Source organism: Cynocephalus volans, chromosome 10 (genome assembly GCF_027409185.1).
Source record: "Cynocephalus volans isolate mCynVol1 chromosome 10, mCynVol1.pri, whole genome shotgun sequence".
Classification (NCBI taxonomy): Eukaryota; Metazoa; Chordata; class Mammalia; order Dermoptera; family Cynocephalidae; genus Cynocephalus; species Cynocephalus volans.
Genome location: NC_084469.1, coordinates 28,409,275 through 28,528,582, shown reverse-complemented (window position 1 = coordinate 28,528,582; position 119,308 = coordinate 28,409,275). Strand labels below are relative to the sequence as shown.

The 119,308-nt window shown below is 49.7% G+C and overlaps 1 protein-coding gene and 1 non-coding gene across 2 annotated transcripts; both read right to left on the bottom strand.

The window, feature by feature from the left end:
* Positions 1 to 18,150: 18,150 nt before the first annotated feature.
* On the bottom strand, positions 18,151 to 111,559 carry RPH3AL (rabphilin 3A like (without C2 domains)). The gene is given in 9 exon segments (XM_063111355.1): positions 18,151 to 18,596; positions 20,359 to 20,388; positions 20,390 to 20,505; positions 22,223 to 22,324; positions 45,259 to 45,433; positions 80,317 to 80,403; positions 104,008 to 104,137; positions 106,769 to 106,912; positions 111,483 to 111,559. Coding segments are annotated over 9 exon segments (1,053 nt in total). The 3' UTR covers positions 18,151 to 18,404.
* Positions 28,436 to 28,582, bottom strand: LOC134389736 (U4 spliceosomal RNA). Its single transcript, XR_010024714.1, has one exon. It is a non-coding gene; the product is annotated as a U4 spliceosomal RNA (small nuclear RNA).
* Positions 111,560 to 119,308: the final 7,749 nt, after the last annotated feature.

The window sequence follows — 119,308 nt, the reverse complement described above, 5'->3', positions numbered from 1 at the left end:
GCTGGAGGTCCTGCAGGGCTTCCACAGCACAGCATATCACTGTGAACGTGGAAATCGAGGCCCAGAGAGGTGACCTGACCTGTCCAAGGTCACACAGTAACTGAGGTAGGGCCAGGACTCCAGCTCTGTGTCTTTCCCTGTCTGGGGGTTGGGGGGCAGCAAGGAGGGTGGTCCTACCCTCTCCTGTCATCTGGGATTCTTTGGGCGTGGCCTCTGGCTCAGGGCTTGAAGTTTACCCTGGTGAGGTCAACAGGGCGGTTGTTCCTGGGCTGCTCCCTTGGCCCCACCTGGGTTCTGGTAACGCTGGTGGTAACTGTACCTCAACCCCCTCCCACAGGGCCTTGGCAGAGGGTACTTAGTACTCAGATAGAATCCATTTCAGTTCTTCTGTCCCAGTTTCCCCTCTCTCATGCCTGCCCAGTCGCACAGCCCTAAGCCCAGCCTGTCTCAGGACACTTGCACTAGCCAGCTCACCCTCCTGGAATATCCTCTTACCACATCGTCTCAGAGGTGGCTCATTCTCTTTCAGGTCATCTCCTAGAGAGGCCTGACAACCCCTCTAATGCAGCTGGGCTCAGGTCCTGTTTGTTTACTGTCTGGGAGCTCTTTGGGGACAGAGACCCAGTATGGTCTCTGGCCCATGGCTGGTGAGCACTTCATTCACCGAGGTTGAAGACAGGGATCCAAGTGCCCAGGCAGCCATGGGGGAGACCACGGGACTCCAGGCAGGGCAGCTGGGGGGAAGGAGGCGGGGAAGGCTAGCAGAACCACACCAGCAGGTCCAGCCCAGCTCCTCCCTGCCTGTGCACGTTCCCGCTCGCACGCCAGGATGGTGGCCTTGGAGACAGCAGCATTTGGAGAGGGGGGTGTGAGTGGAGGGTCATCCATCAGCCAGAAAACATGGAGAGCCTGGTAAATCAGGAGGCTGGCTGAGGCCCCTTCTCCAAGTGTCTAGCCAGCACTCCGGCCCTTCTGGGAACCTGGTGGGCAGGCTGCCCCCAGGGGGCCTGCAGGCAGCAAAGCAGCCCCCGGGACCACCCTGGGTGAGGAGGGAGGGCCGAGCAGGGTTCCATGCCCACTGCCTGCCTTCCTTTCCCCAGGCCCTTCACTGCATTATCCCAAGGGCGGCTGATTACCTACCAGCCCTCACCTCCACCTGCAAGGCAGGCCATTGTTTCCTTTTAATTATTTTGAATTTTAATACACAAGAGTATAGAACATAACACAAACACCAAAACGAACATTTTCATCTTTTTTTAGAGAGATTTTTTTAACTTAAAAATTGTGAACTATAACATATAATATTGCATAAAACACAGATGCACAGTCAAATGAATTATGAAGAGTCATAAAGCAAACACTAGCACAATCACCACCCAAGTCATGAAATAGGAAGTTGCCACCCCCCCACCCCTGCCACCCACCCCTGGGGGTTCCCTCTCATTCACACTCCTGTACTCTGAATTTTACATGCCCTCTCCACCTAGCTTTCCCAGTCCTTTAAAAATATACACAGAATAAAACATTATGAATAAAAATTTCCCTTCTTGCTTCCCAGCCCCACCCCAGGGGGCAAACACAATTATGAAACTTGTATACATCATTCCAGGCTGCGTTTGATATTTTCACTACAGAGAAGTATTGTTTTATGTAATTTAAAGCTTATCATAAATGGCAGCAATACTGTATATATTATTCTCCAAGTTGCTTTTTCATTCAACTCTAAATGCTTCTTTAAAAACAGCTTTATTGAGGTATAATTTATACACCATAAAATTCAACCATTTCAAGTGCATAATTTAATGATTTTTAGTAAATTTAAAGAGTTGTGCAGCAGTCAGCACAATCCAATTTTAGAACATTGCCATCCCTCCTAAAAAGTCTAGATGCTTTTTCGTTTTCTCTTTTTTTCTAAATGTTTTTTGATAAACATTTAAATAACTGCCTCTTATAAAGCTCCTACTAGGTGGCAAGCCCTGTTCTAAGGGCATTAAATATGTCACTTCATTTGATCCACACAGCAAGTCCTAAAGGTGAGTTCACCTTAGAGTCATGACTAGGAGGCACAGAGAGGGTGAGAAACTGCCCAACTGTTTCAACCTACTAGAAACTGATGGGGCAGGCTGCGAACCCCACTGTCTGACCCTAGAGTCAGCTGCTTACCAGCCCCACTACACAGCCACTCTGAATCCATGCCTTTTTACTGCCACAGGGTATGTCAGGCAAATGTTTTTATGCCACAGATGGATGAAAAAGTGTGGCTGGGGGGGGTGTCACGTGACTTGCTCAGTATCACTGGGATGAGAAGTGGCAGAGTTGGGATTGGGAGCCAGGTCTGTGTGACCCCCAAGCTCGGCTGGCCCTTTGCTAGTCTCCTCTCCTGCCTTTCCTTTTTATTGCAGAAGAGGAAAAAAGGGAGAGGAGGAGGAGGATGTGTGGAAAGGGAGAGAGCGCGATGGCAGAATAAACTCTTAACTTCTTTTATGCTCATGCGTGTATTCACAAATACACACACACATACCCCATGTGTATACAAGACCACGTGTGCACACACTGTGCACACACCACACAAGTGCGCACCCACAGGTGCACACTCATACAGATGCACGCCTGCACAGGTGCACACATCCACACAGGCACATACCTGCAAAGGCACAGGTGCACACGCAGATGCACACGTGCATATGTAATGCACACGAGCACACGTGCACACACATGCACAGTGTACACATGCCCAGCTGTACACACACTCACCTGACCAGAGTCGGTGTTCAGAGGTCCTTGGTTGCTCCAGGTGAAGAGAATTCCAGCATGCGCGTGTGTGTCTGTGTGCTTGTGCACATGCATGCATGGGTGTCTGGATGTGTGTGCATGAGTTGGTGTTGATATGTATGTGTGTGTGTGTGGTGGAAGATGGGAGATGCTCAGCCTTTCAGGGTCCCCTGGTGGTCCCTCTGTTGGGGTCCAGGCCTGGGAAATGCTCTGTCAGGGGCAGGGCCCTTCCCTGAAGGTATCTCTCAGTTGGGGGGCTGGGCCTCCACACCCCACAAACCCCTCTTTTGCCCAGGTGCCTGCTGAAAGTCTTTGATAAATAAAGTTTCAGCACCTGGGAAATGGAGCTGGGTGCCTGGCCCCCACTGCTCTGAGTCTAATCCATGCCTCTCTCCTGGCTAGCCTGGATGCTTCTATCCCCAAAGATCATTCCTGTCCCTGGACTCATCTGAACCTACGCCGACCTGCAAGGGGCTGTAGGAGCCCATCTAGAAAGCAACAGCAAACACCGAGTGAGCACACATTGTGCACCACACACGTGGCCTCACCACAAGTCCCGAAGGTGGCCACAGCGACCACTGACATTTGGCAGATGGGAAAATGAAGCACAGAGTTCTTCTGCAGATCCTATGGCTCACAAGAGGCAGGCCCCACATCCAAACCCAGCCTGTGTGTCTGCACAACATGGGCTCTGCACAGCCTGGCAGGGAGGATACCCAGCCCAGCCCATGAAACAATGCAGTGGCCACCCCGAACCTGGAACCCGTGAATTCTGGCATCTGGCCGCCAGGTCACGGTCCTGCCCTGGTGGCTTGCAAAAGCTGATGACAAAATAGGAAAAGCAGATGACAATTAAATTCCCTTAATTTAAAAAAGATAGCCCTCTTCTCGAATTTTTTCCTCTTCTTTTTTGAAATGCGGGTGATCTTATACAACAGTTATGATTTTATATTCTGATTTGGCAAGATAAAAATGTGAGCAGCCACGTGCCAGCTCCCACATCAGGAGGATTTTTCTGATTTATGGACCCCCTCAAGTTTGAGCTTCTTGGGGTGCCCACTACTCAGTCCCCCTCACCCTATAATGGGGGTTCCTCTGTCTTTTGTATCTGTCCTCCCAGCTTCGTATTTGTAGTTGCCAAAGTAATCTAGTTGGGGAAATCCTATCCTGGGTGTTTGAAATCTTGCTGCTACCAGCTCAAACTCCGTATTGAGTTAACGACAAAATAGATGAACACTCTTTCTCTTATCCAGCAGTCAAACTTCAAGGCAACTTCAACCCTGGGAACTCAGCCAGTTCCTGGGAAGTGAAGGAATCAAAGGCCTCTAAACAGTAAAAATGTCTTTAGAACAGAGCTCAGCTCTGAGCCAGCTTTGGCCTTCCTGCAAATTAAGAACAATGATTTGGTAAGCTTGTTTATCTTCCCTCCACCAGCAGAACATTGTCTCCCCCGGGGCAGAGGGCAGCAGATTCCAGAGGAGGCTGGGAGGGCTGTGGGGGCTGGTGTCTCAGCAGGAGCAGTCAGGGGAGGCAGCAGCTCTGGTGCCCTGGGGTCGTTAGCGTGGGGGCAGAGGTCTCCCTCCTTCCCAGCACCCTGGGTCTCATCAAACAAAGTTTACAAGACACTTACATGTCAATCTGGAAAAATGGGTTGCTCCTAACACATCTTAGATTCCCATAGAACTGGCTAAAATGCAACTAGAAAACCCAAACAAAACCCAAACAGACAAGGGAAAGGATAAACTTCAGTTGTCTGGAAGCTTCAGAGAGAGTGGAGAGGGCCATAGGGCGAGTGCCTTGGCTGGGTGGAAGGTGGGGATCAGACTGGGCCCCCCAGAGTTGGCAGTGTTGTGCATGGGTGAGAGCTCACCTCTGGGAGCTGTCCCTCTGAGATGGAGCTGGTACTCCAGATGGTGCCAGGGTCCTGCATGCAATTGCTGTTCCCATCACCCCCTGCTGCAGCTTGCACCCAGAGCCTGGTGGTTATTCTGTGCCACCTCTCATCATGGGGAGTGGGCACAGATCGAGAGGGTGGGTGAGTCAGGCACCCACAATTACTGCCGCTCTGTTCTGAGCACGCCACAATATTTCATGTAACTGTCACTGCTGTTATCGCCAGGAGACAGTCTCAGAGAGGTTAAGTTACTTGCCAAAGGTCACACAGCCAGTTGGTGCCAGAGCTGGGAAGAAAACAGATTTGTCTGACTCTGGGGCCTCGGCTTTCTGCCCTTGACTCCCCAGCCTCTTCAGCCAGCTGGTGGCAGGTCCTGCTGCCCGGGGCCACTAGGAAGGGCATGCTTGCTTGGAGCCTGCTGTGTGCCAGCTTGGGATTGACCTCACACTGGCTTTCATACCTGGGGCTGCACTGACAGTGGCGATCAGAATGCTTTTATTTTTCTTTCTCCAGCTACCAGCTCTGACACCTCCAATTTTCACCACAATCACAGTGTTTTCGGAGTCAAGCAGGGTATAAAGAAAATCACTCTTCCCCTGGAATAATTTATTATCTTGTTATTTCCATTAGCTGACCCTGTGTGAGCCTATTCCGTGCTGAGCTGTTTGAATTCCCAGCTTGGAAATCCCCGGGCTGGCAAGCTTCCCGCCCTAGGAGCGGATGCAGGGGATGCAGGAGGTGTTGCTAGCAGGCCTGGGGGGTGAGTGGGACATGCCGCACAGTGGGGGGGGGGGGGGCTGAGGATAAAAACCAGGGGGCATTTTTGATCCTTCTGAGTCTAGAGGCGGGTGTGTAGTAGAGTTCCACAGGGCTCTGCTGGGCTGATGGGCTAATGGTGGGATGGGGGCGAGGGGAGGTGGTTGAGGGCTGTTGGGACCACAGCCAAGGGTCCAAGGAAGACAAAGCCATTGGCAGGAATGGGGGGGGGAGCTCCAGAAAGCTAGGGGACACCTAGACCAGGCCCTTGATCAGGGCACAGGTAGGGCTGTTGGGTTGAGGATGCTGATTTCAGTTTTCCATGAGCTGAGCGTCCTCAGGAGACCACTGACAAGTGCACAGCTTAAGAGCATGGGCCTGGGGCTTAAATCCTCGCTCTGCTGTTGACGAGCTGTGGTCTAGTGCAAGTTGCTGAACCTCTCCCACCCTCAGTTTCCTCCTCTGTGAAGTGGGGGTAATAATGCCCACTTCCCAGTCTTATGAAAATTAACTGAAGTCAAGTCATAAAGGCTCAATCTGGCCTCCTGCTGGGGTGCGGGTGACCCAGATGTCAGCTGGTCAGGGTGATTAACTCTCTCCAGTTTGCCTGGGAACTTTCCTGGTTTTAGCATTAAAAATCCCACATCCCAGGACACCCTTTAGTCCTGGGAAATCTGAGCTGGTTAGTCACCCTGGCTGCAGTCTCTATGCTCCTCAGATGCAGGAAAGGTGCCTTCAAAGTCCACGCCTGTGTCCTGGGGCAGGCCAAAGCCCTTGCTAAGGTTTCTTCAAAATCCTGGAGCTCTTTGGCTCTGAGGTCTGCTTTAGCTCAGTTAATTCCTTGTTGGGGGGGGGATAGAAGTGTCCATATACACGTTTCTGAACCACAGATACTCGGATCTGACATTTAGCCCCCTTCTCCCCCAAATCCCTTTCCCTGAGTCATTTGGATGTGTGGGAGACATTGTGAACATTTAGGGTGGGATGAGGGGGCTTATATCACTTTAGTGAAAACAACATGAAAAGGAACATGCACACTTGTCTTTCAGCCACCCCTGTGGGGCTGCGTGGGGACCTGGGGACAGTGGAGGCTTCACGCGGCGAAGGGACCCCTGCCTCACCCCGTCTCTCTGACCACCGTTCTTTCCTCTAAATCCTGTTCATTTCTAAAGTCTCTTTTGTGCTTTTGTGGCCTTGGCCCCTGGTTGAAATGTACTCTCAGGATCACCCACACCAGCCTTCCAATTTTTTTTTTCCTAAATAAAGACAGTCCCCCCCACCCAAGAAGAATTGTGGGGGCAACTGTTTAGATAACAGCAGGCATGGTCCACATGAAACTATGCTGAATTATCTGTTCAGACTTGGAAGAACCCAAGAGTTGGGAAAGGCCACACTTGGGGTCTGTTCCAGGCTCTGCGGGTCACCCATCCTCAGCTCTTTCAAAGGGGGATGGTTCGGGGCTGGCTGGTTAGCTCAGTTGGTTAGAGCACGGCCTTATAACAAAGGGGGATGGTTCTGGGCCCCCAGTTCATAGCCAGGCTGATGTCTCTCATGGGTGTGGCTGGTTCAGCTCTCAGATTCTGCAGCTGGAGCTGCTGGGCTTGGGTGACGGCCTCTTCCCCAGTTTACAACTTTGAGGGGACTGGTGACCTCAAAGCCTGGGGGAGAGATGCTGCAAAGTCACAGACCTTCATGGCCAAGAGACTCTGGAGCACATCTGGTTCAAACTCTGGTTCAACCTGGTATTTAACAAGGAAACTGAGGCCCATGCTGGCCAGCCGGCCTGTTCTTACACTCTCTGGAGGCAGCAGAGTCAAGGACAGAGGTGTGATAGCATAGTTGAGTGATTTATTTTAAAATAGTTCTGTGCTAATGAGTTTGAGGGAATTCTGATCTGCATACATATTAAGGGCTGGCTAATTAACATGGGAAGTAAACCAGTTAATCCCCATCTGCAAAACCACTTCAGGGTTGCTTTATTAGCATAAGGAATGTTGCAGTGGCTTTGATGGTGGAATTTGTGGGGTTTAAGGTGGTGAGAAGGGGATATTGTGCAAACTCTGGTGGGGGGCTGAGGAGGCAGTCTCGGGGGCTTGTGGATCTAGGATCCTGACATAGCCCTCACGCCTTCCCAGCCCCACGGGAGCCCCTCAGCAGTGGCCCAGCCTGGAGGGTGAGCCAGGCTGGGTAGTAGGCTCTGACCTGGGCAGGGGTGGGCAGCCAGAGGACAGGCAGGCCAGATCTGTTACTTCCTCCCCCCCAAGGCAGCGGCTGCTTTGGGGCCTGGCAGCTTGGCCTGGTGCTCAGGCAAGACACTAACTGAAGCCCAAGAGACTGGGTCCTATGTACCTGACAGGGCCTGCTTCAAGATCAGCTCTTCCCTGGGATACGTTTAGCTGCTTTGAATTGAGTGAGCTCCAGGCTGGGGACCCCACAGCTTGTGGGAAGTATAGGGTCAGGCTCCTGATCTGTTGGTCTTTCCTTAAGAATGGAGAGCAAACAGGCCCTGCACCCGGGAGTGTTTCTATCTATCAGTCCACGCATCCATGCATCCATCCTCCCATTAAGACAGCAGTCTATCCTTCTGTTCATCCTCTCAGACGTCCTTTAGTATACCAGTCCACACAGAATATCTATCCACCTATCTCTTCATCCATCTGTCCAATGCTTCATCAGTTTGTCCATCCATCCATTCTTCCCTCCCCACAAACATCCTCCCATCCCCCCACTCATCCACCACCCATCCATCCATCCAACTATTGATCCAGTGTTATTTCCTGGTAGCGAACTAGGGACTCGGGGATGAATAGGACATGGCTTCTGCCTTCAAGGAGCGAGTGGGGGAGATGTGCTTTAGGCAATACACCTCATCTAGGAGCAGAGCCAGGAAGCATGTGTAGGGGACTGATCTGGGCAGGCATGTGCCTTGGGGCAGGGTTGACACCACCCAGATTTGGGTTCATTTTTCCACATTAAAGAGCCTGGGCGGAGGTGGGGAGATGGAGTCAGGAAGGAGGGGGGAGGGAGTGAGAGCCTTCACTTGTCAGTGGCTCAGCAGGTATAGTCAGACTTAAAATGTCCCCAAAGAGTGTCTGCTGAGAGGCAGGGGGTGAACACATTGAATTATTTCTCCAGTAATTGGCACTGAAGAAGCTGCAGATGTCCTGGGCCTGCATCAAAGGACTCAGAGATTTGGCTGTCTTGGCAAAAATGCGAGGGCAGTTTGTTGGGGGCTCCTGGGGCTCTCTCAGCCTCCCCACCATGCCTGCCTGCTCTCCTGGGTACAGAAGTGGTTGAACACCAAGCTCTCCCTAGCTTATGAACAAGATGGCCTGAGCGAAGCTCTGACTCTTTGCAGAGGCTTGTGCCAGCTGCTGAGGAAGGGAAAGGGATGAGAACACTGGGGCATCGAGGCCCTTCTCTGCAGGGGATGCCAGGATTTAGCCTTGGCAGGGGCTCTGCCAATGTTCTGTGCACAGGGCCTGGTGGCGTCCTCCCCGCCCACCCCAGTCTGGGCAAGGCCAGTGCCAAGTTTCCCTTTGATTTCATCCCTAGCCTTTGCAGAAGAGCCTTTGCTGGCACTCAGAGGATAAATTTGAACTGACTGGTCATACATATTTTGAATCTTTCCAGGTGTGTTTGTACTAGCACGTGCACAAGTGCGTGCATGTGTGTGGTGTCCACTTTCCCTGGCGAGATGCCTCTTTCACTGCAATTCTGGCTGACACCTGGGGCACCGCCCCAACAGCAGGGCCCTTCATCTGGTCACCGTAGGCTGGAGGCTTCTCCTCCCCGGCAGGCACAGTGCAGGGGCAGCTGCAGCCAGGGTGCAGGAACCAGCAGGCCGGGTTTCCAGTGCAGCCTCAGCCTCCTTCCTGATGGGGAGCCCAACTGAAGGGGAGGAAACTTATTTTTTCCTTCTATCTGTCTTAGGTTCCTTGGCTGGGCCCTTGTAACAAAAGACAGACTCACAAGAGAAAAACATATTTGTTTAATATCAGTTTTATGTGACATGGAGCCTGGGAGCCTTCATGAGCCAATGAGGACCTGAAGAAACAGTTAAACCCAAGTGTTTACACAGTAGGTTTGATGAGAATGGAAAATGGTAGAGAAATATGACAGGGCAAAGAGTGTAAGTGTGGTAAACTGAGGCAAATGTAGCAGAACCTGTGTCTTTGTGATAAGGGTGCTTTTTTCCTCTGAGTATAGGGAGGGCACCTCACATGCGGAGCTTTTGACTTGCTTCAGGAGAAGGTCAAAATGCCCTTCCTGCACATGCTGTTCCTCCAATTCTTTAAGTTTAAAATATTCAATATGCCAAGGTGCCATATTTTGGGGTAGCAGTCCTGAACCCCCCCATCACAATATAGAGGACAGGTCCAATGGCAGTGGAGGTGGGCTGGGTCCCATACAGCCCCCTGGAACTTCCCCCACACCTCCCCCACCCCAGGGAGTTGTGGGGACACAATTAGAAAACTCTCTACTTAGTCCAGTTCTGTCATCTCGCAGATGAGGAGTGACAAACACAGAGGGCTGGTGGCAGGGCCAAGATGAAGACCCGCATCCTGGACACCCAGGCAGGGGCTCTGGCCACCACTGCAGGCCGTCCCTCTGCAGAGAGATTAAGGACTCACCCCATCTTGCTTCGACTGTCGATAGGCCATAGTCACAGAGTCTGCACCCAGAAAGACACAGCCGGCCAGTCAGGACCAGCTACCTAAACTGCAGGCCCCAGAACAAAATGAACATGCAGGATCCTTTGTTCAAAATTATTTAGGATGTTGAGGCAGTGGTAGCAGAGTGTTCAGCTGAGCTCGGGGCCCGTGTGACGCACAGGTCGTGTGCCCACGCAGCCAGCACCATGGCCGGGAGGATTCCAGCCATTGTGGAGCTGCAGAGGCTCGCTGGGTGGCCACTCTTTCCCATGTCATGAGCCACAGCAGGGAGGAGGCTGCTGCTGAGGGCTCGTGAGGAGACTCAGGAGGACAGCATCATGCTTTAGAAGGAAAGGCAGACTCCTGTGCACTGTTGGCAGGAATGTAAAACGGGGCAACTGCTGTGGAAAACAGTATGGCAGTCCTCAAAAAATTAAACTGACAATTACCACATGATCCGGCCATGCCACTCCTGGGTATGTATCTAAAAGAACTGAAAGCACCTGCGTGCCCAGCCCGTTGGCCATGGACAGCAGACAGTGTCCAACATGGGGTGCCGTGTTCACGGCAGCATTTGTCATGACAGCCAAAAGGCAGAAGCAAGCCAAGTAGCCACTGACAGATGAACAAAACGTGACACAGCTATACAATGGCATATTATTCATCCTTGAAAAAGGAGTAGATTCTTTTTTTTTTTTTTGTCTTTTTCGTGACCGGCACTTAGCCAGTGAGTGCACCGGTCATTCCTATATAGGATCCGAACCCGCGGTGGGACCGTAGCTGCACTCCCAGAGCCATACTCTCCTGAGTGTGCCACGGGCTCGGCCCGAAATAGGGGTAAATTCTAATGCATGCTACGATATGGATGGACCTTGAGGACATTATGCTAAGCAAAGTAAGCCAGTCACAAAAAGATAAATATCGTATGATTCCACTTATATGAGGTACCTAGGCTAGTGAGAAAGAGACGGAAAGTAGAATGGTGGTTGCAGGGGCCGGGGGAGGAGAGAGGGGGAGTTACTGTTTGGTGGGTGCAGAGCTTCAGTCTGGGATGATGAACAGTTCTGGAAATGAACGGTGGTGACGGTCACGTAATGTTGTGAATGTACTTAATGCCACTGAACTGGACACTTAAACATGGTTAAGACGGTAGATTTTATGTTATGCATATCTTTCCACGATGTTAAAAAAAGGCAGGCAGGTGCCCTTTAGGAAGACGAGACAACTGTGGCGGCGTGTGAGAGGTGCTGGGGACCTGTGGCATTGCAGGGCCCCTCCTGGAGTTCAGGTGCCACGTTCTGCGGTCCGGCTCCCACAGCCCGCCCAGGGGTTGAGGGTCAGCCCAGAGACAGTCCCTGCGCTCCAAAGGCCCCGAGAGGCTACTTGGCTGATGGAAGCTCCCGGAAACCGTCTAAGCCATACCCACCCCTGCACCTGCCCATACGTGGCCTGAAAAGACAGCTGCTTCCCTGACCCCACCCGCGTCCCGGTGAAGGACGCACGTCAGCACCTGGGCGCTCAGCCCGGTGGCCACGGACAGCACACAATTTCCAACATGGGGACAAAATGTCTGTTCAGTGACCGAGCTCTTTACGCTCGTTTGTTACATTAGCAGTTGGAAAATACTCCAGTGGGCAAGGGGCTGACCTCCCCCGTTCACCGAGAAGTTTCCACGTGTGCTGCGGACACAGCCCGGCTGCCCTCGGCCCGCTTCCTCCGCCCTTGAATCCTGACCTGTTTCCACAAGCAAACTGCAGCCCCGCGCTGCAGCCTCAAGGGCAGCTGCCTACCCTGCCTCTCTGGGCCTCAGTTTCCTCCTTTGTAAAATGGGAGGTATAAGCACGTGACTCAGGTGGGCGACGATGTCCTACAGCTGGTAGCGGGTGACCGACTGGACACACGGTGCCATGGTGGTGGTGATCTTCCCCTCACAGCGCCGGGCCCCGTCTCTGCCTGCAGCCCAGGGCTGTGTTGTCTGCAAACAAAGCGCAGCGGGCGAGGCAGCGGGAGCGGCGCCGCCGCCTGAGCCTGTGCCGGGCCCCTCCCCGCGCCCGCCCGCCCGCCCGCCCGCAGCGTTCCTCCTCGCGCCCGCCCGCAGCGTTCCTCCCCGCGCCCGCCCGCAGCGTGGCGCCCCGCGCTCTGCAGAGCAGTTCGCGGGAGAGGCGGGAACGCGCAGGAACAGATAACGCAGGGAGCCTGCAGAGGCAACGCCGAGAGTGGCGTTTTCTCATTTGGCAAGGACGCCAGCCCCCACTTTTGGGGGCCTGCGGAGATGAATCTGCTGCGGATGCTCTTTGCTCCACGGCTGAGTGACGGCTCGGGGCAGCACATCCATCCTGAGGGTTCACCTGGATACTGAGGTTCACTCTCACAGCCTGGGGTGGGGTGGAGGGGATGCGTTTTCTCTGCCAGCCCGGCCCTCATCACCTGCCCCTCGCTCCCCTGCCAATGTCTGTGTCTTGTCCCCAGCTGGTGTGGGTTTGGGAATGGCAGCCTTAGAAAATGCGGGCCAACTGGTTCCACCACATCCGTGGTTCTCAAAGTGTGAGAACCCCACAGAGAGCCTCAGTATCTCCTGGGAACGTAAAATGCACGTTCCCAGCCCCGCCCCAGACCTCTGAACCAGAAACTCTGGGGTAGGGTCCAATGATCTGTGTTTTAACAAGTATTGATGCAGCAGGAGGAAAGGGCCATGACTGTGTTGTCCACTACTAATCCCCCCCACCTGTAACACTGCACCTGCGCCCAGCAGCTGCCCAGTAATGCTCGGTGGGTGGATGAATGCCCATGAGCATCATGATTCCAAAGCCGTAAGGGGAAGGGCATGGGCATTTACTGTGCCCCAGGCGCCGCACAGCCACTGATGACGTGCTCATGTCGTCTGAACAACTCCTGAGGCAGGTGCCGCATCTGAATGCTGCAGGAGAAATAACTGGTAGCTGGCATTGGCGTTGTGAGGGTCACAGCTCTACATGCGCGTTCTTGTTTTACAATTTTCACAATAATCCTATGAATGAAGTATTATGGCCTTTTTACAGACGAGAAAACTTAGGCTCAAGGAAGTAAGTTAGCCCTCCATATCCGCAGGTCTTGCATCCTCGGATCAACCAACCTCAGATGGAAAATATTAGGAAAAAACCCCAAAACAATAAAAACAATAATACAACAATAAAACTAATAGAAAAAATACAGTATAACAACTATTTACATAGCATTTACACTGTATTAAGTATTATAAGTACTAGGGATGATTTAAAATATAAGGAGAGACATGTGTAGGTTATATGCAAATCTATGCCATATTATATCAGGGCCTTGAGAACCCTCAAGCTTGGTATCAGCAGGGGGTCCTGAAGCCAATCCCCTGTGGATACTGAGGGACGACTGTACCCAAAATTTCAGGTACTAAGTAGTAGAGCTGGGATTTGAAACCAGTGTCCAAAGTTCATGAGCTTTCCACTTGCTGCCTCTTTCAGGGACTACTTGTGTTATCTGGTATTTGGGACAAATTGGGTCACATCTGATTTTTACACATCATAGGACATCTTCAACTCCCCCAACCCCCTGCCATGAAAGGCTCAGTTCCAAAAGTTAATTTTAAGTTCATTGCTTGGGACTGAGAAATCATTTTTGTAAAGAAAGGATTTCTTGGTTCCCAGACCAGCCCACAAAAACCCTTGACTCCCAAGGCAGTCCCCAGACCCCTTAAGAAGGGATCTGCAATCCATCTCTGCTGTAATGCTGAGACTTCCAGGATTACCTCGTGGTAAACAGTCTCTAAGAAATGCAATTAGAATTCACCCTGGGGGCTGCAGGGAGTGGGTCCCTCTCCTGGACTGCATCTGGCCCAGACATGGGGTTCTGGTGGGGACTGGATGTGGGGGCTCGTGCTATATCGGGTCTAAGAAGACACAGGCATGGGTAGAGCACCTGTAGCTTAGAACTGCTGGCAGAGGCAACAGCCATGTACAGGTCAGGTAAGTGGCTAGAGGGAGCTGTGGGGCAGCCCATGGGCTGTGTTTTCTCTGCTGGGCAGGTCATCAACTGCCTCCCCCCTCATTCACCTGCTACAGCCTCAGGCTCTCACTGATCCCACCCCATCCCTCATGGGTTTATCAGGAGTTTGATATGTATTCTTCCATTTAAAAATTTCATTGTTATGAACGCAATATAGTATATAGTTTAAAAAGGGCAACTGTCCTACAAAGTTTGTAGCATAAAACAGCAAGCCCTTGCCCACCTCAAGTCCATCTCTAGGCAATCCTTAGAACCCTTTTTGCTCTTTCATATGTGAATCACATGCTGATTCTATTTCTTAATTTTGCAATTTCATGTATCATTATATATCATAAAATCTAACTTAGCTCTCATATACAGTCTCCCCAACACACATGCTTCTTATATCTCCTTGCCCATCTCCTCTGTCTTCATGCTCCAGGCTGGGCTGGCTGTCCCTGACCTGTAACCCAACCACACAGCTTCACCATCAGTTTGGGGATTCTCTTTGCCTCTCTCGTGTGTTGGATCTCCAGTTTCCTGTGTCCCCTGTATTTTCTTTCTTGGTTTTCTCCCTTGTTTGGTTGGAGCACATCCTGCAGTAGCTGCCTAAGAAAGAGTGCATGGGAGATAAAATTTTTCAAGAACTGACATTTCTAGGGGCTGGCCAGTTAGCTCAGTTGGTTAGAGTGCAGTGTTATAACACCAAGGTCAAGGATTTGGATTCCCTTACCAGCCAGCCACCAAGAAAAAAGGAACACACTGAGTCCACTGAGATTTGGTCTGTGATGGAGTTTGGATGTGTTGTCCCCTCCCAAAACTCATGTGGAAATTTGATCCCCAGTGTGGCAGTGTTGGAAACTGATTGAGTCATGGAGGTGGATCCCTCATGACTGGATTAATGCTCTCCCTAGATGGGGGGAGTAATGAGTGAGTTCTTGCTCTATTAGTTCCCACGAGATCTGGTTCTTAGTAGACTCTGGTACCACCTCTCTCTCTCTTGTTTCCTCTCACCATGTGATCTGCTTGTACCTGCTGCTTTCCACCATGAGTAGAAGCAGCCTGAGGCCCGTGCCAGATGCAGCTGTCCCAGAATCGTAAGCGAAATAAGACTCTCTTCTTTATAAATCACCCAGTCTCAGGTATTTCTGTTATATAGCAATACAAAATGGACTGATACAGTCTGTATATGGAAGACTAGATTAGAAATCATTTCCCCTCAGAATTCAGAAGATACTGCTTCACTGTGCTCCGGCTTCAAATTTTGCTTTGAGAATTTCAATGCCATTTTAATTCCTGATCCTTTGTTTGTGACCTGCTTTTTTTTTCTCTCTTTGGACGGTTTTAGGATTTTTTTGTCTTTATCCTGATGTCTTATTTCATGATAAGAAAGTTTGGTATAGTTTCTCAAATGTCTTATTTGGAAAGATTTTAGACATATAAAATATAAATATAATACATAATAAATATATATTTAAATATGTAATATATATTATAAACTCATCTACTCATCACTAAGCTTAATAAAACATTACCAATTAGGTTGAAACCCCTCCTTAATTGCATCCCTCTTCTTCGCAATATGTATCCTGAATCTGTTGTTTATCCTTCCTATGCATTTCTTTATTCTTTCACTGCATAAAATATTTTTATATAAAATTTTTGCATGTTTGTAAAATCTCTATATAGAGGGTTGTCGTCGTATATTTATTTTGCTGCCATCTGTTTCCTTGCTCAGCAGTTTGTGAGATTCATCTATGCTACTAGGTGTTGCTAAAGTGCTCCTTGTGATGTCTGCAGTGGTCCCCACTGGCATGAGGTGTCATGTCCTGGCATGAGGTGTCATGTCCTGGCATGAGGTGTCATGTCACTGTGCTGGGCACTTGCCAGGCTCTTTCTCTATGGAAGCTCACTGCCTTCAGTCCTAGGAGATATTCGTGTACCATTTCATCAACAATTTTCTCTCCTCTGTTTTGTTTCTTGGTTTGAAATTCCTATCAGTTGGAAGTTGGACCTTCTGTATCAATCTTATCTTTTTATTGTCCAACGTTCTTGACCTTTTCCTCTTTTATATCTGTTTTCATGTTTTACTTTCTGGCAGATTTTCTCTCATCTTCCATCCCTTCTCATATATTTAATTTTTTCTGCTATCATATTTTTAATTTTCAAGAGCTTTAACGCTCTCTTTAAAAAAATAACGTTCTTTTCTTGTTTCATGGGTGCAGTATCTTCAGAGGATTTTCCTCTGACTCCTTTTTTCTGTGTATCAGAGTCTGTATTTTCAGGTATTGGATTTTGTCGAGTGTTGGGTGCCCTTGGTGGTCCCCACTGAGTGAAACAAAGCTGACAGGCAGCTCTGTCAGTCGGGCAGGGCTTGTGGACTGGGTCACCACACGGTGACCGGACGGAGACCTGCTGTGTGGGGAATCCCCAGTGTCAGGATCTGTTGATCGGTTCTCTGATCAGTTTCCCTTCCTTGGGGGTGGGTAGATGGGGGATAATAGGTCTGGCTGTTAGCAGGTGAAGGGGGCTGAGGGTTTTCCCATTAACCATCCCCAATTTCAGTAAGGCACCTCACCCCAGACTTTGGTTGGGCTTGGGGTCCCCGATCCAGAATCTTTCTAGTTCAACCTTGGCCAACAGTCAACCTGTCTTCTACCAGGGTCAGGGAAGGGAAGTCACCAGGCCACGTCGGCCAGGAGAGGGGACCTGGAAGACTAACCACTTCTTTCAAACAATACTATTTTCAGACCCATCCTGAACTTCCACCTTAGGGACACCCAGTCCCTCCAAGTTCTGAGCATTTGGGGGATTCTGCAGAGCAAATGGGCTTCTTCTTGGTTGGCTTCTTCCCTTGCAGACAGTTTGGGGAGTGGGGGACGCTGACACGACACAAATTGTACTGGTCCATCTTCAAAGGTTTGCAGACGTCTCTCATCACCTGCCACCTTCTCTCCTGTTCTTTTTGTCTTTGTGGTTTATGCCATTTTCATTCCTTTATGACATTTTAATGGGGTTCTGGGGGACAGAGGAAAATACGAATGTGTTCAGTCTAACATGTAACCTGAAGTCACTGTTCATTTGAAAAGCATTTTTATAAATGTACATATAAGTTTGTATAACTCATTTTGATTTGTGTGTATACTTACACATTTCTTTTCTTTTTCTTTTTCTTTTTTTTACATAGATGGCCTTGTTTTTTCCATTCAACATTAGGTTTGTGAGCTCTATTAACACACATAGATCTAGCTCATTCCTTTTACTGTGGCTTAGGAAATATTCCAGCAAATCAATGTACCACATTTTTTTCTATCCATTTTTCTATGGATGCAGCTCAGAAACACGGGCGATTGTGGTCTTTTGATCAACACAGTGGCTCAATGCAAATTCTAATCTTTATTGTTTTACTTCTGAAGCATAACGTGTCACAGGGAAACAGTGAGGTTTTTTTACCATCTGCCAGCGGCAAGGGCAACGGAGCTAACGGTGGGCCTGGGAACTCCTGACTTGGAGAGAAAAAGGCCCTTGGAGAACTGGGTAGGGGGTAGAGGTGGGGAGAGGCAAGACAGATGGGAGGGTGTGGATACCAACACACACAAACACATGTTCTCTCTCTTCAGGGAAGGATTTTCCAGAAGGATTTGCCCGCACTTTGAATTAAATATTTTTTATGCCAAACCAAACCTACTGAAGAAAAGTGAATTAATGGCTTAGGGGAGCCCTGGCTGGGGACTCAGACGAAGGCTGCTACCAGAACCATTCCCAGCTCCTCAAGCTGAATGGAGGCTGAGCAAAAACTGGGGAGGCCAATGGAGGGATTCAAAGAGACCTAACACAGAGCCAGGCTTCATGCGTGGCTCCTGGGCTAGTCCCGAGGGAGGGGGGACAATGCTCCTTCTGGCCCTGGGGCTGCAGGGAGAGGGAACCGGTGGGCAGACCTCTCATCCCACCTGCTCTTGGTTCCAACACTTGCCTCAAGGAGCCAAGCTCAGCTTTGAAGGGTAGAGCTCAGGGTTATGTTTCTTGTCATTAATACAAATATGGAGAAAGCCCTGCTTGGGGCCCCTCTGAAATCGCAGTGCATATGGGAAGGCCCCCACACGATGGGTCTGAAGGCCCTTCCAGCCCAATCCAAGACACAAGCAAACAAACACAGGGTAGACTGGCGGTGGCGGCAGGGGAGGACAATAAATAAAGGTCAGTGGCCGAGTGGAGTGGTTGGAGGGGCGAGTGGTGGGTGAGGAGGACTCTCAGGAGAGAAGGGGTGCAGGAAGGCACTGGGTGGGGGCAGCAGACTCAGATCCCCAAACACTGGTTGGTTGAGTCAGTGGTCACGGCCAACAGGGTGACCGAGACTGGTCAGGAAGGAGCCAGGAGGGGTCTGGCTCCAGCTTTCTCTTGCTCTCAGAATCTTCCACTGGAAAGTCTGCTCCATGCACCGAACAAGCCTCAGCCCAGGGTGGGCTGCGGGGACCCTCAGAGGCCATGTCAGCAGCGGGGACTTGCCCAGGTGTGTCTTTTGCCTATGGAGGAAACAGAAAAAAGGCCACCAAATGGTGAGCAGAGGTGGATTCCCTCCTCAGTACAGCCTGAACTTTGGGAATGAAATGGAGGTGATGGCAGGGAAGGGGGGCTCCTTGCTGGAAACTGCCTCCACACCCGAGGTTGCTGTCCCATCTGAAAGGAACTAGGGGTCTGCCCCAAAGGGCTGGGCCCAGTGCCCTGGGCAGGGGGAGCCTGCGCACTAGGCCCAGCTGTGTGATGACAGGCGAGTCACTACCCTGTGTGCTTCAGTCTGCCTCGTAACCTGGGTAATCAGCAGTGACCTTAAGATGCTGGGAGGAGCAAATAGACAAGGGAATAGAAGATTCTCCTGCTGGCCAGTCCTTTCCAAGTTGTTTCTTAAGCTCTAGAACCCTTTCTATTCACTGGGTCACAGGCCTCCCCCACTCATGACTGGACATTTCCTGAGGACCTACTCAGGGTAGGCAGCCCACATGGATGCTGGATCTCTCCTTCCCTGCAACCCGGGAGGGACACTTTAGCTGTAACGGAACTGGGCACAGAGAGATCAAATATTAGAGTAAACCAAATCAAATTGCTGATATCTCATATGGTTCAACCTGATGGTTTGCCCAAGATCACGTGACTGTGGGTGGGAGGGCTGGGACCAGAACTCGGGCCTTCCTGACTCCAAAATGCCCTCTGTGGATGACTTCAGGAGGAGAGAGGAAAGAGACAGGGTCCAATCCATGGCCATAGATGCCTCCCACTCTCTGGTGACCTGCCCACCTCTGCCTCCCTCCCGGATGCCTGTGGCTTCTGGGGAACCATCAAGTGGGGGAGAGGAGGGGGAGGGGTTCCTGGGGTGGCTGCTGGGTGTCCTCCCCACCCTGAGGTGGGAGGTCAGCTGCTGCTCTGATGCACACGGGTACCTGCGAGTCCTCTGGCCAGGGAGGAGCCTGGGCCAGCTGGGGCTTCTTTCTTGAGGGAGGCTGGGGGGTGATTCTTGCCTAAGTGTGAGACCACCCCATCACATATAATCCGGGGCTGGCCAGGGCTGGGGACAGCGTGCGTGGGGCAGGGTGGGAGCCCTGGATTCTTCCCCTTGCCCTCTCTGTGCCTAGTTTCCACACCTATTAAATGGGGACAATAAGCCTCCCAGCTACTCTGCCAACAGAGTGAAAGTTGACCTTGGAGGTGCTGGGGCAGGCTGGGCTTCTCGTCCCCTGACTCCACTGGTTCTGGAATCTCCCTCCTATGATTCGGGCCAGCTGCAGGCTGAGCTGCTTTGGGTGGGGTGGTTTGGCTTCCTCAGCTACGCAGCAGGTGTCTAGAGGGCAAGGATCAACCCCGCTGCTCCCAGCGGGAGTTCCTACGACCACTGCGGAGGGGGTGGCATGCTCCGACAGGTTCTCTGCTCTATAAAGCAGGGGATGGTAATAACCACTGCCGTAATTACTGGGCATGCGTGGGGACGGCTGCCATTTAAGGGTACTTTAAAAAGTTCATGGAAAGATTCATATTCTTTTAAAATTTTATTTTACCATGAACTTTTTGAAATACCCTCGTATTATTTTGGGACCTTCTCTCTGTTCGTTGCAAGCAGGGATGGGGTCTGGCTCACCTCTGTTCCCCAGCGCCTGGCATAGCACTCAGTAAATATGGAGAAATGAAACCAGGCTCCAGTTCTGGAGGCAGGAGGGGGGGGAGGGGGAGGGTCTTGGGGAGGGGAGCAGGAGATGGAGAGAAGGCAGGTGCGAGAAGCAGCAGCTTGGTACTCACCAGGGCTCTTGGGGTCAGGCCGGGGTGGGGTGCCCCCCTGAGGGTCTGCAGAGCCTGGTCCACTCTCGCTGGCCAGGCTGCTCTGGCTCCCTGAGAGGTGGCTAGGTGGGCGAGTGAGCCCCATCCTGGGGGACTCCATGCTGCCACCTACAAGACACCACGTGCGGGATGGAATAGCTCCAGCTGGACATCTGGATCTCAAACTGAGACAGGGATGACCTCAGCCCAACAAGGAGCTGATTAAAAATCTTCTCCTTTGGAATTGTAGTGAGCATCGGTAGGACTGTCTGCCCAGCAGCCCCCTATCCTGGGAACTGCCCCCCATCCAGGGCTGCCACAGTCCAGTGTGACCCCATCCTCTGGCCACTGCTGATTGGTCCGAGATAGGTCAAAGCAACAGAATGGGCCCTCAGGTCATTTCACTACGTAACAAGTCACCAACATGACAATCCGCAATTATTAGGAGTTTTTCCTGCCTTCATAGAATAAGGGTATGGGGGGGGGAAGGGTGTATATTTCAGTTAACCCAAAGAGAGAGAGAGAGAGAGAGAGATTAATTGCTGCCTTTACTTACTAAAAAATGCTCACTCAAATGTGATTTTTAGTCCTTGCTTGGCCGAGAGAGCAGATGTGGAGCCTATGATACTTCGCCCAGTCTCTTCCTCTCTCCTAGTCCTACTGGGTCACATCTGAGAGTGAGTATGAGGGAGGGGACAGGAGCTGTTGTGGTGGGGAGGAGGGAATGCAGAACCTGCCCTGGAAACCAAGGCTGGCAGGTGCATTTCCTTTAGATTTTTCTAACATAGAAACTTTGGCCTAAAGGAGCCTAAGAGGTCACCTAGTGCAGGGACAGTTTTCATCTGTGTCATCTCTGCCTACTGATACTGACCACTTGGAAAACCACACTGGAGAGGATTCTGAAGCCACATCAGGGCTCGGTGGGAAAGAGTATCATGATCAACTATTAATGTCTGCTGTGGGCACAGGAGAGGGGAGGGGTGGTACATGTGCCAGGATTTGCCATCTCTGATCTAGCCCAAACTTCCATTCCCAGCAGGAATTCCTTCCATATCGGCTCTGGCGGGAGATTATCCATTCTGGACCCTAGGAGCACCCCAAGGCATTTCATCCCAATTGGGGGCAGTTATTATAAAGCTCTTTCTTCTTATGCACTAAAATCAGCCTGGTGAGCCTTCTTTCAAAGATTCCAGTTCTAACCTCTGGAGTAACTCTGAATGAAGCTGGTTCTCTTTCTGGAACCCTCCATGTCTTTAAAGGAACGGCAAGTGCCTCTTCTTTCCATTCCCAGGACTTCTCTGCTCCAGCCTCAATGCCCCAGTTAACTGTCTTTCACACAACAGGGTCACAGAAGTGAGCTCAGAGATGTCAAAGTCAGAAGGAACTCTGAAGACTACTTGCTCCTCAGTTGTGCTAAAGAGACAGAAATGCAGGCCAGGGAGGTCATGGCATGTACTGGGGATCCCACAGCAGTTTCAGGGCTTAACTGAACTAGCTCATGGAACTTTGTACTTGATTTTCACAGCTCTCACCATCCATGAAACATCTCAGCTGGGAATGCTCACAGATGAGTTTGGGAGGAGTCCTGGATGTGCAGTGGGCAGTGCAGGGAGGCCTTGCTGGCCTCCTTCCCACTCCTGCACGTACAGATGAGCCTTGCTTCATGCCCTGCTCTTCAGTGGTGCTAAGACTTTAGCTCCCAGTCGTCCCACCCCCCAGGCACACATCCCCTCCCTGATCTAGAACAACTCCTTAGTCACTGCTGGGAAGCAGCAGCCCAAGGCAGCAGCAAAGGCACTCTGCACCTGGAGCTTCAGAAACCAGCAGTGTTACTTCCCACACTTACATGGTTTGTCATCTTTTGGGTCCCTGACCACAGTGGGTGGGAGTCTGTCTTCTAGGCTGGAGGAACTGAGATCCGAGTCACTGTCACTGTCGCTGGAAACCACTGGAAAAGACAGAAACCCACACAGGAGGTCAGTCCTACTGGCCACTGCCAGCAGGCATCTTGGACAGAGGGCACCAGGGCAGGCCTTCTTCCAGCAGCGACAAAGTGGTGCAGAACCTCAGTGGGCCCTTTTGTTTGGGGCATAAAAAACATGGCCCAAGGACAGGGAGGGGACTCCTTTCTGCCAGTCAAAGAGGTGAATCCTGGTGAGAGGGGGCTGGAACTTGGGCCCAGCATGACCAGCACCCAACCGTGGCCAGAACCGTCTTGCTCTGGTAGTTGCTGATTATCCCCTCTGTGCAGGCACAAGGGCTCTGAGTCCTCTGTCTGGCAAGCCCTGAGGGCAAAGATTCTGCAGTAATGAGAATGACAGCCAAGGCTGCCCCTTGCAGGGCACTCCAGGCACTTTACATATGCAAATTCACTGGAGCGTCAGAACCACCAGTGAGATAGGAAACCCTCATTGTTTCACAGGGGAGGAAACAAGGCGCTTGCCCAGGGTAGCGAGTAGAGAGGCCGGATCCTAACCCTGACAGGCTGGCTCTAGGCTTGTGCTCATGACCACTCTGACTCCACTGGAGGAACTGAACTGAGGGCCAGCAGGCCTGGGTTCTCATCCCAGTCCACCCAGTAACTCCCAGTGGGGTCTCGTGAGTGCCGAAGGGAGCCAGGCTGAGGGGATCCCAGGAAGGGAGACGGAGGGGCTCTAACATGGAACATCCATCGTAGGAGAAACTCTCTTTTCTGATCTAAGTGGGACTGTATTTGGCTGGTTCATCAACAGTGGGAATCATAATACAGGATATATTTGTCCTTTAAACATTCTATTTTAATTTTAAGCATAAAAATGTACATCCATTCGCCAATCTTTTGATGTAGGGCTCGGGTGCTTCCCGGAGGTGGGGCCCACATGGTCTTTCATGTATAAATCGTATCCATATTGCCTTGTCTTTAGTTTCAGTTTAACTTGGAGCAGGAGCTTAAAGACACCGGCAAAGCAAAAAGAGTGCAGAATCCGTCTGTACGTTTCCATTTCTTCCCTGTTTTTTTTTACAGCTGTCCTGTTCATATCTCACTCAATAGATTTTTTAAGCAAGTTGCTTCTATCAAGACTTCCCAAAATCTTGGTTTTAATGAAACAACTGTCTAATTTCTGACTCTTTTCATTTATTTACGTAACACTGAATTATGTGATATAATTATAATAACAAGAACAACTACACAGAATGGTTTGGGATCAGAGGTAACAGCTCTCGCAGGTGACTAACTCAGCGGATGGAGTCAGAGGCACCTGTTGGGGTGTTTGACTTGGGGACTGTAAAATGCTGGTTATGGTGGGAAGTTAGGATGGGTTGAGCTCTTATGCCAGAAGCTATGCTGGGCACTTACCTTTCTCAATCCACTGAGCAACGCTGAGCCATAGGTGCCCATTTGGTGGGAGATGAGATTGGGAACAAAATTGATCTATACCAAGGGTGGCTAATAGGTTTCATCTGATCCAACAGCCTTTCCTGGAGCAGCATGTAGAGAAGAATTCTGAGACCGCATTAAAGCTCAGCAGGAGGAAATATTTGGTCAGTTAGGGAAACCTGCTATGGGTACAGGAGGGGGAAATGGTAGCTTCTATCCAGATCCGGAGCCTTCTGCAAAGTCTTCATGCTCTCAGCTAAGCAACTCACAGGTCACAGAACCAAGAAACCAGAGGGGTGGCACTGGCCATTTCAGTTCTAAGAGATTCTCAGCGCTGTGCTTCCATGGCAGAGTGACTGGCACACAGTAGGTGCTTCATGAAGGTCTGATGACTAGGTGACTCTTGCTTCTTTTGTCCTCACGTCCTGCCAATTTCATCACCTAAATGGTTCTTGAATCAGTCACCACCTCCCCATCGACCGTGGCATCACTCAGCTCCGGTATGTTACCTCCTCCAGCCCGGACTCCAGTGACAATGTCCCAGATGGGCCCTGCCTGCAGTACTTCCCTGCCTGTTCTCCTGCACAGCCAGGGATGCACCAGTGAAAACAAACATCCCAGCTTCACCCTCTTTATTGTCTCCCCATAACCTCCCAGGACCAAGCCTAGGTTTCTGACCTTTGCCTGCTTCTCTAGCTCCAGCCCACACCACCTGCACTCCCACCCCTGGCTCCTCCAGCCCTGCACAGCTCCTGCCAAACTGCAGGCCATCACCTCTCACTGTGACTTGCTTCTCTCTGCCAGAGTGCCCTGCCCACCCCTCTTCTCCTGGCTCAGTTCAGGCACCACCTCCTCCAGGAAGCCTTCCCATCCTCCGTGCCCTGGCTGCTGGAACGCCCGTGCATAGCTACCACTGCACCGACCTCTTTCTGCTCAGTGTCTGTGTCTGTTTCCCTCACCAGACCACGAAGCTCCTTGAGGGCAGGGACCAAATTGCACCCACAAATGAGGCTCGTGTGGATCTCCTTTCTGTTGACCTGACCTCCAGAGGTGGGCAAGAGTGACGACTGCATGACTATCCCTGGCTTTTCCTTCCTTCACCTGCTCAAGATTCTTCCTTTTTGCACTCTGGTTCTTTCCCTCCCTGCCTGCCAGGAAGAGTTCTGCTTTGGCTTTGGGCTTTTGTGATGTAGGATCAAGAGGAGCCAGGGATGGAGAGCGGTGGTGGCCCATATGCCCCCTTCACAGTAATTGAGAAATGCAAGTCAAAACCTGACTTATTTTGCAATTGCTTTGCAGGTCCTGGACTGAACTGCTTCTATCATGAATCCACTGAGACCAGACTGAGCATTTACATAGTTTTGACTCATAACTGACTAAACACCAACCCCATGGGTCCCCAGACAAAGAGGGTGGGAGGAGGTGGGCAGGAGGCAGAGATTCTTGTTAGACACCTGGAGTGAGTAGCTCCCCAGACCTCTCTTGGGGCAGCTGCAAAGGAATCAGGGAGGATCCTGGCCAATCCTCCCCAAGAGGGGAGCAGGGGGCGAGTCCAGCAGCCAGGCCACTGTAATGCCAAGCAGTGGGACAGTCCCTGCGGGGAGCGTGGTGACTGACCTCCACGTTGGTTTCCCCAGCTCTCTGCAGAGATATTCACAGATGATCTATTCATTCCCCCCCATGGCTGATATGCAGGATCTGTGTAATTTGGGGTTGGGGGGCATGGGGCTTGGTGGTGCCAAGTAAGGCCTGGATCCTTTGGTGCTAATGGAAGACACCAAAGGGCGCGGAAGGAGACAATGGGATAAGATGTCCCAGGACTCAGGTCCTGGTGCAAGCTCATTTATCCCTCTCTTCCCTGTTCTGTCTCTATCATATATGGTCACAGAGTCGGGCTGGGAGCAGGCTAAGATTGCAAAAAGACTGTGCCATGCCATATTGGGAGAACAGTGTTTGTTGTGAGTGGTTCGTCGTGTCTTAAACGGCAACGCTGGAGGCGGGTCAGGGTGCCACACGGCCTTGTCCCCATGCAGTGCCTGTGTTGCACAAGGGTCAAGAAACAACAGAAAACCTCCCCAAGTTACAGTCAGTTGGCTTGTTCTTTGTCTCCTTTTATAGACTGCAAAGGGCCACAGCCATGGAAATGGAGGAACAGCCTCAGATGACAAGTGAGCTCACAAAGGTGTCACTGAGCAGAGAGCAGCCCATCGACAAGAAAGACTCATTTCTCTCAGATGCTCCCTCCCTGCTGCAGCGTCTCTGCTCATTGTATCTGGGCTTTCAAGCGGGGGCCAGGCCTCGGCTTAGAGGTCTTTGTGGTGCAGACCCAAATCCCACTCCTAATCCCTTCTAATAAACCTCACTCAAAAGAAGCAAACCAAAGGAAGTCGGCAGTGTCCGTGCCGGGCCTTGGCAATTACTGCCGGTGGGGAAGAGACACCGAGAAGACCCTGCTGAGAGGGCCCTGGCCCAGCGCAGATGCCATTTACCCAAATAATCACACTTCCTCCAGCTCCAAAGGGAGAGCCTTTTTTTCTCTCTCTCCCCTGAAATGTCACCATAAAACCCAAACCTTGCCTAATTTGCCATTCGATTGCTGCTGCCACCTTTCTCCCTGCACAGCAGCTGTGATCGTACATCTTTCAGGTCTATTAACAAAGCTTTTAGGCTCATAAATCTTTTGGCTCTTGCTCTTCCATCCTCAACAAAAACACTGTGTGTGTCTGAAGGCTGATGTTTTTTCGTTTCCTTCAATTCCCCAAGGCTGAGTCTGGGACAGCGTGGTGATGAGAACTTGTATGCTGCCCACGCCTGATTTTTCAGACTGAAGATGGGAAAACACTGGGGAGGAGACTGTCCCAATTGCCTCCTGGAGAAGGAAGGATCATCAAATGGAGTCACCTGGGCTCCACTGGGAGGCAGGTAGGAGGGGGGATCTCCTCTCCTGGCCTCCCTCCACAGAGGCCTGAGCTCCTGGACCACTTGCCAGGGGACCTGGTGTCCCTGAGATTTCCCCGACATGCCCCAGAAGGGCTGCCTGGCTCATCCTCGGCAGTGGACATCTCCAGCTTCTCTGGGGATAGGCCAGCCTTTTTTTTTTTTTCCCTTCCAGCTCAGTCTTGGATGGATTTGCAATTTGACTGTCACCATGGCAACTTAAGAGTTTTGGTACATGAAGTTGGAGTGGGGAGTCTTTCCTTTTGGGAAGTCTTTTTTGACTGCTTCAAAGGACATGTGCCAGATGCTGTCCTGTGGAGACACCTTTCTGGGGACAGTTGGGGGGACAGGTGAGATGCTGGCTATTTGGCATTGGGATTTGGGGGACCTGCTTCCAGGCTCTGCTTGGCCATCCCCTTTCTCTGTGACTGCAGGCATCTCTCAGGCTTTGTTGCAAAAACACAGAGGCTGACCTGGGCAGCCACTCCAGGTCTGAATCCTAGAATTTAACTCAGGTCAGCCCTTCAGTGGAGATCCCTAATGCCCCTCCCTGGTTGAGAGGTGGGGAAATGTCTCTTCTGGGCCACACAACACCCGCCTGCCTGGCACAAGGACAGCAGGCAGCCTTTGAGCTCGGGAGGCACTTGTGAGCTATGGCTGCTCTGCTTGGAGGCTCCCAAAGCCCCCAGAAATTATGGGAATTAGAAAGGAAGAGAGATATTTTCAGCAAACATTTTGCCAAGGCAAAGCAGATGGTGGAAAATTTTGCAAACTAAAAACAAAAAATTTCTTAATGTAAAGGAATGATGATAAAGCCCTGGGGAGTGCATACATATTCCTGATTACTTCTCCCCAACCCCCCAGGCTGTCCCTCCTGGGACACCTCCTGGGACAGGTGATGGCCGCCCCACCCACACACAGGGCAGGGTCTGTGGCCTGAAATCCACTGAGCTGCCTCCGAAGTCCGGGGCTCCGTCTTGGTGGCAGCTGGCAGGGAGTGCAGGGTAATGAAGAGGCACCAGCTCTGAGTCAGACAGACTCAGGTTTGTGTCCTGCCTCTGCCACTTCCCGGCTGTGTGACTTTGGGCTAGTTTCATAACCTGTGTTTATTGGGCTCACCTATGAAATGAGAGGATGATGGCTCCCTCCCCTGATTATCTGAGCATTAGAAGAGGTAACGTAGGCAGCGACTGGCACTTGGTAGGTGCTTGGTAAATGGGAGCTGTTTTATTTGAGGGGGGCATCCTGAGCTCCTGGGCCCACACCACCCATGCAGGGCTGGCCTCTGGGGTCACCACGTTCGGTGACCAGGTCAACCCCACAGGGGTGGACTCTCCTCCCCCGAGGGAGCTTGGATCCCCAAGCTGGGCTCCATGGGATGTTGAGAGCATTGGGGGTGCCTGCAGAAAATGTGCAGAAGCAGAGCTGGGACTGAAACTCAGGCCTGTCTCCTGCCAGAATCATTGCTCTTCCACTTCGCCCAGTGCACAGGGCACCCCAAGGTCCTGCCCCACCCCAATGGCTGCCTGTGCGCCCTCAGAAATCCTCCCCCCAAGGTGGCCAGTCACTCTCTGTCTTCCTAACCTGCCCTTTCTGAGCTTCTCTCTGGGCCCCTTTCCTGTCAGAGCCAGAGGCTGTAGCGAGGGAGAAAGACTTCTAGTTCCCTCTCCGCCGCTAGCTCAGAGTTCTGGCCCTGCCCTGGATCCTCCTGGGCAAATGCCTTTATCTCTCTGAACCTCAGTCTTCTCATCTGTAAAATGGAGACAGTAATAACTATCAATAAAATATGGCCAAGTAGCACAAAAGGATTTGCAAGTTTAAAAGCTACACAGCCTATAACTATTTTCCAATTAGCAATAATCATGCCTTGGATAAACCTCATTGGCTACGATACTGCCACTGCACAAAGCAGCCTATAATTATTTTTAAAAATTAGAATCTAATACATCCCCCAAGGACCCATCCAAATCATGCATCTACTGAGAAGTCCCCTCAGCCCCAGGGAAGGACGGATGGAAGAGGGAAGGCCGACCTCCCTCCTCCCCCTGCTCAGACACCTACATTTCTGCTTCTACAGACGCCTGCCTTGACTTCCTCAGCTGTACCAGGAGCCACCTGAGAGCAGGGCTGTGTCTTAATCCTTGCCTGGCTCCTTCCCTGAGCCCCCACCCCGGGGCCTTGGACAAGGCGGGCACAGTAAATACTTGTAGACTGTTTTCCTGAAGATCCTCCCCTGGAGAGGAGATAGCACTGTGCCAAGACAGCAGCACCAGATGGTGGTCAGCAAGGTGGTGGCCAGCCAGGGGGACAAGGACACCCCAGGGCCCCATCTGCCTCTCTGTCTCCACAGAAGAGCTGGGCTTTCTACCAAGCCGGTGCCTCCTCCTTGAAGGACACTCCTGGGGGATGAGCCAGGCCCTGTGGTGGCCTCAGCCTGGGTGAGGGACAGACTAATGGGGGGAGGGGCTGTCAGAGGTTGGTTGCCATGGACACAGGATGAGTGGGCCCTGGGGGAGAGTACACTGTTCACACAGCCTGCTCTTTTTCCAAACAGGAAACTGGCTCTTCCTTTGGTTTGGAAACTCTCTCCATTGTCCCGAAGAATTAGGGCCTGAACAGGGAGAAAGGTGGCTCCCAGGCCCGGGGAGGCTGTCCTCAGAGGGATGGGCCCCTTGGTGGCCAGAGAGGGTCAGAGCTTGCCTGCCTCCCTCCCAGACCCTGGAGTCCGGAGTTCTGGGTATGCTTGATCACCCCAGCCTCATTTTTTCACCTGCGAGATGGGGACAGCCCCAGGACCGCCTCCGAAGGCTGGGTGAGGGCGTGGCACCTGGGGAGCCCTCCTTCGTGGTCCCCCTTCCAGGCTGCCACGGGAGGGCCCTGAGGATGGTCCCAGGCAGGGGAGGCAGCAGCGGGGGCAGCACAGACCAGGCTGGGCACTCAGATCTGAGGAGTGGAGGGTTTCCTGTGCTTGTTTATCATTCACCATCGATTTTAACTTATTTCCTCCTTCAGGCTCACAGACAGACAGGAGGCACCCGGATAATGAAGACAAATCTTCACATCAATAGAGATGTGGTCGGTCGCCAGCACTGAAGTCCTGTGGCCCCTGCCCTTGCTTGAGGTGCTCCAGACAGAATGAGAGGTGGATGGACAGAAGACAGAACAGTTTCCTCCAGAGAGAACGTGCCACACTGATGCGGAGCAGCGGGGAGCCAGCGTTCAGCGAGAGGGGCAGTCAGAGAGGGCTTCCTGGAAGAGGTGGAATTTAAGGATGGGCATGATTTAGACAGACACAAAAGCTGGGGCTGGAGCGTGCCAGGCCTCTCAGACAGAGGACAGGAAAAGCAAATCCGGGCAGCGAGCTCCTTTGTGCCAGGACAGCCACTGGCTCAGGAGAAAGGCTTCAGGCACACAGAGGGCAAAGCTCAGGCACACAGAGGACAAAGCTCAGGCACACGGAGGACAAGGAGCTGGCCGGCTTGGGTGTGCTCTGCACTGCCAGGGGACAGATTGCTGCTTCTGGTTTGTGGCACAGAGAACACACAGCGGGCGCACGCCTCCTGCCTGCTCCTTCCCGGGGACGCAAAGTGCGCCTGCGCTTGTCCCTGACCCCAGCTCTTTCTCTCTCTGCCTTCGGGCCTGTGTCTTCCTTTTACTTCATCTCTCTGAGACTCTCTCAGTTTTTAAAAAAACTCTCCCTCTGCCTTTGCCTCGTGCTTATTTCCTTCTCATCTATGTCTATATCTCTCTGTGCTCTCGGTCTTCTTGGGTCTCTCTTGGTTCCTCTATCTCTGTTTTTGCTGGTTTCTCTCACTCTCCAGTCTGTCTGTCTGCATGTCTGTCTCTGGGGCCCCGACTGTCTCCCTCTCCCCAGGCCTCTCTGCCACATTTCCTCAGCGCTAGGCTTCCCTGGCCTCTGGGTCTGTGCCTTAGGTTCCCTCACCTGGGCTGGGATCTCAGCCCCTCTCAGGTCCACTAAGTCTGTGCTCAGAGCTTTGATATGGGGAGGGGCTGCCTGCTTTGCCTGGATCCCACATCTACCCTGGGGGCCACTGAGACAGGGGAGGCCCACTCCATCCTTCCTGTGTGGAGATGCAGGGGACAATCAGCCAGACCCACCTGCAAGGCCACCTTCCCCATGATGGACCCCTGTGGGAGGGAGCTGCTGAGGGAGCAGAGCCAGCACTGTTATCTCCGGGGCCTTTATTGGAGTCACACAGGGCAGGCAGGCCCCGATTTATTCACTTCGCCCAGGTCCCCAAAGGCTGCTAAATCTAGAGTGGGCGGAATTAAGTTGTAGGTTCACAGAGCGAGACAGGTGAGCGGCTGGAGAGGGATGTGCTTGGTCTGATGTGGCGGGAGCTCTGTGCACCTCGGCAGACTGAAGCCAGGGGCTGGCTTTCCCATTTCAGCTGAGACAGGGACAAGGAGCCCCAAGATCTCACCTTGCAGCTGGAATCGACCAGGTTGACAGCTGAGGCTGTCATCGGGTTGCAACAGCTGTGCTCCTCACCTCTGTGGTGTGGCTAATGTAGGCCTTCTCCTCTTGGGAAATCAACGTCTAAGCCAGCGAGGATGCCCGGGCCAGGCAGGAGGGCTGTTGGGGGTAGGGGTCGGGTGCAGCAGTGGGGGCCACAGTAGCACATTCACGCTCAGGACTTCTGTTCTGGGGGTGGCCCTCCATTCACACTCACTGACACTGGGCTAGTGTTTGGCTTAACCAAGGGCTCCAAAGGTCAAGACAAATTCCTACACATGGGCTTCCCTTTCAAAACAGCCACGCAAGATGTGGCCAGGCCTTTCTCCCCCTGAGATTTAAAGGAAGGGCAGTTTCCTGAGTGCTGCAGGTAGTTCTCTTCCTATCCCTGCTGGGATTACAGAGCAAGTTATTTGACCTCTCCATGCCTCAGTTTCCTCTTCTGTAAAATGGGACACCACAGGTTGTTGGGGGATTACATGAAATAACAGTAGCACAGCGCCTAGCACAGCCGGTAGCGAGCAGCCACGTAATCTGAGGCAGCTATTATTGCTGCTGTTTGTATCTGGCCACTCAGCACCGAGGCCTGACGCCTGTCCCTTTCAACTGCACACACCAATAGGCAGATGGCACCCAGGCCCTCGCTGAGCCTGGCAGAATGGTGACCACATGAGAAGACCGACGGCTGACCAACTGTCAGCATTTCTCCCAGGGGACCCCAGTGGGCTTGAGGTGTCACCCCCAGTGGGCTGAGTTCAGCACTCCCCCCACTACCCCTGCCCTGTCTCCAGTGAGATAGATGATGTTCAATTCCCTGTGGCTGGCCAGAGCCACAGACAGAACTGTCTGACTATGACTTTGAATGTTGGTTTATTTACTTGACCCAAACAGCAGACCTACACCAGGAAGACCTCAATTAATGGCTTTCAGGGTGCCATGTGGGACCCACAGCACACTTCTCAGACACTTCAGAGACAGCCTCCTCTTGTTTACGTAGTCCTCCTTTCCGTGTGTGTATGGGTGTGTGTGTGTGTGTGTGTGTGTGTGTGTGTGTGTGTGTGTGTGTGTGTGTGTGTGTGTGTGTGTTTGGCGGCTTCTATTATCTTCATGAGATATACATAAAAAAAATCCCTGTTACTTTCAGCTCTCCAGGACTGTAGAACCCATGCAGGGAGTAAAATGAACATAGACAGGGAAGGTGATAATTAAGCTTAAGAGGCGACCCTGGGGATAGGGCTTTGAAAGGAAGATTCAGTAGTTCATAAGCACTTAGCGAACACTTATCACAAGCACAGCGTGTGGTGGGTGCTAGGGCAGGTTTGATGGGAATTCATTGGCAGCACATGCCTGGATTGCGCGTGCATGTGTGTGCATATGTGCATCCATGTGCGTGTTTATGTGTGTGCATTTGTGCATGTGTGTGCGCGTTTGTGCACGTGTGTGCATGTGTGCGCATTTGTGCACGTGTGTGCATGAGTGGGCACATGTGCATCCATGTGCACCTGTGTCAGAGGGTGGGGCCAACACAGAAATGGGAATGGTCACTCTGGTAGAGGCAACCTGTATTTGACCTGAGAGCTGCTTATCGGCCACCGCCTGCCTGAAATTCCTGCATGTCCCAGCCCCTCATCCATCTTACTCCTGGGGAAACCAACACCCAGAGAGGAAAAAGGACTTCCAAAATACAAGGATTTCCTGTCCTGGAGTACCCCTTAAAACACATGAGCCCTGCCAGGGCTAGCCCTCTAAGCCCTTACTGGATGGCCCATGAGGCAGTGGTGGTGGGTCACCCCCATGCTTGTCACAGGCGTGGAGCCACTTTAGGAGAGATCCTGGGGACAGGATGAGGAGCAGCGACACAGATGTGACATGGCCAGGCCCCTGCCTTCCACTGGCCAGGTGGAAAGGTCAGTGAGTGAAGTGGGCCAGATGAGATTCCTTCACTTCCACAGAGAAGTGTACCCATTTTTCTTGCAACAGGTGTCCCTGTTGGTCTATCTCCTATTCCTTCTCTTTTCATAGGGATGTGGAAACAAAGAACAATTTCCCTTTCTTCTTAAAAACCCTGCAGGGATTATACTAAAAGAGGGCAAGAGACAATAGGGAGGGGTGGAGACTGCGGCAAACCAGAGAATTCAAGCCCTGTGTAAGAAGGGGAAGCTGCTTCTTAGCCTGACCATTTTTTTCAGAGAAGGGCAGTATTGGCAGAACTTCTGACTTTGAAAAAAGAAGCCAAAACTCCATTTAAGAAATGAGAATTCTCCACATTTTAAAAAGTTGACATATTTTAAGCAGTAAGTCAGACTGAGTCACTGTTCCACCAGTTTGTGATCCATAACACAGGCAAATGTCTGACCCTCCAAGGACAGATGGCATCCCACTCCCAACATGGAAGCCCTCCTGCTCTGCTCTGTCTTCTGCAAGCTTCAGTCCCCAGCCCCCCTGCACATAACACACACTACCAGCTGCTCTGAAGGCTGCGGGGAATTCATGTACCATGGCCATCCCTTACGACAAAAATGGCAAGTCCAGGGTCCACTGGAGAAATACTGTGGTAGGGGGTGTGGAGAGGGCAGCTGAGCACCCTGCGGAGCTTCCAAATTGTTAATATTTCAGGAACACAGAAAGAAGGAAGGTGGCATAGCAACAGCTGGCTCTGGGCAGTGAGCAATCCTATCTGAAAATAAAACATTTTACAATCCACAACCGCGGCTCATTAAGAATGAATGGATCCACTGGTATAAATAGCACGCTGTGTTAAGAAGTCAGGAAACAGCATATGCATTTGATGGGAAAACGGCTGCCACGGAACTGCTTATTAGCTTAGTCGGCTGTGGCTCTGCGCTAACGAAACTAGGGTCTCAGGTTCAAAGCTTGCGGGGGCCACATGGCTTTCTCAGTCTTGGGCCACAGAATGTATCCCCTGCCCCAGCCTTGGTCCCAACAAGGATATATCACTCTGAACACACAGAAATAGTGCATAGTGAGCTTCTCCCAGTTTCTGGCCCCCAGGATCCCCACTATAATATCCAGGCTCTGCTTGAATGCTCCCAGTGACAGGGAGCTCAATACCCTGTCAGATATAAAAAACTAAGTTCTGTGGCTGGATGGCTATTGAAACACAAATTTCCCCCTGCCCTGCCCCAACTCCACTTAGGGGAAAGCAGCCCTAACTAGGCATGCCATCCGTTATGTGTGACTACGGGCTAGATGCAAAAACGACACTCTGAACAGAAATGAGCTGGGCCAATCACTTCCTCTCCTGAGTGTGGATGTGGGGTTGTGGGGTCGGGACAACCGCTGAGACTGAAGGGCATGCAGACTTGGGGTTGAGATTAAGCTTCGGCGCAGGCAGAGGGAGGGGAATGGAGCTGATACAGGCAGAAGCAGCCGTGGCCACCCCCCTCCATCTCCATGCAGCCCCATAAGCCTTGTCTCCCGGCCTTGCTTCTGGGAAACCCTCCCTCAGCAGCCTGGCAGCCACCGCCTGACTTAAGACAGCTTCCGTGGTACCTGTTCCTGGCAACCAAAAATCCTCTGACCAAGTCAGACAGGAAAAAGCCAGCATGTGTGGGGATTTGGGCCTGAGCACCCCTCCATCATGAGGGGAAGAGCGTGGAGCTGGGGTTCAGGAGCCAGGGTCCCAGGCCCTCTTGGCCCAGCCTGGCAGCCTACGTGACCTTGGGCAGACCTTTCCCCTCCTAATCCATCATGAAGGGTCAATTTCACTGTCTGTAGCTGTCCCCTAGGCTGTTCTGAGCATCAAATGAGATAATGACCATGAGTCACAGGGTGCTCTGGCTGAGGCCAACAGAACACCAATGACTTGGCTTCTCCAGGAGGACGGGAGGTGGTGGCATGGGGGGTGGGCAGGTTAGCTGGAGGGTCACTCCAGAAGGGTGGCCCCAGGTAAATATTCACAGCCTGAGCCGAACCAGATGCAAAGAGAACCCCAGGCTTGCTTTTACTGCACTGCAAACAAGGCTACAGTTCAGGATTTTTAAAAATTGCTTAAAATCACACAAACCAGGGAAGTGATAATGAAACTCCTATTTTTCTTAAAACTGCCCACTGGAACAAATCCAAAACCTCGAAGTACTTTTCTGGAACTGACCTTGAAGGGAATCAGTGTGTCTCTCTGTTCAGAGCCATCCAAGAGGCCTGTGCTCTGCTCAGGTGGACAGAAGGTGGGAGGCGGGAGGATTGCTGGGGAGGACTCTGGAAAGGGACTGACCCAGGCCTCAGCAGAGAGGGAAAATGAATTTGCCCACCTGTGCCCCTACCAGCCAGGGTCTTTTTGGTTTCTCGGCCACCTCTAAGGGGATGGAGGTGAGGACGAAATGGGTATTTGTACCCTGTGAGTGGGGCTTTTTAGGGTCTGGGGTGGAGGGAAAAGTGGAAAGTCCTCCCCAAATCCAGGCAGGCCACAGGGAAGTGGCCAAGGCTTCTCGACAGGCCCAGGCTCCCAGGAAGAGAACACGGCAAAGCCCCACTAATCCAGGGGTCAGTCTCCTGGGAACTTGGCTCTCCGGCTCCCATCTGAGAAGAGGACATGCACAAAAGGAGCCCCTCTGAACACTGTATGGACTCTAGACTTGGGTTTCAGGTCCCAGGTTTCAGATGCCCAGCCACAGCTGAGAAGTACAGGCAGACGAACCACAGAGCTAACCCAGGGCAGTGGTGCCTCCCGCTCACAGCTCTGGAGGCAGAAGAAAATAATAAGCCACATCCTGTTAAGCATCCTTGGCCCTGGAGGTAGAGAAGCACAAAATGCTATCTGAGAATAATTTCTATACATGATGACTTCAGCCAGATAAGTTCAGCTCTCTGGTTCTCCCAGGAAGTCAGCTTTGCGATTGGTGTGGCGGGCACCGTGGGACGGCCTGTCCTGCACTCGTGCCAGCTCCATCTTTTTGCCTGCTTCTACTAGCGAGCCTGCAGAAGCCAGAGCCTACCCTTTTATCTTTCTTCCTTTCTTTGTAGCGATGGCTGGAATGGCAGCAACCATTTGTAACCATGAGGGAAAGAGCAAGAACTGTAAAGACAACTGTCCAACATTACTGAGCTGCAGAATCAAAGCTGCAGCTGCTTCTTCTAAGCTTCCTGTTCTATGAGAACAAGAATCCCTCATTAGTAACATACGCCAGATTCACATGGTGCCCCCTGACCCTACCTCCAGAAAATCTCTCTCTGTGCCCAGCCCGAGGGTGGGAATCCAGGTTTAAAGAAAGAAGTCTGAAGAAGAGATGGGCTCGGCTCTCAAGGGATTATGACCTAAGAGCCCTCAGTACTGGTTCCACAATTTACACCTCGTATTTCACAGGGGACCAAAGAGATCAGTCAGCGTGCAAGAGCTGAGCATATTTATCGCTTCTATAAACGTGAGGCAATGATCTGCCAGGGAAAAGAAGCCTAGAGCACTCACTCCACCTAGATCAATCAGGGTGGAGACTTCTCAGAGGCAGCCTGGTCAGACCTGGGGCCAATCACCAGGAGAGACTCAGGCCATACTGTTCCCCATCCCCTCCTGGGAAAAGAACAAAGGTCCTGCTGTGGGCAAGTCTTCCTGGGCTCACCAAGGAGTCTGCAAGCAAATCTTTGGCCAAAATCCAAACCCTGGGTCCAGAGGAGGGAGAGAGTAGCAAACTCAGGTAGTCTGCACACTTGTCCTGCAGGTGCCAGCATAGTCGCCAGCCTCAAGACAACACAGAGGAAAGGAAGGCTTCTCACCTTCCCCTAATACTTTCATTGGGTTATTTTTTTTTAACACTTAATGCTTTAATCTATTTGCAATGTGTTTCTGGATGCACACAGAAAGGAATGGAAATCTAATTACACTAGCTTCAGTTATTAAATAAATCTGTTATTTTCCCATTCAATTGCAAAGCCACTGCTACCTATGTTCAGCTTCCACGCATTTTTAGATCTATTTCTCTCTATTCTGTCCCACTTACCTATTTATTTATTCATTCTATAAATAAATAATTATATTATTAAATAAATAAACATTCTATTTATTCTGGTGCCGATACTATATTGTTTGTATTGATTACAGTAACTTTACAGTAAGCTTTAAAATTTGCTCAGGCAATTCTCCCCACCACCCTTGCTATTCTTTAAAAAATGTTTTTTGTGAAGCTATTCTTTTACTTCCTTATGAATTTTTAAATTGAGATATAACTTATATGCCATAAAATTCACCCTTTAAAAGTATATAATTCAGTGGTTTTTTGTATAGTCATAAAGTTGTGTAGTCATCACCACTATCTAATTTAAGAACATTTTCATCACCTCTAAAAGAAATCCTGTACCCATTAGCAGTCAGTCCCCATTTGGCTCCATCCCCCCCAGTTCCTGGCAACCACTAATCTACTTTTTGTCTATATGGATTTGCCTATTCTGGACATTTCATATAAATGGAATCATATAATATGTGGTCTCTGGGTTCTTTCACTTTGCATAATGTTTTCAAGGTTCATCCGTGTTTGTAGCAGGTGTCAGTACTTCATCCCTTTTTATGGCTGAATAATATTCCATTGATTATGCCACATTTTGTTTATCCATTCATCAGTTGATGGACATTTAGGTTGTTTCTACTTTCTGGCTATTGTCAATAATGCTGCTATGAACATTTGTGCCCTTTTGAATGTTTAAAAATCATCTTGTTTACTCCTCCCTAAAAACTCCACTGGAAGGACCCAGATATTTATCTGCCTCTCTGTTCAGGCCTTATTTTTTTTCCTTTGATAAATGTTATGGACTGAATGTATCCCACCCAAATTCATATGTGGAAACCTTCACCCCCAATGTGGCTATATTTGGAGATAGGGCCTCTAAGTAAGTAATTAAGGTTAAATGAGGTCGTAAGGGTGGGGCCCTGATTTGATCGGATTAGTGTCCTTGTAAGTGACATCAGAGATCTTGCTCTCTCTCTCTCTGCCGTCTGAGCAAGAAGGCAGCCACTGCAACCCAAGGTGGGAAAGCCCTCACCAGACACCAACTCTGCAGGCACCTTAATCCTGGACCTCCAGCCTCCAGAACTATGAGAAAATAAATTTCAGTTGTTTAAGCAACCTAGTCTGCGGCATTTTGTTATAGCAGCCCAAGGAGACTAACACAATACCGTTCTCAAATTTTCTTCATGCTGGTATTCCAATCTTCTTTAAAAAAATTGTTTCTAGTAATTTTATAATTTTTGTTGTAATTATAAATAAAATTTCCCATTCCCACTTCCGATTTTCCAGTATAAAATAAAATACTGATTTTTTGTAGAATTATCTTGTGTCTTGTCAATTTTCAAATTTTCTTATTAATCCTTGTGGGTTGTTTTAGTAGAATCTCTTTAGTTTTCTTGGTATATAATCATATTATCTGCAAATAAGAGAACTTCTTTTCTTCTTTTCCAATATGAATAGATGATTTTATTTTCTTGCCTTATTACATTAGTTTAAAACCAAAACTACAGATGACAATGGTGATGACAGTGTATTCTTGACTTACATTTTGATTAAACATGGCTTCAGTGCTTTATCAGTTAATATGATATTTGCTATTAGATTTTGTATATTTTGGTAATTTTTATCATATTTAAGTCATTTCCTTCTACTCCCATATTACTTACATTTTATTTAGCAGATTATTTTAAACCTTGGGGTGAGGAAGACATTTCAAAGCAAGATAGGAAACCTGAAACCATAAACCAAAAAAAGACATACTTGACATCACACAAATTAAAAGAAAATTGTTTCTGAATGGCAAAAGGTACCATAAGCAGAGACTAATGTAAAACAAAGTATAAAGTCAAGCAAGGAGAAAATATTTGCCACCTTGACATACAAGGTGCACCTACAAATCAATGGGAGAAAATAAGCAACTTAATAAAAAATGAGCAATGGATTTGAACAGGCAATATTTATTATTTATTTATTTAAAAAGATGACTGGTAAGGGGATCTTAACCCTTGACTTGGTGTTGTCAGCACCACGCTCAGCCAGCGAGCTAACCAGCCATCCCTATATAGGATCCGAACCCGCGGCCTTGGTGTTATCAGCACCACACTCTCCCGAGTGAGCCACGGGCTGGCCCTGACCAGGCAATTTTTAAAAGAGGAAATTTAAATAATCAATAATAAACATGAAGGGGTAAGCAGATGTGTAAGTTAAAACAATCAAATACTTTTCTATCCAGTATATTGATCAAAATTGTAAACATCAATGATATTCACAGCTGGCAAAGAGGCAGGTAAATGGGATGTCTTGCTGGGGTAAGAGTAAATGACTAGAATGTTTTTGGAATATAATTTTACAATTTTCACTGAAATTTAGAACACACAAACCCATTTTTGGAAAACTACCCCACAAAAATAAAAATACCAGTACGTAGAGTTACATATATAAAGATATTTCAGTATTGCTTGCAGTGGTGAAAAGCTAGAAACAACCTGAATATTACTAATAGGTGAATGATTAAATCAGAATACACTATACTATGGGATTTTATTCAGCCATTAAAACAATAAAGTGAAATCTATATTTGTTGGCCTGGACAGATGCCCATACTGTTCTTTTAAGTGAAAAAAGTAACACGTGAAATAGTGGGTAAGAGCCTACTTTTGTTAAAACAAATGCCAAAAAAAAAAAAAAAAAAATCCCCGTATCAAGTAGATGTTTGTAGGAACAGAGAAGGGTTTGGAGATGATGGCAAGTAGAAGATATTTTTCTTTTTCATAATCTTTGAATTAACTTGCTAAACAATATTCTATTAGTCCCTTTCTGTTGCTTTTAACAAAATACACGGATGGAACTGGGTACTTTGTAAGAAAATGAAATTTATTGCTTACAGTTTCTGAGGCTGGGATGTCCAAAGTCCAGGAAACACATCCGGTGAGGGTCTTGGTGGTGACTTCAGTGATGTGGGGTATCACATTGTGAAATGGCAGAGCAGAAAGAGCAGAGAGACTCTCCCCTCTCTTCTTTTAAAGCCCTCAGAACCACGACCCTGGTCGCCATTTTTAATCCATTCGCTATGGCATGGTCCTACAATCTAATCACCTCTTCAAGGCTCCACCTTTCAATTACCATAATAGGATTTCCCACCCTCTTAACAGTCACAGTGGGGGCTAAGTTTCTAATACATAAAACTTGAAGGACACAGTTCAAGCTTCAGTGAGTTTTTGGGGGACAATTCAATCCACTGCATTCTTTCCCTGGTCCCCCAAAACTCATGTCCTTTTCACATGCAAATACATTCATTTCATCCCTAGAGTCTTAACTTGTTTCAACTCAAAAGTCCAAAGTTCAAAGTCCCACATGTGAATCAATACAAGTTATCTACTTCCAAGATACAATGGTGAGACAAACAAAGGGTACATATTCCCATTCAAAAAGGGAAAAATAGGCCCCTCCAAAAGGGGTAACAGGTCCTAAGCAAGTCTGAAACCCAGCAGGGCAGGTGTTAAATCTCAAAACTGGCAAATCATGTACCTTGACTCCATGTTCAATGTCCTCTGCACGCTGGTGTGGGAGTTGGGTCCCCAAGTCCTCGGGCAGCTCCACTCTTATGGCTTTGCTGGGCTCAGGCCACATTTTGGCTCTACCAGGCTGGTGTTCCACTCTGGTAGCTCCACAAGTCTGGAGTCTCCATTGCAGCAGTCCTGCTCTTGCAGTTTTACTGGGCATGGCACTGATGGGGTTTCTCTGCTGCAACTCCAACGCCACATTTCCACTCGGCATTGCTCTAGTGAAGACTCTATGCAGTGAATCTACCCCCACAACAGGTCTCTTCCTGGGTCCCCAGGCTTTTCCATGTATCCTTTGAAATTGAGGTGGAGGCTTCCAAGCCTTCACAGCTCTGGCATTCTGTGAGCTTGCAAACTAAACATCGTGTGGATGCTTTCAAGGCTTCTGGCTTGTATCTTTCAAAGCTGTGGGTTCAGCCACACTTGGATCCAATTTAGCCATAGCTGGAGCAGTCACAGCAGCTGGGTGGGGTGCTGGTGCTGGGAGCAGCTTCCCAAGGTGGCCCTCAGCAGTAAGCCCATGGAGGGCACTTCAGGCCTGCTCCCTGAGACTATTCTGTCTCCCTAGGCCTTTGGGCCTGAAATGGAAGGACTGGTTCCAGAGGCTTCTGCAATGTCTTCAGGGCCTTTTCTCCTTCTCTTGATAATCCCTTTCTTTTGTAGTAATCTTCTTAGTACCACTCAATTTTTCTTCTGAAAATGCTCTCTGCTTCTCTACTACATGGCCAGACTGCAAATTTTCCAAATCATTACACTCTGCTTCTCTTTTAAATTCTGGCTTTATGTTATGACTTTGCTGCCATAACTCAGAGTAGGCTGTTATGAGCAGCCATGAAGCTTCCTTAATACTCTGCTGCTTAGAGATTTCTTCCCCCAAATACTCTGGTTCACAATTCTTAAGTTCCAACTTCCACAAAGTCCTAGGGCACGGACAGAATGCAGTCAAATTCCTTGCCAGTTCATAGCAAGGTTGATCTCTGCCTCAGTTTCCAATAAGTCCCTTCTCATTTACATCTGAGACCTCTTTAGAGTGGTATTTACAGTCCATATTTCCATAAACATTCTGGTCACCACTATTTAACCAGTCTCTAAAATTTTCCCTGGTTTTCTTGTCTTCTAAACTTTCACCAGCATCTAGGCTTTTTCTAGCCTGCTCCTCCAAATTCCTCCAGCCTCTCCTCAACACCCAGTTTGAAAGCCGCTTCCACATTTTCAAGTATTTGTTATAAGCAACATCCCACCTTCTCTGGTACCAATTTTCTGTATTAGTCCATTTCTGTTGCTTATAATAAAACACATGGAACTGGGTAATTTAGAAAGAAAATGAAATTTACTGCTTACAGTTTCTGAGGCTGGGATGTCCAAAGTCCAGGGAACACATCTGGTGAGGGTCTTGGTGGTGACTTCAGTGACAACAGGGTATCACATTGTGAAATGGTGGAGCAGAGAGAGAGACAGACCCTCCTCTCCTTTTAAAGCCCTCAGAACCATGCCCCTGACCATCATTTTTAATCCATTCACTACTGCACGGTCCTACAATCCAATCCCCTCTTCAAGGCTCCACCTTTCAATTATCATACTAGAATTTTCCACCCTCTTAATAGTCACGGTGGGGGCCCACTTTCTAATACATAAAACTTGGGGGACACAATTCAAGCTTCAGTGAGTTTTGGGTGGACATAATTCAATCCACTTCCTATATTATGTATCCTTATGTAATAGAAAATTAACAAAATTTAAAGGAGGAAGAAGAGGAACCCGTCTCAGAAACATCAATACATTTCACTTGATTGCTCTGTGAACTGAAAAGTTCATGGCTTGTGTCTAGTGACCCCTTCCTCTTCCTATAGGGCAGGGGAAAGAAAGTGGGGTGGGCTGGGATGGGGGAAGAGAAGTTGGGAGCCGCAGGTGCCAAGGGCTGAGAGAGAGCCTGAGAGAGTGAGTGAGCCAGTGCCAAGATCAGCTCTGTGGCAGCGAGAGGGACGGGGGGCAGGAAGAGGATGCTGGCTCTGGGGTCTTCAGAGGCAGGTCCCAGGAGGAGAGAGTAGTAGTTCTAACAGCCCCCAAGACCAGGGCTGTCCAGCAGACTCCTGACCCAGAGGAGCCTCCCAACCCTAACAAAAACCCCTCCACAGGCCTTTCCAACATCCTGGAGGGGGTGGGCGTTTTATTCATCTGTTTGTTCATCTAATAAGCATCTGTTCCATGCCTCTCCATGCTAAGGAATCGGCCTGTTCAGGACAGACATGGCCCTGCCTGCGAGGAGTCTCCAGTGTGGTGGGGAGACCACCCCTCAGTGCTGGTCATTTCTGTCTCCACCCGTACTCAATTTGGGCTGAAGACGGTGCTGGGAGGACTGTGCTTACTAGAGAGGCTCTCACGGGACCACAACTACAGCCCTGAGCCCAGCCAGCTGTCTGGCACCAGGGCACCACAATGGTGGGGCTGCGGTGGGGAGGGGAAGCTGGAAAAACACTTAACAGGATCTCCAGTCAGCAGTGGACTGGACAGACCTGGTGACACCCCTGAGCCTGACTCTCAGGGCTGCCCGCTAAGGGCCATCTTCTGTCAGGAGCCTGCCAGCTATGAAGAGGCCAGCCTGAGAAGGAATGGGGACCGAGGCAGCAGGCCTGGCAGCTGGGGGACTTCCCAGAGGCAGGCATGGCCAAGCCCTCTCAGAGGCTGTCATGGACTTCACCATGGGGCCATGTGGACCACCATGAAGCCAAAGAAAGGCTAGCATGGGTTGGCCCCCAGAGGGCCCCTCCCCCTGTCCCCAGGCTTAGGACCACAGCTGTAAGGACAGTTCCAGTTGGCCAGGGCTGCCATCTGGTCTCCCCTCATGTATCCAGTAGCCACCCCATGTACCCCTGTGAGTATATGGCCAGATTTGGGACCAAACTCTATCAGAATGCACACAACCTGGCTTCCACGCAGGCTAATCAGAGAGGACAACCACAGGAATGGACCCGGAGGCAGGGCAGGAACCTGTCTATGGTTCTGCAAGGCCCTCCCTGCAAACCCTGGCATATTGGCTTCCTTGGGATGGAAGCTCTCAGCTCTTCCTCCTGCCTGCCAGGCAGCACCTCCCTCACCTCCTCCACCCAGCTCCTCCTCCTTCCACCCCATGATTGTGGTGTCCCAAGTTCAGTCCTGCCCATCCCACTGCACCCCACACATCCTGGTGCCACCCTCTCTGTGTGGGTGCAGATGCCTCCTGAGCCATCACCACCACCCTGGCTGTCAGCCCTACCATCCTGCTGCCGTGTGCTGCACGTGTCAGGCCACCAGATAACTCCAGGACTGCGACATGCCTGGCTCAGAGCAGCTAGAGGGAGTTTGCAACTCTGTGCCTCAGAAGGACAGCAGCATACGAGGGAGCTCCGTGGTGCCTGGCCTGGCCTCAGTGCACACTCAGCTAGCAAATGGTGCTTATTCCAAGTGTGTGGGGCCACGGGCCTCCTCGCCCACCTAATTAAAAGGCCATCTGTGTCTACACGGCTGAGGAGGTGGCGGGACCCTGCCCTTCTCAGGGTGTACGTGTATGCACACTGTGCTGATTTGGAGCAGACAGGGTGGTGAGGTCCCTCAGGGTGAGGGCTTAGGCCACAGCGGCTCACACAGGCCTAGAAAGATAGTCAGATGTCAGGTCACAATCCAAAGATGTTTGAAAACCCCTTAGAAGCAGCTGCGAGGTCCACTCTCTTGGGTGCACCTCCCGCAGATGAGCCATCACCGGGATGACCTCCCTCACCCCTCTGGCTGCTGTCTCATTTAGGACCCTCCAACCCTGAGATGTGGGCTGAAATGTGGGCACTTTGGAACAGAAGGAACCAGACCCCAGAGGGCAAGAGCCTGCCTTTGGATCCCAGCTTGGCCACACACCCGCTAATTAAGTCCCTCCTATTCTCTGAGCCTCAGGCTACCTGTCTGTAAAATGGGGCTATGAAATCCCTGCTCTGTCCACCTCCTAAGCCTGTTGTGAGACCAGAAACTTTGAAGAGCAGTAAGTGTTAAAGCATCATGCGAACTGTGGAGCGCTGTCTTCAACACCAGGTACTGTCATAATTCCCACATGCGGGGAGCTCCCCTTCTGATGGTGGCCACCTGGGACACGCCCACCTCAGTGAGGCCACCACCAACACCAAGGGTGCTAGGCACAGAGTCACCTTGCTCATTAGGACCAGGGAAGCCCAGAGTCCTCCCTCCCTTACTAAGACACAAGACAAGTGCTTGGAAGGGATGGCACAGGCCTTCTGGGAAAGACACATTTTTATACTTTTATACTTATACCTCAATTAATATCACATTTCTGCAAAGATCCACAGGGCTGCTCACAGCATCCCTGCCCCCAAATGAGTGCTTGCTTGTGAAACTGCCCCCAGTGGGCTCTCCTGCTGTGTTTCTGCACAGAGTGAGCAATCTCCATGCTGGGGGTCTGAGCTGCCCACTCGGGTACAGGTGGAAGCTGAGGGCGTGGAGAGGGACGAGGCACACAAGGGTGTGGTGGTACAGCCTCGTGCCCATGTGCCGCCTGGCCGGCCGATGGCCTGAATGACAGAGGTTATCCTGTGAGAGGGCAAAGGGACTTACCTCTCCCTCGAGCCCATGTGTAGATGCGGCTGGTCTCAGTGCTTCTGGGCTCTCGTTCTGCAGGCTCCATGGGCAAAGGTCGGTAGTGGGGGTCATCAGCCCGGCCAGGGGTCTTCAGGGGCAAGATATACTTGGGGAGCCCCTTGTAGAACCAGGCCCCCGACCTCTTCCAGACCTGGGCAGAGGGAGACATGTGCTTAGATGCAGGATGCAGAACAGCTCCCCTGTATTGTGCACCCATGCAGGCCCACCTCTCCTCTCGTCCCTTGTCCCATCCTTCCTTCCTGTTCAATGATGGGGTACAGGAGAGCAGAGAGCTAAGAGCGGAGTGCAAATGGCAATTCTGGCTCTGCCCTCCTGGGCCAGTGGGCCAGGACGGTCACTTACCTTCCCAGGACTCAGCACAGCTGCGGGCTGAGTTCCATGAACTCTCCACACCCACTTTAAAGACAACCCCATGTTGTCCTGTTTCTCTCTTGCAGAGCGGGGATCTCAGTGGGGTAACACATGTGAAGCCCTTGGTACAGGCCTGGCACGTGGGAAGTGCTTATGAAAACTGGCCACTGTTACTGTCTCTATCCGCCACGACTCTCAGAATCCTAGAGATCACCTAGGCAAACCCCTGCCTGTTTCCAATCCTTTCCAGCCCCTGCTGGAAAATCTCTAGTGATGGGAGGAAGCCCATGAGCCGCATAGCACTGTTGACTTCTGGATCGAATATCTGCAGGTACCTCACCCACCACCCACCAGTCACCGAGCTCTCCTGAGTGCCATGCCCAGACACCCAGCTTCTCAAGGAGAACATCCGTGTTTCTCAAGCTCCCTCCCATCTAGCCACCCCCTCTCGCTCAGAAGGGCTCAGAAGTGGCTACAAAGCTCCAGGCTGGGTCTGGCTTCCCCAGGGCACAGTCACCAGCTTCCCTTTCCTCCTTCCTGCCTCGGTTCTCTCTTCCTTAGGTCCTGGGCCTCCCAGATCCCCTCTCGACCCCACACAGCCCCAGGAACTCACTCGGGACCCAAGCAGGTACAAAGCATCCCTTCATCACTTCCACTTGGGGAAGGTCCAGGTTGGGAAGCAGTGAGAGGAGATCACCCTAAAGCTAGTGAGATGGGCACTCCTGAAGGCTGGGCAGACCCCCAGGAAGCTGAGGATGCCCACCCTCACCCTGAACAGGGCTGACAGGGCAAAAGATGCTCTGAGTCTGGGACATGCAGCCCCTTAGGCTCTGAGGAGTCCCTCTGTGCTCCTATTATCCCCAGCATGGTCACTCAGGCTCCCCCCCTCCTGCTCTCCTCTGGAAACAAGGCAGAATCCATAGCAGCTTCCATACACTTGCTATGTGGCTTTCAGTGAGTTACTTAACCTCTCTGAGCCTGAGCTTCCTCACTGGAGAAACATAGTGACAATGCTTGTCCAACAGGGCTGCTGAGAAAGTTGGAAAGTGCTCAGCACAGAGCATGGCACCCAGCAGGTGCTCAATAGATGCCCCGTGCCTTCTCCTGCCCATCCCTTCCCCTTGAGACTCCCAGCAGAGCAACAAGAGGCTGGAGGGAGAGCCAGGTGGGGCCACAGCGTGGTGCTTGGAAGCTCTTCTTTGAGTGCTTCTTGGATGAGACAATCTCTGCAGCAGGCACAGAAAGGACCTGAATCTCAGAGAGCCACAGATTAAAATTCAGAGCAGCAACTGAAACAAGGTCCCTTAACTCCTACTGCCTACTTCAAAAAACACCAAGTGCTCCATGATCTCTTTTCTGATGAAGGAAATACATTCAGGGTATTTAGTAAGGAGGGGAGGAGTGTGTGAAGGAATGATGTCACCTTTTCAGAGCACAGCGAGCCTTGGAGGCTCTGAGCACACATTCTGAGTTCGAATCCTGGATCTGTTACCCAGCAGCTGTGTGATTTGGACACATCGACCTCTCTGATATTCAGTTTCCTCGCCAGTAGGTGCTTGTCTCACAGGGCAGCCATGAGCATCAGACCCGCAAATGATGGTAAAGCCCCAGGGCCCAGTGACAGGCACGGAGCAGCCACTCGCCACTGTCAGCCTCCTCCTCCCATCTGACAAACGTGAACAGCTTTATAACCCGTGGACCAAATCCTCTACTTGACAGGAAGAGAGTTTCCCTCTCTCCAAACTTCCTCTGTACCACATTAATACTGTAGGATATTAACAGGAGCCAGGCCAAAAAAAAGAGTTCCCTGATCACATACCTTGGAGAAGTACTCAGTTAGACCAAGCTCTGTTACTGAGGGACTTCTCAGAGCCTTTAATATACTTATGTGCACAAGGTTCTCCAACAGGGTGAAAGGACATATGGCACTTAGAATCTGCCTGGAAAGTTTTCCTAGAGAAACTCAATCCCACTAATGGGTTTCCTTAAACTCAGCACTTAACTGTACAGCACATACTGTCTGCTCGAGTGACATGCATCTATTTTTCCAAGTAGACAGTGGTCACCTGTTTATGCTCAGTGCCAGGCACGAATCTACCAAGTTCCAGACTATGTCCCTGGCACGAATCACTCATCCCTGCCTCCCAGAAACCCTGTGTGGAAGGGCCTGCTTTTATGTGGTTACTGAATAAGACAGAACCCATGTGGTGGGATGAATGCTTCGTGGAACCCCCTTTGGAAACCCTTTCTGCTCCTCTGGGAGCCCTCTTATAACATATATTTAATGATTTGAATTGGTGATGCGTGCATATTGTCTAAAATCCACAAAAGTACAAAAGTGAAAAGTCCCTTAGGCCATTCCCAGAGGCACCTGGTGACAATTGCTCTTTGAGGAACCTTTGTTGTCATCCGCACTTCCCAGGTGGGAAAACTGAGGACCCACCAAGTGCAGCACCCTGCTCAAAGCCAGCACCCTGTTCTGTTGGCCTTTACTCCACATGAGAGGCCCCAGAGTCTCACCCCAACAGTTTACAGATGCAAAGCAGCTGTGCACTAAATTGCTGAGTGGTGAATAAATCCTCTGCAGGTCAGACATCATCATGGACTCTAAGTGTCCTACAGACACCCAGAGGGGAAGAAAGTGCTGGACAGGGAGGGAAACATAAACAGCAGCCACCAAGGCCACCCTGTCCCTAGAGAGCTGCTGTGTGGCTCGTGAGAACAGATGCTCAAGTCCTAGAGGCCACAGCAAGGTGACTGGGGTAATGAAGTGCCAACAAGGGGCTCCCTGGGCCTCCTGTAGCTAAGCAAAGGCTGAATATCCGAATATCCATCAGTACCAGCTTTGCCTGCCCTACCCTATCCCCCAACAGGGGCTGGGCCTCGGGGGCCACATGAAGACCTTGAGAGTCCTCTGTGCACAGTGGGGCTTGTTGGGCTTAGGACCCTGCCACACTGCTGCCCTCACCCCTGCCATGGAAACTGCTTTGTCATCTTTTCCCGCCTGAGAAATACATGCATAGCATGCAAAATTAGGACAATAACAAAAAAGTAAAATGAAGAAACTAAAAGTCACTCATAATTGTACCACACAGAGACAGCCCTGCTTAACACAGTGGTGTGAGTTTTCTCACACACTTTCCTGGGCATATACACAACTTTGTGTGTGTGTGTTTTTTAAAGAATAGGATAATGTAGATGCAGGCTGTTTTTCCCCACCTAACTATATATCACAGCAATCGTTCCATGGTAATAAGTTAATAATGGTCTCCACCATCATTTTTTAATGGCTCCATAGTTTGGATTTATTAAACTAAATTAACGCAGCCCCTACTGATGGACATTTAAATTGTTTCCAATTTCTCACTCTTATGAGCAGTACGTAGCCATCATCTCTGTACACACATCATCAGACAGCTGTCAGTTATCACCTTAGGAAAGACTCCAAGGAGTGGAACTGCTGGGCCACGGGATGTATACACATTTAGTTGATGATGTACATTGTCAGATTGCCCCCCAGGAAGAAAAATCACATCCCCAGTGTGGCCCGTGAGGGTCTTCAGGGAGGGGACCTCATATTGCCTCCCCAAGGGAATCCAGGGTCTTGTGTGTGGATCCCGCTTGGGAGCAGTTCCCATGGGTTGGTGGGCTTTGGGGAGAGGCATTTGTCAGGTCCTGAGGTCACCACAGGTGCCACAGGAGGGACAACAGAGTACCTCCTGCCAAAGCTATGACACGTCTTCAGGGATGGGAGAACACATCCCACCTCATGCCTGCCAGCCAAGGCTCTGTGTGAAGGGGAGAGGACAGAGCAATGCTGAGGGTGACTCAGCTATGTGACTGACACTTCACTGTTGTGTGGTGACAAGAGACTAAGAAACACTACAGAGCTGCACTTGAGGCTTCTACAGGCTGGGAACATCGCTCGATGGGTCCTCATCCCACAGCCTCTGTACTTTTCCTTTGCAGCACTAGACCACAGTACCAGCTCACAAGTGCACATGGTCCTTTAAAAAAAAAATTAAAAAATTTTTCATTGTGTTAAAATATACACGACATAAAATGTACCATCATAACCATTTTTAAGTGTCCAGTTCAGTAGTGTTAAGTACACTCACACTGTCGTGCAGCCAGTCTCCAGAACGCTCTTCATCTTGCAAAACTGAAACTCTGTACCCATTAAACTACCCATTATCCCTTCTCCCAATGCCCCCCAAACCACATTCTACTTTCTGTCTCTATGAGTTTGACTACTCTAGATACCTCACATAAGTGAAACTATACAGCACTGTCCTTTTGTGACTGGCTTGTTTCACTTAGCATAATGTCTTCAAGGTTCACCCATGTTGTAGCATGTGTCAGAATTTTCTTTTTGAGGCTGAAAAATATTCTATTGTATACACATACCACATTCTGTCTATCCATTCATCCATTGATGGACACTTAGGTTGTTGCTTCCACCTTTTGGCTGGTCCTTTCATTTTTATCTGTCTCCCCCACCAGGTTCCCACGTAGAAGGAATTTTCCAAACTACTGACTGTGTTTTATGCACATCTACATGGGTGTACCTCCCATGCTGGGTGACGCACCCGCATGCTCTGGTCCATCCAGGAGGGAGGGTCATGGCCATTTTGCTCCTAGCACATGCCTGACACATAGTAGGTGCTAAATAAATGCTGGTTGAATGACTGAATTGGCAACCATAGGTAGTTTGCTGTAATTCCCAACCCACAGTCTGTCGCATTCCTGAGGAAGTGGACTGGGGATTTCACCCAAGTTCTTGGAATCAATCAAAGACAGCAAGCCCCAGCAAACTTCCCTGTGTGAGCCCTGGGTGCAAGGCAGCACGTGCTCCCAGCCCCTCCTCCCCAGCTGCCCCAACTCCCCTGGCATATCACGGACCCCAGGCCAGCCTCAGCCTTGCCTCCTATTGCAACAGTCCCTCTCTACCCCCACCTCCACTTAGAAAGGCTCTGATTAGTAAAGTCCTTTTGGAAGACAGGACAAAGAGCACAAGAGCTAAAGTATTGGGTTGCACTGCATGAAACTGTTGGTATTCAACCTTTTGGGAGGATATTCAGCCATTTTTGACCTATTAAAAAACCTTGTCAATCTCATACAATTCATCCCAGTATTTATGTTCAGCAGTGTCAATGACCACATGGGCCTGACAGGCTGTGTGTCTCCGGGGGGCTCAGTGGGAAGGCCCTTGGCTGATCCAATGGAGCACTTATTCCCTGTGAGTCCATTGTTATGGTGCCCCTGGTCTGATTCTTTCCTGTTGTCACTGTAGTCCAGGTGGAAGGTCTCCTGGCTCCCTGAGCGCCCAGAATGGTCGGTGACCCCAGACCAGTGCGAGGAGTAGCAGTTCTCGAGCACCTGCATCAGGGGACCAGAGCACCCAGGTGCATCACCCAGCACAGGGAGTGCACCATGTAGATGTGCATAAAAAGCACTCTCAGGAGTTTGGAAAATGCCTTCCACGTGGGAGAGCAGGCCTGGTGAGGTGAGGACTGCAGGATCGCAGGATCGCAGCTGGGCTGAGTTCTGAGTAGCAGCCGCACCAGGCCCCTCCCCACCCCACCCCCACCAATCCATGCACATCTGAGATCTCTGCCTCGATGCCCATCCCTACTCTACAAAACGCACAGCAGTAGCTTTTAATCATGTGACTTCTGCTCTGTGCATCCAGACTGTCACCCGCTGCTGGCATCAACACCTGGCCCCCTCCCCAAAAACAGTGGCAGGAAAAGCCTTCCGTGGGAATTAACCCTCATTCCACCCCAGGTCAGGCCTGCAGATTGGAAAACATTCATTTTCTGGAGAAGCCGAGCGATTCTGCAAAGCCTCACTTTGCTCCCCACGTGTGGTTGGCTGTGATAAGGCCAGCAAAGCAGCCAGCCTTGAAAATGCCATTTAATGAGAAAAGACCCACACGGCCGCCATGGCGCTTGCAGGGGGCGTCCGACAGCACTAAGTGCTGCCTGGTACTGCTGCTTTGTGCTCTACTTCAGGCTTTTCATTAAGATTTCAGCTCACAGCCAACCTGACTGCAGATACTGATGGATATTAGCCAAGCTGTTCCCAGGGAATTTTAATTACAACGATAACAATTGCTAATCACTGGTATTTCCTAAGTGGCTCTGGCTGGAGAAGTGGTAATTGCTGGGCCCTGTTGGAAAAAAGAAAGACCTAGTAGAACAGGCACTGGAGAGGATGGGAGAGGGGGAGGCTGAAGACCCCCACCTCTGTCCGTTGCTCCGCCCCACCCTGTGTTACCTCTACTCCCTGTCTCCCATGTAACTCAGAGACTGCATCTGGGCGTGAACTCAGGCAAGTGTCTTCACCAGCTTCACCAGTCCACCCTCTCCACCCCTTACCCCATGGGTCACAGCAGGGGGACAGTCTGTAGCCCTTGCACATGCTATTCCTTCCGCCTGCAGTGAGCCTCCATCAGCAGCCATGCTTCCCCTGGATGCCTTCCATGCTACCACGTGCAGAATCAGGACCCCTCTGCTGAACTCCCGGAGGCCGAGTGGTACTGCTGGCACAGAACGTCACCCCTGGGCTGGACTTCAGACTTGTCCATCTTCCTGACTATGAAGCAGTGAGCTTCTCCAGGGCAGGCTGTGCTGGAGCTATTCCTGTATCCCCAGGACTTGGCAAGGAGCCTGCAATGTTGCTGGCTGAGTGTATAAACCAACAAAGAAGGCAAAGCAAAGAAACCGTCTCCAGGGGACAGAATGTGGGACCCTGTTTTCGGGGAGACCCTGTCCTGTCTGCCTAACAAGCTCCAGGCTAACTCAGCTTTGAAAAGGCACGGGAAATGGCCTGTTACAATACTGGCCAGCCACCAAAAAAACCAAAACCAAACCCAAAACAGAGCTGTCCTCTCATTTACACTATGGTAACTTTAAGGATCTCTTAAAGGGTCAACCCACCCTGGCAGAGGACAGCCAGCACACCACTTCCTACCCCATTATGTGAAAACACACACACACACAATACCGGCCTTCCAGGAACTCTAACAGGCAAGCTAAACTCCACAGCATGACCAACAAGACTCCCATAACCCTGCCTCCCTACCCAGCCTCATCTCTCCCTTCCCCCCCAGCCCCCCCAATCAGCCAGACACACAGCTCCACTCATTCCCCTGAACACATTACGCTCTCTCTTGCCTCCAGCCCTTTGTAGATGCTGTTTCTTCTCCCTTCCCCAGACTAGCTCTTATCCAGCCTTTGGGAAATCACTTTTATCCAGAAGTGTCCACAGACAGAATCTTGCAAGTCTCCCACTGCAGCATGCACACCCTGGGTTATGACTGCTTGTTTACATGTCTGTTTCCTGTAATATCAAAAGCTCTATGACAGCAGACACCACACAGGGCAGCCAGCACATGTAGCACACAGCAGACACCCTGCAAATATGCCAGCTGACTACGGAACACATGTCCACACTTCAAGGCTTTAAGAAACTCGGGTTACTTAAGAAAAGAGCAGGCTCTCAGAGGGTGCTATGGACTGAATTGTGTCCCTCCAATCCATATGTTTAAGCTCTAACTTACAACGTGATAGTATATAGAGATGGGGTCTTTGGGAGGTAATTATGTCTAGATGAGGTCCTGAGGGTGGGGTCCTCATGAAGGGATGAGTCCTGAAACTGTCTAAAACTAGCTGAAACTGGTTTTATTTCCCCATCTCAAGTTGTTTTACATGTGACTTGCATGGTACAAACTGAGCATGTGTAGAGAGAAAAACCTCGCCCTCCAGGTGACCTTGGGTACAAATGGAACCTGAAAATCCTCCACCAAAGGACTGGATTCAGGACCAACCAATCAGCCCTTGTCTTTGTCATATGGCCTGACTCAGGCCCAACCAATGAGCCTTTGCCTAGTCATGTGGTATGAACAGGAGCCAAACAATCCCTAGTCCCTGATCCTTACTGATCCTTTAAAAAACCTGTCCAGACCCTGGTTGAAGGAGACAGATTTGAGAGCACTGCCTCCTATCTCCTTGTCAGTTCACCTTGCAATAAAGCCTTTTCTTTTCTCAAAAACTGGTGCCATGGTATTGGCTTCTGTGCACATCAGGCAGCAAGCCCGTGCTCGGTAACAATGCCCTTATACGAAGAGACATCGGGAGAGCTTGCTGCCTTCTCTCTCTTTCTCTGCTATGTGCGGACACAGCAAGAATGTGGCCATCTACAAGCCAGGAATAAGGCCCTCACTGGGAAACTGAATCAGCCAGTGCCTTGACCTTGGATTTCCCAGTCTCCAGAACTGTGAGAAATAAATTCTTGTTACTTAAGCCATTCAGTCTATGGTATTTTATTATGGTAGCTCAAGCTGACTAATACAGAGGGAGAAGCTGCCTAGGGGACTGTAGTAGATTAAACATGGCCCCAAATTATATTCCTCTCCTCCCATCAAGAGATAGAGTCTATTTCTCTACCCCTTTAATCTTGTTTAGCCTTTTGACTTACTTTGACCAATAGAATGTATTGGAAGTAACATGTGACTTCTGACCAGACCTCAAGAAGCCCTGTAGCTTCCTTTCTCACCTCTTAGGACACTGCCACCATCATGTGACAGAGCCTATTCCAGAGCACTGGAGGATGAGAGGCCCCATGAAGGAGAACTGAGACACTCCAGCCACCAGCCAGCACCAACTGCAGACAAGTGAGCGAGCCTTCTGGGACCTTCACCCCAGTCGAGCCATCTGATGACCATAGCCACATAATGACCTCAGAAGAGATCAGCAAAAGAATGGCCCTGCTAAGCCCAGGCCAAATTGCTGAATCGGGAGCAAGTAAGCGATTGTTGCTTTAAGCCAGTTAAGCCTCTGCACGTCTGGCAGAATATCCATCCTTTGTTTTGCCACTTCTAGGAAAAGAAACAATCTAACATGTTGTTAATTAATTGAGTAAAGTAGGAAAGTTAAATTCAGGGATTTGAAAAAGGTAGGCTCATTCATCAAATAAGAACATGCTATGAAAAAGAAACGACTGGAGAATAAGAAAAGGTTCCTAGAAATGAAAAATACAAAAATGCAAAAGAGAGGCTGGAAGATAAAAGTGAGGAAATTTGGAATGTAGAGTAAAGAAACAGAAAAATGTGAAAGAAACGATATGAGACAAAGATGCTTGATTTGAAGGGTTGAATTCCTAATAAGAGGCTCCCAGAGAGAGCAATAGAAAAAAATTCCTAGAGCTGAAGGAAGACATGAGTCTTTATACGAAAGGTTTTATTAAATATAAGGCAGGAAAAATGAAAAATAAAAGAGCAATAGACACATACTTATAAAATCACTTAGTTAACAATATAAAGAAAAGGTCCTAGAAGCTTCCAGAAAGAAAAAAATAGTTCTCCTACAAAGAATCTGGAATCAGAATGGCATCAGGCTTATCTCTGGCAACACAGATGCTAAAAGACTCTGCATCTAGAATTCTATCAGCCAAAGTATCAATCCAGTGTGAGGGCAGGATAGAGGCATTTTTAAATTTGCAAGGACACTAAGTTTCCTTTGCACATATCCCTTTTCACAAAGTTACTTAAGGACGGGTTCCAGCAAAACACAGGTGGAAAAGAAGAAAGAGGAAGACCAAGAATCCTGCTAACAGTGTCTCCAACTCAAGAGGTCAGCAAAGACAAGTCCCATGAAGATGGGGTTCAGTAACTGTTCCAGGCTCAGGCCAGAAAGGGGTCTGGAAGTGATTCTCACAGGAAGAGAGAAGTCTCCACACAACAGAAGGTAAAATCGAGAAACCGCATAAAAGAGGACATAAAGTTTCATTATTCTTTTGTCAGTAAGAAAAAAGGTCAACTAAAAACTCCAGGAAAAATGAAAAGTTACACGAGAAGGTCATAGTCTGAATGTTAAATTAAAATGTAACAGTTTCAAAGAAATTATTTAATAGAGTTAAAAAAGGAATCTGTTTGATCGTGATAGTAAGAACATTTTCCTTTGGGTGGGTGGTCCAGGGGTTAAGGTAGTTGCCATAACGTGATCCTCACATATCATTGGACCCCGAGGTGTTTAATGCTTGCAAAATAATTTTAAAAATTTAAATCCCTAATAATTATGGAGTACTTTCTATGTGCCAGGCACCATTCTCAGGATTTAACCTTTAATAACTTATTTAACTCTCACAAAAATCCTATGAGGTGGGTGCTATTATCGTCTCTACTCGACAGATAGGGAAACAGGCAGAGAGAACAGGTGACACAGACAGGGAGGGACTGAACAAAAACCAAGCCCAGGTGGTCCAGCGCCAGAGCCCGCCCTCTTAGCTTTCTTACAAACTCATTAGACAGTTTTACCTATTAAATGCTATTTGCTGATTTTTAACTTTTAGAACTCACCTAGAAACAAAGTGTTCTGTGTTTTCTTAGATTCTTTATTTGTCTATTTGGCATCCATTAATCACAGGACCAAACTAATGGCCAAAATTAGTTCACACCTCCCCTGCGACCCAGCTTCACAGGTGTGCCAAAATCACATTACACATCCTCCAACTAATCCTGAGTCCATACCCACAACCATCTCCTTCACGTAACTCTCACATACCAAGCCAACGTTTTCCCTGCCCTAAATCAATCTAGGGCCGGGTACCAGACAACTTGCGACACTTCCTATGCCCTAAAGCCTGCTGGGATTATTCAAACTAGCCAATCCCAAACTGTTTGCCCCACCCTGCCTCACCCATCCTGTAGAGACCTGGATAACAGCTGTGGCCCAGGCTTTCCCCTCGCTCCTGCTCCTGCCTCCTGACCAGCTCTGGAGCTTCTGCACGTGGCCCTGCCTGGCATGTGAGCTCCCTTCTCTCAGGAACTGAGAGAGGTAAACTCCTCTTTCAAAGGCATTAGCTTCTTTGTGTCATCACTCAGTCACCTTTACAGATTAAGACCCTGGCACAAATCAGAAAACATGAAAGAATTAATTATGGCTAAAGAGCAAAATCTAAATATACAATTCTAGCAATCTACTAGCAAAGGAGGGAGGTGAGCATGTGGGAAGGGGCAGGGGCATCCATACCCACGACTCATGCAGAGGGAGTTGAGGGATGAATGCCAAGCTGATGCAAGAAGACAGAGGAAAATATTATATGAAGCTGCAAATTTAATTGAAGAGCTAAAAATAATAATAAAACAGTCAAAAATTAGGAGAGGAAAGAGGAAGCAGAGTAGCCCCAACTAGCTAGATCTTCACCTTTCATAGCATGGAGTCAGCAGAGAGTATCTCAAGTAGAAACATCAAGAAAGGCCTGGCAGGAACCAGCAAACAAGCAGTTTGTGGGTGATGGGCTGGGTAAGGGGGGGAGCCGGGCAGGTGGCTGCCATTCTCTGCCATAAGCTCTTGGGAACATTTGATTTTTTAAAAGCCACATGCATGTATTACTTTGATTAAAATTAAAATAGAACAGATTGGTAATTGGATGTTGATATTATCAAATCCTTGGGCTGCATGGCAGGTCGCACGTAGGAAGTTGGAACAGTCTATGGCTGGTATATTGAATCTGGATGTGGCTTAAGGAAGGAACACTGGTAGCTCAGGAAAGGAAAGAAAAGCAGCAATTAAATTTTTCTGTACTGAAGCAAGATAGGAAAAGACTTAGTGAAGTCATGGTTTGTTTGAAAACATCAGCATGAATTTATAACACTGACATCTCTTTTTCTTTCTTTCTTTTTTTTTTTTTTTAGTGGCTGGCCAGTACTGGGATAGAACCCTGAGCTTTGGTGTCAACGGCACCACGCTCTAACTAACTGAGCTAACTGGCCAGCCCGACACTGACATTTCTGTCCCTGAAGAAAGCCAAGCTCCCCTTGGCATGTCACTGCACTCATGTAGCCAGCAGGAGTCAGAATTTTGGCAGTGGCCCCCTGGACAGTTTTTCAAAGGGAACCAGGGCTTTGCTGGTAAGGGCAGGCAAAGCAGCAACCCCATGGGAAACAGGAAGGGCCTGGGGCATCGTGCAGTTCGTCTCTGAGACTGGAGGGAGTGGCCTCTGACCAAGTTTCCAGGGTGACACACTGAGTAGGAAAAGCCACAATTACAGCCAAGTGCGACAAGCTGGATCTACAAGAGCCAGGGGCCCACATTGATATTAAAAAGGCATGTTGACATGAGATGTGCTAATGTAACACACATATTTGTTCTATCATTGTTCTCTGCCATAAATGCTATCTGTCACTCAAACCAGACTGGAACCATCCCACCCAAAGTTCTGGCTCACAGCTGGACTTTGTAGTGCCCTACAAGTCTTCAGACCTGTTCCAGTTGGATGGACGCTCTGAATTCACATGGCGCATGCGACTACAGCAGGGTGGGTTTTGACTGTGTGTGTCTGTACAGCGTGGGAAGTGAGGGGTACATGAAGCGGGCCTGTTGGGTATGTCTGTAACCGCAGAGCGCCGGTGCAGGGGAGGGGTTGGCACCTGCTCTTCTAAGTGCCTTGGATGGCACCTCCTCCGGCCTTGGTAATCCAGGGAATGGCTGTGATTCTTATACCTTTTAGTACTGTGGATGGAATCAGCAAAAGTAAAACACAGAGATATATCCATCCTTCCTAAAAAAAAAGCTAAAGGCATAGTTCAGTTGACCAATAGATTAATTAAAATAAAAAGTTCAAGAATGGGGTAGTCATGGTACCAGAAAATACACAGTGGTCAATGAAATAAAGACAGAATTCGGTCTCAATAACTAATGTAAATATATAAAAATGTGAAAGAAATTATGCCTAAAAAGTAGATAGAAAAGAGTCAGTTAACAAGAACAATCCGCTCCAAAATTCCAGCTTGTCTCAGTGAAAACCGAGAAGTGTCTGGAAATAAAAACACTGGGCTCTCACGGTGAGAGGGAGTTGGTAGATATCTTTTCTGTTGTAATCTAAGTGATTAGACAAATATTGCCTTGAATATTCAAAAAGTTATGTGCGTAAATACATATTTGTCTATTTATCTAAAACCACCAGCAGAATTAAAACTAAGAAAAATGACTGTTATCCTGAAACACTTGATTTTCTGGCAGTGTTTCCCTCCCTCCTCCTCTCCTTCCTTCCTTTTTTTTTTTAAAGATGACCAGTAAGGGGATCTTAACCCTTGACTTGGTGTTGTCAGCACCACACTCTCCCAAGTGAGTGAAACAGCCATCCCTATATAGGGATCCGAACCCACGGCCTTGGTGCTATCAGCACCGCACTCTCCCGAGTGAGCCACGGGCCGGTCCACTTTCTTCCTTTGAGTAGGAATTGCTTGCTTCCCCTACAGCTAGAAGATGACCCTTACAAACAACTTCCGAAGAGGGAATTAGTGGATATCCATTCATTCTAACAACATTAATTAAGCACCTCCTGTGTTAAGACTGAGCTAGGGAAACAAAAACCAGATGTTCTTGCAGACGGGCGGCCCATGGCATAAATCCACCCAGGGCTGTTTTTCTCCACCACGTGGGCGTGTGTTCTTGCTCTGCCTTGGACAGCCACTCTGTTCCGGGACGCTCTTGCTTATCTCCACCCCGCCAGGGTGAGCCTCTGCTTGCTGAGGACATTCACTTTGAGCATAAAGCACAGTCCACGAAAGGGTTCAGAGAAGCGCCCAGGCAGCTGCACAAAGCTGCTTCCCTCCTGGTCCAGGCATCCATCCTGTTCTAACCTCTCCTAACGCGCTAACTCCTAATCGAACTGTTCGCTGAAGGCTGAGTGAGCTCTTCCCAGGAGTATTTGCAATTTGCATTTTGAAGGCAACACTTTAAAACCTAGGGGTGTGTGTGTTAGCGAATCAGGGAGAAAACCTCAGCCATTGTTCTGTCCACCCTCCTCCTGGGTAGGAGTGCACAAATTTCATTCTGCCTGGAAAGGCTCCTGCCTTTGGGGGGTTGTTGGTGGATAGCTGGCTCCCTTCTGGGCTCCCCAACCTCCTGAGGAGATGATCTGGAAATTAAGCCCCAGCTCAGACAGAGCAGGCACTTGCCTGTTCTTCCAAAGCCCTGAGGGCAGGAAAGCTCCTGGCTCAGCCCAGTGGAGCATGAGCTTTCTCCAGGGCCTGAGCGAATTTCCTCTTCATTTCAAGTGGGTTTTTGAGCAACCAGGTCAGTCGGGGAGGCAGGCAATTGCCAGCACAGTGGAAAGGAAAAAAATGCAGTGAGAAAAAAATATTCTGAGGGTGCGATCTGTTTTTTTGACAGATAATTTAAGCACCTTGGCTAGATTATTTCAGAACCAGAGGAAATGCTGTGGCTTCCATTAACCCCTGGTGAGGGGCTCGCTCTTGCGAGGCTTCTGCATAATTACGTGTGAGGAGCGCTTGCCAGCTTCAGAGGGAGGTGGCACCCAATGCTGTCTCTCGATGGCTGCGGGGCTGCGCGCCCCTGGATCAAGGAAAGCTCCTGGGGCGGGCGGGCTGGCCAGCTTCAACTCTGGCCTCAGCCCCTCCTTATAGCCCACCCTTGGGGACTGTGCCCCATGGGTGTCCCCCCACCCCCTGGCCCTTGCATACAAGCCACTACAGAATAGTGACCCCCATCTTCTCTGGTCCCCTTGTCCAGAATAGTCCTGCAAGCCCAACAAATCCACAGCAGCTAACGATGCCTGCAGCTACTATTCTTGTGTTGTCCACATTTTATACATGCCCCCTCCCCCTTACTTTTCATTTGCATGCAGCACGAAATCCTTTTGAATCCCGATATTTATCTATCTTCCCTGTTCCAACACAGCTTTGAGAGAGGGCAAAGCTGTTTCGGTGGTATCTGATGGGAAGCCAAGCTCTGTTCCCAGATGGAGTGGGCTGCACACCGGAAATGAATAGGGGCTGGAAGCAGAAAATTGGACAGGCCAATTATCCCGAGCCAGGTCTTTTCAGAGGACCTTCATGATTTTGATTCAATTCCCAGAACAACAAATATGCCTCTGTTTAAACACAGTCTCTGAAATATGTCCCAAAGCCAAATGGGAAATCATTTCTGGGCTGACCCCTAACTGGCAGGGTTCACAGGTGGTGGTGCCGTATGGGGGTCTTTGATTTGGAGAAGCTTCCCCAATTATGTATCTGATTATTGCTTCATTTCTAAGCAGTCTTGTTCTTTCTTGGGAAAAACCTATAATTCTGAGATTCCATTGCCTTCTCTGTCTTCCAGATTCATCACTTTCTCCCTGACCTTATTCTGTTCTTTGATTTTTTTCCCCTGCACTTTGGGAGATCTTACAGGTTTTTCTCCATATCACTAATTCAAGCTTATTATTGTTATTTTGCCTGATTTTAGTGATCTCCTGTAATCTTTTGGGTGTATGCCTGTGAAGTCTAGCATACCTATGAAAGTGTATTTCATACAGTACATTTCAAATAATCATATTCAAAATAAACACCTGTGAACTCATCAAGGAATCGAATATTACTGGATCTGAGAAGCCCCCTGTAAGCCGACCCTCCCTTCCAGAGGTAACTACCATCTGGAATTCTGTGGTAAGCAACGTCTTGTTTTTCTTCCTATTTAAAAAAAACCACCTATGTATGCATTTCTAAACAAAAATAAATATTCATTATGACCTGTTTTTGAACATATTTTTGAATCATTGTATTCTTTGGTGAACTGCTATTTTTTGCTCACTGTATTTTTGATTCATCCTTCGGTGAGCTGAGCTGCCATTCTTTTTTCACTGATGTGTATTATTTCAGAGCCAAAATTTATCTATCTATTCTACCGTGAAAGGACATTTGGGTTGTTTCCAGTTTTTATGCTATTACAAAAAATGCTGCTGCGTGCACTCTTGGCACGTGTCCTGGGAGTGTGTGTGTATGCCTCATTTGCCGGGTCGAGTGTCACACACAGGAGATGATGCTTAGAAAGAGCTCAGGAGGTGCCAGGCACAAGGTTGAGATGAACCAGCTGGGACCCCTACAGAAGAGGCCCTTTGATTTATTTTGCAAACAGGGAGCATTGGGAGTTGGCCCATGACCATGATACTGACCCTCAAGTTGAGGCAGGATTGGAAGCAGCAAAGTTCAAGGGTCAAAGGGACAACCAGGTCCTGGGACCCAAAGCCAGGTTCAGAAATGCAAATAGTAAGATAACGGTTAGGACCAGGGTGGACTTTAGTTTGGACACACTGGCCCAGTCTGGGATGGAACAACTCAGCAATGTCAGGGCAGGAGAAGACAGGCAGGGACCTGGAGTTCCTCAAAGAGTCAGGATCGTCACTATGCTGGCAACTGAGAGGAAGACAAGGCTGAACGGCCACCTCCATTCATCCATCCTGTCCTCCTCCCACCTGCAGGCCAGTCCTGGAGCAGGAGGGTCTGAGAGCACATTACTGAAGGTAGTGGTCACTGGCTTGGTAGAAGTCAGGAGGAAGCTGGTCTAGTGGAAAGAGTCAGTCAGATGGCCCAGGTTCAAATCCTAGCCCTGGGTGTCCTGGCACGGCCACCTTGAACTTGACGCTTAAGCTTTTGGAGCTTCCGTTTAGCTGGAAAATGGGGACATTAAAGCCCTCCTCACCGAGCCTTGTGCCTGGCCCAGAGGAGGAACTCAACGAAGGCCATTTCTTTCCTGCTTCCCTTTTTTTGGCATTTCAGTAGGACATGTGTCTCAAGTGATTTCTTTAGGAGAAGGGATGGGTGTGTTTTTCCAGGGCTGGGCACCTCGTAGGAGCTTAATAAATACTTCCTGAAGGATAGAGCCACCTTCTATTCCCCAGTCTCCATCTGTGAGACAGCTGGCCAGGGGGAGAGGCACAACTGTGCCAGCCAATGTCACTTGGCATCTGAAAAACGGGCAGGAAAACCAGATCATCTAAATTTTTATTCAAATCAAGGCAAGCAAAAGACCCAAATCAGATGCTTTCTCCCTGGCGTTTCGCCCACCTCCCCAGGGACAGGCACAGGAGGGCATCACACCAGGGAAAACCAGGATGCGGTGGGCCCCACAGAGAGGGAGGGAGGGGCAAGGTGGGTTGCCGAGGCATGACAGGGTCACATCAGCTGACCCACAGGGGCAGAGAAGCATCCTGCACCTTGTTATGGTCAAGGTTGCTCACACAGACCACAGGTTCCCAACTCTGCTGACTGCGCACACCTGGTGAGGCTGAGGAAGCGGGGGACACCTAGTGACGTGACAGAGCCACACACCAGGAGCGGTGGGCCGTGATCCTGGGGGACTAAAGTGCTTCATAGAGGACCACATCTACCCACCTCCCTGCTCCCCACGGCCGAAGAGCCTTCTGCGACCACCCCCCAGCACCCGCCTCAGGGGGACCCAGGGCCTAGCACTCAGAAGGTGGGAGCCCCCCGGCCTCCTCGCTGCTCTAGGACCAGGCTGGGCATTAGGGTGTCTTCCCCTTCCTGGACCACTCTTCCCCAGATCACCGCTGGCCTCCCCACTGTACCTCCTTCAAGCCTTTGCTGAAATGGAACCTTTTCAAAGAGGCCCGCCCTGGCCAACCTCCTTTTTTTTTTTTTTTTCCCCCAACTGTGGTAAAATGCACATAACGAAATTTACTGTTCACACTGTCATGCAGCCATCACCACGGTCCATCTCCAGAACTTTTTCATCACCCCAAATTGAAACTCTGTGCCAATAAAACAATAACTCCCACCCCTCCCCCAGCCCCCGGCAACCACGAGTCCACTTTCTGTCTCTATGAATCTCACTTCTCTAAGCACCTCATGTAAGAGAAATCATGCAGCATCCTTTTGTGACTGGCTTATTTCACTCAGCATAGTGTCCTCAAGGTTCATCCATGTTGTAGCATGTGACAGAATTTCATTCCTTTCTGAGGCAAAATAATATGAATAATATTATGTATTTACCACATTTTGTTTATCCATTCATCTAATGATAGACACTGGATTGCTTCCACGTTTTGGCTATCGTGAATAATGCTGATATGAACACGGGTGTACAGATATTTTCGAGTCCCTACTTTCAATTCTTTTGGTATATACTCAGGAGTGGAATTGCTGGATCACATGGTAATTCTATGTTTATTTTATTTTATTTTAGCAGCTGACCAGTACCGGGATCCAAACCCACGACCTCGGTGTTATGAATGGCTACGCTCTAACCTACTGAGCTAACTGGCCAGCCTATGTTTAATGTTTTTTTTTTTTTATTTTTATTTTTTTATTTTTTTTTTTTATTTTTTTTTTTAATTTTTATTTTTTAATTTTATTTTTTATTATTTTTTTTTTAATTTTATTTTGTCGATATACATTGTAGCTGATTATTGCTCCCCATCACCAAAACCTCCCTCCCTTCTCCCTCCCCCCCTCCCCCCCAACAATGTCCTTTCTGTTTGCTTGTTGTATCAACTTCAAATAATTGTGGTTGTTATATCTTCTTCCCCCCCCCCCGGTTTGTGTGTGTGTGTGTGTGAATTTATATATTAATTTTTAGCTCCCTCCAATAAGTGAGAACATGTGGTATTTCTCTTTCTGTGCCTGACTTGTTTCACTTAATATAATTCTCTCAAGGTCCATCCATGTTGTTGCAAATGGCAGTATTTCATTCGTTTTTATAGCTGAGTAGTATTCCATTGTGTAGATGTACCACATTTTCCGTATCCACTCATCTGATGATGGGCATTTGGGCTGGTTCCAACTCTTGGCTATTGTAAAGAGTGCTGCGATGAACATTGGGGAACAGGTATACCTTCGACTTGATGATTTCCATTCCTCTGGGTATATTCCCAACAGTGGGATAGCTGGGTCGTATGGTAGATCTATTTGCAATTGTTTAAGGAACCTCCATACCATTTTCCATAGAGGCTGCACCATTTTGCAGTCCCACCAACAATGTATGAGAGTTCCTTTTTCTCCGCAGCCTCGCCAGCATTTATCGTTCATAGTCTTTTGGATTTTAGCCATCCTAACTGGGGTTAGATGGTATCTCAATGTGGTTTTGATTTGCATTTCCCGGATGCTGAGTGATGTTGAGCATTTTTTCATATGTCTGTTGGCCATTTGGATATCTTCCTTAGAGAAATGCCTACTTAGCTCTTTTGCCCATTTTTTAATTGGGTTGCTTGTTTTCTTCTTGTACAGTTGTTTGAGTTCCTTATATATTCTGGATATTAATCCTTTGTCAGATGTATATTTTGCAAATATTTTCTCCCACTCTGTTGGTTGTCTTTTAACTCTGTTAATTGTTTCTTTTGCTGTGCAGAAGCTTTTTAGTTTGATATAATCCCATTTGTTTATTTTTCCTTTGGTTGCCCGTGCTTTTGGGGTCGTATTCATGAAGTCTGTGCCCAGTCCTATTTCCTGAAGTGTTTCTCCTATGATTTCTTTAAGAAGTTTTATTGTCTCAGGGTGTATATTTAAATCCTTAATCCATTTTGAGTTGATTTTAGTATACGGTGAGAGGTATGGATCTAGTTTCATTCTTCTGCATATCGATATCCAGTTATCCCAGCACCACTTGCTGAAGAGGCAGTCCCTTCCCCAGTGAATAGGCTTGGTGCCTTTGTCAAAGATCAGATGGCAGTAAGTGTGTGGGTTGATTTCTGGATTCTCTATTCTATTCCATTGGTCAGTGTGTCTGTTTTTATGCCAGTACCATACTGTTTTGGTTATTATAGCTTTGTAGTATAGCTTAAAGTCAGGTAGTGTTATGCCTCCAGCTTTATTTTTTTTGCTGAGCATTGCTTTGGCTATTCGTGGTCTTTTATTGTTCCATATAAATGTCTGAATAGTTTTTTCCATTTCTGAGAAAAATGTCTTTGGAATTTTGATGGGGATTGCATTGAATTTGTATATCACTTTGGGTAGTATGGACATTTTCACTATGTTGATTCTTCCAATCCAAGAGCATGGAATATCTTTCCATCTTCTTGTATCCTCTCGAATTTCTCTCAGCAGTGGTTTGTAGTTCTCATTATAGAGATTTTTCACCTCCTTGGTTAACTCAATTCCTAAGTATTTTATTTTTTTGGTGGCTATTGTAAATGGGCAGGCTTTCTTTATTTCTCCTTCTGCATGTTCACTATTGGAGAAAAGAAATGCTACTGATTTTTGTGTGTTGATTTTGTATCCTGCTACTGTGCTGAAATCATTTATCAATTCCAACAGTTTTTTTGTAGAGGTTTTAGGCTGTTCGATATATAGGATCATGTCATCTGCAAACAGGGACAGTTTGACTTCATCTTTTCCAATCTGGATGCCCTTTATTTCCTTCTCTTCTCTGATTGCTCTGGCTAGTACTTCCAACACTATGTTGAATAGGAGTGGTGAGAGTGGGCATCCTTGTCTGGTTCCTGTTCTTAAAGGAAAAGCTTTCAGCTTTTCCCCATTCAGGATGATATTGGCAGTGGGTTTGGCATATATGGCTTTAATTATGTTGAGATACTTTCCCTCTATACCTAACTTATAGAGGGTCTTTGTCATGAATGAGTGCTGAACATTATCAAATGCTTTTTCAGCATCTATAGAGATGATCATATGGTCCTTGTGTTTGAGTTTATTAATATGGTGTATCACATTTATTGATTTGCGTATGTTGAACCAACCTTGCATCCCTGGGATGAATCCCACTTGATCGTGATGAATAATTTTTCGTATGTGTTGCTGTATTCTGTTTGCTAGTATTTTAGTGAGGATTTTTGCATCTATATTCATCAAGGATATTGGCCTGTAGTTTTCTTTTTTGGTTCTATCTTTACCTGGTTTTGGTATCAGGATGATGTTTGCTTCATAGAATGAGTTTGGGAGATTTGCGTCTGTTTCAATCTTTTGGAATAGTTTGTAAAGAATCGGTGTCAATTCCTCTTTGAATGTTTGGTAAAATTCTCCTGTGAATCCATCTGGTCCTGGGCTTTTCTTTGTTGGGAGCCTTCTGATAACAGCTTCAATCTCCTTTATTGTTATTGGTCTGTTCAAATTTTCTACGTCTTCACGGTTCAGTTTTGGGAGCTTGTGTGTGTCCAGAAATTTATCCATTTCCTCCAGATTTTCAAATTTGTTGGCGTATAGTTGTTTATAGTAGTCTCGAATGATTCCTTGTATTTCAGATGAATCAGTTGTAATATCGCCTTTTTCGTTTCTAATTTTTGTTATTTGAGTCTTCTCTCTTCTTTTTTTTGTTAGCCATGCTAATGGTTTGTCAATTTTATTTATCTTTTCAAAAAACCAACTTTTTGATTCGTTGATCTTTTGAATTGTTTTTTGGTTTTCAATTTCATTCAGTTCTGCTCTGATCTTAATGATTTCTTTCCGTCTGCTAACTTTAGGATTGGATTGTTCTTGTTTTTCTAGTTCTTTAAGGTGAAGTGTTAGGTTGTTCACTTGCCATCTTTCCATTCTTCTGAAGTGAGCATTTAATGCAATAAATTTTCCCCTCAATACTGCTTTTGCAGTATCCCACAGGTTTTGGTATGATGTATCATTGTTTTCATTAGTTTCAATAAACTTTTTGATTTCCTGCTTGATTTCTTCTTGGACCCATATGTCATTAAGTAGAATGCTGTTTAATTTCCATGTGTTTGTATAGTTTCCAGAGTTTTGTTTGTTATTAATTTCTAGTTTTAATCCATTGTGGTCTGAGAAGATACATGGGATAATTCCAATTTTTTTGAATTTATTGAGACTTGATTTGTGACCTAATATGTGATCTATCCTGGAGAATGATCCATGTGCTGATGAGAAGAATGAATATTCTGAGGTTGTTGGGTGGAATGTTCTGTAGATATCTGCCAATTCCAATTGGTCTAGAGTCTTGTTTAGATCTTGTGTTTCTCTACTGATTCTTTGCCTAGATGATCTGTCTAATATTGACAGTGGAGTGTTCAGGTCCCCTGCTATTATGGTATTAGTGTCTATTTCCTTCTTTAGGTCTAATAGAGTTTGTTTTATAAATCTGGCTGCTCCAACATTGGGTGCGTACATGTTTATGATTGTTATGTCTTCTTGATGGATCAGTCCTTTTATCATTAAGTAGTGTCCCTCATTGTCTCTTTTTATGGTTTTTAGTTTAAAGTCTATTTTGTCAGATATAAGAATAGCCACTCCAGCTCGTTTTTCTTTTCTGTTTGCATGGTAAATCTTTTTCCATCCTTTCACTCTTAGTCTGTGTGAATCTTTATGGGTGAGGTGGGTCTCTTGTAGGCAGCATATAGTTGGGTCCTGCTTTTTGATCCAGTCAGCCAGTCTGTGTCTTTTAATTGGGGAATTTAAGCCTTTAACATTAAGAGTTGTTATTGAAAGGTGTTGATTTATTCCTATCATTTTATTGGTTGTTTGGTTGTCTTAGGTGTCTTTTGTTCCTTGCTTTCTGATTTACTGTTTGGTTTCTGTGTTTGTTGGTTCCTTAGGTTGTAGATAGTGTTTTTGTTAGCTTGTTTTCTCTTCATGAATGCCATTTTTATTGTACTAGCGGGTTTAGATTTTTCTTAGGTTTTTATGGCAGTGGTAGTTATTTTTCAGGAACCAAACCCAGTACTCCCTTGAGGATTTCTTGTAAGGGTGGTCTTGTGGTAATGAACTCCCGCAGTTTTTGTTTGTCTGAGAAATATACTATTTGCCCCTCATTTCGGAAGGATAGCCTTGCAGGGTAGAGTATTCTTGGCTGGCAATCTTTGTCTTTTAGTATTTTGAAAATATCATCCCATTCCTTTCTAGCTTTTAGGGTTTGGGATGAAAAGTCTGATGTTAACCTGATTGGGGCTCCCTTATAGGTGATTTGACGCTTCTCTCTTGCAGCTTTTAAGATTCTCTCTTTGTCTCTGAGTTTTGCCAATTTGACTATGACATGTCTTGGAGAAGGCCTTTTTGGGTTGAATACGTTTGGAGATCGTTGAGCTTCCTGGATCTGAAGATCTGTGATTTTTCCTATACCTGGGAAGTTTTCTGCCACTATTTTGTTGAATATGTTTTCAATGGAATCTCCATTTTCCTCCCCTTCTGGAATACCCATGACTCAGATATTTGAGCGCTTGAGGTTGTCTGATATCTCTCTCAGATTTTCTTCCATGTCCTTGATTCTTTTTTCTTTCTTTTTGTCTGCTTGTGTTATTTCAAACAGCCCATCTTCAAGTTCAGAGGTTCTCTCTTCAACTTCGACAAGCCTGCTGGTTAAACTCTCCGTTGTGTTTTTTATTTCGCTGAATAACTTCTTCAGTTCAGCAAGTTCTGCTACATTTTTTTTCAGGACATTGATTTCCTTGTATATTTCCTCTCTCAGATCCTGTATACTTTTCCTCATTTCATCATGATGTCTAGCTGAGTTTTCTTGTATCTCATTCAGTTTCCTTAGAATTATCACTCGAAATTCTTTGTCAGTTATTTCAAGGGCTTCTTGTTCTATAGGATCTAGAGTTTGAGATTTATTAACTTTTGGTGGTGTACTTTCTTGATTTTTTGTATTTCTGGTGTCTTTTTTTTGATGTTTATTCATTGTGGCAGGGGGTTTCACAGTCCACCGGTTTGAGACTAATGACTAACTAGGATGTTGCTGTGGTTGCCAATTTGGTATGGCTCCCGCCGTGACTGCTCAGTTGGCCTCTAGTGTCTTGTGTGTGTGGTTGCCTCGGGTCTTGGGCTTCTCCGGGGATCCACCTTTCTGGTCAGCTTGTACTCTGCTGGGCTGGTGGATCCCGTACCACAGGGTGTGTGATCTCTGTTGAGCTTTCACTTTCTGTACAGGACTTCTCCCCTTTCCGTGTGCTCTGGCCCAGGCTGTTAGATCGTGCAGTGGCGACTCCACCGGGTGTGTGGTTTCTGTCGAGTCTCCGCCTCCCTGGCCGCACGTCTCCCCCCTCTGTGCACACTGTGTTGGGCTGGGGCGTGTCTTCTGCACCCCTCGTCTATCAGCTGGGCCTTCAAGACCCTGCTCAGCACCGCCTCGCCCAGGAAGTCTACCAGGTTTCTGCTAGGCACAGACGACCGGTCTCTCTGGGTGCCTTTGTAGCACTGTGTAGATCTTTCTCGGGTCTTGTTCACCTTTGTATCCCCCCGGTATAAACCGAGTCTAGTGCCCGCCTGCAGCCTGCTCTCCGGCAGGTTCAAGCGGACCTGGGAACTCTCCTACCACACTATTCCCAACCAGAAATTCGTTAGGCTTTTTTCCAAACTGGTGGTCGCAGAGATGGTAACTGCCTCCCAGTAACAGGAAGTTTACCGGGGCCGGAGTCCAGGGTGTGGTGGAGTGACAGTCGGCCCGCCCGTACTTCCTAGCCCTCCCAAAACTGGTCGGGACGCCCCACACCCCCAGCCCCGCCAGAGAACCACGGAGGGAGTGGGAGAGGAGGCCGGCCAGCAGGGTCCGGAAAACCCCGCGCCAGGCCAAGCAAATGGGCTCAGTGATGGCCGAGCAGGGCGGAGCTGCCCGCACCTGGGAAAATGGAGGCAGCACTGGGGTGGTGAGTGGCCTGGTGGTGCAGGCGGGAGCCGCGTGGGCATCCACCCCCCGAACAGAGCTGTGCCAGGGATCACTCACAGTGCTGTGCCAGGTCGGGCGCTCGCTCTGTCTCTGGTTTGTTGCCTTCCGTGTTCTCGGCGCTGCCGCCTCGGGCTGTTCAGTCGCGGCGCGGCTCGGGCGCTCCCAGGAATCTTCTTTAATGCCGGCCTGAAACCTCGAATCCTGAATAGGGCAGCTGGCCGCCTTCAGCGCGACCCCAGCCTCCGGGATCCTGGCTGCATCCACAGCAGCCCTGGCGCCGTGTTCCCTGTTTCACGACTCGCTTTTGCAGCTAAGAATCAGTTCTTTTCCTGCTCCACACTTCAAAGCTGTTGCCTGTAAATGAGGCAGCCTCTCCTGCCGGGGGCGAAGTGGCGTTGAGCCCCCACGACCGGCCAGCAGCAGCAGTCCTCCCTTAAGAGATGGCCAGAGGAAGGTCCACAAGTTTCCCGGCTGCCTGAGGCCCAGTGGCCACCTTTTCCACCTCAGCTACTCCGCACCAGCCGCCGCAGCCGCCGCCATCTTGAAACTCTATGTTTAATGTTTTGAGGAACTGCTGTACAGCTTCCCACAGCTGCCGCACCACTTACATTCCCACCAAAAGTGCACAAGGGCTCTGATGTCTCCACATATTTGCTAACACTTGCTATTTTCCGCTTTTGTATGACAGCCATTGTAGAGGTAGAGATAACCCCCAACCTTTTTGGGTAAACAATACCAGGTACTTAGGATTTTCTGCTACCAGGTGCTTGAGACTTTCTGTTACCAGAAGATTAGGACTTTCCGTTGCCAGGGGGAAGGGACTTTCCAAAGAGCCCAAAGTTCACCCAGTTCCAGGAAGGGCCTAACCGAAAAAGGGGTGGGCTATTGGTCAATTCCCCAGTTCCTTGTATGTGTACCACCCCACTGAAGGCCACCAACGAAATTAAAAGTCACTTCAGATGACCAATAAGCTGTGTACAACTCATCCTGTTGCCAAAGTCTGCCTACCAAACTGAATAAAAAGTGCTTGTGTTAAGAGCTCGGGGCCGTTTCTGTCCTGAAGACGGAGCGACCCCAGCATGCTGGAATAAAAAAAACCTCTTGCTTGATTGCAGTGATCTCTGTCTCCTGGTCTTTGCGAGATGAGCCTTCCCAACAAGTAAGATTTGCGCTTTCGGGCCAGTCTTACACCATCCTAATGGGTGAAGTGCTGGTGGTCTACTTTAGCACCACAACCTCCCTCCGCCCCCACATCCCTAGCACTCCCAATTCCTTTCCCCTGTTCTTTTTCTTTTTCCCATTCAGCATCTAACATACTTCATAATTTGATTATTTTATTAGCTTGTTTATTTTATTCTTTGTTCCCCAACCCCTACTTGCCGACCCCTGCTAGAATGTAAGCTCAAGGCAAAGACATATGGCTATTTTGCTCATTGCTGTTTCCCAAGGGCCTGCAACAGTGCCTGGCCCACAGTAAAACCCCAGTGAATACTAGGTGGCTGGGTGAATGAACGAACGAATGAACGACCAGAAAGTAGAGTCGTTAGAAAGTGTTTTGGAGGAAGAGACATCTGGCTTCCAACCCTGGCTCCATCAATGACTTATCTGGTGTCTTTGGGCAAGTGACCTCCTTTCTTGAAGCCTCAGTTTCTCCATCTGTCACAAGAGGACAACAGATCCTTTTGAGTACCTCACAGGACTCCTGTGAAAATGAAGTGAGATTTCTACTGCCTGGCCTGTAGCGGATGCTCAGCTGATGTCCACCATGAACGATGGGGATCCTCCGGTGTACAAGCGTATGGAGAACCATCTCAGTGGACTAGAGCACAGTGGTGCTAACGTCAGCTCCCTCTTGGATCTGCCAGCATCTCAGACAGCAACACTCTCTCCCCCAGTGCACAGACACAGGCTCAGGTAGGCACCCCAAACGGGGCAGAAAGGGGTGGGAGTGGTTCAGTCCATCTGTGAGAGGGTGCAGTTAGCGCTAGACAGACCACCCTGGGGGCTGGTGGGCTCCAGGAGCCTCTTCCTGCTGCCCCTTGCACATATGTAGGAGGACAGGAGGCTGCACCAATAGCGGGTCTGCTTGGCAGAGCCACAGCAGCGTGGGAGACAACCAACACACTGAGGAAGTGTGACCATCCGGGTCCCCTGGGGACTCCATGACAGCAGCCCCGAGTGAGCCAGGAGCAGATGGCGGGGCACTCAGACAGCTGCCCACCCCAGTGCCAGCCACCTACTCCTCAGCATACTCACGGGCCTCCGAGGGGGCCTCTGGCAAAGCTGTTTGCAACAAAAATCCAAACTGCAAGTAACAGCAGGATCAGGAGAGAACCAGTGTGGAGAAACAGATGGCCGCTTGTGGTGAGCACAGGCCGCCTGCCCTGGAGGCAGGTGCCACAAGATGCTGGGCTCTGCTGGCACAGCCAGTTCCCACGGCAGCTGGCTGGGGAGGGAGGGAGCCCCTGATTCTCCCAACCTTCTGCAGGCTCGTGAGGCCTGTACTGAGGAACTCTCCCAGTTGGAAAACCCAGCTGGGCTACTGATCACCTCCAAGCTGGGTGGACTGGAGATGATTTAAAGATCACCCGGTGAAGCCACTTTCCTGTTTCACAAATTCCTCTTTCAGTCCATCAACAAGCAGGAGAGGGGGCCAGGAAGAGGGAATACAGACCTGGCATCAGAGGGGGGCTGTGGGACCCCAGCCTGTGATAAGACTTCAGGGAAACCAAACGTGCCCTGCTGGGAAAAGATTCTGAAGTGATCAGAACAAGGAAATATCTTTGCAAATTTCTCTTCCAATCAACAAACATTTCCTGAGCACCTTTATATGCAAAACACTGCAGGAGCCTCTGTAAGTGCCGGCTGGGCAGGCCTCCGCTGAGTTATAATCAGGATGGGCTGTGAAACGGGGATGCAAAGCCAACCTGAACAGAGAAGAGTGCTCTAATTGTATTAATCAGCTCCCAGTTGCGTGCAAATCGGTCTGCACTCCCTTCTATGTCATCCTCCTCGGAGAGGAGAACGTCTGCAGCCTCAAAGAAGCCTTCTTTTGCCAAGAATACGTTTTACTGGCTGGAGGAATGGTTTCTAGAATCCTGGGGAATCTAGATTCCAATTAACTTTTCCACTCATTACAGTATAACTTTGAGTGAGTCACTGTTTTTATAAATGGATAGGGATGAAAGGTTAACAATAAATAAAATGAATTTCCAGTTTGCAATGTCGTGTATGTAGAAGCCCCCAATGCCAACTAACATACCCATGAAAGCACGTGAAAAGGGACATAGCAAAACCCCAGCACAGGAGGGGTCTGACAGCCTACAGCCAGGCTCCCCACGCCACAGGCGAATGGACGGATGAAGTGTGATGTGCCCACTTGGGCCTTGCCTGCCTGGCAGGGGTCAGGGGGCAGGGGCTAAAGCCACCTGGGCAGACTTCCTGGCATAGAAGAGGCTTCCTGGTGCAGCATGGGTCATCCTCCCTCCTCCAACCCTGTCACCATCCCTGAGAGATATGGCTCCCAGAACACCGCCAGCTGGCAATGTGAGCTGCATCTGGGAAAGTGCATTTTCTTAAGTAAGGCTCACTATGGGACAGCAGGGAGAGGCGGGTGGAGTCAAGGAGATGGCACAAACCGGGGCTGCAGTCCTCCCTGTCCTCCCCATTTCTGAAGGCCCTCGAGGACCAGGGCACAGGAGAGTCAAAAGTGCCTCCACCACGGAGCAGAATGTCACAGGTAAAATCCCAGACAAAGGAAAAGGGCCATGCGAGGTTGCCTCTGGGTCAATCCGGGATCTGCAGAGATCACTGCATCTGAAGATGGATGAACAGGGGGAAAATTGGGGACTGGGAAAATCTACCACAGAAGTGGGGAGGGCACGTGCCATTCCAAAGACTCTGGTAAAGGGGAAAACCTTGGAAATGTTTAGCAGAGGTGAAAGTGGTACATTAGGTTTCAGGAAAAAAAAATCAGACAATTGTTTGGTGTCCTGGACAGAAGACAGGCTTTCTATGGAACAGAGAGCCAAAGATGCAAACAGAAAACATGGGTGAAATGATGGAGGACCGTGAGGAAACCAGAAAGGAAAGCACAGAATCCAAACTCACACCAGAGGCGGGAAAGAGCAGAAATGCCCAGGTACAAAATGGAATTGGCTGGCACAGGAACTCTCATCAGCTGCTCACAGGAGCATCAATTGGTCCAATGATGTTGAACATGGGCACACCCCATGGCCCAACAGAAACCCTCTAGTTGTAAATTCTGGAGAAGCTCTTGTACACGTGCTTCAAGAGACATGCATATTTACAGCTGAATTATTCCTAATAGCAAAGGAGCTGAGAATAACCAAACTGATCACCAACTGTAGGATGGATAAGTAGAGAGGGGTGTAGTCATTACAGTGGAACACGGACAGCAGTGAAGCAATCACCACATGCTACATGCGTCAGTGTGGGTGAATGTCAAAATCATAATGTTGAACAAAAGAAGCGATGCACAGAAAAATACACACGGTTCCATCTCGTTTATGTGGCATTTCGAACACAGGCAAAACTAAGCCTGGGGGCTTCTGTGGCGTGATCATGATCGATCTATATCTAGGCTTGGGTGCTGGCTAGTGGGTGTCTGTTTTATTACTGTTCTTTAAACTGTACAGAAATGTTTTTGAAGACTCTTTTCTACTTAGGCTATTTATACACACACAGGTACAAAGACAAGACCTAAGACACCACCTAAGTCAGACCAAAAAAAAAAAAAAAAAAAGGAATCGGTGACATCAAAGTTTTAAGATTTTCCAGAAGGAGGGAATAATTAAAGGAATTAAAAATGACTTCAAAGAAGATGATGAATACAGAAAACAGAGAATGAAAATACAAGCTTCAGATTAATAAGTTCTCCCAAGAAGAAACCAGAATATTTGGTAATAAAGCAATATGCAAAAACATACTTGAAAAGTATTCCCAAATTAAAGAACCAAATGTTTGTTCTAGACAAAAATCAGTGAAAGTGACCTCAGCATATCCACACAAAATTTTTAATTTCTCAGAAAAACCCAACAGGCTATTTAAAGGGGAATAAAAGCATAAAATAGAATAAGTCTGTGTGCAGGCGTCTTCCCCAGGTCTCTGTTCACACGTCTAGAACTACTTTCTGCTGCGTGTTACATCTTCTCATCCTGCCTTCTCTCTCTCTCGGCTTAGACTTCCTGGGCTTTATCTTCTTGTCACTTGGTGCTGCATTCTTGAAATGACCTTCTAGTCCACAAGTTCCTTCCTGGGGCTCCTCAGCTGGGCCTGATATGCAATATAACCATCCACCAGGGGTTGTTTCATTCCCTTTTTTCTTTCTTTAAATCTTGAGCCCATGTTAGAGTTTACTAATCTGCCAGCAAGGAAGCCAGGCAAGTGACTAAAGAGTGTGCCAGTTCACAGGGGAACGGGATGGCAGGGAGTGTCAGGAGCTGAGAAGGGAACGCTGACATGGCAGCTGGGTAGAAGAGGCAGGCAGCTAATTAGGTAAACACCGCAGCAGCTCCGTGTGGTCACAAAACATCCTATTCATGATAGCTGAGGAAATCAGGGACAAGGTAGCTGGGAGCACCGAGCAGGAATCAAAAATAGAAAACAACCAATAAGAAGCAAATGATGTGGAAACGTCTGTGGCTGTTAATAGGGATGACAAGGTTCGTTGCTCTAAGAAGTGACGAAGCATAGTTCAATTGAGTTTTTAAACTCATTAGTAATATTTTTCACTTTCAGAAATAAAAATGGTTCCTGTGGTTCTTTTTCAAATTTGCTTTTCTTTTTCCAAAAGTCCTGTTTGTTCAATTTGGTCTGTATTCTGTCTTTTATATATTTTAATTAGTTAATTTTAAAACGCCTCTTTATAGTCTCTTTCACAGTTTCACTATTATCTCTAATTCCCTGGGTATGAATTCTTACAGGTGTTACATTTGCCAGCTCTCCCTCATGGTGGTTCTTTCCTTTATGTGGTTGGGAGACAATATAAGTAAAATCCATAGAATTCTGAGTGGAAAAGATTATGATCAACTGAATCATCAAGTTGTCTTTTTTGTATAAAGGCAACAATTATGAGATTGCAAAGGACTCGGAAAATACACCATCCATGTACCCTTTCGCTTTTCTTTCAAAATTTTTTTTCTTCTATTCTTTTTATCAAGCAATTCCTAAGAATATGTGCCCTTGTTTTTAAAAATTACATAAAATTACATATCAGCTAATTATAAATCTGGAATAAATCAAAAGCGATAAAAGCCTACAAGAAAAGAGGGAATAGAAACACTAATGTTTATTTTTCTTTTCTAGGGATCCATTCTGAGGATATAATCCACAATGTAGGCAAAGAGCTACGCAGACAGTTATCAGTAAGAAAAAAAATGGAAACAACTTAAATGTCCTAAATTAGGAAAATATCCATGTGATAGAAGATCACTGAGAATGTTCACAGAGTTCTTGATTACACTGGGAAATATTTACAACATGATGTTAATTTTAAAACATAGGTTCAAAGAAAAAAGTCACAGAAAAAAGATTGGAAGTAAATATGCCAAAATGCTAACAGTGATTGTCCCTTGATTGTAAGATTAAGGTGTGTATTTCTTTATACTTTTCTATACATTGTAAATGTTCCTCAGTGATCCACACTAATTTGATAATAGGAAAAGATTAAAATGTACATAATATTTTTGAAAAATAAAAATTTCTAAGGGTAACAGACAAAAACTTAGATATTGAGGCAATATTACATAAGAAAAATAAAATACGTGTACTGTGCTACTGACTCTGACATTATAGTGTACAATTTATTTTCAATGCAGCAGCTAGAGTATCCTTTAAAAGGGCAGGACAGGGGCAGTCAGATCATGTCTCTCCTCTACTCAACACTCTCCAAGGACTCCCCACTTCACTGAGAATAAAAGCCAAAGTTCTTACAATGGTTTACAAGGACCAACACAATCTGACCCTCCACCACATCTCTGACCACTTCTCCCCAGTCCTGACTTTGCTCCAGTCCCAATGGTCTCCTTGCTGTTCCTCTGAACCCACCAAGCATGCACCTGCCTCAGGGCCTTTGCACCTGCTGTACCCTCTACTCGGAATGCTTTCCCTCCACATAGCCACATACTGTGCTTCAGACCTCTGCCCAAATGTCATTTTATCAGTAACCCCTCCCTGACCCCCATATAAAATAGCAACTACCCCACTCTTCCCAGTGCCCCTTCTCACCTTTGCCCTGAGTACTTTACCATCTGTGACATTGCAGAATTTACTGTTTGTGGTCTCCTTCCACTAGAAGAGTGGTTTTGCCTGGCTCAATAAATGTGTCGAATGACTGAATGAATGAATGGATTAGACTGTAAACTGCTCAGGAGCAGAGGGGCCAAGGCTCACATTGCTGCACCACCAAAGTGCATAAAACAGCAGCAATGCCAACCCGACAGCCCCGGGAACATCTGACCAGCACTTGACTCACTGCAGAAAAAAATACTTAAAATTACAGCCGGAGACGGTGGAAGTGAAGCCCCACAAGGAAGGGAAGGGAAGGGGGCTGGGAAGCGTTGTGTAAGAGTTTCCATCAGAAAACCCAAGTTCTTCTGTTTGGATTTGGCTTGTGCTACAGGACAGAACTCCAAATTTTTGTCACAGACTCAGAACCAGCCATACGCGACACTTAAAATCTGACATTTTCAATGCCCTCTCTATTTAGCTTTCTCTTTATTATGATTAGATATTTTTCTAAAACAATAAGGCATTAGGAAATCAATTACCCCGACCCTCTCCAACCCCAAAAGCAGACAGGAAAATCCAGACATGGGTTTGATCTCCACAGGCACCCAGACTCATATCCCATGTGTGTGCTAATGACCCCACCCGATGAGATGTCCACTGTATGCCTGGGGCTGCAGAGAGGAAATGTTCCTGATCTTGCTAAGCTTTACTGGCCTCTAAAAATGAAAGGACGAATTGATAGCGTAATGCACAGCCTCATGGACTTTGCCTTAGGAAAGATAAGAAAATTCATCCTAAGCTATTTTGGACTTTTCTGGGCACTGGGGTGCTCTGGAGATGAGGATGGGCTGGTGGTAGGCCCTTTCTGCACGTGGTCGCTGAGGACTGTGAAAGAGTGTGACAGTGACTCGTGGTGAGGCTGGATGGGGCAGCAGCCTCAGAAGCCCTCCACTAAATTGTTGGGTTTGCTAAATTCATCTTTCCTTCCATCCACCTTCTTTTCCTTGACAGCTCCTTCATCTCTGCCCTCCCACGGCTCAGCTGTGACCATCATTTCATCCTGCTAAAGTGTCTCCCTACAAGATAATGATTTAAGGGATTTCCTACCTGCATCTTAAAAGGGGTCCCCTGAAGACCAGAAGGACCTTGAGTTCCAAGGGGGAATTTCTGGAGGGGGAGGAAGGGAAGTCTCTAATGTTTATGGAGTACTACTCTATGGCAGACGTTTTGCTGGATTCTTGCAGCAACTCCATGAAGCGGGCATTAGCATGTCCATTTCATGATGAGGAATCAGGGACTTCCAGGCAAGACGGAATGCTAGTTCACACTTTGAAGCCCTGCCTGTTCCAAAGACACAGCAGTGATAGACAAAAATATTTTTAAAACAATAATAAGTAAACGTATCTGTATTCAAAAATAAGATGTGCATCTCAATAGATCAGAAACTGAAAATATTTATTATTTTGAGGGGCTGAAGGCACAGTCCACTGAGATCTGGGCCCAGACACAGGTGGAGGCAGCTGTGAGTTCCATGTTTCGGGGACTAAATGTGTCCCATGGAGGTGGGGGATCAGAGCCAGAGTCACTAAAAATGGGGCTGGTGAGGGCATTTCCTACCTGGGAAAGGAGGCTGAAAAAAGCAGGGACCTGCCCCAAGACAAGTGGGCACAGAGGAAAGCTGGCAGCACACACCTGGGGCTGCCACAGCTGGGACAGTTGGCTCTGGGAAGAATCCCATTATCACTGTGGACAAGCAGCTCACCAAGAACCCAGGACACTTGGCTTTACCCTGCGGGACCCAAGACCCTGGTGGAGAAGCCGCAAAACCATTCAGCAAGGAGAGCTGGGTGGGAGGGAAAGAGAGAGAAACTGACACCCTCTCAAGATAAGCATACAAACCAAAATTCCAAAACACCTGAGGAAAACTAATGCTGAGAGAGACAACCAACAAAACTAGCAAGCAGGGGATAGTCTTGAAGAAAGACCAGTGAATTGGAAGGCAGTACTGAAGAATTTACCCAGAAAGTATCACAGAAAGATGAAGAAATAAACAAGAAAGAGCAGCTAGGAGCGATGGAGGATGGATGGACAGGCTCTCAAATGTATCCTGTGACATTTCCAGAGAGGAGAGATGGAATGGCAGAATAACGATGTTCAAGGAGATCACAGCTAAGAATTTTCCAGAACTGAAGATGTTTAATGGATCCCAAGATTAAAAGCACATACCAAGTACCAAGCAAGATAAAAAATAAATAGAATAAACTCATATGTGGAAAGCCGTGGGCAGGAGGGGCATGTCCCTTGTTCTAGCCCCACCCTGCCTGCCCATGGCCCTCCCCAGACGCGGCCGGCCACGTCCTGCTCTGACTGGCTCCATTTCTATCCTGTGCAGTGAGGAGAGCCCTGGGCTGGGGGTTAGGAGACCCAGTCTAGCCTCCTGTCTGTTACTGAGTCTTGATTTCCCCCCCTAAGACAGAGTCAGAACTAGAATTACATAACTTTAGCGCCAGAAGGGACCTTGGGGGTGGCATCGTGACAGCAGCCCATAGCTGTATTTGATTTCCACCTCCCCCACCTGCTCAGTGCCCTCTTGTGCCTCCATTTCCCCATCGGGAAAAGGGGATGAGAACAGCATCCACCATGTGGTTGCGTGAGGACAACATCAATGGACACGCGTAAGGAACCTGGCGCAGTGCCACGCACATAGTAAATATTCAGCCTGCAGGTGCCATGACTATTACTCAAATAGTAGCCCCCCACCAAATGCCACATGCTCAGACACTCGTAGTGTGAGGGTCTTCCCAACGAAACCACAGACCCCCAGGTATAGAACCAGGGCCTACCACCACCTCTGCACAGGGGGAATGGGCAAGCCAGCAGGTTGACCCTCCCACTCATCCCCTGGACAACTATGGGCAGTCCCTCTTTGCCTTCCAGGGAATCCCCTTCCAACAAACAACCATCCATTCCCCTGTGCGAGTGCGCCCCCAGCCCCTGCCCTGGCCCAGCCCCAGCCTCCCCCACTCCCTACCCCGTCGCCCTGGGGCCCTACCTCTCTTTGCTCACTGCAGATCTTACACAGCCACAGGGGCCGCTTCTGGCCAGAGGAGGCCTCGATCCCACATTTGGTGCAGACTTTCTACGAGAGAGAGGACACAGGTGCATAAGTGCTTTAGCTTCCTCCTGGGCTGAGGGCTGGGACAGGTGTAACCAAAGGACACTTTGGCATCTTCCAAGGGGATGGCTTTTGCTTCAGGCTAGAAGGCTAGATCACCCAAAAGGCAGAGATCATCTGAAATCCTTACTTGGCTTTGGGGGCACGGCGGATGTGCCCCATCCATGGATCATGATATAGATCTACTCCCCTGCCCCATAATAATGTTCTGTTAGGACCTCAGCAAAAAAAATGAGCTTGCTGACATTCACAGCTGCATCATTTTCAACAGCAAAGAACTTGAAACAACCCAAACGCCCAATACCAGGGGAAGATCCAGGCAGACACCACAGAATGTGATATGGCCTTAACACGGCAGATTGGGGGCAGGAAATAGTCACTTAACAAAGAAAGCTTGCGTTTGTATATAATCATGCGAAAGACTCATGTATGTGCCCAGCAGGTTAGAAGATGCCATGGTGAGAAATACTAGTGACACCCTCAGCACTTTCTTTATGCCAAGTTCCTTCATTTAACGACCCCAGCACTCCTATTACATAAGCGTTAGGTCCATCTTACAGGTCAGGAGTCCGGCTTGAGGAGTTTGAGAATTTGCCTGAGTTCACCCAGCAAGTAAGTGCTGGATTCGGGTCTGACTCTAGAGCCATTATATCATTTCCTCTGGACACATAAACAGCCACAACCTAGACTCTACAGTGTTTTTCCTTCTACAGAGTTGTTGAGGCTCATAACTTTAAATACACAGTTTGCTTCCCCTAAGTGCAAAGCAACAAGCAGCAGTGGAAAAGTCCAGAAGAAACACGCTGGGAGGGAGGCAGAGGTGGATTTGTTGGGGCTGAGAGTGGTTCCCAGCTAACCCAGGCAGAGTCTGATTCAGCGACAGCATCTCCTCCTCAGAGGATTGTCACACCAGCTAATCAATCTTCCTGCCACATGGAAGCTGCCTGGTCCCTGTGGGGGTGGGGGCTCTCTCCAACCCCCCTCCGAGGGAAGGCTGGATCTGTTGTTTGGCCTTTTCTGCAGGCTGCCAACTGAGCAATGAGCACACCTCTCCGCAGAGAGTGAAATGTCACCAGCTTGGCTTCCCAGAGCATGTCGTCACCCGCCCGATTGGGTGGCTGAGCCCAGTGCTGCAGGAGGGAGCTATGATACTTTCCTGGGGGTACAGATTTGCTACATCCAACACTCAGGGATGAGAAATATCACTTCTCTTATTTTTCCAAATAAAATGTAATCTGCTCCAAGCACTCGTCCCTCTGGGTTGGCAGGAAAATCTGTTCCGGGTCCAGGTCACGATTGGGGTCCCTCCCCAGCTCTCATGAAGGTCCCAGGCTCAGAGCCTTTGGTGGTCCAGTACATCTGGGGAGGGTCCACTGGGTGCCATCCATGCTGTCCACAGCTGTGCCGCTGGCTAAGCTCTCACGGTGCCTTAAAAGGGGTGGGAGAACAGGGCCACTTCTGTGCCAGTCTTGGGTTTGGAACTTTGCAGGGCTGGGTTGAGCCCCTCCAGGGACCAGCAGCCTGTCTCTCCGGAGCCCTAAGCCTCCAGTCCTGATGCAGTCTGGAGACCCTCCCCTCTCCCACCCCTTCCACCTCTCACCCCCAATCCTCCTACTTCTAAGACAGGGACCCCCATAAGGGGGTCTCAAGAAACAACATGGGCCCTTCCTCCCTGGGTGAAGGAGAGAGGAAGGAGGCGCTGAAGCCAGTTGGCTTTGTTTTCCTTGTTAATTCCCACTACCCGCAGTACGCGTGAGGCATGTGTGGAAACGAGTGTGCCCCCCTCAGACAGGTGAGGTTTTTCACACTTCCAGGGTTTGGTGACAGCTCACCTTACAAACACACAGAGTGCTCTGCCCTTCCCAGGGCTGTTGAATGAGAGGGTGGTGCTGGGAATCAGGAGGGAATAAAACACCAATGGCCACTTTTATTGAGCAATTATGTGTGCCAGGTACTGCAGCCAGCCTGGCAACAAAGTGTGAAGGCGGTTGGATGCTATGATCCCCATTATACAGATGAAGAAACAGAGGCTCAGAGATGCTACAAACTACCCGAGGTCACACAGCTGTTTAGTGATAAAGCATGATCTTTGTCCAGACCCTTATTGGGAGAGCCAATCAGGCCCTCCCCTGCCCAGGTGCTGGGCTGGTGCCCACAGCTCTCTAGGGAGCTGGTTCTGCTCAGCTGGGTCCCTAAGATGTGTCCGATGGTTCCCAAATGAATGGGCAGAGAAGGCAACACAGGATGACCTTGGGACCAGGCTTTTCTGGGGATGTGAGTGCAGCCAGCCCACTGCACCCCCCAACACTGGTTCTAGGAGCAATTCAGGCCAGGGAGTCTCACAGTTCTGGAGGCCTGAAGTCCAGGTGAAGGTGTCAGCATGTTGTGTTCTGGTGAGAGCTCTCTTCCTGGTTTACAGATGGCAGCCTCCTCACTGTGTGCTCACATGGTGGAGAGAGAGAGGACTCTGGTCTCTTCCTCTTCTTATAAGGGCACCAATCCCATCACGGGGGCTCCACCCTCGTGACCTCATCTGAGTCTAATTACCTCCTCAAGGCCCCACCTCCAAATACCATTGGGGGTGCAAGCCTCAACATATGGATTTGGGAGAGGATACAAACAGTCAGTGCATAGCAGCCTCCCACCAGGACTGGGCCCCTCGTTCTGCTTTGCACATTGGGAGCCCTAGAAATGGGTGCATCATCATTTGGAGTCACTTAGAACCCTCAGTCCTCCTGTGGGGACTCCACCTCACGCTGTTCCATACTCTGTCACCAATTTTATGTTCCTGGAACACCACTCTCAGCTCTTTCAGAGGCAGTGCGGCATGGTGCTAGTGCATAGGCTTTGGGTGAGGCAGGTCTGGGTGGGTCCTTGGGCAAGTTACTCAAAGGCTCTCTAAACCTCGAGTGTTCTCTTCTGTAAAATGGGACAATAATATTTATCTCCTAGGGTTGTTTAGAGGATTAACTGAGATACACATAAAAAGCAAGAGCACATTATAAACACTCAAAAACGCCAGTCACTTATTACCAGTGACACCCCCTAGAGTCCTATTCTGAAACCTGGCGTGATTCTCTAGGCCTGTGTCACCTGATCGGGTATACACCAGCCACAGGAAGCTATTTAATTTGAAATTAATTACAATTAAAAAATTAAAAACTCAGTTCCTCAGTCACACTAAGCACATTTCAGGTGCTCAACTGCCATACATGGCTGGTGGCTACCGTACGGTACAGCACAGAAAAAGAACATTTTCATCATTGCTGGAAGTTTACCCAGTGTCTCTGGCTGGCAGGGGGAATTGGGCGCTCCTGAGGGGCTAGGGCCACAAAAAGGTAACATGCGCCAGTTCAGATAATACATAATTGCTGCTCTATTAAATCTTGGATCAATAAGAGAATAATGAGCCTTTCCCCCTTATGGGTTTAGTCTTTGTTCCCAGGTTCCAACACAGAAAATTAAGCAGGTGGTATTTTAAAAAGCCAGTGAGAGAGAAGGCAAGCCAGCCACTCCAGCAACTCCGTGCAAACAGAGCACTTCACGATCTGCGCCAAGGACAGCCCCAGCGCCCAGGGGTGGCCATTTGCTTCCTTGCCTGAGACGGGCTTCCTTTGAGCAGAACTGCCCTGGGCAAGTGAGTAATGGCTTCCTGGGCTTGTGCCTCGTGCATCTTGCAGCCTGGAACTGTGTCTGAGTGTTAACCAAAGAGAACCTAGCTTCTGGGCTTGACTCGGAACAGAAGTGACAAAACTCTAGGCCTTCAGACCACACGTCCTCTCTCCTCACTTTTGTCTCAGGCCCTCTGCGCATTCCCTTCCAAATGCATATCCCACTCTGCAGAACACAGGAAACGGGATGCCTCACGGATGAGCCCATAGGAGACAGGCTTTGGGGCAGGAGAGAGCAGAGTGTGCCATTTACAGGCAATCTTGGACTTGGCACTTAACATTCTGAGCCTCATTTCCTCATCTATAAATTGGTGGTAACAGGCAGACTTGTGCCATAGTTGGGAGGATCAAGGGGGACAATTCACAAAAGTGCTTGGCACAATACAAGGTAAAGAGCAGGCCACAGCTGCAGTCCTTTGCCAGCACATCTGCCTCAGTGAAGGACGCAACATCTGTCAGTCGTACGCACCAAAACCCAGCTGTCATCCTCGATTCTCACTGTCCCTCACCCCCACCCAAATAATCCATCTCCATGAGCTCCAAATCTCTCTCGGACCTGTCAGCTCCCCTCCGGCACCCCTTCCTGATCCATGCTGCCACTGCCTGTGCCTGGCCTGTGCCATGGCCACCCAGCAGGTCTCCCCACCCCCACCCTGGCCAGACTCCAACTGGTTCCCGACACAGCAGCCAGACTTATCTTTTCAAGACACAAATCTAATCATGTCATTTCTCCCATCCCTGCCAGCTTAAAAGCCTTCAGAGGTTTCCTGTTGCTCTTAGATGAAGAGCGTGCCCTTCACGTGATGCCTGTTCAGGCTGGACCCTGCCTCCCTGCTGGCCTCAGCGAGCACCTGTTTCCTGAGCTCCGGCTGTGTTGGCCTTCCTTCAGTCCCTGGTCCCTGCTTTGCTTCTGCCACAGGACCTTTGCATGTGCTGCTCCCTCTGTCCAGGATGCACTGGGTTAAATTGCCTCCTCATTAACCTCTGCATCCTTCAGACTTCAGCAAAAGCACCGCTTCTTCAAGGAAGCCTTCCCTGACTTCTCACCCAGTTGGAGCTTCTTGCCTCTTCTTCTCCACCGTCAAGGTTGCTATTTTACCCTTAGTTATGTGGCTCTGGGACTACTGTCACTTTCCCCACTGGACTGTCAGTTCCCCAAGAGCAGAAACCATGTCTATTTCTGTTTGCCCTCCAGTTCCCAGTGCCTGGCACAACTATTTGCAGAATAAACAAATGGGAGCTACTTTTAGCATTATGATCGAGAAGGCAAGATATGGTCTCTCCTGGAATATGCCAGTCTGCTGGGAAGCAAGATGCACAGAGACATGAAACACTCACTCAGCAGCACAGGGCGAGGTGTGATCAGGGCCACACCGAGTGGTGCAGCCCAGAGGGGTGACAGGAGGTCAGAGGAAGAGCCTCCTGCACGTGGGGTGGAGTACCCAGGGGAGGGAGCCTCATTCACAGGGTCTGAGGCATGAATCTAGGCTGGCCTGGCGACGGAGGGTTCTCTGCTAAGTGTGGGTAGCAGGGAAGTCTACTCCCACCCTCCACATGACTGCTCCTGCCTGTTTCTCTGGGGATGCACCCTGCAGGCCACCTACGTGTGCAGATGTGTGCCGAGGTCTGACCAGGCACCTCCTTAATGTCCCCATCATCCAGGCCATTTAGTTATACCTCAGCTCCCTGCACCCCTTACCCCACACCTTCCCCTTCCCACCACAGCCAAGAACCAGAAAGTACGATGGCAAGGTCTGAGAGACCACACACACCCAAGCTCAGGCACGTGCAGCCCAGGTCGGCCTTCACAGACTTGCTGTAAGTCCCTGACCCACTTCACATAGATGCCACCAAGCTCTGTGGCATGGTTCCCAAGTGGCTGTCAATGAAAAGCTGGTAGGGGGCTTTGTGTTGATGTAGGTAGAGGGCACAGAACTGCTCCAAGAGCAGGCGCCACCATCTCACAGGAACAGTGGCCTGGGATCGGTCAGTAAGCGGGCAAACAGCCACACACCCGTCCGCGGGCCCTTGCGCTTCCCAGTCCTATCACTTATCACATAGAAAGCGACATTCAGGACGCTCAGCAGGCCAGAAGCAACGAAACTGCATTCCGTACAAAAAGGCCCCAGAAATGTACGCTGCACTCTAGAAGTGAATATTAAAGGTGGTTAATTTAAAAATATTTGGTGCTTCACTTCCACAAACATTTATTCAATGCTGTATGTAAGGCATTGTTCTGGAAAATCTGAGGATGGATAAGACATGATGACCCTTTGTCCTCAAAGATTGCCCCATTGAACAAAGGAGTTTATAAACTAGCAAAATTTGTCTGGAAAATTACTTTCCCGAATTCGTTACTTCAATGAACTGAAGTTGGTAGGTGAGACGGTTTCTCAGTAGGGGAACTACGCTGCAGATGACATTTATGGAGGGGTTATCCACCTACCCCAATAAAGTAGGGAAAGAAAGAGCCGCGTATGAGTGAGCTCAGCACAGCCACATGGCCACGTGAGGTGCAAGCCTGCAAGTGCGCGCTTCATGCCACGTGATGCGTTCCTTCTGCAAGAAATCTGATCTTCAAAAGGAAAAATCGGATTGTGGTTCGGGGAAAGCTATGCAGCAATAAAAACAATGACGATGTGAACAGAATACGGTATATATATATAGTGACGAAGCTGTATATGTAATGAAATGGAGTGATATTCATAAGTAAAGAAAAAAAAAGCATGTTATAAACAGTCCACACAGTATGATGCTCCCCCGTATAAATATGCATATGTGCCTTTATCTATTTAGAAGTCTATATATACACAGAAAACTATCTGGAAGGATATCAGCCAAAATGTAAATAGAATTGTGCTAAGTCAAAATCTATTTTAAATGGATAAGTAGAATTCCTATTTAAAGTAAGCCTTTGCTAAATGCTGTGGGACATCACTTGCCCCAACTTCATTTTTCGACCAGATCTGGATTTTTGCAGGTCGGCATGGATTAAAGAAGCAGGAAGCATATGCACAGACAGGCAGGGGACAGGACTCATAGGTCGACTGTGGCTCAAATGTAGATCATCATGTCTGTGCATCCCCAAGCCTCCCAGATGGCATCACCGGATCACTGACCCCTCTGGTCACAGGCTCAGCTTTGTTCCACACTGAGATGTCATCAGCCAGGCTTGGAGATGCATCACAGCCTGGGTGGGCCAGCAGCAGAGGGTCTGGGAACAGCCTTGTTGCCCTAGACTCGGATCTGGAACCCAGGTCCTGCTGCCAAACAACTTTAAATATATACAATTCACATACAGGATGTATATATTATAAATATTTATACACTTTATTGGGCACTTATGCTATGCCAGGCACCAAGCTAGCTGTTTTATGGAGAATCTCATTTAATTTTCCTAACAACCCTATGAGGCAGGTATTACTGTTCCTGTTCTATAAACAACGGACCTGAGGCTTGAGGTGAAGTGACTTCACGTGGGGGACTGGGATGTGAACTCTCTCTGGCTAAGTCTCAGATGTGGGCTCCTGCTGCCTTGGTTGGGCCTGGCTGCCTGGTTGGGACACTTCCATGCCTTCATCCTCCTGCCTGGACCCAAGACAGGGCTGGCTCCCTGGGCTCCATCCCCTCCTCCAGAATTATAAATGAGTCAAGCCTCCAGTGGGAGCGGGCACAGCCAGGCCCTTCTTCCTGTTCATTAGGACACAGCTTGGGTAGCCAGCAAGGCTGAGGACACACAGTGTTCTAGACCTTGCCCTGACCCCTTGCAAATACTGAGCCATTAGGTCCCAAAGAGGCACAGACTTAATAATGTCAGCCGCCTGCTGCTTGGGCTGAGATAGAAGCCAGGAGGCAACTGAAGAAGCATTTCAGAGGGAGACAGGTCTCCCTGCACTTCCCACCCCATGCCCAGCCAGGGCACATCCAGCTCTCTCCTCTGGCTGCAGTGGCTGCCCAGTGAGTCAGCATGCAGGGCCAGGTGTCCTCTCTTCACCCAGGCCTCTGAATGGCTAGACCACCACCCTGAGCAAGTTCTTCCCTCCATCAGAGGAGCCACTGACGCTGCTGGGGACCACCTGCAAACCCTAGGCCTGTGCCAGTCCCCAGCCCCCAGCGCTTCTCCCAATTGAAAGCAAGTGCCATCGTTTCCTGCTGATTTCAGGACTAGCTTCCAAAATACCTCCTCCCTCCACCTGCCACTCACAGCCAGTTACCACCGCGTCCCAAGTGGAGGGGAGTGTTAAAAAAGGCAACAGCATCAGCTCTCGATTATGAACATTCACAGAGCACATAATAAGAAATCATAACTCAGATGTGGCTTTAGATCATTTCTGTGCTCCTGCCTTGCTGCGCGAGTGTCTGACTAGGGAAATCAGGGTATTCAGACAAGATGAAGCCATGAGACTGGCTGGGGGCAGGGTGGGCGAGAGGACAGTACCCGCCTGCCCTATCACACCCTGCCTGTTAACCCTTTCCTGGTCCTCGTTAACCTCAGCATCTCCTCTCAGATGGGGAGACTGCATTCCAGTTTCTGCCTTTTTTGCAACAGAACATGGGAAACAAAGAGGTTTGAGCCTCCTTGGTTGGGCCGAGGAGGTACGCAGGTGGGTGACAGGACCACAGTGGTGGCAGTGATGGTTTCACAAGAGCTTAGGCAAGGGGTAGGGAGAGGTTATTCAATCAGAGGCTGAGAGGAGGTGTTTAAAAACCAGCAAATCTAATAATGTGCAGTCAAAAGCAAGCATTAATTCATTCGTGGCATTTGTGCAGAACATATGGGTTCCAGGTCTGTGCCCAGTGTGAGGTGTCAGGAAGTGCCCAGGGACAGTCCTCAGGTGAAGACACATAATACAAATGCTGGCCTGAAGGGACAGAGCATTAAGTCTGGCCAAGACTCAAGAGCACCTGCGCAGAAACATGCGACCAGAGGGGAATTATGGAAAAATATGGAAGGAACAAAGGATTCGTCCTCGCAGGGCTGGAGGAGACAGCCAGGGACAGCTTCCTGGAGCTCTGTCTTAGGTGCGTGCCAGATGTCAGCCCCTGAGGCTGGGTGATGCCTGAGCTGCTTGTCCCCACCAGCATCCCGTTGTGGCCACAAGTCTGCGACTCCATCTGGGGTTGGTCTCCTCTAGGGGGGTGGTCAGAACCCCCAGGGCCCGAGGACAGGACATGTGTAGTGGGAAAAACACATTCAACATTACCTTCCCTTTTTTCTAACACGCAATATTATTTTGAAATTTCAAATAGCATGAAAAGAACGTGGAAAGTTTCCACGTTTATCAAAAGGGAGGCTGGGTTTTGAAAAGTTAAACAACATGACTCTGAAGTCCCGAAGGAGCAGAAAAAGGAGCCCACCCCCTCTGTCCGGGTCAGGAAGCTGCGTGGGGGACTCCAGAATGATCCCCTTCAAACATCAACAGGGGTCTCGTGGGGCCTGGTGTGGGGACAAGCCATGACACCGATTCTCCCCAGGGGTGAGTGAAGACCAGGAATCCACATGCACAAGTCCTTGACTCTCCCCTGAGGACGGCTGTGTCGGGGGTTCTCTAACACAGCCCTCTCCAAATCTCCCCTCACTGAGCCAGCTGCGGAGGGCTGGGTGAAGTTCCATCACGAGGTGGCAAGGACTGCATGGACTGGGGCCAATCTTCCCATGAGCTCTGAACTTGGCCTGCTCCACCCTGCTGGACTCCAACAAATCCTTCTGGGACTAGAATCCTGGAGCCCTCAACAGCTCCTTCTGGCCCTAAAGGGAGAAACCCCTTAGTCCTGCACCCAGCGGCCAGCCTGCGCTCCTGGAACTGACGGGCCTGAGCCACAGCTGAGCCCTGCAGGCCCTCCTGACTCCTGGCCCCATGGCCATGTGGCTCCATCCAAACCACTAGGGAACTGACACTCTGGTCAGTCATCTCCCAGGACCACACTGTCATGCAGCATCTATCAACTCTCCAATCCTGGTCTCCCTCACCTTTCCAAATCACTTCCAGGCTGGCAGGGAGCCAGGGCCAGGGAAGGCCCCGGTGCTGGAAGAAACTGGCTCACATCAATCCTGCTCTCTGCCATGTGTTACTTAGTGTTACAACTCATAATAATGATAATAGCCACCATTTAATGAGCACTGATTCCCCGTCTGGCACCATGCTCAGCCCTGAACACATATTATCATTATCGCATTTAATCTCGTTGACTTTCACAATGGCTCTGCAAGGGAGGCTTTATGATCTGAATGTCATGGATGAGGAATTGAGGAATCTCTGGTCCTTGCCTGGAGATATTGGGTTACTTGGCCAACTTCGTGTGAGGAGGAGGAGGCAGAGCCAGGACTGGGACCCAGACCCAGTATAAGCAAGAGCTTAGAGGACACACACTGAGTGCTGGACATGGTGTGAGTGCTTTATGTGGATGACACATTTAACAAGAGTGGACCTGAGGCACAGATGGCTGAGGTCATTTGTCTGAGGTCACATAAGGTTAGTAAGTAGAGGGCTGGACTGCAATCCCATGCCCTCGATGACACCCCACTACTGCTGAGAAGGTGCTATGGGGCTCAGGTAATGGACATCACTGGTTATGAGCGAGCCGGGGAGGAACCGAGTGGACAGAGTTGTCCTGTAGGCACTGGGGGTACAGTCCTCTGAAGATAAAGGGCAGCTGGACATTGGCCATGCTGGGAATATGAACACAGGGAAGTGACAAACCCAGAAAAGCCAGCTCCAGCTCCCCCAGCCTGGCCCCGGTTGCATAACCAACCTCTGCTTTCCGGAAGCCCTGGGCCAGGGCCTCCCACAGACTGTTTCTCACCAACAAGCACCTGCTGCCTGGTAGTCACCTGGCCCAGGCTCTGTTAAAGAAGCCTGGTTTTCAGAGCCATTGCCGAAGAAAAGGCTGGATCATTTTGTTTTTAATCCCCAAGTTCTGCATCCTGAAAAAGCCCTCCCCCTCTCAGCAGCCCCTAAGCCCAGTCTGGAGGGAAGACATTCGCTTCAAACCCAAGAAGGGTGTCGTGGTAACCTTGATTTGTAGCCAGTCAGTCAGAAGCACAGGTCACAACCTGGGCTTGCAATTGGTGCTTTAAGTTGGGGGCACTGTTGTGGGACCGAGTCCTCAACCTGTGGGATCTGACACTATCTCTGGGTAGATAATGTCATAACTGAATTGAATTAGAGGACACCCAATAAATGTTGTTAAGCAACAGAACGAAAGAAGTAAGAGGCAGTCAAGAGCAGACCCTGGGAAGTACCACCCTCTTCTGGGGGCAGGTGGCAGTGGCAGGGAAGGCCTCGGGACAGGGAGCAGGTGGCAATGAATGGGCCGGAGAAGGCAGAGGTGACAGCTCAGCTCTGCTTCTGGAAGTCTGGTGGCGGAGGCAGGCAGAGAGCTAGGGCAGGAGGGGGCTGGGCAGGTGGGCTTGAGGGAGGGGTTTTAGGCTGAAGGAGACATGGGGTGGAGGGGTGGAGAGACAGTGTAAGGAGAAGAAGGGCCCCACCTGGGCCACGACCTGGGGGGAGGGGAGCGCAGGAGGACCTAGAGCAAAACCATGGGCCCAAAGCAGGAGGCCAGATAGCCAGCCACCCAGCAAACTCAAGTCACTGGGCCAAAGAGAGCAGAGCAAGGAGTCGGGGAGGCTCTGGTGACTGCAGAAGGCCAGTCCAGGGCCCACCAGAAACCAAGTTGGCACAGACGCACCTGGCCAAAGCCAGGAGACTGCCCCTTGGGAGCCCCACCTGTCCTGGGGTGGAACACCGGCACCTCTGATTTTCCAGGATTATTTTCACTCTCAAAAGGTCAGTCTATGTAAAAAATACCCTCTTCCTTCTCTGTGCCTGGGACACAGTAAATCTCCTCACAGCCAGGAATTACCTGTCATTGGAACCGACTTTCTATCTGAAAAATTCAGCAGACTACGCAAATACCTTAGGACTTCTTAACATCCTAAAAGCCACAGCACTAACGATCGGAGAGGGGCCCTGGTGATGTGCAGCAGCAGGGCTCTAAGGAGAGCAATGACAGGGGCCAGGTAGAGTCAGGCCCAGCCCTCGGGCCTTAGAACTCCTACCTGGGTATTTCATTTATGCTGTTAAAGTCAGCAGATTGCAGCCAGGGAATGGACGGAGGGCCCCGGACGCCATGTGGAAGTGTTTAGAGTTTACGCTGCAGGCAGTAGGGAGCCATTGAAGACTTTAGGGGGAGGGAGAGCATGACATGATCAGAGCCGTCCTTGAGCAACATGAACAAGCAGAAGAGCAGAGAATGAGCTAGAAAGTAAATGAGTCTCCACCAGTCGTCTGGAGCCTGGTGGGGGGCCCTGCAATGGCACCACAGCCCCTCCCCTGGGTAGCAACCCAGGCGCCCGGGCCTCACTCCCTGGAGACCCAAACTACACTACTGCCCATGCCTGGATGTGGTTCCTGAGCAGAAGAGTCTTGGGAAGGTCCAGCAGATTATCACCCCTCACAGCCTCAGTTTCTCCATCTGTAACTCTGGGAGACTCATCCCTCCCACAGAAAGGGGGATGACAAGGAAAGAGTTTGGAAGGGAGAGGGCTGAAGAAGCCTCAAACAGCCTCTGATGAGGCCTGAGTCCTGGTTTTGAGGCCCAGGCTGAAGGCAGCCTCGGGTGGAGAAACTGGCTCCCTCTTCTCCCCGTGGCTCCCCCTTCAGCAAGAGAGCTGCCCTAGTTCCCTCCCGTGGGGGAACAGACGACAGGCTCAATCCACCCCGAGTGAAGGTCAGTGAACAGCAAACAGCTGTAGGAAAATGTCGCAGCAGGAAACGAGGGGCGATGTGGGAGGGATGAGGAATCGCGGGCCTTCTGAAGTGTGGCAATTTGCAGGGCGCAGCCGGCGAGGTGTGTGGTGCGGGCCACGCCGCAGACTGGAAATGTCATTATCTGTTATTTACCACAACAGACGACAAGAGGCTGCACAAAATTACCGTTCCTGGTAACAGCTGCTAAACAGATTTGCCAACAACACTTCCTGCTGCCGGAGCTCTCTCAAAGCGACACTGACCAGACCCAGGGAAAAGAGCCACTGAGTTCAGGTGGCAAGGGGCCCGAGGGGGTGCTAGGCCGGTGGCCTCAGGGAAGAAGGCACTGCAGGACAGCCTGGACAAGCTGCACAGCCCTGAACCAGTGTCCCCAACATCCCAACCTAAGGCTCCAGAAGCTCTTATCCACTCAACGAGGGGGCCAACCTCACGGTGCTCTGGTCCATGACTCAACCACCAAAAATCCCCTGCAAACGTCCACATGTCTAGCCACAGTCCAGCCACCTTGGGGGTGTGACAAAACAGGATAAGGCCTCAAGCCCACTCTGTAGAGGGCACTGCCTCAGGAGGGCCCAGGGCTGGCCCCACCCCCTATGATGGGTGCTCTGCTCCAGGGGCTACGATCCCTTCCCCAGCCATCGGTCTTGGCACCCCATTTGCAAGCTCGCACCAGACATCATCTTCTGGGGAACTCATCCATTTCCTTAGCTTGCTGCTTCCCAAAAGTTATGTAGTCAAAGTTCTGAACTGAGCTGTAGGAGTCATTGTAAGGCCCTGGCTATGTCACTGGAAGTGAGTCATCTCTGAGCCTCAGTTTCTCCATGTAGAAAATGGGTATAAACACTACCTTTTGCCTACTGCTCTCTGGGGGGGCCATGATGGAGATGACACAGAAATGTCAGAGGCAGAAGGGGCTCTCAGAAGCACATGCCAGCCCCACGCTAGCTTCCTCCTGCACAATCCCAGTCTGAGCCAAAGCAAACCCAGCATGGCTCTAACATGACAAAATGAGCCACATTCCGGAGGTGCAGAAAGACGTGCTCCAGCTCTCAGCGCGTTGCTGCTGCTCCCCGATCTGTGGACACTAATGCTGCAAGGGCTGAGCCTGAGCGTCACAGGAGAAAACCGCTAAAAGGGTTCCTCCAACCCTTTGCTTTTACAGGAAGGACCTGAGAACAGCAGGGATTTTTATCGAGGTCACACGGGGAGTTGCAAGCACACCTGTGACCGTGCTGGATCTCCTGACCCCCGCAGGTGTGGGGGTAGCAGGGCAGGTACAGCTGAGATTTGGGTGTGTTTTACCTGCAGATTTAGGCGACACTGCCCCTGCCCCACCCCACCTGCTACATCCGTATGATTTACACCAAGGAGCTGTCTGGGAAACGAACTATGTCCTCCACTGGATTTCAGACACGGGTGGGTACATGTCTGTGTGTGGTGGGGGAGGGAGAGTGGTGAGCAGAGGAAAGCAGCAGAAAGCAAACTGGTACGGCTGTGGGAGACGTGAGGACCGAGGGAGGAGATTGGCTGTAGCAGCAACAGGATGACAAGTGTCTGCGGTCTGAGGGGCGGGTCCAGGAGCAGCCCTTTGGCTTTTATTTGCAGCACCCCAGTCCTGCCCCCAACAGGGTGTGTTGGCACCTGGAAAAGAAGGTGCTACGGGAAGTATGAAAAAATCCCTTATTTTATATAGCTCCTAAGAATGGAATTAGATTTATATGTATAGACTCAAGGGGATGTCTTTGATATGTTATTAAGTGAAAAAAAGGAAATTACAGAATAAGGAGCGTAAGAAGGTACTTCTTAAAGTTCATGGTAAAATAGAATTAAAAAATACTACAAATCTTTCCATGAACTTTTGGAAGTATGCTCGTATTGTGATCCCATTAAAAACAAACTGTACATGAATACACACCTGTATACATATGTATATAGTTTCTTTATACCCATTAGCCCAGGCCTCAGATGTGTACTTTTGGTGAGTGGGAGGGGTGTGAAGGCCAGACACCCAGACTGCTAAGGTCAGGGGCGGGGAGTTACTCTTTCATACACGTCTGTATAATCTGACTTTTTGTAGTTGCTGAGCAGGTTACTATGTGTCTGCTGCTGTTTCTAAGAGCTTATCACATCCTTCACTCAGTTCAGTGCTCACAGCCACCCTCTGAGGTAGGTACTTTTATTATTCCCAATTTCCAGGTGAGAAAACTGAGGCAGAGAGAGGTGAACTAGCCCAAGTCAGGAGAACACAGGCAGGTGGAAGGTACTGCTCTAAACTCTACGTGATAGTGTAAATTACTTTTAAAATTCTGGGAAGAGAAAACTAATCAAATGATAAAGGTCACTATGCCATTAAATTCTTTAGTCTGTTGGGGCCCAAACAACTGACCCTGGCACACCTGCCCGGCCCCCACCAACGACATGACACAGCAGGGAAGGATGTCACTCCCTTTCTCACTTCTGAGCAGCCTGGTGCTCTGGGTGGGGCTCATGGGACGCTCTGACATTTCAATGGTAGGACACCTATGTGGGGATATTAAGTCAATGTCTGGCAATGTCTCCAAACAGACCATTCGGGCAGGTTCAAAGGGAGAAGACAGTCACCCCCCACCCCACCGGTGGGTGTCTTCTCCTCCCCCTGGACTCCTGGTCTCTCCCATCTCGCTTCAGTCACCCCATGACTTCTACCGCGAGGCTGCTGACCTGGCTCCCCGGCCCCTTTCTGACCCATGGCCTGCGATCTAGCAAAAGACTCCACAGTACACACGGCTTCCCCCAGGACCCTCAGCCCCAACTGCACCAACACACCTGTGAGCTGCCTCCCCACACCTGCTCCAGCCCTAGCCCACCCACCATGGCAGGCCCTGTGGATAGTGCAGCCTGGTGGGCAAGGCTGTCAGACCCCGCCACCCACCCATATGTGACTGGGCAAGGGACTTAACCTCCACTTAGCCTCCATGTCCTCACCTGCAAAGTGCAGATCGTGACCTCCTGAAGTGGCTTTGATAATTAAGTGGGCAGGGGCCTGGCACCGAGTGAGCTCTCAGCCACTGGCGGTTTTTGTTATGTCTAACTCTTAACTGTATTTAGCCTCCCTTCCAGTTGTTCCTACCTTAATTCAGGCCCTTGTTACTGCTAATTGGATAATTCAGTAGCCATGTGCTGACTCCAACCCACTACATGTTCCTTCTTCCAAATCTGCATCTGGACTTAACCTCCCCAAAGACCCATATGCCTGTTATTGCCCTGAGCAGCAGCCTTGATGGCTCTCCTGGCACAGGATAGACCCAAACTCCTCAGCCTGGCACGCAGGGCCTTTCTGATCCTCATGTTACCCTCTCTCTCCCTCAGTCTGCTCTTACCCCTTGCCACACTCTGTCCTCCCTCTGCCTGCCTCTGTATCCTCCCTTACTCCCCCACATACCCAAAGCACCAGCCATGCCACACGTGCAGCAGTCCCCGCGCTTCCTCACCACCCTGCCTCTGCAGAGCTGTGCCTCCTCCTGAATGCCCTCTCCGCACCTTGTTATTCCTCCTCCCAGGCCCAGCTCAAACATCAGCTCTGCCCTGCAGAGTGGAGGCCTCCCCCACCTCTCCAGGTGCCAGCCCAGTTGCCCGCTGCACTTCTGCTCCAGGATCACTTCCTGCCTCCCACTCCTCCAGCACGTCTTATCCTGTGCCACATTATGTCACCAACTGTGAGCTCCCTCGGGGCTTGGTGTGCAGGTGAACTGAGTGGGCACAGTCTCCAGAGGGCTGAGGGACTGACCACAGGACAGGTAACTCAGGTCTCTGTGCAGGAAACTCTGGGCCTTGCCTCCAGGTGCCTATGTGGTCCGTAAGCCCACCCTGGGTCTCTGTAGCCCCTTAGCTGCCACAGTCCTGATGACCCCAAGCTAAAGGTCATTGGCATGATGGGTGAACAGAATGGGCTCAGAATTGCACAAAGTGGCAATTCTTTCTTTCTTTGGGAGAAAAAAAGAAAAACCATGCTGCAGGCACCAAAACAGCAAGACAAAAGTGTGCCTTAACAGAGACACTCTGCTCGTCAGACTCCCGAGCAAGCGGATGCTGCGTGGTGTCTGGTCCAATCCTCCCACCTAGAGCCAAGTCAATTCCTGCCAAACAGCCTCTGTGACACAAAGCAGCCAGAGAGGGCCCCTCAGGGTAGACGAATTAAGTGACTTTTTCGGGAATTTAGGAAACATCAGTAGCTGAATGAAAAAATCTGTCTTCATAATGAGACACAAACACATGTCTTCCACATCTGAATTAGGTTAAGGAGGAGAAAGGACACTGAGAGGCCAACTCGGAGGCAACTCTGATGAAACGGCTATTGCTCAAGGAGGCTGCTGCTTCTATGGCTCCCCCAGAGGGGCAGAGGCATCCAGGTTTAGGTTTGGAAAGGGAGTGAGGGACAGGAATGACTTTCAGCACACCCCCATTTGGGAGGGAGGCCCTGCAGAAAAGCACCAACCTGGTAACATGTTGGTGGGACTGTAAAATGGGGCAGTTGCTGTGAAAAACAGTCTGGCAGCTCCTCAAAACATTAAACATAGAATTACATGATCCGGCATTTCCACTGCTGGGTGTACATCCAAAAGACTGAAAGCAAGGACTCAAAGAGATATTTGCACACCCCTGTACATAGCAGCATCATTTACACCTGGAAGCAACCCAGGTGTCCACCACAGTTGAATGGATAAGCAAAATGCGGTGCACCTACACCATGCAATATTATTCAGCCTTCAAAAAAAAAAGAAATCCTGACACATGCCACAACATAGATGAACACTGAAGACATTATGCTACGGGAATGTGGTTAAAATGCAGATTCTAGTGCAGGAGGTGTGTGAGAGCCGGAGATTCTGCATTTCCAACAAGCATCCAGGCAATTTCCACGTTGCTGGTCCTCAGTCCACGTTCTGAGTAGCAAGGACCCCATCAGCACCCAGCTCCCTTCACCACCAGCCTAATGCCTCCACCTCCAGGAGCAGCTCCCCGGAAACTGGGTGGGGCCATGGCTCCCAAAGCTTCCCAGGACAGAAGCAACATACTTCTCAGAAGCAAGCAGCCTCTTTTTAGGAAGTGCTACTGTTGGCAGATCAGAAACCACCATCTCTAAGAGCGGAGGGGAGGGTGCTGGGAATAAAACAGGGATGGAGGGGGCAGGGCACTCTTTTCAGAGTGCCTGGCCCAGTGGGCAGACAGGAGAGTGACAAGGAAATTCCACCTGCTCCTGCCTTGGTTCAGCAGCCTCAAGTCCCAGATACTGAACAGGGCGGGAAACTGAGGCTTTAGGAAAATGACACAGCCTCCACCCAGCCCGGGATTACTGCCAGCTACCCTGCTGGGGTGTGGGCTGACCCTCAGCAGGACACCTCCTCCTTAGAGCAAAGTGGCCGTGAGCTGGTGGGCGGGAGGGATTAGCTTCTGTCCCAGCCCCTTCCCTCCAGCAGTCCCCCATGCTATGCTGGGATGGTGCCTGACCCCACCACCCACCAGAGCTGGACTTCCCCTAAGGGCTAGAACAAAATGCAGGCTGCTTCATTCTCTTTCACCAGGACTCAGCACCCATGACTGAGACCATCATTTCACAGGCAGGCTCCCCTGCACCCACACCGTGGGACACATTTGGCTGAGATCAGAAAAAAATCAATTGCTTCTCTCAAATGGTGACAAGGCCATCCTGGTCTCAGGCGGGTTCCCTTGCAGCCCCGCTCAGCCTCCCCATCATTGGTGAAGCCGGACTCTCAATTAGACTGAAAGCTGGCTGACTCAGATCCTAAGCAATTAGGAGTGCCAGGCCTCTCTAATTAATCAGCCAGCCCTCTCCCTTCCCACTATAGCCCTTGGATAATGAGGGCAGGCAGCCTGGATACGCAAACCCAATTACAGAGGGGACGCTATGCCAAAGACTGGTACCATGGTTCTACCCGCATTGCTCATTAGATTGTGGCTGCTGAATGCTGCCAGGGCTCTTGCTGGGAGCGCCTCTGTGTGTCCAGGAGCGTCTCTGTGTGTCCAAGAGTGTCTGGGGAACTGTCCTCCCCCACCAGGCCTGGTCTGGACACTTCTCCTGTCAACGATCTCCCCAGCATCCCTACCCAACAGCCTGCACAAGTCCACACACCTCCCAGGACCCAGGGCTGCAGCCCACCATGAAAGGTAAGGAGGTGGAAAGCAAAGATGGAGATAGACAGGGAGGGCCCCCAGAAGTTGGCAAGCCTAGAGTGGAGGGCTCCTGATGCCCCCTTGAGGCCCAGCACCCTGTCAGAGCTCTCCCAGCCCCTTAGGGTGCCTCCTTAACCCCTACTGTAAATTAATTATCCATAATCTTTTAACCCCACCCTTCCAGAGGGCAAGGATCCGTGTGTCTTTTTTACACTGTATCCCCAGTGCCTGGCACCAGGAGGCATACAGTAAATATTTTCGGATGAGTGAATGGATGACGTTGCCCCCCCTCCCCAGACATCAGAGAGCAAGGGCTAAAGCCTTGCAGGGGCCTACGTCTAAGCCTCTCCAGTTCTCTAGGGACTCAGCTGCTAAGTGACCACGGTGTAGCAGAGTGGTCCCCAGGGTGTCTGTGCCTCTGTGATCATCTCCCAGAGGACCGGGGCCCTACAGACCTGTCCATTCTCTGCTCAAATGTGGCTTATCCCCCAGAAGACTCTCCCTTCTAACAAGCCCCATCTATCTTAGCTTCTCAAAGATCTCAGCTCTGCCCTGTGTCCTCTGGTCCCCAGGACATCACCCCTGTAATCACCGTGTCCTCTGGTTCCCAAGATCTCACACAGCCTGTGTGCCTCTTTCTTCAGCACATACCTTCCTGTCCCCAGACCTGCATCCTCACAGTTAGACATGTGCCCAGCCTCTGATGTCCCCTGTTCCCTGGATGTTCTGCACTCTGCTCTCGGCCTCACAGAAGCTGCCCAGGCTTCAGGGGCCAGCTCCTCCAGCAGCTCTGCTGGCTGCTCTTAGTCCTGGGAACCCCAGTCCCAGCCACGGTGAGCATCACTCTAGGGAACACTGTCTGTCCACCTTGACCATCAGGACCTCAGAGAAGCAAGCATTCTGGACACCTCTCCTTGGTTCCCCAAATCCAGGATTCCCACACAACAGGCTGAATAAGTGACTGGGTGCTATGAACTACTTGCACAAAAACTGAGGGGTTTCCCTGCTGGATCAGGGCATCCAATGCTGGAGAGCTACAAAGGCTGCCAGAGGCTTATAAATAAATTATAGAAAATCCAAGAAACATAATTAAAAGATACTACAAATCTTACCATTAACTTTTTGAAGTACCCTCATATGGAACTAACTGTGGGAGCTCTAATTTTTAAGGTGAAGAAAACATGAATTCCAATAAGGAGAAAAACGTGGGGTACTCTGGACTGAACCCCCAATGTGACTATATTTGGGGACAGGGTCTTTAGGAAATAATTAAGGTTAAATAGGGTTATAAGGGTGAGGCCCTAATCCCATAGGATTAGTGTCTTCATAAGAAGAGGAAGAGAGGCCAGAGCTCTCTCCTTGTGCCATGTGAGGACACACGGAGAAGGTGGCCGTCTACAAGCCAGGAGGAGAGCCCTCACTAGACACCAAATCAGCCAGCCCCTTGATCTTGGACTTCCCAACCTCCAAAACTAATAGAAAACTAGCGTCTGTTGTTTAAGGCACCTAGACTGTGGTATTTTGTTATGGCAGCCCACGCCAACTAATACATGGGGAGTCACTCAGCCTCTTCTGAGATATACAGGAGATCAGCTCCATCCTTTGTAACACGTGTGCAGTCTGAACAGATGGGGCCCTGCAGTGGATTAATAATAACAGCAATGACAATAATAACAACAGGTACCTTTACCGGGTACTTGCAGTGGACCAGGTGCTCTGCTAAGGGCTTCCCCACCACTAGCTAATCTACTCATCACGCCCACCCAACAGTGATGGAAGCTTTATCAACCCATTTTTACAGATGAAGAAATAGAGGCCCAGACAGCTGAAGTGACTTGTACAAGGTCACTCTGCTGTGGCTGAGCTGGGAACACAACCCAAGTCTGTCTGTCCCCACAGCTCCATGCACAACCACCTCACGATCCTGCAGTGAGGGAAGTGGGAAGCTGGTCCTCCCAGGTCCCTGCAGGACATGGAGGCACTGCTGGGAGTGCAGGAGGAGCCCCTTCCATCAGTCAGGAGCCCCAGGCTCTGCATGGCACCTGCATGGGAACAGTACTTACTGGGTAAGCCTAGGGGACCTAATGCCCCTCACTGTGCAGAATGGCCCAAGTGACCTCTTGCCCTGGCACGTTGGAGTCTAGGACTCTTTCCTTCCTGGGACCCTCATTCACCCCCTCTAATTCTTCCCCATCTGCTCAGAACACACTGAGGAGATTGACACTCTCTCTTAGCGCATGGCCTCCATCCCTGTGTCCTTGTCCCCAACCCCATCATCTCCCAATGACAGCTATCACCACCTGACTTGTCTCCTGCTTTCACTCCATGTCCCCCTGCAACGCACTCGGCATACAGCAGCTAGGGTCATCTCTTAAAAACACAAATCAGATCACATCTCATCCCTGCTTAACATACCCCTCTGGCATCCCATTAAACTTACGATAAAATCGCTACTCCTGACCTTGACTTATGAAGCTCTGTGTAATCAGCCATGCCCACATCTCACTCCCTCTGTCCCAGAAGCCTTCACATGCCCAGCTGGTTTCTGCCTCAGGGCCCTTGTGCTTGCTGTTCCCTCTGCCCAGAATACTTTTCCACCTAGATCCTCCTGGGGCCGGCTCTTGCTGTGTTCAGGCCTGTGCTCAGAGAGGCCCGCCCTAAGCACCAGTCACACTCTACCGCGTCACTCTGTTTTAATTCAGTATAGAGCCCTCAGTCTACTTGACATTATTTTATGTTTATTCATTTGTTGGCTGTCTCTCTTCTCCCACCCTGGCAAATGATCTCCCTGAGAGCAAGGTCTATCTTGTCCACAGTATCATCAGCGCATAGAACAGGGCCTGCACATAGTAGGCCCTCTACTATTTAAAGAGCAAATGAATATGAATATGAATGAATGACACAATCTTCTCAAAGACCCACTCCCGCCCCTCCCAACAAATCCCCTAAATTCCCATCATTAGGCTATGGCCCCATCTGATGCCCTCTCCTACCACATTTATCCTGGAACAAGTCCCCTCAGAAACTCAAAGGGCTCCTCCACCTCACCGCCCAAGTCCTCAGCCTACTGCAAAATAAGAACCATTTCAAGTGGAAACGTCCTCCAGGCCAGCCCAGTGCTCTAGGGCACCACGGGGAGCGCTGGTGAGAGTGTCTGGAAGGACAGTTCCCTGCACCCCACATCCAGCTGAGGTCCTCCCGTGGGACTGCCTCTGTTGCCCAGGAAATGCCTCTCCAAGGAGCAGCTGCTGTTAATCCTTCAGCAGCCAGGGGCAGCAGCCGCCTCTGTGGCGGAGGCCCTGGACTTTTCCAGGGGAAAAAGATAAGGCTGTGTCCTTCAGACCTGCGATATTTACAGCAGTTGTGGGATTAAGAGATGGAAAGAGCGAATAGGCTGCTGGGTCCTGTTCTGCTAGGCAGAAGTCACAAAACATAACCCCACCTGCCCAAGTCCTGGCAGCAAGACATTCCCAAGTCCCTGTGCCCCCTACCTACACTGGTCTCTAGTCTTGGGCCTACGCAGGGTGGAAGGAGGAGACAAACACCCTGACACCCAGGACCCTGTCACACCTCCACTGTTCTTGTACCAATTAATCCACGTTCCTCAGCCCAGTTCACCATGTGTGACAGAGGAGGGAAAAAATGACCGTAGCTGAATCCCTGGCTTTCCCACTTATTAATTAATATCTTTGCACTTTGGTTTTCTCCTCCAGCTTTTAAATGCCACTGAAAATGCTTTTGTCAAGGTTGCCAATTCCTCGATGTTCCATGTCCACGTTTCCTTCTTTGACTATTTCACCCTTTTCTCCCTGTTTTACAGTCCTCTCGACCCTCACCCCCCCGCCCCCAGTCTTCTACCCCTTGTTATTTCTTCTTGGAATTTATTACTTCCTGAAATCGTCTTATTTGATCATTACTTGTTTTTTAGTTCTCTCACCCAATGTCATCTCAAGAGAGAAGATTCTTCCTCTCTCGTTCACTGTAATAACTCTAGGATTAAAACAATGACTGGCACATGGAAGTTACTTGAGGATGGGTTCCAGCAAAAGGAGGGTAAGAACGAAAAGAATATGTGACATCTTGGGGATAGTGTCTGTAACCTAGAAGGGCAGCAACAAAGAGGCCCCAGATTATAGCTGTGCAGGAACTCGTCTAGGCTGCAGCAGGAATAAGAATCTAGAAGGGTTTCCGCCAGGAAAAAAGAAGTAGGCTCCATACGACAGAGAGTAAAATCCAGATGCTGAAATATCTTGAGGATTGGAAGGCACAGTATTCTTTGGGCAATGAGAAAAAGAAAAACAATGAGAAACCCCAGGAAAAACTAAAAAGTTATATTTTTAAAAGTCTTGGGCTCAATACAAAACACTTTAATATATGACACAAATTAATATAAAGGAGAAAATCTATAAGATCTTGCTGCAAAGATCATTCTCCTTTGAGCAGCCAGGGATCAAGAGAGCAGCCCAATAGAACAGCAAGTGCCGTCCAAGCACACTACGTGGTCCTGAAGCAAATAGTAAGTATCGAACAACAGCTAGTAATATTTATCAGGTGCCTACGTGCCAGGTGAGGTTTCAAGAGTTTTGCATTTAATAATACTTAATCCTCACAGCTCTCTCAGGGATATGTTATTACTAGCGGAAGGGCTAGATTCATACCCAGGCTGTGAGACCCAAAGATCCCCTTCCCAGAGCTGGCCCTAGAAGCCAGGCCATCTGATTTTCAGGCATGTGAACACACACACACACACACACACACACACTCTCTCTCTCTCTCTCTCTCTCTCTCTCTCTCTCTCTCTCTCTCTCTCTCTCTCTCTCTCTCTCTCTCTCTCTCTCTCTCCCTCCTCTGTCTCTGTCTCTCTCTCTCCTGGGAGTCAGGATGCAAAGCCACAGATCAACAGAGCTGGTCCAGCCTGGAAGCCTGGAGAACTGAGGGCTGAAGCCGGGCCTTACCTTCCTGCAGTCTTTGCAGAACACCGATGAGCTGCCCAGGAAGCCCAGCACCTCCCCACAGAGCAGACACTGGGAGAAGCCGTTTCCCATCACGTTCCGCCTCATGGTCTCCAGCCGCTCCATCAGCCGCCTGCAGCCCAGGACATAGTGTCAGAGGGGATGTGCCCCCTGTCTCCAACCCAACCTCTTCTACCTGGGCATGACGGCTAAGGGGCCCCAGTACTACACCATGCCGCGTGTGCTGTTCTCTCACCTAGGGTATTGTTTCCTTCCCCACCCCTCCCCTTGGCAACTCCTAATCATTCACTCACCAACTATTAACTGAGCACCCATGAGGTGCCAGAACCTATGATGTGACCAGAGACAGGCATGGTCCCTGATCTCGCGGAGCTTATGTTCAATAAGGGAGAGAGTCGTAAACGAGTAAACAAGTCAACTGATTTCAGTTAGGAAGAATCACCACGAAATGATAATAGTGGGGGAGGACTATTGAGGGGACGAGGCATGTTAGATGGTGACCGGTGAAGGCTCTGGGAACATCCGAACAGAGGGCTGAGGAATGACAAGAGCTGGGGGAAGCATTCCAGGCTCAGGGGCAGCAGCAAGCTCAGGGCTGGAAGGACGAAGGCCAGAGGGAGACTGGGAGGAAATGAGCTGGAGCAGCAAGCAGGGCCAGATTACGTGGGCTTTGTAGGTCACAAGATGGAGTCTGGATTTTTTCTAAGATTGATGTGAAGCCACTGAAGAGTGTTAAGTAGGGGAGTGATTCGATCCGAATGATATTTTTAAAGCTCACTCCCGCTTCTGTGGAAAGCCGGGATAAGGGGACGGGCTGCATTTCAGAGGCAGCGGCGGTGGACTGGAGGTTGGGGGCAGGTGACAGAAAGATCCAGGATGACGTAGAGGCTTTTGGTTCAAGCAACTGTGCAAATGGAGAAGCTGGAGGAGGAGAGAAAAAACAGCCCCTCGTTGAAACCTTTCAATGTCGAGGACCCAGGAGCCTTCCCTGGACCTGCTGAGCCTGGGACGGGGCCTCTCCTCGGGTCCCGTGGCCACAGCACACGGTAACCTGTCCCACAACAACTGGTGATGAAACACTACAACCTCCCTGAAATGGTTGTGTCTTCCTGGCCACTAAATTTCCAGTACCCAATGGACTCTTGGTGAAAACTCTGGAGTGAATGAAGGACAAAGTACGGGCACATTCTCTCCTCTAATTGTCACAATCCTCCGATGAGGAGGATGCTATTTTTCCCATTTTAAAGATGAGAAGACTGAGGCTCAGAGATGTGAAGTCACTCCCAAGAGGTGGAGCCAGGGTCCTCCCCCAGGCCTGTCTGGCTCAGGCTCCCCTGGTCATCACACTCTCCCCCCGATTCTTTCCCCTGGGGTGATGACGGACGGCAGCCTGGGCAGTGAGGCGGCTTCTACCCACATGCCCTCCAGCGAGCACTTCTGGCTGCCACAGGGATTCACCGTCCCTCACCCAGGAGCCTGTAGAGTCTGGGGGCAAACCCTGCTCCAGCCCCAGCATGACCCACTTGCTCTTGGGGACCCTCTGTCTGCACAACCCCACATCTCCATGCCTCACATAAACACACAGGACACCCCTCCTCCATGCGAACGACGAACCTGAGGCACTGCCTTCTGGGTCGTTCTGGCCCCTGCCAAGCCCAGCACTCACAGCCAGGGCCAGCAGTGGAGAGATTCCCTCGGGTGGCACAGGGAAGGCAAGGACAGCAGTCCCTGTGGCTGAGGGGCCCGCCAATGCTTCCACAGCACAGGGGGGCCCACCATGAAACACCCTCCACCTGCTCTCTGCACAAGCTCCTGGCAGAGCTGGAGGGACACTAGTGCTGGGAGGCCAGTCACAAGCCCTAGAGCTCAGCAGAGGGCCTGGCAGGGCACTCAGGGTGTAGATCTGAGAGGGTGGGGCCCTGCCAGGCTAGATGGAAAAAAAAAAAGCAAAAATACAACTAGTCTGATATAAACCCTTTTTGTACTAAAATGATACTAATATGTCCTTATTACCGAGGCACATACAGCAAACTGTCAGAAGAGCAGTGACCTTTATAGTGGTACTTTCACTTTCTAAGCCTGTATATTTCTACAATGTCTGATTCTTAAAAAATGGTCATATAATTAATAGAAAGGGATAAACAAAAAACAAACAAGGAGACTAAAATCAAATTAATTCCTGCCCAATGCAATGGACTGCATTTGGGTTTTCCTACTTGTGCTTTTCTGTGTTTTTCAGAATTTCTAGGAGATATGAATTGCTTTTATGATTAAACAAGCAAAAAGACACAATAAAAACATTGGAAGACTGGGCAGTGGTCAGTTCTGGACACTGGAGGCCAGGAGAAGGGCCCAGAATGAGCTGGAAAGTGAGTCCTGCTAGACGGGCGGTTCCCAGCACAGCTTCACTTGAATCCCTGCCTGGGCTGAACCAAACTGACCTGTAGGTGTGCAGAGCCCAACAGCCCCTAATGCGGTCCACCCTGCTCACTCACACCCCCCAGCCCGGGGCCCACACATCGGCTGCCATCCCCATCTTACAGAGGGGTATGTTGAGGTTTTGACAGGTTGGGTGCGTGCCCATACCCCAGGGGCATTCAGGCAGAGAAGCTGGGGACCTCCTGACCCATTCCCAGAGGTGAAAGGCAAATCTAAGACCCAGAGTGCCACCAGCTGGGCTGGCATGACATGCCCTTGCTTTCCTCCTGAGCTCGCTCCTGCCCAGCCCAGGCCCAGCCCTCACCCAATCCTCTGCTGCTCCATGATGTCGAGTCGCTCGGCCCTCTGGATGACCTGCAGGATGGCCTCCACCTCTGCTGGGCTGAGGCACTGGCTTCGCCTCTGCTTCTCTGTCTGGTAGGTGTGCACGGACCAGCCTGTCTGCAGCCTCAGGAAAGAACAAGAAGGCGTGGAGGCCTCCTCAGTGAAAACCAGCACCCCCCACCGTGTCCACAAAGACCTCTAGAACAGTCTGGGGACCAGCTCAGGTGCTGTGACTGGGGCAAAGGGGTGGACAACAAGGCAGACACTGCTCCAAGTGCCAGTTCTGCCATCTGTCAGCTGCAGGGCTTCGGCAGAGACAGCAGCACCATCCTGGCACCCAGGAGGCAAGATCATGGGATCCTACCACTGAAAGTGGGTGAGGACAATGTCATAGCACATGAGGTTTCAAAGGGAGGAGCACAGAAGATTAGCAAGAATGAAAACTTAGACCTGAGTTCCAGAAAGCGAGATGGAGGTACCACAGGACAGGAAAAAATTGTAATTAGGTTTAAAAAAAAAAACAAAAAAACTTGAGGATATAAGGAGATTCACATGGCATTTTGAAAACCAACAGGTTCCATGGCAGGAGGGGAAGTAAAGTTACACAAGAGGAGACATGGAGGGCAGGCAGGACGGTGAGGTCAGCTGTCTCTGCTCCAATTGGCTGCAGGAGGGACACCTCTTGAGGCTGTGACCGGGGGCTCAGGGGAAGAACTCAGACCTTTTCTATTTTTCTGGATAGGGAGCGAGTGGCAGCAGCAGACCAAGCCCTACGCTCCTGCCCTGGGTCCCAGCTTCTCGGAGACATTCTGTGCCAAGTGCTTTGAATACAGAGATGAACAAGGTAGACACTGCCTTGAGGAACCTACAATACGGTGGGGAGACAGATGCCAAATCAATTCCACAAGAGTCCTTGAAGCAGGACCCAGGGCAGGAGGATGAGGGATGTGGACACTTTCCTGGGGGTTCCCTGACACACAGACTGATACCGGTGATCACACGTCACTGCCTTGTCCGGGCTGTTGCAGCTAACAGATCTTGCATGGCCGACACAGGATAAGCCTGGGGAGTAAAAAGCACATCCTCTCTCTGCAAGTGTGGCCGCTGGTTAAGGTGAAGGACCCAGACTCTGGAGTCTGCTGGATGGTTGTATCTTCATGGCTCCGTCCTTTCCCAGTTATGAGATCTCAGATCTCCATTTTCTGATCCGTCTCATTAAGGGATGCCACAAAGTTGAAAGAGGCAGGGAATGTCAAGTGCTTTGCATATAGAAAATGCCTCATTGCCTAATAGGTGGTAGTTAATGATGATTGCTATAATTATCATGGGCAGGGCTGCCAGGACCGGCTTTACCAGAGAGGCAGTATTTGTGCAAGGTTGGCAGGATAGATAGGTGCCTCCCCAAGGGACGAAGGGATGTGGGTTCAGGCAGAGGAAACCACGCAGCAAAGGTGTGGAGGCATAAGGTAACATGTTCTATGTCGGGGGCCAAATCTCTAGATTGCTATTTCTCCAATTAAAAAAAAATGCATCACCCTAGACTAATACTTTTTCAACTAATCCTCATGAGGCTAAGGAAGGCAAAAAGTGGGGCCGGGGGGCAGGGCTGGAGGAGAGGGAAGGGAGTCCGGTCCTCAGAGTGGCAGCCTCTGCCTGGGCTGCCTGTATTTCCTCTGTGAGCTGGACAGACCTGGGGGTTCAGGCTGAAAAGCAACACCCCCGCCCCACCCTCCTGTTTGCTCCACCTGAGCATTTCAGAGACTCAAGTTGCCGGTGATTGGCCAAGGCACACTTTGTGTGGCCCCTTGGGTCAGGGGAGGGGAATTGGGAACCAGGGCCCCCATGCTCAGGGAATCCCCTTCCCCATCCCCACCCCTCCCCCCCAGCGAATGGGAAAAAGGAAGGCCCCAGGAACACAGAGAAGGGAGGGCACATGCACCAGCACTGCCACCCACCATAATGGGCACGACTCCCACTGAGCTCGCTCTGGGCCTAGCACCAGCCCAGGGCACCACAGACATCCTCTCACTGGACCCACAATGTCACCCTGCAAGGCAGCCCTCCCCATTTTTCAGTTGAGAAAACAAGGCATGGAGCGTGGCTAGACGGCCTTCTGAAGGTAATCAGGGGTTGGCCGGCCTCCAGGGGCCGGCTTTGCTGCTGACCCAGAGGCCAGAACCCTGGCCTGGGGAGCTCATGTCCAGCAGCTGCCGAAGCCAGGACTGGGAGTATTCCAGGTTCCCCCAGGGCATCCTCCACACCAACTTTCCCGCCTCCATCTGATCACCCACCAAGTCCCAGCAATTTCCCTCTTATCTGACCCACTGTCTGGGTCCGGCCCCAACTCCCACTTACAGCCATGGCTGTCACTTAGCATGTCCCCCCCTGCGGTGTCCCCTCCACACAGCCAAAGGAGGCAGACTCAAGGCTGCCAGATGTAGACGGGGCTGCAAGCCCTGGGAAGAACCCTTAGCGGCACCCAGCACCCAGGAGACACTGCACCCATCTGTGTGCACCCCAGTATGGGGCCCTCACCTTCATCTCACCTGGTCTCACCAACTGCTCTCAGTTCCCTTGTGTCACAGGCTGCGTGCTGTCTCCAGGCCTTTGCTCACACTGTGCCCTCCACCTGGGGTGCCTGTCCCTCCCCCTAAGCCCCCTTTCCACCTACTCGCTCCTATTCCTTTTTAAGATTTTGTTTAGACACGACCTTCACCAGGAGGCTTTTCCTTGATCCTCTCCAAAACAGGTTAAGAGCCCATCCTCAGAGTTCCCATAAGGCCGGGCATGTGTCCATCACTGGGCTTAAACATTATTTCAAGGCAACGTGGGACCCTCTACTTCCCCCTCCAGGATGTGAGTCTCTGGAGGACCAGGCCCTGCCTCATCTGGCCCCGGCCCACCTCTCCGTCTTCCTCTCACACCAGTCACCACCTTGTTCTCTGCACTCAGGCCACACTGGCCTCCCGTCAGGACCTCCGCCTGCGCGTTCCTTCTACCCCAGTGCATGCCGTTGCTTCTGCCTGGAGGCTCTTTCCCCATATTTTTGTCTAACATTTGCCCCTCCTCTGGGTCTCAATGTAAGCATCGCACTCTCATGGAAGCCTATCCCGATCCCCAGACTAAGTTGGCATCCCCCATGCCCCCACTGCCTGATGTCACCGTCAAAGCAGCTGCACATGGGTAATTATTCATATAATGCTCACTCCTCCCTTTCTGTGATTTAAGACAAGGGACCGGGTTGATCTTGGCCGCTGCCTTGCAACCAGTGCCTGGCACGTAGTAGGGGCTTAGGAAATATTTGATGGCAGCTAGAGGACTGGAGAGAAGCCCTGAGCTGGAGCTGGGAAGGTCATTTCCCCAGGCTTTCCAGAGTGTCCCATGGGCCACAGCTCCAGGCTCTGCGGCCAAGGTTCGCACTACTTTCCTTTATGGCGTCTTCACCAGGCATTACAAGGCAGCATGCCCTGGGGGAGGAGATAAAAGCATTCGCTCTTCTAAAAGGTGCTACAGCTTTTGGCTGCTGCTGAGAGACAGCAGGGGTCAGGGAGAACTGAAGGGAACACTGGAGGGGTAGGAGGGGTCACACCGGGCCTTGTCCAAGAGCACAGGTGGCTGAGCTCTCCCCAGCACTTGTACCCTGCTGGGTAGGACACATCATCTGCTTGATGTCAGAGGAGACAGAGAGAGAGAGGGACCACTTTCATCCCTGCAGGGGCCAGTGGGGGGAGCTGGCGGGAGCTAAGCCATCTGGGGGAAGGGGACAAATTAACTATGGGACAAAGATCTCTGCAAATCATGCGTGATTCCACTTCTCCTGGGTGTTTTGGATTAATTTTACTATCTCCCTTTGATGTTTCAGCTCTGTCCCCCTGCAGACCCACAACATCTAATTGCAAATTTCCTAAACTTGGTCCCATACAGGAAATGCTGGCTCCTACTGTAAATGGCATGGTTTGACAGTTGAAGGGGCTTTCTTGGATTTATCAGATGCCAGGGAGCCTAACCTGTCAGAGGGGTGGGGAGGGACTGGAAGGCAGAAGAGGCATCTGAGGACCCCCTGCCATTTCTAGATACAGTGGAGATGGCTTGACCTACCCGGAGCTGAAGGGTCACCAGGCTGAGGAAAACTACAACTCCCAAGTGGACAGACCAGAACTAGGAAACTAGAGAGACCCTGACGAGAATGTGGAAGAGACCTGGGCAAACAGGCTGGCTGTGTTTTCAGTCCAAGGGCCAGCACTTCATCCATTCAACAAACCTTTGCTCTGTCCTGACAGTGCCAGGTACTCGGCTGTGAAGTGAGCACCCAGAGACCAAAGGCTCCCTGCCTCAAGGAGCTCGTGGACTTAAGGCTCAATGACAGAGGAGAAGAGGGGTGATCTGGTTCCCTGCAGCCTGCTGTGATAGAAAAAATGCAGCTTGGGAGTCAGACGGACCCCGGTGCGGGTCCCAGCCCCACCACTCACAAGTTAAGTGACGTGAGTAAGCAGCTCAGCCTCACCTTCCTCATCTGAGAAATGGGGATAAATGCTGTATGGTGGTTAAAGGAGAGAATGGCTGTTAAGTGCCCGGCTCAGGGACTGGAGCGTGGTGTGCATTTGACATGCTCTTTTCTCCCAACTTCTCTTTCCTGCCAAAGCAAGCAGGGAAGCGGGGGGAAGGCGAGGCCTGGCAGTTCCCGAGGTACTCACTTGGCTCGCAGGGCAAGCTGCCGATCATTGGGGCAAACCCACTGATCGTTCCCGCTGCCGAAGATGGTGTCGGCCATGGCTCAGAGCACCAGCCACAGGCGGGAGTCACATCTGGGATGAGAAGAAGGAAAAAGAAAACAGTGTGTCAATGGCTGGGGTGCAGAAGGCAGACAGGGTCTCTCTGAAACCAGGCATCAGACACTTGTCACTTGAAAGCTATCTCCACACGTCATCCCCTTCTGATGCCTGGAATCTCACCATTTGAATCACTCCTCCAGCAAAACACAGCTCCTTCAAAGCTCCTTTTCAAAAGGCTCATCATTCCGGGAGGGGTGACTAGGTGACAAGAGTGCCCATGACTGGCAGGACATCAAAGGGTTAGAATCAGAAGGGAGAGAAGAGGCACACCTCAGTCATTTTCAACTCAGCTGGCAAGCCCTGATGGGCATGCCCTCCCTGCCCCTTCCTAGTCCAGCCCCTGCTGTACTGAGGGTGTCACTCGCAGGAGGGGCCTGGGCAAACCCTGCACTGCTCCCAAATATGGGTGACCTGGAGTGGCGGCCCCAGGCACACAGGCTCTGCTCCCCAAGACATCCAGGCTATGATCACAGTGCTCTGCAGAGAGGAGGGCAGGAAGCGGCAGTGGCAGCCAGGACTGTCACCCAGCACAATTCCAAGGAGCACAACCCACAGGAACTGCAATGAGAACAGCGCCCCCAGGAATCCTGTAAAGAGGCAACCCTGCTCCAGACCTTCCAGAAGGTTTAACATGAGCAGTCTAGCTAAGCTGGCTTCCTCCTTCTACCAAGGACCAGACCAACTCTTTGATTATCTATTATGAGGATACTGCACGTGCATTCTGAAGGGTGTGTGTGTGTGTGTGTGTGTGTGTGTGTGTGTGTGTGTGTGTGTGTGTGTGTGTGTGTGTTGGTGTGGGAGAGGGAGATGAGTTTCAGGGTATCTCAATCCTACAGCAAGGATGAGGGGCGGTACTGAGTTATCCCCAGTCCTCTAGTCTAATCCCATCTAGACCAATGGTTCACCCTGACACTCTTAAAAAATGCCAAAGTTGAAAACTCATTTGACATTTCCTCAAAATGTTAAACACAGACTACCATATGATCCAGAAACTCTACTCCTAGGGAAAAACCCAAGAGTACTGAAAAACACATGTCCATGCAAAAACTTGTACACAAGTGTTCATAGTAGAATTGCTCATAAAAGCTAAAAAGTAGAAACAGCAAAAATATCCATCAACTGATTAATAGATAAATGTATTATATCCATACAATGGAATATTATTTGGCCATAAAAAGGAATGAAGGACTGACACCTGCTATAACATGGATGAGCCTTGAAAACATTAAGAGAAAGAGGCCAGTTGCAAAAGACAACATATTTCATGATTCCATTTATATGAAATGTCCAGAATAAGCAAATCTATAGACAGAAACTACCATGTGTTGAGTTTTGGTGCAGTATCAAAGAAAAATATCCACAGTTATCTGGAAAGGCTATACAAGTAGAGTAGATTAGTGGTTGTCAGCGGCTAGAAAAGGGAGGAGAAATGGGGAATGACTGCTAATGAGTTTGTTTCGGGGTTTTGAAAACGCTCTGGAATCAGACAGAGGTGATGGTTGCATAATTTTGTGAATATACTAAAACCACTGAATTGTACCCTTTTAAAGTATGAATTTTATGGTGTGTGAATTCAACTCATTAAGCTGTTACAAAAAAATTAATGAGAACCCCCAAATACATGGGCTATACCTATTAATATTTATTGTACTTGAAATTAAAATGGAGAAATTAAAAATTTTGTTAATTCATTCAAAATAATAAACCCATTAGATGTTCACAAAATTTACGTATTTTATGGAAAAAACTATATTTTCATAACAAAAGCAATTAGTCAGATGAATGGCATTGTTTTACATTTTTAAACTCAATCAATTTAATGTTTGGCTTAACAGAAGACAGAGATGAATGTTCACGTCTGACTTTTCATTCAATTTTTGCAACACTTTTTTTTTAAAGTCCATGAAGGACATTCAGAGTCTCACAGATAAGCAGGATAGTTGGAAAAGGGAATAGCATTTTAATAACCTTTTCAGATAATTGTGGATATTTTTCTTTGAATCTGCACCAAAACTCAAGAGACAGTAGCTTCCTTAAAGATTAGTTCCAACGTATTATCTGAAACCATATCAGTGAACTTTTCATTTTCTGTACATTTGTGAGAGAATGAGACCACGAGTCTTATTACTATTATTGTGGAAATAACTTTGACCTAGTGGACCCCCTGAAAGGTGGTGGGGACCCCCAGAGATCCCTAGATCAGGCTTTGAGATCTGCTCTTCCAGAGCAGCTTCAACCATTTCCGCGATGACCAGCAGGGGGCAGTGTGCAGACTGTAGCAAACCGACCCACACAGGGACCCAGCCCGTGATCTTAACCACACTGGTCTCTCTCTCTGTCCCTCCGAGCACAACCAGGCACCTCCTCTGCCAGATTGGACCTGGAAAGAGACCTAGGTAACCCCAGACCCCAAAGAGCCAGGTGTGGAGACCCCATGGCCAGGCCCAGAACTGGGGAAAGTCACCAAGGAGGGCGTCCTCAGATTTAAATTCTTGACCTTCTCCCAAATGAGGCTAACACACAATTCAGGAAAACACAGATGGGGTAAAAAATAACACGTTCACCAATAAACTTAAACCCATTTCTAGCCTTTAGTGCACTGTGCTTTGTTTTTTTTTTTTTTTTAAATTTCTCTTATCTTGTGAATAGCAAAGTCACACTGCTCTGTGTGGGTGTGAAAAGCATTACTCTGTTCAAAGTAAACATTAAAACATACTACAACTCAGGAGCCCTGTTTATTTTTTTTCTTTATTAAATATTCTGGGAGCTTCAAGAAATGGAAGTATAGGGTCTCCCTGACCAGGAGAGGCTGTGCCCTGCCTGGGTAAACCGTGGGTCCAGGGATTGGCCTCACAGGAGCTGCTGCTCCTGCCTTGGCCTGCAGGGGGTGCCCCAGCTTGGGCCCCTGCCCATCCTGCCACTGCTGGGCCGAGAAGTGTGGAGCAGAAAATATAATGATTCGATTTAGGGAGAACAGACAGGATAGCCTGTGGGTGGCCGCAGATTGATGAGTTGTTTTGGCTAAAGTTAAAAAAAAAAAAAAAAAAAAAAAGACCCCAGTTGGGTCAGAGGACAGATAAATGTCAGTTTGGCGGGTCCCTTGCCAGTGGCCCCCCAATTTTGGTCCCACTAGTACATGACCCAAACGGGACAAAGAAGATCATTCCCTAGAGGTTCATTCGGGGGTGATACTGAGGGTCAGTAGTTCAGCATAGTCAGCTGCATGGTCTTCTGCAGTAATTATGGAGGGAAATGTTTTGTGGCGGTGAGAAGGTGGAAAGAAAAGACGATGAAACTCTGGCTTTTATGCAACTTACTAGAAGTCCAGGAACAAGTTAGTTGTCCTCCCTGGGCCTCAGTTTCTTCAGTGGTACCCGAGGGAGCTGAGACAGGCTGCAGTGACTGCCCTGTGCAATCCCAACACCTGATTCTGACCTGCCGGGTTGCACAAAGGAGGCAAGGGCGGCAGGCTGGGGACTGGAGAACGGTCCCATGGTGGCAGCTGGTGGCTGTTCCAATCTGGCAGGTGGGGATGGAGCACCTGGCCCAGGCCGGTCCACAGGGAGAAGGAGGACAAACAACTGCATTCCCACGACCCCTGCCCCTCTCACTCCTGGGAGCTTCAGGGAAGAAAAGCTCCTGGAGCCCAATGCTACAGAGAGGTCAGGGAGATGGAAGGATGTCATCTCCAAGGTCTGGGGCTGTGGGCACTGGCTGAGCGGGGTCATCACTGATGGCAAGTTCGCAGCTCAGCATGTCCACACAGGTGGCTCTGAGTGAAGGTCAGAAGTGAGAACCCAGGAGAATTCAGGCTCTGGCCCCGGGACCACTATGCCCACCCAGGGCTGCCGCTGGCACCTCAGAAGGCACTGCTCTCCTTCAGCCATACAAAGCAACCTCAGGACAGATGGTGGGCAAGGAAGGGCCACTCGAGGAGGCACATTTTAGGAAACTGCCAACGGAGCCAGCTTAGGTTCTCCAAACCGCTTCAGTCTGACCTGACTGCCAGCTCCCTGGCTTGGTGGCAGACGAGGGCCTCACCAGCTGACCCCCGTCCCTAGCCCCCACACCTCCTTTACCAGTGGGCTTCTCTGCCCAACTGTGTGCTCACCACCACCCAAGACCCCCACCCCGGACTTTGCTCCTCCTTAAGAGGGGGAGTCTCAAGTGGCAGAGGGAGAGAGTCCCACCCATACTCTCTTAAGAGCCGGGTCCTTAAAATTTCCAAAGTGCAGTGCTATGTGCAATAAATATGGATGGTGCCCTTGTATTGATAAATGGCAATTCGTCACGGACAAAAATTAACTGATGAGAGAACAAAATGGGCTTACAGAGGGGAGTGCAAAAGCAGGGAAGGTGAACCCACAAATTCAGGAGGGAAGGATGGAACTGGCCCAGAGGGGAGCACAGGCAGGGGTTTTGTGGACAGAGGGCTAGGTGGAACACGGGTCAGGCACACAGGGCCGGGGCTGTCTCTGAGGTCCTCCCACTATGACAGGAGAGAGGCTGGAAGAGAGGGTCGTGTGCGTGTGTGTGCATGTGTGCATGTGTGCACGTGCATGTTCAATGAACACAGGTCAAGGCTGCTGCTGGGGAAGGTAGACCCGTCACAGGGGAGGGTCCTTGTTCTACTGACGTGAGGTTCCCATCTCTTCTTCCCCACTAGACTGTGGGTTCCTGGGGGGCCCCACATCTTCCGGCTCTCTCCACCCCCAGCACCCAGTGCAGGGCCTGCTGCAAAGCAGGTGCTCCATGAATATCTGTTGAATTGAGCTGCATCTCATCACAGAGATGGCCCTTCCCAGACAAGGAGGAACTCAGAAAACAAACCAGAGGAGCTCAGACAGAGCAGGGCTCGGGCCATGATCCACAACTTGTTGATTCACGGGCAGTTTGTTCCTCAAGATCCCCAAAGGGTAGCCAGCTGCACAGTGGCTCGTCTCACAGCTGAGCCAACTCCCCTCTGAGGGGCCAGTGCACCCCCAAGGCCTCTGCAGGAAAGCTGGACCCCGCAGCCAGCCAGCCTAGTGGGCAGACGCTCAGGAGCTCTTTCTAAAACCCTGCAGCGAGGGGCTGGGGGACCCTCTGTGGAGACGGGGAACAGGAGTCCCCACATCATCCTGAGGATGATTTCCTCAGCAAATTTCTAGTGGATGGAGGTTCATAAGCCCCAAGCAACTTTCTGAGACAGATCTGTAAAAACAAACACATTCTTAGAAGGAATCCGGTTCTCTCTCTAAAGTCAAAAGCCCATCGCCCTGGGTGTTTGTCACTGCAGGCGAACCCTGCAGTTACAGCGGACTCAGCTCCACTGAGCAGGTCGTTACGTGACCTCATGTGGTCGTCTCCCGGGCACCGTAGGATATTATGTTATAGAGAAAAACACCCTAAATGCTCTCATCATGTACCCCCACCCTAATGACTCTTAACATCTTAATGTAATGCCTTTCAATTTCTCGTAGGTATATATGCATGGATTTTAAATAAAATTGGGTTCTTATTACATATACGTGTTTACTCACTCTGTTTTCTTACCATGTTGTAATTTCCCACATTACTAAAATTCTTCAAAAATATGACTTTGAGACTTAGTATTCTGGATGTAATATATTTTACCATTTATTTTCCTGTTTGGGGGCACATAGATTATTTCCAGTTTTGCTCTATTGAACACTAAAATGGACATCCTGGGAGATAAATCTTTGTGCCCATTTCTGACAACTTCCTTAGAATACATTTGCAGAAGGGAAAGGGAGTGCATTTTATTGTAATGTATTTTTGAGACAACTTTTCTACAGTAACGTTCACAGCCGCTCAAAGCTGCAGTTGCTGGCTGAGTGCCCACTCTCTGCAAATGGCATCTAGAACTGTCCACCACAAAATGTCCCGATGGAGGCTGCTGTGTCCTGTTGGCCTAATGCGGATTTTCTATTTTCAAACTCAGAACTCACAGATGGAAGAACCTGTCTGTATGACACCAATTAGCTGGTTTCAATAATGATTAGAATCGCTAAAAAAACAAAAGGTTTTTTTTTAGCAAACATTTACATCTGCTTAAAAGAAGGCTCCCACCTCCTGTGCAGACATCGTGGGCTCAGAAGCTGTTAGAGCCCAAGTGACCAAGTGGCCACGGCACACCTGTCCAGAGGCACAAGGCCTCCACCCTGTCACAGGGTCACATGAGGATGTGACCAGATCACGCTCCTGTGAATGCTGCAGAGCCACAAAACAGTTATTACTCCAGGAAAACTGCTGTTTGACCCCCAGCCTATCAGAACTTAGAGTAGCTATAACAGTGTGTGAAAAACATTAGCCTCCTGCAGCTGTCCCTAACACGTACCAGACTTTGGAAAAGATATCTGGTGGGCAAAGCAATCTGCCCTTAGATAAGCATGACACAAGCCACAGAGTCTCTGCTATCTACTGGGGCCAGGATGGGGACAAAGGCCACTACAACAGCGAGGGCAGTGCCTCTTCCCTGGTGCAGTTCTCTCTCCCATCTTTAGACCCTGTCATTTTCGCCTCCTTGACCTTATTTCAGAAACACTTTCATGGATACAACTGAGCCCATAGACTTCCCAGGGTGTGGCACAAATGCATTTCATTGAGCCCCAGGATCCGACCAGAAGGGACAGCAGGCCATGGACCTGCACTCCTGAAACCAGCCAATTTGTTTGGCCAGGGAGGGGTCCACCTAGAGGGAGTCACAAGTGTGACCCCACAAGAGACCCCCCAGAGAAACACATTCATTCCCAAGACCACAGCCACACTGTGACCCCCGAGCCTTATGATAAAGGAAGCCCAGGCACGAGGGTGTGGGTGCCCAGGACAGCCCATCTCTAAGGTGAGAATGGAAGAAATGTCATAGGAAGGAGAGCAGGAAAGAGGCAGGTGAGTGGACAGGCTGAAGGAAACCATGTGTCCAGGAGGGGACAGCCACATGGAAAGGCAAGTGCAGGACACAGGTTCCTAACAGCCACGTAGAGGGAGCTCAAGTACATCCTGCACACAAGATGCAGCGGTTTTCTCTGGGCTGCTGAATCCTGCCGCTCAGAATGAAATGCATGGCCCAGCCAAGAGTGGCCAGCCTGTAGACACAGGAGCGAGTTTGGGCATGGTCGTTATGCAGCATTATCAATGGCAATACATAACTGATACAAATGGCATCTGGCAATTAAAATCCCAACCCTGACCTCAATATCCAGCCAAACCCCCTCCCAGAACTGTTCAGAGTTTTATTTTCCACTTGTGGTGGAAAAGCCCAAAGACCAGATGAGGGAGGCAAACAGGAGACACACGAGGCATGCAAAGCCCACTCCCCTCCCCACCCACTGGCCAGAGGAGGGCCCTGTGGAGGGGGCTGGGAGGTCTGGGGAGGGCCCAGAGCCTCTGCAGGGCTGGGAAAAAGCTTCATCCCAAGTGCCAAATCTGAGTGGGTGCCCAGAGAGCTGCGCTGGAAAGGGGTCGGAGGCTAGATGCTGCTCCCTTAGTCAAGTCTGCCCCGGCGCAGGAGGGAAGCATGGATGCACGTTCGCTACTGCTGAGCCTGACATCCCAAGACAGCTGGCTGTGCACAGGCTGAGCAGCAGGGGAGGAGAGAGGGGTTTAAAGGAGAAAAAGCCAGACAAAGATAAAAGAATACTTGCCACCAAGCCAGTGCTTCCCGAGGCCTCAAAGACACCGTGTAA